This window comes from Glandiceps talaboti, chromosome 14 (genome assembly GCF_964340395.1).
Source record: "Glandiceps talaboti chromosome 14, keGlaTala1.1, whole genome shotgun sequence".
NCBI classification, from domain to species: Eukaryota; Metazoa; Hemichordata; class Enteropneusta; family Spengelidae; genus Glandiceps; species Glandiceps talaboti.
The window spans coordinates 8,684,391-8,825,133 of record NC_135562.1 but is presented as its reverse complement, the minus strand read 5'-3'; the positions used below and the strand labels follow the sequence as shown (position 1 = coordinate 8,825,133).

Genomic DNA, 140,743 nt, shown 5'->3' with positions numbered 1-140,743 from the left:
GGACAATGATGTAATATCAAGGCATTGTTAGTAGCAGTACCCCTGTAAAATATCAGTATTAAGGCCCCCAAAAAATGAATTATTTCTGGTCAGCGCGCTTTTACCCCCGCGTCGGTCTGCTTTTTCGTGTTTATAATTGTCCAGCCCATGCACTCTGCAGATCCGTGAGGAAACGTTACAAAAACAACCCTCCCTACTTCAGTGAAGACAACTACAGAGCCAATCATGAATAAACAAATGACATCTGCTCAACATACACACTTGTTCTAAAGTACTACATAAAACGAACAGTAACAGCCATAAATAGTAGATTGAGTGACAGGCGTGTTGAGAATTAAAACAAAAGTGTGTCGTCGCACATTTTAGACAAACTGTCCTGGCCAGAAACAATTTTTTTTCTTGGCCCAATTGTTGGCTAACGCAAGGTCTTACAGTTATGGCATCTAAAAATAATTCAAATATTATACCTGAATATTCCTGTGATTGATCGTGTGTAACAAAATTGCAGAGCTTTATTATCAGATTTACTCATATTTCATTACTAGAATGTAGGCTTTGTATGATGTTTAATACTCGCTACGAGTGAAGCATCCAATTTCCTTCGATTTTGAGCAGAAAAATCTAAAGTCGATATCCAGGCATTCAATGAGGCCGTAACTTGAACCGTTTTTTCCTGCTGTACGTGCGTAGGGATGAACACTCCCTGCAGAGATTGATTTTTTTTTTCCTTTTGGCGGTTGATGTAATGTCATTTAATTACTTGCATTTACGTAAGTCCTGATGTCCCTGGTTATCATGCTACAAAATTACATTCTTTGTTGCCTAAATATATTCCAAAGTTTCCTTTCAAAGAAATATTCTAGGATTACATTACTCCCTTTTCGAGTTATATCAAAATTACACTTACGTAATATTATATAAGTTTTCACTAAAGGAAGTGATGCCATTGTTATATAACCGACGTCTTTGACTGGACAGACACTCCCGTTTCAGGTCAATTTCAGTTAGGATTATATGAAACGTTCACCTTGCCAACGTGACAGAAAAAGATTATATTTCCTGTGTATGGGTTTCCTTGTTTAAAAGTTTAACAATATCCTGATTTTGCCTTTTATTGCTCTTGAAAACCATTAAATTATCTACTAACCTGATGCCTGTCATCTTTCACTTAATATTATTAAGTCTGATCTTACTCCTGAACGTTTTTATGTACTTCGCATTTTGATTTATGATAAATAACTTTTGATCATTGTAAATCTAAAAAGCAATTACATTATCTTTCGAAGTACACCATCACAACAATTTAACACATTTGTTCCTATACATTTTAACAAATATACATATAAAACCAATTTTCAACACATTTCTGTACAATCATTCTTTCATAAAACGTTTTCAAGGCACATGCCGGATTGTGAGTAATGGTATTTAGGTGCAACAATAGTTTTCTGGCTAAAACGTTTGGTCTGATTTACATGGTTCTACTGATCAGATACAAGCTAAGAGTTAAATGTGAGAACATGGGATTAAAACATATTGCCCATTCCGCAAATTTATCTTAGAGAACTGTCTATCAAAAGACAGTTTTATAAGGCCTCCATGCTTCACAAGTAATGATTTATGCGCAGGATCTCATTGACAGATCTGTTGTTAACTTTAACCGTTGTATGTTTGGAATCGCTCAGATTAAATCACCCGAAAACCTGACGTGTACCAACAGCGGGAACACTATTTTATTATAGCACTTTAGTATATTCCATTTGAAGAGTCTAGCTGATGAAGTTTTCAACTTTATCAGGAAAGGTTTTACATACTGACACATTGTGAACTTTAACTGGATTACTTTCGTCAATAATAATTGCACATCAAATAACTATCAATCACACAATCCAAGTAAGGAACTGCAATAAAAAAATCATTAGTGCAAATTTTTATAGGAATACCAGGCTTATATCAAATTTACCATTTGAATGTCTGACTCGACTAAATAAATGTATGAATGAAATGAAATTTTACCTAGTTATAATATCGAGTTCATACACTCTAAAAAAATAGATTGATGTGACGTACACTTAAAACCTCAATTTAAAACATTTACAGTTGACATGCTCAACTCATCACGATGTGTCGATTGAACAGAAATGTGGTCAATTTCCGTAGAAAGTGAACGAGTTGTGTCTGAAAAGGTTACTGTCAGTTATGATCTGTTCATGAGCGTGTACTGCTCAAAGTATAATTGTATATAAACATTACACCTTTGAGAGTAATGATTATCAACATCCAGCTAGATATGATATTGTTTGTACTTGCGAGTAAATAATTCTGCTCTAAAAAATATCCGAGAAGATGTGTCTTTCTGTTTGGTATTCTAAAATATATTCGTTTGCAACAAGGAAACATGTATTCACTCCCCGATAGAGCCTGAAGCATTGGGCAGTTAATTGGCAAATATTGCTGGGTCAGTAATCATATTTCTATATTGATAAATGAAGCCAAGCATAATATTATAGTATACCTACATAACTTCAGTTATCATAATGCTAGATAGGTACGTGTTAATGGAATAGAAATACCGACAGTATAGAATTTGCCCCCAAGGGTTTCCGTCAATGCGATGTAAAAATCACTTTGTCTTGTGAAATTTAGCCAAAGGCAGATGACCACTAAATCGTTCTTAGACGTTAAGACAAAGTTCATTAAACCCATTCCTTTAAAGATACGGTGACTTAAAAAGTCAGATTAAAACGCTTCAAGTTGTATTTAGAGTTTGACCCTTCTCGCAATATTCTAGAAGTACAAGTGTTAATACTGAACCATTCGTACACTTCCAACTGACTTTACTGAAAGTTTTCAAAGACAGGACCTAAAGTGAGTAGGCCAGAACGTCATGGAAACGAGGTATTAAACAATGATTCTTCAGTAGTTTTACAAAGTGTTCTGAGGTGTTGGTTTAGGGATTTAAAAAAAATGTTATGGTGATATGGTTAGGGTTATGGTAAGGTTAAGGTTAAGGGTCGTGGCCGCCATATTTGATTTTCGAATGGCTAACCTTATTTTCTGCCTTAGTGACGACTAGACATAGTCTTTACCAAATATCATGCTTTGGTCAAAACGTCAATGATTCGAACCAAAAACCACTCATCCACTCCACTATTACTATAAAATGTTCTTATATTGAACGAAGACTAGAATTTATTGATTCATGCATGCACATATTGCTTGATACATGGATTAAGGTGATGACATGCCTTTAGTAAACAGGAAAGACCGTCAGCTAAAACATTTTAGTATCGACTTTCAATTACTATCATATTCTTTTCTCCAAACTGTATTGTACGCTATTTTCCACACGCTTGTAGTTAAGTTTGTTATAGTGACAGAAGGTTTTAGAATGTGATGAATGCAAGGAGCCACTGAAAAGGTTCGTTTTACGTACGTACACGTACGTACGTACATACATACATACATACATACATACATACATACATACATACATACATACATGCATGCATGCAAATATACCATACATGCATACACATTGTACTATATTTTAAAAAGTAAAAATGAGAGATGAGCGCATGACACATGGCATCAACACTGTCTTGAAGTACATTAACGCAAGGGATGTAAAAACAATTTATGGAACATAGAATGGAACATAAAATATGTAATGGAACATGCAATTCAACATGTAATAACTAATGCATGTACGGTAATATTATATTAAAAGACATAAGTTGCACTTCCAGACCATAGAAAAGGTGTTGGTTACCTTATAAATAAATGAGGCTTGAAATTATATCATTAAAGTATCACCATGTTGATTTATAAATAATAATATAAACATCATCATAAATCGTTCAATCGTTGATTAGCCTGTTTCCTATACACGTACTATTAAAGGATACAGAGAGAGAAATCACCTAGTGCTGTATGTGCTTAGACCGTACAATGAGTCAGTGAAAGTACATCATAAAATTAGTGCAATCTCAGAGTTTGAAGTTTTACTCTCCACGTTTCAACCACAGTTGCTCGGTAAAATTTACCAATCATATACATCGAGTACATACGTATAGTTGCACCTTTGTCTTTCGTTTTACAGCGGTAATGTCTTGCATTATGGTGTCATACTGCAGTCGATTTTAACGGCTACGCTGTATTGATTGTCGTAAATTTAGACTTGTACATATGCCTAAAAATTAATATGTTGATGTTTATTTTGACTTACCTTTCTATTCAAAGATTGTCCTGCCAATCTCAGTCATCAAACTGTTGTTTAGTAGATGTGAATAAGTGACAGCGTTCCTACTTATATTATAGAAAACCAGTTGCAATATCTTGTGAAGACATCCAAGTTTGAAAGTACACACTGCACATCTTCATCCACAAGGTTTCCAATAAAACTGACTTCTTTCTACCGAACCACCTAGGTATATATTCCATTTCCAATTATCGGAGGCTCCTTAGGTCTGTTATTTCGTGTTCACGCAACAACAGATGTTAAGCCTGAAGATCAATATGGGAATTTTGCCTATTAACGATACACTTTTACGAAGCATATTATCCCTACTCTTAGAAGGTGTGCATAAGGTGTTCTAATCTATTACATACTGCTTACCATTTCAATTAGAGTAATGTCCCCTAGTCTAGAAGCATTTTAACCTTGAACTTTTAAGATAAAAAACATGCAATATTTTTCATTCTTCTTCACCTTAAGTAGTCTACCCATCGTTCCTTGAAGTAACACAAATAACTACATGGAAGAATGATTGACAATTGGAGTGCCTTAATTTATAAGCTAAAGCCAGCCTTCAATTGTTTGTTACTTGTGTCTTCAACAGATAATTTCCACTATCTTAAACACTGCTTTAAGTTATAAGTATAAATAAGAGTAAACATACATACCACTGCATTCTTATGGTGAAATCCATACTGTTTCCTTGGTTACAAATGATAGTTGAACTATGCATCTCTTCTCCGATGATAACACTTTTGGAAGTGTTTAGCAGTTGCTGGGATTTTTACAACGAATATAACTCCGACAGCGAATATTAGGGTTACATATTAATTTTGCTTAAAAACAAAAGAATTACCTCTCGTTTTGTAACGTATGTAACAACCATTAAGCGTAAAATTGGTCGGGTTCATAAATGCCCGTGCGTAAGTATGATGTAAGTGTTCATATTAACAGATAGATTCACTTAGATCGCATTATTTTTTATAAATTCGTCGAAATGATTAATGCTTGGTACACTTAACTACCATTTTAAGGTAACATATCTCTTTTTTTTATCATATGTCATTTTGTACTGTATATGAGTTATTTTGTATCGCAGAACTAGTTTCAATTATGTTCAAGTGCCATGAAAATTGAGCAGTTTCCTGTTTGATAGTATGTGAAGTGTCACAACAACACTATATACCCAAATGATCAAATGCATTATGAGTGTTTCTATGACTCAAGGGAAGGCAAATACTTATATGATAAAATAAATGTAGTATCCTCATCTGTCAAAAAATGTGGTTCTTATCATTCATTTCACTCTGTTTTTAAACAGGAAGTAGTATGAAAATTATCATCGGCCAAGGTTAACCTCTCAAAACGGTAGAATTTAATATAGAATATTATAATGGTTCGATAATTTCACTTCATTTCAATGCACTTGAGACGTCACAAGGGGCATTGAAAAAACCATTACAACACGTGCCAGTCATTGTTAGGAAATTGACAACTTCAAACATATATCGCAGAAGACACAGTGTCTAATAGTATTTACAATCGACTATATCTGCCTTGTAGACAATCATATCAGTATATTTAAAGAGGTCCTGAGGATATACCGTTGGTTTTAACTTAACAGAGCTACACATTTTCGACAAATGGTCACATTATGCAAATATTACTGGTAACTCCATTTCAGAATATACGTCTCAAATTAAATCCGATAAGTTATGTGTAATGTACTTTATTTGGAATGGCAGATGTCATTGAAGTATTAAATTGTATGAAAATTATCGACATTTTGTAAGACACCCACCTTACATACATACATACATACATACATACATACATACATACACACACATACACACACATACACACACACACACACACATACATACATACATACATACATACATACATACATACATACATACATACATACATACATACAATGTGTATACCACTGCCTGTTTATACATGTTTATCACAGAAAAGTAATTTTTAACCACATTTACTGTCAACACACTGGTCCCTTAATGATTCATTAAACTAAACATTTTTCCAATAAAAGTTTAGACATTCTCTCTGGGGTGAAATTAAAACATACTTAACTACACTCTCCACGGTCATTACATTAATTATAGGAGGAAAGTCAGAATACCGGTATCACAATGGGGAATAATAAAGTTGGCAAAATATGAAGGTATTGTTAACACTTACCAAGTCGACGCTTTTCCAATCAAAGGCATTATTCTAGTCACTATAAAACAATTTTCCTCTATACCTATCTGTAACCTTGTGCACATTCATCACCCGTTTTATCCGATTCAGTTTAGCTTTTCTCGTTAACTTTCTATGTATCGTTTTGGGATACATATGTCTTTCTCTGTTGATCTATTGATTGACCTTGTAAATCAATATGTTTACTCATCCACCCGAATTTTAATTTCCACCTTTGACGTTTATAAATATCTATACTTTAGAAATAATTATTAGTTTTGATTCCCGGACATCAGATAAGATATATCACATAAACAGAGATTATTAAATTGGCAAGACTGATTAGGAGCATGAGGTGTTTTAATGAAATTGTATTCCTTCCATTGATATTTTTAGCGCTATGTCATATTTTAAGACTTGACTGCGTCAAATTATTTTTAGATTAATGTGTTTTTACTTTTCAGTTGGGATGCTTAAGTGTTTTTATTGTAATGTGATATACGTTGTTTTTATTTTAGGCGTTTATTGTTTGTCTGTTTTCCATTTCGAGTGCATTTTTAGTTTGTGCATGTTGTGTTTGTTTTGTACAATTTTATTGTCGGAGCCTGTAAATGGGATTCGTCCTGTAGGTCAGCCTTGGAAATAAATAAATAAAGACTAAAACCGGTTAATGCTAAACAGAAGCAAAGTGTTGTGCGGTTAACCGTCAAATTTATCTTTTCTTTTCCCACGGCTCATGTGGGTATCTTTGGCAATGCTTTGTGGTGTGCTAAAGCAACGTTATCACAATCCCACCTAATTGCCTTAATAAAAACCTTAGCATTTCTCATCTTGTAATGAGGAAATCATAACACAGCATTCAAATCCACTTAATCACAATTATTGGTAGATGGGTTATAAAAACTTTGATTACCAAACCTTTTCCAATTTTAACTGAAGCAATGAAGCCGCTCGAATTTTTAAGAGAAGTAGTAAGGATAATGCATTGCAACTCATTTTGGAGCAATAAAATTTCGAGCAGAAGCATATCTGTAATCAATAATTGAACATGTGTCCTTCAGAGAGTAATGTTGGGAAGTCAACTCTTTGCTACAAAATGCAATGCCAAGTATTCATCTCTTACCTCAATGACTTGTCGTTATCAGAGACACGGCAAGGTCGATTTGTACGTCTTCTATGATCTTTAATCACAGCCAACTCACAATAATATATGGCATATATAGTGAATAAAGAATACAAATCTTCTCAATTTAAAAATAAATCAATTTTGAATTTATCCGGGGACGTGAAAACACCATATCCGCCTATTTGCTTTGAAACTGTTATCAGGAGATTTGATCCTTGAGATTTAAATCATACTGGCAGGCGGAAGATACTACCAAACTAGAGTGACTCTACCGTTTCATTATTAAACGGCAGGGTGTTGTTTATAGTCTCACGTATAACCTTGTTTTTGTTACGGATCAAACAAACAAAATGCAGGCACTGTTAGCGCCCACGAACATAAAATGTCACATTATATTATATTATATATATATACATAAATGTACCTGAGAAAATTACCTTTGGATAAGTTAACTCCCGAGAACCAAACCGCAATAGACTTTTGCTGTCTGTCCTATTATATTATGCAAATATATATTGGTAATACTGAAATGTTTTAAGGTATTATTTTAAAATGGCAAATCTGCTGTCATTGATCATAATTAAATAAATGACGTTCCATCAAGAATTAGAGCAAGGTGTTAAAACTTCATTAACTTAATGTACCCAAACATGAGAGAAAAAAGTTATGATTATGGTCATTACGTTAAATTAACGCTTTTCCATAACACTTAAATAAACAAACATGCAAAGTTAAAACAAAATTTGATACTTGTATGCAACAACTCTAAGATTGAGTTTACCCATGTACATCATTAGAAAAGAATCAAAAACCGCCCAACTTGTGAAAATTCCAGTTTACCAATTTGAAAATATTTATTAAATTTGCATCATTTGACTTTGTTCTCGATCTTTGCTCTCGCACAACTATCAATTTCTTTTCCACCCTTCATTGTGTATACAGTACACGTTTTACACAACGCTATTAATTAGTCGAGTGCACCTGAATGGTCATTAAGTGTTGTTCAGTGTTTGATAGATGACGTTGTGATAAATTTGTTGAAATGCGTAGACAGAACAGAATCGTGTTTTGCACGTTCACTATTTAGAGTACTCCACTGTAGTCATGTCACACATTATCTGATAAACTATTAAAGAATAGTCTCTATACTTACAATAAACATATACAATAAACATAAAGAAATAAAAAAAATTACCCGTCTGTATATATTAACTCTCTCAATTCATTTTCAAATTCAGCAAACGACGTAAAAAGGTCAATGCCTTAAAAGCCTCATAGAGCGCGATAAAAATGCATGTTTGGACAGATCCATATGGTGGTTAGGAAGCCTAAAAATTTCCCTAAACCTAAAACACCTTGGAGGAACATAACAATTAAACTTATCAAGAATATCTGGGCAAATAAATCAAGAATTCACACCGATGTATAAATATTTTTGGCACTACGTTGTGGTTTGTTGAAGCAACATTATCACAGGCTCACCTAACCGATGGCGCCACAGTACACATCACGCCAACGAATGGAAGAAATGAAAAAGACAAAACCAAAATAACTCTTTAAGACAGAACGGAATGCACATACAAACGTTGGAAATACGATCACCAAAAACCGATTTAGCTTGATGCTGACATGCTCTCAAAAAGAATTACTTTGACGGAAATGCTCACACGAGGTTTAACAATTAATGAATGCGGAACAGAAACATAACAAAAAACAGAAAAAAGAGATATTTTTCAACTAAAAAACAAACAAAGGAGCAACGAAGCTTCCATATACTTGTCAAGAAAAAATAACCCCATCTATGTTATATGAATACTACTGCCTTGTAATCAGCCTGTGAATTGGTTAAATGATCATGAGTAATTGAGTTTGAAAAATGTAGTTTCACCCGCGGCAGCTGTGTTCATATTGCTCTTGTTTGCGTTTGGGTTAATACCCTATCGTTGATATTTTCTAACTACATTCATCCACTGAGGTATTTAAGAAAATGGCGGCATCAGGAAAAATGTCCCGCGGCAACTAGTGTAGTAAAGGTGGATGTCAACAATTAACACTGTTGAGCAGAGGAAATGATTTTGCACTTAGTTGGTCGTTCGTATCATATATATTTGAACTATACATGGGTACTAAATGCAAATTAATCACACCTTCGGGAAGTATGAACGTCAGTCAAACTGGGTCAGTATGCAATAGGTCGCTGAACGGGAACAAATTTGGATTTCTAGCGATGAAATACCAAACTACGAATGTGTTTAATAATGATAACATGTATTCCTTCGAAATTTACCTTTATTGCATGCTCATCGGGAGGAGTAGTCTTTACTTATAACATACCCAAGAGGAAGGCACTCACCCATTCACAAGGACAAGCACGTATAGTAGCTACAGTAAATACGGAAAAACGAGGTTTCGCCTGGATCAGATTTGAATCCGATTGTATGTGTATAGCCAGTCACTGACAGGTCGATTGATTTATCGAGTCGACGTACAATTACGATGAAGTAGTGCATTTAAACAAGTTTCTAAGTGTTAAGAAGTTTTTTTATCACGATGTTGATGTACGTAAATTTTCCGAGATATTGGTAATGTCAATCAAATTAGATTGATGCCAGAATTTTGTGATGACGCATAATCGTTTTGCGCCCTCTTTTGTTCGGGTTAAAGAATTTAATTGGTGGCGCTCTTCAAGTATATGATTAGGAGCAATTCAGTGAATAGGCCTACTTTGTACACAAGAACTTGTTTTGAGTCGCAGACATGGAAAAAATTCCTGGTCTGTGTTTGCGTGAAGAATAGTTAGGACTTTATGCGATGACAGTGTGAACGTACATATTACCTGCATTTCTTTTTTCCAGCAGTGGTAATGTTCAAATAGACAACTGTACAAAGTAATACAAAAACGTTATTTGATGGATAATTAATGCAAACATCGGTTTAGGAAGTGACTATAATTGACATTGGTCGCGCGCGCGCACACACACACACACACACACACACACACACACACACACACACACACACACACACACACACACACACACACACACTGTTTAGTCGTTTCCACCAAATTTCATCTTGAAACTCAAAGTCTAGTATCTTGTCAATATCTATCAGAAGACATTGATATGTGTATATATGAGATAAAATACAATGAAATACAATCTTACAGTGCTTCAATTGAATAATTTTGTAGCCCCAAGTTTCGAATCATTTATACAATTTATGACGAGCTAATAAATCATTCAATACATACGTAGAGCACGATGTCGACTTTCTGTAGGATCTCAAAGTTGCCGTAGGTGGAAATAAACTCATACAAAGTGCGTATACATTTCAAAACGGACAGCGAAGGGACAGTGGTTCGCTCGCCATCAACGACGAGTTATGACTTTAAGGTTACAGCTGAAATACGAACTCGAAAGTGTTATCGAATTGTATGTGCGCATGCATGTGTGGGTATGTATGTATGTATGTATGTATGTATGTACTATGTGTGTATGTATGTATGTATGTATGTATGTATGTATGTATGTATGTACATGTATGTATGTATGTATGTATGTATGTATGTATGTATGTATGATATATGTTCTTTCGTTTGTTTGTTTGTTTGTTGTTTGTTTATATGATTGTTTGGGAGTGTGCAAAGCTGTATGGACTGTCATGGCTTTGCTCTAATAGACGCTGGAATCGAGGGCTGACCTGTGACTGATTTTTAAATCGAATCAAATTATGAATTATTTAATTCAAAAGCATACACTTCGACATAGATTGCTAGCGTAACATTCGAAACGTATGACTTCTTTCCCAGCAGTTTCTTTTAGAAAGTTAAGTCAAATAGCTGATCGAGACTGTAATGTGGCAACACTTTGCTTAATTGATATATTGTACTTGGAAACGGAAATTTGTTATTCAGTGTTCCCATAACAACAAATGCATATAAAAGTAGGTGTTATATTATGTGATCGATTCCACTACTTCATTTCATTGCATTCTCCACATTTTTCTCAGTGTTATTGTATGGTTCTATAGTTGAAGTAATTAACAAACTGTCAATGAAATTTATTCTAGAAATTGGGCGTGTGCCCACTCTAGGTAATTACATTGAGAAGCTCTAAATGTCATCTCAAATCCAAATATAGTATTGAACTTTTAGATGGTCTTGAAATAAGTAGCAGTACCGGAATCTTCAAGATCAAAAAAACTCCTGTCAGACATTTTTTAGCCGCGATTGCTACACTTCAGCAGCGCTAGCTCAATTACATCTTCATTGTTATATGTGTATAGAAGGAAATTGAATTGGATATCCACTCCCAAAATTCTACATGCAACGAAAGTGTTTTATTGTACGGAAGTTAGATTTGTGTAGGGGAAGATAGAACTACCGTCCCTTTTCATCCACGTGTGGGCAAATCATTTCCTACATACTATCTAAGATAAAGTCCAGCTCTACGTGTTAGTGTTCGCTTTGATAAGCTCCATTCAAAACGAATATGTCAATCTGTCTATTGCAAATTATTTTAAGGTGTTTCCGTACTAAACGGGGACCATAAAAATAACACTTATAGTTTGAGAAATCCTTGTTGATTCTAGTATCAGAAACAGAGAGGACTACAAGTACATTCTTATTTGCTTTCCCAGCTTGATTCCAAGAGAATGTTTTTCTATTATATCCGATACTTAAATGGGTACAAGCTGAGTCTGCACATATTTGGGAGTCGTTTATGCTGCATATTTATAATGTACTCGTAATTACTGGCGTACACTTAACCATTACTTGTAATTAACTGAACTCAAACCTGGTGTCAAGCACTTTCATTCTTGTCTGTCAATCAGGACATCATTTATAAACAATCCGATGACGTAATAATTTACTGTACGTATCAAAAAAGGTCAAGCATCTCTTATGTAATCAACTGTTTTAACAACACCAGAATTCGAAAATAATTGCAATGTTATAGAAGGCTTGCATCGATATTAAATTATTTTAAAATAGCTGAATGGAGGTTATTATGTAATTAATATTTTCACTTCAGTGTAAAAGCTTATAAATTGTGTATGTGTCACTTCAACTTGTATGTAATGAGCAATAAAATATATGTATTAAACTAGAGGCTTAAATCTGACATACGCTAGTTAATAAAGCTCTCATCGAATAATGAGACGCAAACAAATTTGAATTCACTTGCATTGAAAATTCTTAAGTTACATATCGTGTTCTGCATTTATATCTTTTAAGTTATATTATATCATAAAACTGTATGCTTTTCATGTCGTGTAAATTGTTACACGTAAAAATAAAGGATATTGAATTCAATATTCATACTTGTTTGAATGATTAAAGTAAGCAGAAAAATACAATGCTTACGTCGAAAGCTGAAGTGTCCAAAAGTATCTCTCATTTAATGTCACCAATATCTTACGATAACGAAGCAAATATGTCATGTCTTATCTCAAGGTACATGTCGTGCTCTTGGTCGTGACGATTCAAAGATGCAAAGATTTGTAGCTCAAGTTCTTCTACATTGTTGCTATCGTATAGTTTGTTAAGTATGACTTTGACAGCATGAGTTCCTTTGATCATTTACGTCACTAATACGTTCTGCAATATCGTTTTAAACTGGAGCTGATTATTACAATTCTCTGTTGAACTTCATAGCAAGTCGAGCATGTTTTAACTTCACAGTGAGTCAAGCCTGTGAATTGAAAATAGCTATTTACGAACGCTAACGTCAGTTCATTTTCAAGTACAGTGCCTAGGGGCAATTAATCCATTGCATTTATCTCATCCCTGAGAACGAAGTTTTAATTTGAATTTTCAATCTTATCATTAGACGTTCAAAGTGACGGACAAATCACTAGAGATATAATGAAACTGTGATAGTATCTACGTTGGGTGTTTAGTGTCATAGGCTAATATAAAAACAAACAAAGGGTATTAAAGAAAAAACTCCATAAAACTAAAATGGAACTGTGAAAAGATAAAAGAAATTGTCACCTTGAAATGAATATTAAAACTCACAATTATAACACAGTGAACAATGTGCAATCGATTACAATTTTGGCGGAACATTAGAGTGGTCGCTATGGATGCTGTTTAGTTTATGGGGTATTAAAAAAGATCCTACGCTACTTCTTTATTGTGAAGTTTGAGACGGTGACGTTTTTTCATTGCTCAGTATGTCAAACTAGCCTAATTTTTAGTAGCATAATACCTCCGCTATTATCAGCACCTAAATGCCATTACTTTATGCTAGAGGGCTGAATTAGAGCGAGAAGGTCGATTTATTCTCACGCACGCACGCACGCATACAGTAACGTATGTATAGTACGTGCAGCTAAAGTAATGGTGTCGACTTAGAAATCAAATGTTGATATTATGACACATCTAGGTAGTAAAATTCAATTCTAGATAACGAGACCTCTAGGTTTCATGTCTTTGATTGCTCGTCGTAGCTTTAATGTGTCGTCTGCTGACATTGACTTGTACTTTCAGGATACAAATTCCTAGCTGGACACCGCCCGCCCCCTCCAAAAAAAACCAAACAACAACAACAACAACAACAACAACAACAACAACAAAGTTTGACGCTTTACGATGTCAATGTACTGAATGAACATATTCGTCAACACGTGCACGTGATGTCATTCCTACTCTTTTAGACCTTCTCCCAGTGTCCAAAGAATGGACGAACTACTCAAGCAAATGAAAAGGGTTTTAACTTTTGATTTATCCTGAAAACAAATGTTATTGATTCTGGATGAACATTCACCTTAAAATAGTATAATTTGTACAGGGAATTCTGAGATTAAAAGAACCTGCCATAAAATACACATGTCGCTGTTAAAACTCAAAGCATACTAATAACTCCCAGTTGCATGAACCTGTCGATATGCCCTGTCAAATGGATGGATCAAGGAGATTCGGTAAATGCTCATGGGGTATGTTGTATTGATTAGTAGCACACACACACAAAGACACTAAACTTTGTAAAGTGATGTATGGGATGTAGATAGCCGTTAGCCGTCTACTAAAAACCAAACACCGTGCAAACTTTTTTTGGCATCGGTATTGAATATCTGATGTTGACTTCCCGTTTCTGTGATGCGTAACACGACAGGCGTCGCGTTATGAGCAGTAGTGTGTTTGTAAACGTCGCAGACAACATTTACACGTACATGGAAATCAAGATGATTCCTGTCACTGACGCTAGTCGATGACTACTCTAAGCACACACCGTCGTTTATATGTTAAAGACCATCTCAACACATCAGACAAACTGCCGAAACGTCGTCTCAGCAAGGTATAGTAGGTTATACATTATTATAACTTGTTAGTGTGTAAGATATTTTTATTTTGGGCACTAACAAATTAAATTGTATGCAATCGTTTAAACTAATGCACGAGTCTGCTTAAAGAACATTGCACAAACTGTAAATGTGTACGAACCTTAAATTCATTGCTTCCCCAAGGTTTTGATTGAATGTCATAATGCCATACAAAATGCCATACAATGTTTTGTCAGGAATATGTATGTACGTACGTATGTATGTATGTATGTATGTATGTATGTATGTATGTATGTATGTATGTATGTATGGATAGGAGCGCATGAATGCATGCATGCTATATTTTCGAATATCACAGATTGCAATTGAGAGCTCTGAGAACGACCTTTTTTCTGTATCGGGTTGTGTGACGTGTGCAATTGTATAGGATAAAAACACCCCGATGTATAATAATTTTCGGATAGACAGGAAATGTAAACCTAATTACACCCAATAATTATTATAAACAGTCCATTGGGGTAAACCTTTGACGAACCTGTCATGATGGTTTTATTTCCTGGAGAAAAGTGATTTACCGTATTTTAAAACAAAATACACAATTATAGTTCATTGTACTTAACATAGACTTAAACCTTTCTTGTTACGTTATTCAATCAAGAAAGCTCGCACATAGTATTCTCAGTTCAATTCAAGGGGTACGGGAATGATGGTCACCATACAGACTTTTAAAATAGAGGTGACAATAATATCAAAATGAATCCATTTTAGAATTCAAAATGGTAGCCGAATACTGTGTTAAATCTATCATGAGAAAATATAATATGGCCGACTTCTTAATTGAAAGCAAGACTTTGAACCTCTAATGTCTTTGATTATTTCAAAATGACCAGGAACAAGGTGGGTCATTGATAAGATGTCTTTAATTTTAAGTTTCAAATTCGAAATCAAACTCAAAGAACTTTTTAAAAAGCCCAAATTGTTTTCAAACATAACACATTCGTTTTCATAAAGGGGATCTATTCCCCACCTTTATGGTAACAAAATGACTATTATTAATATAATGAAGGGAGAAACTGTGTTCCTCGCATCTCCCAATGTCTGTGCAATCTGTCGATCCACCAGACTGTAAATGATGGAGTCATGATGGTCAAATGGTTAGAGTGCCCGACGTAGAATTTGCAAGTGCTGATTTGAGCCTCGCTGCGCCGCGGCTAATAACGTCCTGTAGCAAAAATCTTTTTAAAAATGTGCTCCGTTCAACACGGCCCTATAATTAGAAACCTGGTAGGAAGGAGGATTCTATACGAATGATCCAATGCACTTTCAGAGGTAGCAGTGCACTGTGTATTCCCCGGAGACTCAGAAGTACACACAGAAGAATGTACATTAAGATATTTGAAGCATAGGTTGAACGATGCACCGCGACGAAATTTGCCCACAAATCATAAACTAACGAGCAGATTTCCCCCTCCGATTTATTTGTTGAAGGTTGTAGACATTCAATCGCAAGCAATTACCATTTTTTTCTACAATAGTACACGTTAAAGCACTCTTCCTACAGCTGTTCCCCGTACTACCTTGCAATCAATTCTGTACATTGAAGCATAACATAAAGTAATAGTTTACGTTGATAATATTTCCCAGGTACCTGATCTACAAAAAGGAACTTGGATTCGAATATAACTCTCGAGCAAAATTCCTGAAATCTCAAATCTGAGCTTATATTTCCCTAATGCTGTGACCATCAACAAAAATTACTGTCAAAGAAACTTACGAAATTTTAGAGTTCGGTCAACTCAGTTCATCAATAAATGACACGACAGCATGTTTGAGACTGCACTTAATAGATCTTAAACTGATTAAATGTGTTCCGTTGCAATCATAAAACTAAACTCTTAACATTGCGCAAGCTTAGTAGATATTTTATCCGTTTTATATTTAGAGTTGTCAGAAACATTTTGCATATAAGTTAAATATCTGGACAGTACTTGTGCAATATGCTAAGTGTCAATGGTCCTTTAAAAAGCAATTATTTCCCCCTCTTGAGTACATAGTGTTTTTCTGAAAAAGATCAACAAGCATAATTAACAAGCTTAAGATGATTGCACGACAGATACTCTAGGGAGGGACTAAGGAAAACTTGTTATTAACATTGCATTTGATATGACTGTTAAAGTTTCAACGTTTTCGTTGTGACAATACTTTTGTTTGGTATGGAGACAACTCAACCCAAAAGTAATTTAAGTCTGGCTGTCTTGGGAGAGAGTTTATTTGATTCTGAAGGCGACATTGATGACCAAGATAAGTTTAGTGTCTCGTGGTGCGCCTGTTAAGTGACGAGAACCGGATAATTAATGGGTTGAATTTGTTGAGAGCCATCAGAGTGTGGTAAAAGTCAATCCCGAAAGAATTCTTGAAAATCGTGCTGTGCATTCCAGGAAATAGGTTTAGATAGGGTTGATCGTTTATGTAATTAAATGTGGTAGAAAAAATGACAATCTGATGTACATCAATGTGAGATGGCAGAGCAGATGATTGAAAAAAGGAAGCAACTTTCAGATTAATTTTCGAAGAGAAAGATAAATCACAACTCAGAAAACATGTTATGCCTAAATATAATTCATGAAAGTTACAAGGTTTGAAAATAGATGTGAGCATTTTCACATAACTTGGGAAGATTTATAGAGGTGAAAGCCTTCAATGAATGTTTTATGTATCGTGTTAACTGCAATAGTTATGTAGGATATGGTTTTGGGTTGAGTATTTTTAGCTTCATATCGAACAAAAATTGTAAATAGATTTTGAAATCGTGTAATTTTTCGAGAACTAATGCAATGATTTTCTTATTTACTTAGTTTGACATACTAGTAAATGGCTATCAGAAACATAATACTACTTATACCGTGGTAAGTAAAATCGTGTGGATAAAGTCCAGTGTAAATGAGGAGACTTAAAAGTCTATATTTTTCATCTATTTAATGATTTCGACTGGGAGAAAGAAGCTATAAAATTTTTATCTATACTACATATAAAATAAATGCAGGCATGTTTTGCTGAGCGGCTGTCTGGCCTTAACAAAACTGAACGGTCTGAAATGTCTCATGACTTGAGGACTATCAATTTAATTCACACTTGAAAAGGATTTGTTAGCACCTTGTTTAGCGTATTTCTACAAAAAATCTCTTTCAACAGAGATTAATAGGAATAACAAAATATTAATTGAATTTGCCATGTTATATAAAAGGGTATTTGTTTGATACAAAAAAGGCCTTTCCTTTGTGTTTCGAATGGACACAAAATTGCCCCTTACATAGACAAACATGGTTGCATTGATAACATCACCTATTGGTATACTCCTTAATGGAAGAATTTACATTCTGGTGTCAAAGGTCACAAACTCATGCAAAAATGTGAGACATTAGACTAAAGGCTGAGGAAAAACAATTGATTTCAGTTTCATGCTTACTTAATTACATTTGTAATGTGATCGCACATTCCAAACCATTTTGGTAGGAAAGTGGGTGTCAAATGTACTTTATTGTGAAAATCGACCTGTTATAGTAGGTATTTATGAAAGATTCCTAAAGAAATCAACTTCGATTTATGTACGGATAGGGCAGTTTATTCAATGAAGGTCGCTAATGGACAATAACTCGCGATCTAGCACCAGTTAAATATTACTTTCACGAAGTAATTTGATTATGAAACAATTTTCTCATTTTCAATGCACAATTTATTTTATTCATTTCTTGACACTACTGCAGGTAGATTTAATCTGATACGTAAGAGACTTAGAAATAATTTCAGTGACTTTTTAAATTCTGCACGCAACTATTTGGTATAAAGGGAATATTCTCTAACTTCATTAGATCTTCGATCGATAGGGAGTACTTGGTCCTTGAATATAAATATAGGAATCAGGTCTTGATGGAAGAGCGATATCAACATTGAAAACTTTATTTTCCAAATTATGATGATTTCCCATTTAATCATCGTCACGGCCATTCTCAAAATTACTTTCGCCAAAGAAGCCATTTCTCAGTTGTAGAAATATTTTGTAATGGAAATAATGTTCCTACGGTAGCGTATGTATGAATGCATGCATGTATGTGTGTGTATGTATGTATGTATGTATGTATGTATGTATGTATGTATTTATTATGTATGTATGGCTGGATGCCTGCCTGCCTGCCTGTCTGTCTGTCTGTCTGTCTGTCTGCCTGTCTGTCCGTGCATCCATGCATGCATGTATGCATGTATGCATGTATGTATGTATGTATGTATGTATGTATGTATGTATGTATGTATGCAGTTCCCTGTGTCTCTCCTTCCTATATTTCCCTACCTTACAATCTCAGACCACCTACAATTATTATATAAAAATTGAAACGACAAGTGTAATGGAAATCTCGTCATGATATATGTCACAGTAAACTAAAGTATGCTGCATCATATGTAAGAGATGCGGGCAAAAAACATAGGATAGTAACTGAAACTCGATATTATAAATGTCATGCAAAGCATTCAACATTGAAAAGTTTTAGCCGACGGCCTTTCCTGTCTTTTAAAGGTACACCATCGCCTTAATCCAGAACTGTGAATTCCGACGAGTAGAAAACGAATTTGCCATGCATGATAGCATTTCACATTTTCAAACTTAACACTTTCGGCTTCCTTCAAGTTAAAACAAACCTTATCTCTGCAATTAATTTCTAGGTCGTTTGTCATCAAGTATGTAGGGTTTTGTCGTTTTAAGGCGAAGCTAACGAAGCGATAACAAACCTTCTGATCATTAAGCTAATCAGTGAAATTTTGACCAGACGAAGAGACAAATACGTGCTAGAAAATTACACGGAGTCTTAGAGGCTGATTGTGAGCATCGTATGTAGGCGTGTATAGGGTTGTCTGTCGCTTAGAAATTAAAGTATTACGAAAACTAGACAGACGCTCCATCACCATCATCAACACATGACGAACTAATAACAAAAAAATGATAATTACCAATTTGAAATGTTTTAAAGTACATTGTAAGCATCATCAACTTTTCAGCAGATTGAAATGCAAACTTGTTAATCCCGTCTAAAATTAATTCGAAAAAAACAATCACCATTTACAAATGTATGACTGTTTTCCATTGGTTTGGTGGTAAGGGATATGCAACTCATCAGATGAGGCATCACATATTAAATCTGTATGTTACACTTACTGACGTTGTCTTTTCCAGTTAGTTAGGAAATCGATTTTGACATTGCTGGACCTCTCGTACGCTTAGTTTCCTTGTTCAAACATTGCTGTAAAGCTGTTTCCTCATTCCGGTCAGAGTACGGAGTTATCCAAATATATCTGGAGACTGACAAAAAGCGGTACGCAATGATTATACAGCATTAATTAGGCTATTACCGCCATCTTGTCGTTAACAAGGGAAATTGAATAAATCCCTAGTTCATCTTACCATGATAGTTTAGGTTACTTTTAAACCTATCATCGAAACTAACTGCGTGTAAGTTGGCATTTAATGCATTGATTATAAAGACTGTAAAACGCCAGTCACCTAATGTATCTCGTAAAAAAAGATAATGTTTGGAAGTTCCACAAGTCATAGTATTTCGTTCTTTGCAAAATGTTGAAGCTCTGGTTTTTGTCATTCTTCTTATTGCACGATAGTGTAGATTGCTCACATCTCTGTACATTACTTGGTGACTGAAAGTGTTTTGCAACGAATGAATGCGAGACATACGTTTACACTATATCGCAATTCAAAACACTGCTTTACTTTTCAAAATTTAGCATTCCAGAGCACATCTTGCCCGAAGCAATCATTCAGCATATTTTCTACGACATTTCACATCGACATTTTTATATACCTTTAGGTAAAGGGGTTACTTACGCAATAATGACTGGCACGAAAACATTCAACAATCTAATCGAAGCAGTTTCTTTGCAACCATCAATCAGTCAGCGCTACTGATCTGACTCTATTTCAAAACCTATCTACTATAGAAAACCAAGGCTTATTGATAGAATGTTGCACAAATTTAAAACCGCCTTTCGGTGTTACATTAGTCTGAGAGTAATAAACTTCAAATTGACTTTCCGATAATCAGCGTTATCTCCATCACTCACTCAGACACTCTGTGGATGCGTTATAATCAAGAAACACTGTGATTATACCCAACTAATAACCCTCTGATTCAGTACACAAAGTACCTGTTAAGTCTGACTACATGTGTACATTCGATCAAAAAATTGTCAATTAAACATTCTTTACAAGAAATGTAAATGTTAAGGTAATAAAATATAGGCGGGAAGTGATTATATCATTAGTGTCCGAGTTTTAGTTTCGAAGAGGCCAGGTTGTTCAAATGTAAAAAAGAAAAATCGCATAACATATTCTATCAATATTTTGTTCAGTTATTATCAATAAAACCCAATCAAGTTTACAGTAGTGAGTTGGATTTCATTTAAACACGTTTTTGATTACGTCTAATATTATTCCACCTGATTAATGTACGACTTGTGTCATAAATAAAAAAATACAGGCTTTTGCAACAGGACAATTTATCTTAGCAGTAACGACTTAGAGTTATATATGAGGAAAGAAAATTGACACGTATAAGACGTGAACCCACGTCCCCCATACACTAGTTAGAGTGCTCTAACCAACTGAGCTAACGTGGCAACTGGTAGGTTCCGTGAATTTATCCTGACGTTTACCTTCTTTCCTCGAGGCAGTGGTAAGCAGCCAACTCATTTTTTTAAGCTTATACCTTTAAACCTAAGGATCTAAATAGATTCACAGGCCTCTCTGCCTAATGGGAGGCCAACTTAGGAATTGGTAATTAAAGCAATTGTTTGCTCTGCATGAAAGATACTCACATAGAGTAATGTTTGGATTTGTTATAAGTGAGGAAAGACGTGTAGGACTTGAACCCACGTCTCCCTAAACACGAGTTAGAGTGCTCTAACCGGCTGAGCTAACGTGCCAACTGGTAGGCTCCGTGAATTTATCCTGATGTGTACTTTCTTTTCAGGAGCAGTGGTGAGAAGCCAAATCATTTTTGTCAGTCTCCATGGAATAGACATAGAATAACATATTCGATGTAGTAGTTAAAAGGTCATTGAAAAAACCTCTGCGAACATATGCATACATAATTTATTTTGAGGATACTTTCCATTTTTGACCGGCTCAGCAAAAATGTATTCTTACTCAAACACCCGCCTTAGAGTCAGTCAAACTATCAAAATAAACAGATGATATATACCTAAACCAGTTGAGTGGAACTTCTAAATATTGTGCTCTCTTTATTCACATATATACCGTCAGATGTAAATATAACTTAAATAATATTTACCATACCCGCCTCAGGGATATTGTTACCAGTAGATTTTTAAAATGACTAACGAAGTATATAATGAAGTCTTCAGATAAGTAAGAATGAATGTTAAAACGTAACCTGATTTCCTCTAATTAAAATCCCGTTTTTCTTGGTTGAATATATTGACCTAAAAGTTAGTTTTTAAAAGGGTTTAGGATATTACGGTAATACAATATTCATTCAATTAAGTAGAAAGATCTCATTCAGCGTCTGGTCGTTTTCAATTACGAAATGCGTAAACTAGATATTAGAACAATATTATATTAGTATGAATCGTTTGCTTATAATTATATACCAGCAACTAACACTCATGCAAACAATTCAACTCGTAATGGGGTGCATTAATAGCACTGTAAAGCTTGGATTTCTCTTTCACATTTAAAGATTTGAATATATAAAGCGTTCAGAGTCAAATGTTACATAGTGAGTTTACTTATGATATTTGAAAACAAATACGCAAAATAAACCGAATATTGATATTCATAAGTTAAAATCATTTTACATAAAAAATGCTAGTAGCTCACCAAATCTTTCACCAAATATCCACAATGGTCTCACCAGTGTTGCCGTGAAATTCGAAGCCAAGTGTATACTTGGCGAAAGTTTAGGTGAGCTAATAGTATTTCCTGTTGCAAAATGAAGCTAAGTTTGTGAACATACACTTAACGTATCATAGATGGTCTTTCATCATTTTATTAAATTAAATGTTATTTGAATTGTATTCTCTTTTGGATGCATTTGGACCACTTTAACAATACGACAAAATAAGAAGACAGGGAATCTATATGGTGAAACGTTAACGTTTTTATATTTTGAATAACATGCTAATGTAAGGAAACAAGTCGTCTGTCTGGTTATACACACGGCGTAGTTTGTAGATGGCAAAATACAAATTGATGATGAATAGTACCGTGTATTTTGAATTCCTGTGTAGAGAAGATGGGGGGGGGGGGTGTCTTTATCACTAACCAGGGTTTGTGTTGGCTAATTATATATATATATAATTTGTCACATATTCTCATGATTCAGTAGGAAAATCACCTTGAATAAAGAATTATTTGTGTGTGAGATATTTGGAACTCTAAAATATTACGCATTACGAATGAATAATTTTTACTTTTTTGTGTATATAATCACGTGACGTTTTCATAGTTTGTTGTGATATTTAAAGAAACGGATATTATACCATTCTTACTTCCGAGAATCTGTTCTTACTGATGTGTTCCAAACGCCCTCCTTTCCACTACTGTCATTGCACGTTTGTTTGATTTGGCATTAAATGTTTAATTGCAACGTTTAACTGTTGCTCAGCCAGAATGTGTAAATTAGCTTATGTTGCATTTTCTCCATGTTAAAACGTATCCCTCATTTATATTCCAATCTGCCTCTTTTAATGACAGATAAGGAATTGACCGCGGCTATGATCGATCGAGTCAGATGCGTTGAGAATAACAAGCAACAAGGTAATATTTGAAACATAAAAAAGAATCATGCCCACCACAAACATCGTTTGTTCGATAGTGTGGATACTACCAAACTAGAGAGAGTATATAGTTTGTACTTAACTCACAACGTTCTGTGTTATAATTATGCAAACAAAATATATACCCTGATAGCACGTATGCAGTTCAAATGTTACATTTTATGTCACAGTGAAAACTAATAAACAGTTTTGTGTTTCGATCTTCTTTATCTCATCCGACAGTGATGTTCATGTGTGATCACAGTTCAGTTAATATCAAATGTGTCATTGTATATGCTTATGCCTATCAGTATGAACTGTTTTTTGCTTATGTAATAATTCATAACATAAAATCTTGTATCTGATGTGTAACGTCATCATGCTGACTAATTCGAACTCTATATTCTCTTTAGTTTGGTAGTAAACCAGATGTTTGAGAAGTTGATGACGTTAACAAGAAACTAGTATTTAAAAGTAGGAAGACGGTAACATTTTCATCTAGAATACTTCATTAACGTATCCGGCTAATCAGAATAATTCCCCCTTGAAAATAATTCACTGGTCCTGATGTCAATGACCTAAGGGTATTTGAACATTCGAAACAAAGATTTAACAAATATTTTCAAAATGAAACCTTTTCCAAATGTAATCTTAGGGTAGAAAAGAATTCTAAAGTGGTGACAATCTTTATCTATCTGCAGATAACAACCAGACATGGCATTGATAATTTACTTCTTCTACGTTTGCATGCATATAAATCAAGCTTATTGATTAATTAAAGTCGGGCTTTTCTAACCTTTCCGGGCAATCATTTTATTGATCTTGTAAATAGAGCGACTGTTTTTTTTCTCTATTCCGATCCCTAGGGTACCTCGAGTTGAAAGACTTTGGTAACTTTTGTCTTGAAGACCATATTACGATCCGTTGCCAGTAGCAACACACACTCGTCCCCTTTATTATAGCACCGTTAATTTCTCCCTTGTAAACAACACTAAGGTTGTGACTATGATTATCATTCATATATGTTTAAGTGTATATCGAAGATTTAATTCTAAGATTAAAATCCTTCCAAAACACGTGCAAACATTAACAATATCGACTCACCTTTCTTGCTTGTAGTTCTGTTTTAAATGCATGTTCTCCGTTGTTATATTCATGTATACCATAGCAACCACTTTTAGTTGTGCCTCGTACGTCAAATTGTCTTTATCGCGGGCACTTCCCTTTGTAAACCCTTTGAGACACGTCGTATAATACTAATGTCTAGTCGTAAGGTCGAAAGGGATTACTTTCACATTTACCAATAATAGTCGCTTTGCCCATGAAGGAAAGTCTGACCATTAAAGTTAAAAGCGTTACTGACACGGAGCATACTTTGATTGTAAAGTCATGATATAAGATTGAAAAGTGCACTGGATATTGATTGCTTTCTATATAGTGCAATATTATATAGACTGCATTTTATCATCATTTTGATGTCCCAATTAGGTTTAACAGCAAATAAGACATGATTTTTATCATCACTGTATTTCGCTTGTCGTACATTCTTATAGATTCTCACACGATAAGTGCATAAACTGTTAGTTAATCTTTTTACAAATCCTATTTAAAAAATATAAAAATGCCTAAATTCAATCATGGATCCGGATATTGACGTGTGCAAAAGTATTCTAGTGTCTGTTTGTCTTCATAACGTGACACTTGATATAATGAAATCGGTACCATATGGTAAACAAAGTAGCTTCGGAAAAATTACCTGCCATTGTATATTTTAGTAACCATGGAAACCACGTAAGTAGTACTAAGATTAATGGTTATCAAAATCAAGAATATTTTATCCTTACTACTAATTATAATTGTGTGTTCATTGATAAGGCGATTCTTAAACTGTGGTTGTTCATATCCCTATGGTAACAAATCAACCTTTTTACCGAAACAACGTTCTTTTGGATGAATTATTTGTTTAATTTTGCACAATAGCACTACTGAAGGAATCCCATAAATAATGTGTTCAGCGTTACACGATAATGAATGATAAACCTCTTAGAGGATCAACGCTTTTATTATGAAAATATTTGTCGGTTTCCTTTTTTTGATGAATCATTTTGTTTTTGTGGACAATAGTCGGGTTGAACGAAATCTCCATATGAGATTTCCTTAATGAAGTAAATTATGATGATGATCAGTTAAAAACGACCGACACTGTGCTGGGATTATAAACACCTACTATTTCCATAAATAAAAAAGACTAGGAGAAAGTGTTAGTGACAGTTTGACGGTCTGTTGTGACGTTGATCAATGACTCTAGTCTCCCCATGGGTCTTATTCGTGCATTTTTCATGAGTTATACAGCTATTGTCAACACATGCTGGTTAGGTGGTCTAATTCTAATATATGGTCTTTTTTACATCGGAAGGATATACTAATCCACGGATAAGGGGTTGTTAGTTGAGTTTAAATGAAAGTGATAAGGCTCTATATATGTTTACTTTAGCGTGAACTTTTCTTAGTGCTACATTACAACTCAGATTGATTCTACGATTGCCAACAGAAATGTTAAAATATCCATATTATTATACACCATCCCCACCTTTCACTTTTCCAATACATAAATATTTAATCACAATCACTTTGGTAGATATCTGACAGTTTTCCATACCTCTCTCATAGCTAAGGCCAACAGAAGTCTGCTTTTTAAAGTATTACATAGTACGCCATATTAAATTTCGTAATATTGAGTTCTATATTAAAATTTGACCTCAAAATTACTTTGATAGATCTCCGGAAAATATCCTTTATTCCCTTGCTTAAACAGCATTATCTCTTGTATGACCAGTTTGTGGTGTTTAACACGGAGTGTATAACATAATAAGTTGGCTAAATTGTGTGGGATTCCATTACATCTTACCAGAACTGTGTCCTAAAATGACTTAAGGGTTCACGGCATGTCCTCCCATACAGCAGTTTCTGTATATTGAATTTTAGTATGTTGCCTTATTAGATTCGATCTTTTAAGACCGAACAAATCACGTTATTCAAATCAGCTTCTAATAGCCTAGACTACTATTTATACTGTAGAAAATACGTGTTTTGTGGTTTCTTAAGTTTCCCTTTTTTGGTAGTTGAGGATTTGTTTTAACATATGTACCAAATCGGCTAATTTTCAATACAAATGTTCAGATCAGTTTTTTGTGTAAGTATTTGACACTGCATCTCGCCTTCCTGTTGAATTTGTATAATGAGGGATCCGACTGGGTTTACTCAACGGCATTACTTCTCCGCTCTTTGACCTTTTCAAATTCAAGACACACTGCGTCATTAATTCTCAAGGCAACAAACTGTGTTTAATAGGGGATCGGTGATATCTCAATTATTGTGTTTATAAACGTATTCACAAAAAGCGAATCGTTGATAATTGCTTCAACGACTAAGTAATTGTTTATTAAAAAATACCATTCTAAATGTTTGTTGCTGGCGGAAATTACATTATCATGATGCTCTCATGATGCTAAGAAATCATTCCTGGTTGAATGTATACCCCCTAATACTGGAAAGGGACGAAAAAACGTCATGATCATAATATTTCACAATACATCAGAATCTGTTTCCTGAAAATCCATTTAGATGCTGAGGCTAAAATAATCGTTTTAGGTCTACTCCAGTATTACCCATTAAACTGAATGTGTGACTTGAACACGTCATCTTTGACATTTTATGCTAGAAGGTCGTTGAACGTTGTAAATTAAGAATCATCATTTGTATGGTTGTAGTCCTTGTTGTGTCAACCATATAATGTTAGCTTGAGGCAGTACCTTAAAATTCCAAAGCTTACAGCATTGCGGCAAGTATGCAAATCAAATATATCACTCAAGAGCAAACATATCACCGTCTAATTCATTTGGACATCAGTTCCTGTTTATGTATCACACATATATATTACGTCAAGGATTATGTTTTTATCTTATTCTGAACCACTAACCGTAAAACAAAATAATTTTCTTTAAGAACAAACTAGATTTAATCATTGGTGATTACGCGTTTTCCCTGTACGTTATTTCAAAATATAGTTGTGTTTCTTTCTGCACTATTCGTATTTCTTATCGGATTAATTCTCCCCCAGTGATTTACTTATTAAGTTTCTCTTTCAATTTTCTATTCGGTATTTTTCGTACACAACGCTTTCCATTACTGACTAGTTATAAAGTTTTGCATACCTAAAGGGGAAATGAATGGATCACATAGCAACCATTAAAAGGTATCAAATATACAATCGCCTAGGGGGACTTTACAATCAACGTCCCTTTGGTCCAATCAGGGGCTTTCATTTACGTGACATAGTCTCTTGAATTGACTTCTGATTGGTATATATATGCTCAGTGAAGAATGTTAAGAGATTCATTTGCGAAGAAACGGTGGAAAAGTCCATGTAGGGGAATAAGCCTTCTGACAAGACTTACTGCATTTAGATTGCAAGGGGAGGTGTTTTCGTTGTACTTTTTCCGAAGGGAGCTGTTGAACGGTAAGCTCACTTGATCATGATACGGAGTGTTGCCAACCTTTTAGTGAAACCTTAACTGTGTATTGATGAGTCAATTTTCCATTTCTAGCTAATCTGTAAGACCAGAACGGTTGATTCTTTCAGCAATTTTACATGAATAGAAAGTACTTCTTAGCATCTTGCGGCTAGAGGAATTCTTGAACGGTGTTTAGAGGGTAAACATCTGGTTTGAATTTTTTTTTAAAGTGTCAATTTTGTTGCCTGAAGTCAGTAATTTGTTGGGGAATGCCACTTTCAAGAGCAACAGTTTATTGACGCCATTTCAAGGAGAAAGATTTTCATATGAGTTTGATGTCATGACTTTGCTAAATATTCCATGTTTACAGCTATGAAAATATTCAACAATTGAATCAACTAATTGTTTTAGGAAGTCGAGTAAATGAATTGTTTAACCTTTAACGGGTTATCGTAGCAATGTATACAACATGCATACGTATGACTCTTCATAAACATTGAACACTCGAGCTGGCAATACAGGTGTGTTGATTTCTTAGTTTGTTTGTTTGTTTGTTTCTTTGTTTGTTTGTTTGTTTGTTTGTTTGTTTGTTTGCAAGTTTGTTTGTAAGTTTTTGTGTATAACTTTGTTTGTCTTTCGTGTTCTCACATACGTATATATATATATATATATATATAAATATATATATATATATATATATATATATATATATATATATATATATATATATATATATATATATATATATATATATATATATATAACTCGGTGAGTATCAATCTGCTAAGACAGTGCTCTATACCGCAGTGGCAGAGCGTAATAGTTTTGGACTATATATATATATATATATATATATATATATATATATATATATATATATATATATATATATATATATATATAGAATTTAATAGAATTTTTAAGTTCAAGGTAAAATGTGATATATTGTTATAAATAGTTGTGGGCTTTTTTTGCGACGCTACAAATCTGGTCGGCCGTGATCGCTACAACCTGTTTTACGGTAAATGGTAATTCCTACATTGTATCAGACGGCATCAATACCCTGGTGTTCTAAGATGTATTCGTAAACAAAACTCAAGAGTAAACAAGGTTTTGATTGAATAGGAAATTTACCTCGGACACGATCAATTAGTAACCTTTTATCTATTGGTGTAACATCAAGGAAAGCTCTCTAGGGTTAGAAATATTTCCGCCGGGATTAAGAAGTAATCTGTCATAGAAACAAACAACTGCAAGTTACGTGCACACTGGCTTTAATCTGATGAAGGTGACTCTAATGAAAACAGGATTTAATAGAATTGTTAAGTTCCCGTACTTGAACTCACTGCCACAGACATTGTCTATGCCAACCTAATTAACTGGGATATTTCCATATTACATTTCATCTGAGAGACATGTGGCCCGTGATATGACAGTGAAACCTACTTACAGATTAATGCGATTCAAAGATATATCAACAGACTTAAAATTGTCCACAGCAAAATGTTCAATCGACGAAACCAGTCATAAATATAACCATTGCGAAACAAGTATACATTCAGACTAAAACATGAATTTTCACTTCAGAAAGCAATAATATAATGCATACTATTAAACATTTAAGCGCTTTTATCATGTTTAAACATTTCAATGAGGGGAAAACTATTGTGTATTAAAAAGTCGTGCTTCAGTAAATTCACCGGCTTGGTGATCTTTTTCTCAATGTTGACTAAATTAGTCTGTACTAATCAAAATCCAATTAGGAAAACATCAATTTCTACTCAAGAAGATGTCAATGTCACAATTATATTAAAAAGGTCGCGTATGACTTAATTTAGATATATCGATTACTCGTCTTTGACAGACATGCTGAGGTTATTAGATTAGAAATCAAAGACCTTATGTTATACAAGGACGCTAGTTTTTATGTTGTGTTGGGTAATGGAATTTAAATAAAAAAAACGTCGGTATTCGGCATTGTCGGAAATTATACACAGATATAGAGAGTTATTTTACAATGTGTACTGACTACTGTTTGTCACGAACAAATATTATGGTGTTCAATTATGTATTACTGCTGTTATTATATTCATTGTGATTTCCGTCGACGTATAATTGGTAATAGTAAATAAATCACAGATATATATCCTAATCTCTAATATTAAGTATATTATGCATTATGCTCTGTTAGTAATATTGCATTGAGCACTATCCTCACCAGAAAAACACCTTCATTATATATATATATATATGCTGTCTGCAAATAATACCGTAAATCATAAATTTCTAACCCAAATATTTCGAAGAGACTGAGCTCCTCTTCATGGGTCCTCCTCTTGGGTCTCCAGTTCTGTCAAAGTGCTGTCTTCAGTGTTTAACGTGTAATACAGCAGAACTGGACTAGAGACCCACCGATAAAGAGGAACTCTCTTCGAAATATTTTGGTTAGAACAGTATGGTTTACGATATTACATATATATATATATATATATATATATATATATATATATATATATATATATATATATATATATATATATATATATACTTTGGGTACATTGGATACATTGAATAAACTAAACGACATGAATTAAATGAAATTAACTGGAGAGGGCTTTGTTATAGTTTGATACCAATCAACCTAATCCTTCTATACGGTTTCAATCTCGCATCATATATGAATTATTCTATCATTGTAAATTGCTACACAAATCTACTGCCATAGAGAATTAAGATAGGTTTACAGTCGGCTGAACGTTATATATACTAATTTTATCAAAGTAACAAGTGATTTCGAGTGTAATGTGTGAATTGTTTGAAAAAGTCTTCACTGAAAGCAACTTCAGTACAAGAATTTTCCTCGTCAATAAACACTTTGTGCTTGGCAGACATGGCAAGTGAACGACATGGCAAATTGTATCAATTGAATTTCAGTACTAAAGGACTCAAGTTGTGTGTGTGATAAACTCGCACGAAATTGTATAAACATATATGGCTATTTCTGCTTGGTAGGGATTTTCATAGTAGTTTGTTTACAATAACGAATATGGTCACATGTTTAATTACCAAAGCATCATCCCAAAATGTGTGTCATAGCTTAACGAATATCATCAAAGTTGTACAAGCTGCACATGCTGTACCTATTGTTTTTTTCGACAACCGCCAATGCATTTAAAGTCAATCGTTCAAATACCAATAATTAGACCGTACATATGTTAATTCGATGTTGAGTTTTATTCCCGATCTTTTTGAAATATTAAAATTATATTTTCTTTCAAGAAAATTCAAACTTTTTCATTTACTTTACAGTATACAAAGTATTCAGTGGCTTCAATGGATTCTAAAATGACTCTCAAAATTTGTTATCACTCTAATCCTTCCGGATGAAAAGTCTGTATGTATGTATGTATGTATGTATGTATGTATGTATGTATGTATGTATGTATGTATGTATGTATGTATGTATGTCTGTGTGTCTGTCTGCCTGTCTGTCTATATCACCATTTTCTCAAAAAGGGATGGCTCAATTCAAATGACATTTGTACACGTGTTTTGTAGTGTAATGGCAAGAACCGATTAGGTTTTGGTAAACATTCCATGAATAGTAATGATCTATTTACATAATTAATGGTTTTAGGTAATAAGGTTATATCTTGCACTCTTCAAGTATTATTGATTCTCAGTAATTAGGCTATATCTTAAGAATTACCCCTTAAAATGTAATATAGTTTGGTGTGTATATTAATGGCAACAAGGTGTATGCACCATATAAAGTTTGGTAATCTAGCTTTTAGTTTTATTGACTCATTTGCACATAATTGATGATTTTCATTAATCTTCAAAATGCATACTTCAAATTCAATATAATTGGGTACATACTTCAAACATAACTCATCGCATATGTTCTGTTGCATTCCAACAATCATTGTGGTTAGGAACGAATATCTAAAGTCTTTGCCATTACGGATTTCATTCAGTTTAAATCCAAAGAGCTATATTTCAGAACTGAGGACGTTGACCATGTTTGAAAAAAGAGAGAATTGCTGAAGGTATTAAAAGCAATGGTTTAATGTATATATTTCCAATGCGTGTATTATATTAGTTTAGGTACGAATGTTTCGTCCCGGATAAGACATGAAAGTCAATGTTTCTTATAAACATTTTTTCATTGAGTTGCTCACGCATTAAACAATGAAAACACAGTTCAAAATGAGATAGCATTCATTTGATAGAAAGATAGGATGGCTCACAACAATCCATTGCAGCATATGTTAGTAGATATGATTAAATCTTCACATTAGACAGTGTCCAGATCCCACAAATTACACAGCTGGCTTTAGGAACAATCGTGGTTTAAATGTCACCCAGGGATTTTAGCCATTCAAAAACAAACGGCCGCGGTAAGGTTCGCACCAGTAACTTGCAGATTCCAAGCCGGCCACTCTAACAATTTGACCACAATGACTCCCACTATAAGTGGTTATTAGAATTAGAAGTACTGCAATACAAACTGACAGGGCGTCATATCGACGAACTCATCAACAACTACCGAGCTAGCCTTGAGCCTATATTAAAATACACCATTTCACCGAAGGTAATTATCGTACAAGGTGAATACTAGGAAAACATAACAACATGTACAACTGCCGACATCAGACCCTGGACTAACAGAAGATATTAAAACGGCACGGAAAGCAAACAAATGATTTGGATTAATTAAATTTACTCAGCATGTTGGAACAGCAGAAAAAGGTTTTACATACAATGGTTTGATAAGAACAGTTTTATAGCCTCTTTATGTGTGCATGTAATGCCACTGGGGGAAATTGAGATTTGTTTGTGAACCTCAACTATTCTGCAAAGTGGTCATAAAATTAGTCTCTTTATTTCCAACATGCTGTGGATTTTATAAATCAAATCCAGTTGTTGACTTACAGATTTACTTTAAACTCTGAAGAGCCGATATGAGGACAAGCTACTTGGTCATTGCACTGTCCCAGTTTCAACTGTTTATCCATTAAGGTGGTGTTGTCAATTTCACAGCAATGGGAAAAAGTTTATCCCGGTACTTTAACAAACTTTCTTGTCATCATTTGATAGCTTTCCTACTGAATTTTCTAAATTGTACATATGCACGGTTTGGTTTTATTAGCTTGGCCAATCACACGACACTTCGAATACTGAAAAAATAACATATAAAAGTTGAACGGTAAATTATACGTTATAAAGTGCACAACGCAAATCCACAATTTTTTGTACATCCCCCAATTTGTCAATCAAACCATCCTTCCATCTACATTGCATGTGTCACAGACAGACAGACAGACAGACAGACAGACAGACAGACAGACAGACAAACAAAAACACCGAGATCAACTTTCTATGTTCTGAAAATATTTCTTGAATGTAGACGCAAAAGCTTTTATTCCAGAATCCATTGAAGTAGTTTCTGAATATATGCTGCTCTGAACAGGCGATAACGATGCTATTGTATAAGGTCGCGAAGTATGCATGCCAATGAGATTGTTTTGCGTGACGAGTCTCCCACAATCAACACCTTTAATCTTGGAAAGGTAAAGTGAAGATGTAAAGTGTTAAATTGCTCAAGTATAAAGAACTGTCTGAATGCGAAAAAGTGGGGCAACCCTTTCTATATTTCCGGCTTTTGATGTTGTATGTTGCTAGTTCTCTCTTAGAAACGCATAACGCTATTGAATCCTTCTTAATTCAATACGAGAGGAAATTAAAGCACTTTTTGTCCGCTACATTCATTATTTTCAGACACTTTATATGAATTGTGCACTTACTTTCGTAAAAAAAAAGCCATCAATATATATCTGAAACAGACAAATGTGTTTGGTTGAAAGCATTACGTCTAAAAACATGTTTCCATCAAAAGAGTAAATGACCTTTCATTTCTAAAAGAACGTCGACATCAATTCGACAAATCATTGGGTTTCCGTCAACAAGAACATGGGTGACAGAGCCGATGACACAGTATGTCCTATGCTTCCCGTTAGAGTAATTCGTCGTAATTCCCGTTGTCAAATATAAATATAGTCATCTGGAAAAATTCCAATTCTTGTATTCAATTAGATTTGTGGTGATTTTTATTCAAATACTTTCTAGGTGGACTCGCCCTGTTTCTTGAAAACTTGCTTTGAAGACACAGTACTTCTGACTTTTTTCGCAGCAGTAGTAATAAATATTTGTTGTTAACATCTAACGCATGTTAAGCGAAGATTTCCAATCCTACTGTTTATTTCAATAAATATGGGCAAAAATATAGAAACAAGGTTGCTTTGGCGTTTCGCTCATGGGACGTGGCTATTTTTTTATTTAAAAAAAAACATTGCTAACTTCAGCCTCAAAATAAACAAAAATAAATTTCAAAAATATATTGTTGATGTCGAGGCAGACAAGATGTTTGCCAGGAAAGGAAACGATTGATGCCATTTCAGGAAAACCTGTTTTTAAAACACTCAGAGATTATCAATGCTTTAAGTGCCAGAGTTATTAGGTACATAACCCGGTTGTGTGTATGTATGGTGCCTCCGTTAATGTTAGTCTGGAGTTGTGTACATAAAAATCATCGTGTTACTTGAGTAAAACAGCAAATAAACCATCATTCGACGACCACTAAACATTTCAAATGTGCGGAAAATTACCATTTTAACGTACTAACCTGATGCTATATGCCTATATAGATATCGATTGCACCTTTTGTACACATGGTATTGACATCTATAAAACAGAAATGAATAACAACGTCTATACCTGTAGTCATATAAAAAGGAGCGGCTCGTCTGTACTGGAATACAGCTAATGTGTATTTGAACATGTATGAGAAGTCCAATTCTATATCATATTAACACTGGACACATCCAATCGATAGGTGAATCCATTAAAAACGATATAACACATGTGACCTCAACACCGCTTTGTAAACTATCCGCCAGGGTAGTGAAATGTTTAACCTAGTTTTTAATCATCAGATTACATTATTATAGTTAAATTACGAGCAATTAGCCGACCTCTTTGCAATTCAGTGATGATTTTCGTCCGTACAATCTGATCACGGTATGAAAGTCATATGAACGACACAATCTGCTGCAATTTCTATGGCTCAATCTACTTCAAAATCGTTAAAGTTAAAAAATGTTTGTTGGATGCTACACTTTAGACAAATTTACAAACTTCACTTTTTTATATAGTATTGTGTGTTTTCGAAAATATGCCAACACTAATGGGAATATCACATTGAAATAATTCTCCTTTTATTTCAGCCCTGCTGTCAGAATCTATCATTTACGAATATTTACTGCAAGGGACAGTGTGATGTTCACCTAATAATAGCTCCATTTAACTCCATTACGGAAAAGCCCTCACTTTGAAGTTCTGGAAAGTGGTTCGAATAAAGAGGACGGATATTAACAAATTAATTCGAAATTGATGACATTTGCAAATTTCCAGAAGGAAGATACTAAACTGTACAGGTATTGAATGACTTAATACCTCACAGTGAATCTACCTGTCGTCGAATTCATTGTCTATCAATGCGCAAATACTTTTGAATAATAGAATTCTGAGAGAGTTAGTTAGACTTGCAAATTAAAATCTTTGGGATCTATCGTCTCGAGAAGTTTTTCGTAACCATTCAAGTGAAACACGAGTCTTGACGACGCCTTCGGGCAACTTCTTTCTACTTAGATGCACTTTAAATTGTCGCTTTATAAAAACCATTAATGTGTGACTGTCATTGGGCTCAAGCGAGACCTGAGGATTTTACTTATTCCGCTTCAAACAATGCATTTGACAAGTCGGAAGTTATATTTTAAGTCGGTCAAGCGCAGGATGTGCGGCGCCGTGAATTTTTATGCCTTAAGTGTTTGCCTCTTTGATGATCCCCCGGGTTTTGAGAAGACAGTAAGCGATGGGTAACTGTAGTTAAGATTCGCATAAAACGGTGTGCATGCATTTCCACCGAGACGTAATCAAGTATCCGTTTTTAATATCTATATTAGCTATTACAAATGCGTATACCACTCTATTGCCCCGTTTCCGATTATTCAAAAAACACGAGTGCTTTATTAAGAAATATTCGTTCTCCTTTTGTCCATGAAGGAGGAGTTTATTGAAATAATTCTTTACAAAATAATACTTTGATGCAATTATCATAAATTGGAAAAATAATGGGTTTGTTTCAAAGGTAAGAAGACGAAATAGCTATGTTACTACTTGGTGTATTATTGTATCTCACAATATAATGTATATTCAACTTTTTTTCAAAATTCATACTATTGGGTACAGCTTATACAGTCATACTCTGCTGCCTGAATGAAACGCTATAGTCACTCTGGTTTTGGTAGTGACTCCATCAAACACAATGTCTTTTATATCACTGACAACGTTTTTTGTTACAAATTACTTAAAACAAAATATGCACACTGATAGCGCGCAAGCATATAAACTGATACATTTTATCTCACTGTGTGAAGACAAATCAACAACACTATCCGGTGAAGTAATATAATGAAGATTCAAAACACAAAGCTGTTTATTTGTGTTCACAGTCAGACAAAATGTATCATTTAATATGCATTTTTGGCGCTATCAGTGTCTGGTATTTTGTTTGTGTAATTTGTAACAATAAACGTGAGAGATGTAACAACAAACACCATGCTGCCTGATTTAAAGTCTATAGTCTTTATGGTTTGGTAGTAAGGTAACGCCATACGTTCTGGCACGTTTATGACATACTAGCTATCTATATCTATGTTAAAGTTTATGAGAAAAGTTTGAATGTTTTGTTGTTTCACATTTGGTGTTCTTGCGTCTTTATTACGTATCATGTATGTCATACAATGCATACATAAGATGAGTGTGTTCCTGTCATTTAGACGTTTTACTATTAATAGAATCGCAGTTTATAGTTTTTTTTCTCAGTTGGTGTTCCCAATCGAAATGCAATATCAAGTGTATTTAGATCGGAATGACTGTGTTACATAGAAAGTAAATGAATCGCCAGGGCTATTAACTTGGTTTATACGGTAATCTTTCTCTTAATAAGAAACTATATAACCGTCGGTGCAAAACAGTATGTGAGTATAGAAAAGTCATTTATACGGATGATTTTTGGAGTCTTGGCCTTCAAAGGAGATTGGATTTTCTTATTTGCTGTCACGCAATGCTTTCAGGCGCACACACAACCACGCTTACACAGTCGGCATAATGTTTCACTTAATCTCGTTCAAACCGTTGGAAACCCTAGCCTCAACAAATGAAGTGGCGTAATGGTGCCGTTGCAACGCTGTCAATTTCATACAGTCTGAATTGACATCTGAACTTATTATACATAACAAATGTTGGTTTAACAGTTAATTGTGGACTCACGCTTGTAAAATGGAAATGTTAGCTTATCATTGTCTGTGTGTCTTTGAGTAGCAGCATCAAGCTAATATTGGAATAATTGCCCTTCGTGGGGGTTGACATTTGTACTACATGTAATACACTATTTACTCAGCAAGAAGTAGACACCTACAAGTGAACTGATTTGCAACTAATTAACGTCGATCGCTTGACAAATGAATGTTTGCTTGATGGACAGGATTTTGTTAGCCAGTACATTACTAGTCAAGCAGTATTTATACGTACGCCCGAACTGTCATCCAGGCCGTGACATTCTGATAAACTTTAAGGCGGGAAAACGTGTGATAAATACCGTATAATGAACAGTGCATACCCGTCTGTCTCCTATGATACATGTGGCGCACAGTTATTTCACCATTCTGCAAGTCTTAAATTCATCGATTTAGTTGGGTCATACTTACTCGGATGTATTCGGATATATTCGGATCCATTCGGCACAACAATTGTCGCGTACATTTGAATTCTACAAGTTCAAAACTTAGATATTGAATAAAAAGTAAATCTTGCGTGACTGCGATGCTATATCTCACGTTATCGCGTACAGCGTTGTTTGAAAAAATCCTGACATGACGACTGTTTTTGCAACTGCCTGTATTAGTCGAGTCACATACAGGTTGTGAATTTCCGAACGATAATCATGCAAATTCTTCATCTATTGATATGCACTCACGCGAGAGTTTGCAATTACGTGATATTTCTTTTCTTTTTTTTAATTCAAAGCTTATATAAGAATTACACAATAACAGGGAGGGAGGGGGGAGCGAGGGAGGGGAGAGAGGGGGAGGGAGGGAGGGAGAGAGAGAGAGAGAGAGAGAGAGAGAGAGAGAGAGAGAGAGAGAGAGAGATAATATGACAGTTCTATTATCCTCTGATTATCTGTGTCTTTTTATATCATGACGCAGATACATTTTAAGGTGTTAACTACTAGTATAGTATACTATTTCGGGAGTACACAGTGTGCAAATTACACTCGAGCCGGTCTGCGTTATGTTTTGGCTAATCTAAAAACAATCAGTGCTTTAGTTGATTTGGTAGATGTCGGGACTTTGATGAGCCAATTTTATCGCGTTATTTGAAGAAATCTTGATGCAATTGAAATTCATTGATTGTATTATTCTTTTTTTTAATCTTTTCTGTAGACGAGACGATAAGCTTGGAGTCTTTTATCTACAGACTGAAAGTATGGTATTATTTGCAGTCATAAACCAGGATATTGCATTGCAGTCACTCCGATTTCTGTGAGAGATCATATATGTGATAAAGAAGCCGTTGTGGTACAAGTGTACAGTTTGGTTCTAAATATGGCGATTGTACCATGTGGTAATTTGCAATGGAATTCATCGATGCTGAACGATTCCTCCGAAATGTCAGCTCCGTGGAATACGTCATGTGCAGACAACGTTACGGATACATATGAATACTATGACTGGGATAACTACTTTGACACTACGTATCTACGAAAACTGCAGAACTGGGCATTCCCGATGCCACACGAATGGGTTCTCATCGCCTCATATTTCGTTGTTTTCACTTTCGCGCTATTCGGTAACCTTCTCGTGTGTTATGCCGTTCTCAAGAATCCACAAATGCGAACTGTGACAAATTATTACATCCTGAACTTATCCATTGCCGATGTACTCGTTTCACTCATTTGTCTACCAGTGACGGTTGTCCTGGAGACATCGGAGACGTGGTTCTTTGGTGATTTGGCTTGTAAACTCATACCCTATTTTCAGGTGAGGTTTACACATGTATATCTTCTAGCTTATCATTCTATTATATTACACTTTGTAGCAGGTTACTTTGTACAATCCGCACAAAAGCCTTCATTCTTTCATTTTTCGCATGAATTATCATTTATGGTATAATATAACTTCATTGCTGTAGTCGTCACGAGTCCCGTCGTCATGTCAAAGTATTAAATACGATTTGCGTGTTTTCCTTTGGGCTTCAATCATAAGTGAGGAAGTGCGTACTTCCTACTTCTATCAGTCAACCATCAATTTTCTTTGTAATCCTATTGTGCAGTCACAGCCCTAAAAAATGCATGCAATTTATTTTTGGGAATGCGAACTTACAATGTATACCTAATTCTTAAAATATCTATGAAGTTTATAACATAATTGTCCAGAAAGATTTCCATTAGACCCTAAAATAATAAAAACACATGTTCTTAACTTTGAATATATACGAATATGGTGACGATTCATTAGTTCGTTTGGAGGCTTGCTGACCTGTTTCTTAATTTGAATATTTATTAGTACTTTCTGACGTCACTAATTGAAGATACTGTCCTTCAATCTGTTTACATGTATATGTATTTGAAAAGCACATAAACCGGAAGGCCAATACTCTATGTTTGTGCTATGAACCCCTATCCTGGCTTGAAATTCAAGGCACTTCTTTCTCCACTTACACCAAGCAAATTAATTAGCCCCGTAAAGAATAAAAAATTGATGCCCGCAATTGAATATAAATTAATTGCTAAGAAATTACTTGATATATCTCGATAACACTCTGATTCAATTATAATAATCATTAAAAAATATTCATGATCAGTGACGATAATGCATTTTTTCTGTCAGTTCGTGTCTATACCTTTTCAAAATATATTAACTTTACTCGAATTAAAAGATATAATATAGATGGAGAATGATTCCTACTTAATTTTTACACAAAGTACATTTTTTATAATGATTGCCTTCAGAAATATCCTATGTTGCAATTTTGAAACGATTTCGATATTATAAATTACGTGGTGAAAAATCCTTTCATTGCAAATCTAAAACCTCCAAAGAGCAGTTCCAACCAACCAAACTCAGTCAAAAATAATTTCCATCAACTAACTTTTACTTTAGAGTGAAGCTAAGACTATAGTATATATAATTGTTAGAATTAAATAGTTAATAATTCTTTCATTGCAAATAAAAACCTTCAAAGAGCAGTTACCACCAAGCAAATTTTCTGTTTGTAATTTGATGTGCAATATCATATGAAGCAATATATAGGTTCATTTTGAAAGTTTACTGTATCGCTTCGTAATACACAGTCACAGACGAATAACTTTGATGACTTGATATTTTTACAGGTGGTATCCATGAGCGTTTCTGTCCTAACACTCTGCGCAATCGCAGTAGACCGTTACTTCGCCATCTGCCAGCCACTAATGTTCAAGAGTACTGCTAAACGTGCTGTGACAGTTATTGGTTCCATTTGGTTAACTTCTTTCTTGATTCCGATCCCCCAGGCCGTAGTCTATAGAACGGAAGCACCAGAATACCCGAGACCATACATCTACTTTACCCGGTGCTATGAGGTATGTAAAGACCATCGTGCTTCTTTTAATACTTTTGAACATTATACTACGCGCCTTGGAAATACAACAGAATTAAAATTTTGCCATTACTTTCTTCAAAAAATTCAAACCCACTCTAAGTTAAAATCAAGAAAAAATTTGCCTTTTCCATACATATCTTTGAAATAATTCCATTCCGCTTTGAATTCGAACAACGCGAATAAAAAAGTAAGTGTATGAGTATATGTTGATGATGCCTTCATCATAAATTGAACTGCATGAATGCCAAATGAAGTCAGAATATGAAACTTTGAACCATGTTTCATTAAGTTTCACGAATATCAGCAATAAACGCTCAAATACACGCTTGTGGAGTTGCCATCTGGCGATCACTGACCTTATGATTGTTTTCTAACCTACCATAGAGGGCTTGAAGAAATATGGCGTCGTTCAGGTCACGAGAAACATAGAATTAATTAAGCAAGGCTACCCTTACCAACAGTCTACGAATATTCAAAACGCCTGACTATTGCAGCGCTCGAAAGTAAATCCATGATGCCTTACTCTACGTACTAAAAAGTCAATTTCCGACCCTATAAAATACCATAGCAACAGTTTCTGCATTGATTTAATTCAAATAATAGTTATTTTGACGCTACACTCAGTCCATTAAGTGATAAATCCCATGTTATCAGCATTGAAGATGTCATTTTATGTTGATTTTCGGATTTTGAGATCATTATCAGAAGGTCTATGTCTGTAGACAAACAATACCGAATCAATCACTTCTCACCAGATGTGTGATATTTATGTGTCTATGTGTTTTTTAGTATCTGATCCACACTTTTTATGCCCATTAAACTTTTATCTTTTAATAGCTTCCCGATTTTCAATACCCAACAACGGTACCATTGATAGATTACAAATATCCTAGTCTAATATCAAGTACATTTAGACCGAAAATCGAAAAGGTAAATGTACATCATGTCACTTTATTTCTAATGTCAATTTTTCAGCGTGATTGGTATGAAAGTATCGAACAGAAATTTTACCACGTTGCCCTGGTGATGGTCATTTACGTCATACCCCTTGTCTTGGTGTCAGTAGCATACATCTTGGTATGTAAACAGTTATGGTCGGCAATCCCTGGATCGTGCGAGACTAAGGACAAAACAAAAGTCGCATTAAATGAATCGTCTGCGTCAAAGGCCGCCATCAGTCAGCTGAAGTCCCGGAGAAAAGTTGCCAAGATGTTGATTGTAGTTGTCATCATCTTTGCCGTGTGTTATCTGCCTCTTCACTTGTTGAATATTTTGAGGTAAGGTCAAATTAAATTCAGACTGTTAAAGAAAACAAATTTTAGCAGGTTTTGTGGCATTTCTGATAGAGACATTAACATTCTAATCCCACACGTTATACCGAAGTCATTTTATTACGTATTTGAAGGCAATGGGTTGTACGTTAACAACCTAATAACAGATACTCTAAGGGTTGTGACTCTCGTCACGTTTGACGTTATAGTTAATAGCCGCATGTAATATTGTGTAATGAGTTGAATAATAGATAATTAATTGTGGCATGCGGTGTTGACTTTCAAATGAAAATCAGTTCATCACTATAAACGTCTCTAGAAAAGAAGAACGTCTTAGTACATTTACATAACTGCCCAACTACCCACCTACCTAAACCTACTTGCCTGCCTGTTTGTCTGCGTGCAATAGCTTGAATACATAAATACATACATACATACATACATACATACATACATACATACATACATACATACACAGACACAGACACATACATACATACATACATACATACATACATACATACATACATACATACATACATACATACATACATACATACACACACACACATACACACACGTACGTACATCCATCCATCCATCCATCCATCCATCCACGCACGCACGCACGCACGCACGCACGCACGCACACACACACACACACACACACACACACATACATACATACATACATACATACATACATTCAACATGGATCATTGGAAGAACAGTGCTTTTGCACTGAATTGTTTCCTCTGTACATGAATCAAGGAAATTATTAAACTGCATATAACTAAGATCTCGATTTTATTTCAAAGATGTAAACATGGCCTATTGACGTATGCAAAATACATTATCTATATTATAACATATACAGTTAATCATCTATTAGGTCGATTCAAGTACATTGTGGAAGACTGACTGCTTTTATTTCCTGAGTGCTTGTTTCGCCGTCTTGTAAAGAAAATACACTATGAACTTGATTAATAGTACTAAAACATACACAATACATTCGTAGGCAGTTTCCTGTTTTCGAAGACGTGGATGATGCTGGTGCTCAACGGAAGTCGATTCACACCCCATTTCTGATCGCTCACTGGCTAGCATTCGCAAACAGCGCAGTCAACCCGATCATCTATAATTTCCTTTCAGGTGAGTGACATTCCGTTCCCAAGGCGATTCCAGGAGAGGTTTTTGCTCTCCGTTGGCTTTTATTTGAACAGATAACTCAATTTATCTTGAGTACATTTGAAAGCTGAGAAAGAGATGTTTGTTATAGTCTGCATTTCCGACTCTTTCAGTATAGCCCATTTGCTGCTACCCTTATCTTTAGTTAACGAAAGTCTGAAGTCATGAAATTACAGATTTTCTAGGGTTCTGTTTACAAAAACCTATGAACTTCTATATAGCCAATCGTCAGCTGTTTGCTTGTATATCGCAGTCTTGGTATCGATTTGCCGAACAGGGGTCTTAAACTTTATAGATATCCTCGGAATAGGGGCTCTATTTGCAAATTAATTTAAATTACTCCGATCATGAAATCGCGAAAGGTGATTGATCGTGCTTCTCTATGTATTAACTATGTGATTGCATGTTTATTTTTAGTCAAAAATGATTTTTGAAATCTATTATGTCTCAAGTGCCACATTTTTATCTAATACTTCAATATACCTATGGATTACTTCACGAAGCTCTTTATAAATAACATGAGAATAAAAGTGATAATATCGTCAAAAGGTGACCCCATCTAGTCCAAACTGTTAACGATTTATTTCTAGCTGTTTATGAACAGATTAAGAGCATTATTCAAGTCAAAAGAAGGAGAACCGTCAAAGCATGTTTCATAATCTCATTACGTAAAGTAAGTAGAGTTGTCATGCGTTGTAAATCGCTGGTGTCGTTTCATGAGTACAGATTCTACTGCGTACGACTACCTAGTTTCCTTACAATGAAACGTTGTTACTAGCATCGTTTATACACACTAGAACTCGGAATGGTGTCTCTTGGGCATTACGAAGAGATGAGAAAGTCATTGGAGAGATTTTCTCAACTGTCTACGTTATGCAAGTACATACGCCATACCATGTAAAGCAGTAACTGCAAAAGGTGCAGCAGACGATCAAATTTTGCCAAAGACTTATGCAAATTGTTATGCAAAAAACTAATATGTTTTGGTCTGTCGTCTCCAATGAACATTTTTATCGTTTCCGAAATGGACCTTTATGTCAAAGTCCGCATGAAGCAATTGACACATATGGCCGTATGGTGGCGCAAGTGCAATTTTATGGCCTAATATAAGTGCGGGTAAAGAGTTTCAAACACGGACACTTTGATAATTTACATGGAAACCAACTATTTGGTGTTTAAAAACCTGTAAATACCTGACAAAAATATTGTTGTTCAACCAAATGTCCGTATGCTGATCTAAGTAAATTAGAAAATGAGCTCATTAAACAAATAGCCACAAAATGCCCCCTAGTGTACTATAATGTATTCATTGGAATAATTAGAAATGACAACACTATGAAAAGAATCGTACTGTATAGGCAAAAAATGAGAACCTAAAGGGAAATGAACGATGGCAGCATTGGAACTGTTCAACAATTTTAAAGATGTTGCAAGTGCTTCTACTATAGACTATACAATAATATGTGTGATGCCTTGTTGTTTATGTTGTATCCAGCTAAGTCGGAAGCTTCGTCCTAGTAAATTTTGTAATCATGTTTGACAATTTAATGAAAAATTGAAACAAACCGCACTGCCCATAAAAATACACTTACAGTATCCAGGATAAATGACGCGTATTTGTAACAATACATTACGTCGTAGAAAACGCTGCTGTTATCATGAATCACTATATTGGCATTGCCCTGGGCTGTTTATATTTATCGGAATAGTGCCATTTCGTCAAATGAAGTAATTTATTGGTGGTAGTGTTTTCTCAATAATTTGGTCATTCATTATTTATATATCTATTTTGCATATACATACAGTCTACTGTATATCGCTTTCTTCGTATGCTTGTACCTTTATTTGTTTATTGTCTGTCTGTCTGTCTGTCTGTTTGTTTGTTTGTTTGTTTGTTTGTTTGTTTGTTTAAAGTTTATTTATTTTCTAAAGCGCCTTTTCTATTTATTAGTATTCAAAAGCACTGTACATACAATAGATTTAAAAGCATGGTAAAACAATATAATAAAGCTAAAAACAACAAATTGGTTACAATAATTACAAAAAGGCTAAAATGACTACTTAGTAAAAGACACTTGGAAATACATCAATACAGTTTATAATAATGTTTAAACAGATGTGTTTTAAGTTAACCTTTAAAACGTTCAACGTCAGTGATCAGCTTTAGTTCTCGAGGAATTGAGTTTCATAGCTTTGGTCCACAAACGGTAAGCGCTCTGTCATTTAGTGTATTATATGGTCGAGGTACAACAAGATTTTGACTACAGTTGTTACGTAAATTGTAACGAGGATTGTTGGTACGTGTGAACGAATCCTTGATATACAAAGGTGCTTTACCATTCAAAGCCTTAAAAACTAGTAAAATTACTTTAAAATCAACGCTTGCCTTGACAGGCAGCCAGTGAAGCTCAAAAAGAGATTGTGTTATTCCATGATACCTTCTCAAACCTTTTACAACTCGTGCGGCATTATTTTGTACTCGCTGCAATCTGTGAAACAAATACTGTGGCATTCCATACAATATGGAGTTTGCATGATCAAGATGAGAACTGACTAGAGAATGGACCAATGTTTCACAAGCTTTCTGATTCAGATATTTACGAATACGACGGAAATTGCATAAGTTATGATTGACTTTCTTACAGTCAGTCAGTCAGTCAGTCAGTCAGTCAGTCAGTCTGTCTGTCCATGTGTGTGTGTGTTTGTTTGCTTTCTTTGTTTTGTTTGTGTGTTTATTTGTTTGTTTGTTTGTTTGTTCGTTCGTTTGTTTGTTGTTTATTTGCTTGTTTGTTTGTTTGTTGTTTGTTTGTTTTGTACTCTTTTGACACGCTTAGACTTCAGCTGTTGGAGAGAGAGAGTGGAAGTAGTGGATTTGTGTTGACACCTTTATCTGCATTCATCTATTTCGTGATATGAAGTGCAAACAATTATTAATTGTACATACTGACATATTTTCTTTCGTTTCAGCAAAATTCAGAAAGGAATTCCAGGCCGCCTTTGCTTGTTGTTGCTGCTGTAAAAACAAAAGGCTTGAGAGCAGGCGGCGACGTGGCTATCGCAGCTCTATCATGAACAGCAGCACAGTGAGTAATTCGAAGACGTACACCGAAAATATTAACCTAGCTACAATCAAGAATAACACTTCCGTTTGTAATGATTATTCTCAGGTATAGCCTGTCTTCGTTTTGGGATCTAATATCTACGTTGAAGGGCAAATAGGAGAGCCCAAGGAGCCCTTCTAACTTGGTTCCATCGTACACATGTATGTGTACCAATCATCATGGTTAATGCTGGCAGGCTATTTTACCTAAAAAACCTAAGTGCCCACACGTCAAGTTCATGAGCCGATCACTTTCACCAATCAAGTTGACAAAATACTATCTTAGGATTAAGAGATTCGTTGGCTTTGTGACATTATTAAACTCGACAAGACTGATAATGACACAGTCGGATTGTCATGACCGCCAGCAATTGAGAGTTATTAGTCTAACATCACGACCAAATTCCGTTACCGGAAGATTGAAAGGTTAATTTTACCCACAAATCGGTTTACCGATCCGTGCAACGATGATGACGTAGACACTACGCATATGAATTACAAACGTCAATCTTATATATCCATAATAAAGTGAAGCAAATACCAGCATTTTAGTATGTTCATTCAGTTTAGTATTTGCTACACAACAGCAGTAACTTTCGTATATAATCACTTTAATGTTATTTACTAAATATTGTATTTCAAACAGACACCTTCAACAAGAGTAATGCATAAATAATATCCAGTATTTATCTATACAGATCTCATAATCATTCATGCAAATTATCTTGTCATATAACAGTGAGAAGGGAGGGATACATATTCACCTAGCAAGTAGATATTTTACAAAGTCAAATCTAACAACGTGACTTAACTTTACACACAGCTGGATACATTTCGACTATATCTTCAATGTAGAGTGTGCAAACTTTTGTTTTAACTAATCACATCGTTACTGCATACCATACACTTATTTCCACTTTTTTCCAATTTCTTGGCGATGATGAAATGGTAGAACAAGATGGTAGTTTGTCTTAATAAGAGCATTTATATGTCCTTGGGCACTATTGATGTACAGAGAAGCCCTACCAGTGATTTGATTGGCTCGGGAAAAACACGTGCATAAGAATATGATTATATAACAGCCCTCGGGGTTATATACGTCTAATAGTGCCCTCATAGCCAAGTAATGAATATTAAATAGTATTCAACCTGTCGCCTGACGGATTTTATAGAATAAGTTACCAAAACGAAGTGTTTCTTTAAAATCGTAGTATAATCGACTCGGCAAGCCATGCATATACAAGTATCCTTTATGGATGTTTAACAGTTTACAATAAAAACTCGGGATTCATAGCTTTTAAGGAGACGCCGTTTACATTAAAGTATAATATATTTGTCATCTTACAAGAACATTTTCTTAATGTATGTATGTACATTATGAAATATTTAAAACATTTTATCTTTGATATTCCATCTTTTTAATAATGTTATAGTTGTTTTTTCAAAGTCAATAACAAGTATCTAGTATATCGTGATAAATATTCAAAGTCAATGTATTGTTAGAACGTTGATTTTTGCGAAGGCATTGTCTTGCTGTTTTTTTAAGTGAACCTTTCAGGCCATAAAACATGGCAGATGGTATCAAAATATGTACTCGTCTATCTAATTAATTATTAGCGATAATACTGGAAGTATATAGATAGAACAACGGAGACATACCCTTTTAATCACTTCACAGTGTATTCATAACTTTATCTAAAATTTAGTATACGTAACATTTTTAATGTGTTTATATTATCTGTTCCATGTTATACATTTAAATGAGTTTTCAATGACTGTACATAAAGATACACAAACGAAAGAAATGAAAAGTGTTTTTTTTTTCTATTTTCTCCAAAGCACTTCAAAAAATGCTTAGCTGTTATGCGGGAATAGGAATGATTGTATACTGAGATTTATCCAGAGTTTATATATATGAAATCTAACAATGTGTATAAAGTTAATTTATTCTGACAATATTCAAAATAGCGTGTTCAGCATAGTGGTGTAACTAATGAAAATGTTAAATCATGTGTTTGATATGTACGATATGGGTTCAACATGGCTCTTTCATCATTTCAACTTTTCGCTATATAGAAAGCAACACATAAACCTAGTAACAATTATCGTATTAAATTGTGAGGACAGAGTTTGCAAAGTCTGCCGTCAAAATATGGTAGACGAGTAATTCATCTTTCTTCTTGGATGTCCTAGATATCAAAATTTAAAGGTGAACTACATTCCACGATCGAGTCTAATTGTTCGTACATCCAAATGATTATAGGTTTAACCGTTTGCTACCGTCAAAATATGAAGTCATTTGTAAGAAATTTGTATAGATATGTTTATACGGCTTTCCAGAGCCGAAAAATAGTTAGAAGTCTATTTTAGTGTATTCACATTGTTTTGTTTATGTACATGTATATGATCGATGGTTGTTTGTATATAGTATTTCGCTTTCTATTCATAGATTAATATAGCAATGTCACACCTTTTGCACATACATGAAATGCAAATAAAATCTGAATTTTAAGTTGTTATCCTCCACTCAACTGTTAAGATATCCACGGCATCGTTGTTAACTGTTCCACCCTTGCCAACAAATATTGTGATCACTGATGTGTACCTACTTTTCAATGTTATTTTTATCACTCAAAGTGAATTATGAATATATATGTAGCTTTGGGGGCTGTTACTACGTGTTCGGCGTCAAAATGTGTATCGCAAAATAAGTTGGCATGATTTGTTACATAGGGGGTTGATTCGCCATGCCAAGGAGAGATGTTACTATTCTGTCACCTAATGAAAGTTGTAACCTGATACAACCCTTGGGTAGAGCGCCCACACATGACAAAACACTGAAACTTTACAAAGCTTGTGTCTAATTCATCGATGTGTAGTTTATTGAAATGTCGCTTCAATTTAAAAGGGTCTTTTTCCTTAATTCTCAAATACAGGTTTTGAAATATTACAGAACTGTATTGACTAATTACACTGTCTTTATTTATGAAGATAATAAACCATTTTACGTGTTTCACCATAATTACGCATTGCATGTTATATTTACCCACCTAAATAGACATGTACAACATATGTAACGTTCCAAACGTAGTTACAAAGCCGTGATATGTAAATTTTAAACATCGAACTGTATTCAGATTGCATAGAATCCAAAATAGTCTACCTTATATTTAGATTCTCAAAGGCTGAGACCTTATTTTAGGGTGTTATAGCATAGGCGTGCATAGCTTGAGCCAAGTCCTGGAAGGGTTAAGTATACCGTTGGATATATTACAAGGTATCGATGTGATCTAAAAACATTGTTTTATATTTACGGTACTAATTACATTTAAATTCATTCCTTTCACGAATTGTCCACTTTGCTTCAACATCTATGTTTAGTTTATTCATATAAAACAGGCTATATCACTTCGGAATGACTCATACATCAACTTATCATGATTGACGACTTGTAGTAGTGATACCTCGGCGGCCTGACACAAACTATGAAAATTAATTAGCTTTCTTTCGACAGCAAGTCATCAAAATTGATTCTGACTATCAGTAAACCCATGTATAACTTAGTGTTTGGCAGCTTATATAGAAAAGACATTTAGCAAGCATGACGAGTTAATATTCACTAAATCACTATAACTTTAATCCAGTAATGAATTGATGAAATTTCAACTTGCAGGGCACTTTTTATTAATTCATAGTGTGCACGGGTGGTTTATTTCACTACATCTGGCTTCATCCCACGTAATTATGCCCTATCATTTCTAATACCGGCTACACTGTATCGATGTTACTGGGATAAGTAGAGTACTATTCTATCCTTCCTGAAATAGTGACAAATGTTCTCCATTATCTATCTTATTCGTGTTGCAAATAGTTCAAAGTTTAATAAAGTGAGGGTTAAATTATACTACAACTCGTTTCAAGTTGCCGTTCACTGACTTTGTTTGATACAGCCACCGACAACCAATAAGAAACAGTCACATTCTACACTTTAAGATAGCATGATTGAATGAATACAGTTTCCTGCAACATTTTGTCTAAATGAAATGAATTAAAGTGCTACCATGCAGACATCGAAATCAGACGTCAAAAACATTGGCGCCCATGTGTCTGTGTCGTGTTGCAGTGTGATTAAGAGGTTTATTTCATAATAGAGAAAATGTAGTAAGAAATTGTAATCTTGCTAGCTTGGTGTAGAATACTAGTATGCAGTTTCTTACTGGTTTCTTTGTATCAGAGTCGGTACAAAGCTAACTTGAAATGGTCAGTGGCCTGTGTTTTAGTATGTGCTGTCGTTTGGCTAGTGGTCTGTGATGTAGTGTGTGCTGTAGTTTGCCTATTGGTCTGTGCTGTAGTGTGTGCTGTCGTTTGGCTAGTGGTCTGTGATGTAGTCTGTGCTGTAGTTTGCCTAGTGGTCTGTGATGTAGTCTATGCTGTAGTTTGCCTAGTGGTATGTGATGTAGTCTGTGCTGTAGTTTGCCTAGTGGTATGTGCTGTATTTTGTGATCTACTCACTGAGTAGACATTCGTCCAATCCTATAATAATATACATCACACGTAGGGAGAATACAGCAATGAAAACACACTCGATTCGTTTCAATCAGTCAAGATTGTTTATTTGATATTATGAATATTCAACAACTACGTTATAATACATAAACCACTAACAGTCCAAGGCAATCAGGAAACAAAGATTGACTCCACAACTTTCGATTACTAACATAATGAATAAATATAGCTTCTACACCGATAGCAATCATACCGGAACGTTCATCTCCATTACGTTGATTTAATACTCGTCACAAACAAACGTCAAAAAGGGTTTGTGTCATGCCTCTCAAATGCCATTAAAATTCTCGTATATCTTCACATTAAATATCTCAAACAAGGCCACAAAAATTCCCACAAGAAAGTACTACCATACACAAAAGTGGCAGCTGACACACACACACACACACACACACACACACACACACACACACACACACACACACACAAATAATAAAAGCAATAATAATAATAAAAGTGTGTCTACTATATAATTTTCATTAAATATGTTCAAATATTTTTAAACCTTATAGTTCATTCCAGTAAATATTTTATGGTACATAATAATTACAAGAAAGTTGTCACTACATCTTTTGACACACATGTCAAGTGCTGTTTACATTAGCTTTGAAATCTTGATCGGACTACATATGCCAGTACCAATAAACCAGGGCTATTATAATTCGATTTAAAAACAACGACAAAATAAAGTAATATATGATAAAATTGAGCAGGTCAAATGGACCAACCTGATTAAAAACATCATAGATTTGCAAGTTAAGCTTCCAAACATCTTTTAAAGTTTAACACTGAGCAAGACAAATTTTAAATGACCCTGGACTAGGCCCGGCCTAGATTTCCTTGCCCCGTCTTTCTCAGTTTGCTCAAAATCTTCAGCTAATAGTCTTAATATTTAATAACGCGTAAAAGGACTCTCTGGAAAAATAACGGACATCATCTGAGGATATCGGCTTTATGAACCAACCAAGAGAAAAATGGAGACATTACTTTCTTAAAGTTTTTATAACGCAAATATAACTACTTTAACCATGTTTTAAGACAATGCCAAGGCTAAATTTCATTTCTAAGAATTTAGTGTGAAATTAACTTGATTACTTTCGCAAAACAAGAAACATCCAAAAACCTTCTTAAAGTTGGCGGGAAAGTCCTGATTGTACTAACAATTGAAATAATTTATAATACTCGATCAGTAAATCATAACTTGTAACAGAGGCTCACTTTTTTCAAACTCATATGAGATGTACAGAAATACCTTAGACACAATTGTGAAATGAAAGTTGAAAAGAATGGATATACATAGTTCTACTTAACAAACGTGATATTTCACATTATACTGAAAGATTAACACAAGTCATGCGAACAGCTTCCTCATACTTATTTTAAATATTCAAGTACAGTGTGCTGTATCATAGAAACAATGTAAGACAGTTCTTCAATCCAAAACTGCGGTCAACGTATACTGACGTCATCCCTACTAGACATGCGCACCACCCTTCATGGTTGACATGGTGATCTGCTCAGTGCAATAGTTATTTCCGTACGTGTTTGATGTTGATAACATGGAACTGTTGACCACAGATCCGTGGTATCCTCCATGACGCTTTCTTCTACTTCGACGTTTCTTACGCACCATGCATAAACAACAAGTAAAAGCGGCCTTGAATTCCTTCCGGAATTTGGCTAGACACAGAAAAGAAAGTTGAATATTCTAATATTACTCCCTCGCTCAAATGATTCATTCATGTGTGTAATATACTATTAGTTGACAAGTATACCAACCAAGTGACATTTGAAAAAAAAAGTCTATTGACGCTAAATTAAAGCGCAAACTAAATAGTCAATATGATTTAATATTGATGTTGTTTCATTTTTGAATTACAAAATTGCGTGTTTGCCATCACCTCAGTATAGTATCGTTTCAATTTTATGATATTCATTTTCACTACATAGTATTATTTCAGTTATGGCACTGCCATGTTTTTTTCTTCTTTGTTTAGTCTGTGGACATAATGTGCTCCACATCCACATCACAAGTGGGTTACTGTATTTATAGACTAATCTCATTCCAAATAGTTCTTTTGCATTGTAGGTGTAACTACTCTTGCAAATATGTACCGCGTCAGGCCTTGTTACTATAGTGGTCTGAGCACATACTCATAGGGGAATGTAACCTTGTCATAGCAGTATTTCTAACGAGGAGATTGTATTGCTTATATACATATGCAACATTCAAACATTTTCGGTGTAGCAAACATACTTACACTAGATTATTAGGAAATGTAAGTGAATAGTGCACATATGTATGTATGTATGTATGTATGTATGTATGTATGTATGTATGTATGCACGTATGTACGTATGTGTGTATGTGTGTATGTGTGTATGTATGTATGTATGTATGTATGTATGTATGTATGTATGTATGTATGTGAACGTATACGTTCACAAGTATGTATATGTGTAAAGCTAAGTAACTTGTCCAATACACATGATAAAGATTGGAACGTAATATCAACAACTTACCGCTTAAAAAGTTATACACTATGGGGTTAACTGCACTGTTGGCAAATGCTAACCAATGGGCTACCAGGAAAGGAACGTGGAAAGAATCCCTTTCAGAATGGTTCACCTCAAATAACGGAAATTGTCTGAAATGAAAATAACAGTGATATAAAGTATACAGTTGGATAAGTCATTTTCATATCTCTCTTTTAACATACATACTCTTTTTTTAACAGAACAAAAACGATTAGCAAAATACATTTGCGCCTAATTGTTTTTACTTACATTATTGTTTGGTGCTGAAGGGGTTCATGTCAAAATAAGGAATTCATTGAATAACAAAAAAGAAGATTAGGCATTTGAATTGATCACTTTGATCATGTATCTAATGTCAGTGATTTTTGTGAGACAGTAACCCTTTAAATCCTGCAGCTGACAACCTATATTTAGAGCGTAATTACAGAGTTACAGAATCCAAGTCATTAAAGGGTTTAAAAAACCATTTATTGCTCAAATGACCTTTGATTCTTTTGATTATATCCCGTATTCTGAATCTGTATACCCTCGTGACTAATCAGTAATCTACAGTCATCAAATGATAACAAATATAATTTTGTATCTGACAATAAAATTCTCATGATCAGAGTGAAAGGAATAGAGACAACTGTGTTTTGCAAGATAAGACTCCTGTATATAAATAATTACATTCTTTGGAAAGTCCAATTCAAACAATCAACGGCAAGTGTGGTATCTGATAACAGGAGGTCGTAAAATAGATGCCTAAAGTTCAATCTCAGTCTAAGGTCCAATCCATTGTATAGCAAGATTGTCTGTAAAATATAGTGTGTTTAGTAAGTCAATCTAGATATTGGCATCATGTATTTTACGAAAATCACAGTTGTGTCTATTCCTTTCACGCTGGTCATGTGAATTAATTTTAATTGCAGATGTTTTGTATCTGTTTTGTGTTGTCTGTTGATGAAATCTAAAGCAGTGTTTCAATCAATAACTTTATGTCAGGCGACAAAACCTGCCTGTCACGGTACTAGCATTAACGTTCTGGAAAAAAAAAACACCTTTAAAGAAATTACGAATGGTCACTTTTAACAATCTCTCATTTCAAATGTTGTTTCTTTATTCTTCCCGCTTTTATGCAATGACAAAACTTTAGTCACTTTGTTCGGTCTGTGAAATCTTTCCGGTCGTTTTGTAAAATGATCATTAGTTGCAAACCCTGTTCCGTTAGGAGTGAATCTATGTTTTAGTATAAAACACGTCTTACTGTTCATATAACGGCTTGATTATTACTCTTCTTATTATATTCAATTTTCAATGGATGTACATTGATTATATTGCTAAAATCTCAAATAAATCAATGATAAAACATCATCGGCCCTCACAAACTTAAGTCAGTAATCTTTGATATCTCTGATTCTTATACATACCTCAAGATATTAAGAATATGCAACGGAAAGTAGCAAATGGCAAACAAGATAACCACGACGATCAACATCTTTGCTACGTTCCTTCGAGACTTTAGTTGGCTTTCAGTGGTTCTGTTAGCTGCTGATCCGTTGGCGGAAGAATACGATCCTTTCGATTCCATCGATCCCGGTATGGAAGCCCACAGCTGGAAGCATACCAGGAAGTAGGCTACACCAATGAGACAGAGGGGTAGGACGTAAATTACTAGAACCAAAGCTACGTGGTAGATCTTCTGCTGTATTGTCCCGAACCACTTACGCTAGTGAAATAGATAGAGAATACAATGATTAGTGTTCTACCCGAAATTGTACTAGATGAGTTACTTCACAATGTATCGTATTGAGGTATGAACCATTAATCTTCACAGCCTGTCATCCTGATGGTAACAATTAAAAGTAGACCAGAATAAACGACAAAATATATTTAGCATATAAAGTTTTCGAAAAGTTGCGAAATTATATATTTAATTATATATGATACTGACGAATCATAAAGCCGTATTTGATTAAAACAACTTATAATTTGAGAATATCTCCGAGACTAAAATTCCAATTCTTATGTAAATCTGTCAAAAGAAATAATTTTGATATACACGCTATCAATCGTGGGAACAGGTCAGAATTATGATGCAAATGTGGTCAGTACAAAGAAGGGGTTAGGAATAAATTTCAATTCAATTCAATTCAATTAATTTCAAATCAATTCAATTCAATTCAATTCAATTCAATTCAATTCAATTCAATTCAATTCAATTCAATTCAATTCAAATAAATTCACTCAACCCAGTTCAATTCATTATGATTGAGGGGAACGGTACATCAAAATTATCAAAAATGTGTTATAATAGATTATATTAAAGTTGATACTAAAATGATCATGAATTCTTGGATGCATTTTATAGACTCGTCTTAGAGTAAGAGATACTGTCATATATTTCAACTGACGTATACCGTCCCCAATGCTGACAACCGGCATTAATGATTCAGGATGAATATTGTATTAGAATAAGTTCTTTTCAAGACATGTACTGCCCCTGGTTCACTGATACCGTGATTAAATTGCATAATCGAATTAAAAATAATCTAAAGCATTGGGAAACCAATTACTTGTTTCATGTCTATAAGAGATGTTGTAGCTATTCATGTGAAAAATATATCGAAGTGGCTCCAATGAGGTTCAGATTCTATCACACCACAGGGGCATCTCGTTGGTGCAGAACAAGTAGTGCACTAGAGGTAGTTATATCGCCCATCCTTCAGTCTGTCAATGTTTGGCATTCTACTGTTGTCAAGTCATTTGATGTATACATCTGATAATGCCTATATTATGCATGTGTTCAAGATTTCCCTTCACTTTCATATTTTCAGCACTCTGATTTAACGACGGAATGAATGACATTGGTTTTGCTAGTTGGTTGCAATCCGAAAATTTTATGCTTAGACATATTTAGTAATGTTATTGATAAGGGCAAAGTCATCCGGGGTCACTGCAAAATATTGTCTGTTATATAAAAGTGATTCGTTGTCACGTTGCTTATCAGTGGGAAAGTATATTGTTGAACACTTTAAAACTTTCAAGAAAAATGTCAAGTAAAGATGTCTCCACTGAAAATTGACTATTTGTATTACAAAATAATGAAACACATAAAAACAATATGATGTGTCGGGTGAATCTAGCTAACATTGTAACAGAGAGTTATCTTATGGTATGTATGCACGCACGCACATCATGTACTATGTATGTACAATGTATGTATGTATGTATGTATGTATGTATGTATGTGTTTGTATGTGTGTATGTGTATGTATGTATATATGTATGTATGTATATATGTATGTATGTATGTATGTATGTATGTATGTATGTAATGTGTGTGTATGTATGTATGTATGTATGTATGTATGTATGTAATTGTACCTTATAGCTTAATACATGCATAATACAATAAACAGTTACCATGTGTACGTATACATTCTTACCTCATAACACCTGGTTAAGTATATATACTGCGATTGATATAAACAAGGGTCACCAGCCGGGGTGGTTTCGTACACAACAGCTTGCGGAATAGGTATCAGAAACGATACGATCCAGATGGCTAAAATTATAGTTAGTGTACGCTTTGCTGTACTTTTAAACATCAGTGGTCTGCAAATAGCGAAATACCTTTCCACTGCGATGGCACTGAGTGTTAAAACTGAAACACTCATTGACACAACCTGTAGAAGTAAACGAAAGACGGCTTTAAAACACAAAAATAACGTCAACAATGACAGGTATCAAGACTGAATCACGGAAATGAGCGAGCGAGCGAGTGAGTGAGCGAGTGAGTGAGTGTGTGTGTGTGTGTGTGTGTGTGTGTGTGTGTGTGTGTGTGTGTGTGTGTGTGAGTGATAAGTGCACGTGGATGGGTGGGTGAGTGAGTGAGTGAGTGAGTGATTGAGTGATTGAGTGGGCGAGTGAGGATGGGAGGTGAGTAAGTGAGTGAGTGAGTGAGTGAGTGAGTGAGTGAGTGGTTGGTTGGTTGGCTGGCTGGCTGGCTGGCTGATTGATTAACTGAATGATTGATGGATTGATTAACTGATTGAGTGATATTTTGACTCACTGACTGCCTGACTTACTAACTGACCGATATTTAAATTCGGAAAAAAGAAGTCTTCTTTATAATATAGTAAAACTACATATATCAGTTTGTTACATTGTCCATGTCTTCATGTGTGTGCCCATTTCTTTCGACTGTGAAACAAGTAACTTCAAAAATTTTACTTGTTTTATTTAAAAGTTGTGCATGACGCCAACGTCACTTATTGCCCATGTCTGAATACAGTGTGAGTATTTGTCCGAAAAAAAATTATTGGTACCTGATGCAGCCAGCGTTAATCGATAATAACACAACGGTTCATGTATATTATATGGAATAAACTAAACCATTTAGTCTCTGGTCTGAAAAATTATTAAACGGTAAATACCTGTAAATAGGGGATCAACTTGCAAGCAATATTACCAAAGTACCAGGTCTCCGTTACATCAAATACAACAGTAATTGGCAGGCAGATAAGTGATACAAGTATATCCGCTGATGACAAATTGACTATGTAATAGTGGGTAACTGTACGCATTTGAGGATTCCGCAATACCGCAAAGCATACGAGGACATTCCCTAGAAGAGCTAGTAGGAACACTATCTGAAAGGCCACGATGACGACCCATTCGTGTGCAGTTGGATACACCAACATCTGCATCTTGGGCACGTATACTTGATCATAGTAATTGTTCCAGTCATAGTCTTCGTCACCAGTGTAATTTCCAAATGTTATGTTATCTGCTCCCGAGTCGTTTCCAGGACATAACGTCATCGTTAAAGGCGATAATACAACTCCCAATCGTTCAAATCATACCTTAAGTAACACCAGATTCCTGGTGAACAACTAAATAATTTTCCTATAAGTAACAGACTTTTTTTTAAGAAGGAGAATATTGTTACCTCTCGATATCAAACTAGATTGGTAATGTTCGATACAAAAATGGAATTAATATTCATCGGCGTTTGGATGATTGATTCCAGTTAATATCGCCTTTAGCAAATGTGAATTTAACTGCACAGTAAATGAAGTGTGTGAGATAGAATACTGCTGACAAATTTTCAGTTCACCATAAATCTCACAAAGGTTAATCCTAAAGTCAAATTAGAATGTATCACACTTGGTAGGATAATGCATAAATCGTTGAATCTAGTCACAGCGTGATTTATTTTCGACACGATTTTTTTCCACACTCTAGATCGATAAACGTGATGTTCAACTACGGTCCTAAGGGAATGTCCACCTAATTTGAAGTTCCTGTCGCCTGTTTTACTTATTTTATTCACCTCAACATCCGAATTAATCAACTCCGAAAACCTTTTTGTTGATCTACGTGTTCACCGTCAATATCTGCTTTATTCTGTCACGTGAAATCGTGTCTCGAATGTTAACTTGGCACGGCTTCAGTATAGTAATTGTCTCTGTAAATAGAAAACGAAAGGGGAAAAGAGGTTAAATATCGACTCGTCTTTAAGTCGTCTTTTTGCAGAATAATCTTTAGAAATACAGCTTACTTAGAATGCGGTGTATTCATTCAAAAGGAACAAAGACGGGACTGATTTTGCCTTAGGAGCATTTCCCATTCAGAAACATTCCTGTATCACTCAGCCTCACTTGTGTTGTTATACTTAGGGAACCAAGGGTAGTAATTTTTACAAATCCTACATCGAGTGACCTCCCTAAAATAGATTAATTTTAATTGGCAAATCTGGACTAGAAAATGCATTTTACTTTGGGGCGAGGAGGCAGTACGAGAGGCAAAGAAATTCAGGAGTTTGGTATCTCTGAATTAGCCTACCTGTAGGCGTAGAGGACTAATGCTACAATCCTAACTGACATTTTGATCTTGGGGGAAAATTTTCGCTCGTGCACGATAGTTATGATAGCGGAATAGTGTAGTAATGATATTGCGTTTTCGATACTGTAGGCCATGGGCCTTAAATGTACATAATAATCTGAATAACGAATAAAGGTTCATGGTCACAAAAGTATGTTCATCATAGAATACAGAAATAAATGTAGAGAGGTTTTCTTTCAAAGGCTAGGAATAGTGTAGCAGCGTTTAATATTTCTTCAAGTCCACAGGTAAACTACATCTAAATCAACTTTATCAACATTGTTTTAGCAAGGGTTCAAGACAAGTAATTAAATGTCTACAACAACGTTGTTGTTCCTACATTCTGAGTTCAAACTGATACAACCTATTAGTAATTAGAGCAAAGTGACGAGATATACTTGATTGATATTCCACAGGTGTTACTGCAGGATATGAATCAAAGGATTCACGATATGTAATTTGAATGTTTGGGATCATAAATTAACAATAGAGATTATCCATATCCATAAATATGGTGTGTATGACATCTCTTTTCAGACACATGTTGAATATGGTGCCAGAAACGAGACAAAACACAACTGATATATCACTACCATAGACCTACACAATAAACACGTGTTACATCTCTACTACGTTGTCTACCTACTGTTAATATAATGTGTTGCATTTTATGGGTTTTTAGTACGGTGTGACAATAGCATTGACGAATGTTTCCCAACAAAGCGGATATGTATCTACGAAGACGGGATGTGAGACACGCCAATGCGTATGTGATGACGTCAAGTGAATTAACGTGACGCGTGAAAGGGAAAGCGACAAGTTCGCCCTCATGGTGTACGTATGGATGGATGAAGTGTATCACACTTAACACATGTACAATCATGTAACATTCACAACTTGATGCACAATTTTTTCAATGCTAACGGAATGACAAGGTATAATTATATTGTTCTGTTAATACAAATTTGACGTCAGACCTGGTAATTCGTCAGGAAATGAAAATATCTCGATCTTACAATATTGATATTGATTCATTTTATTTTCACCAAAAAGGATGACAGAACTTAGACTAGGAAAGTGTACATGACAAAAAACATAAATTAATATTGCATGGTCACCCTCCCTGGTGAGAGCCATGGAAATAGTTCATGATAATGGGAACCATATAATCATGTGTTAAGCCAATGCAGTGAAGAAGACAACATTGTAAAACCGACATCTCAACGGAGATTTCAGTTGAGGTCATTATTTTCGCACTATTGTAAGCCACAACGTTCAACATCCTTAAGCCCCTGTCACAGACTCGGACACCCGTACGGACAAACACACACACGTACACACAAGCGCACGCGCGCGCACTAGGGTGTCACAATGCTTCAATGTATGTTATAGCTCATGCATAAATACAAAACACATTCTATACAAGTCACAACTCGCTAAAATAACGCATTGAGTCTTATTTCCACTGCTATCAACGAGCATTATATCAATGCAGTTTTGTTTCAACTTACATAATATTATGTACCTGAGTTTCGGATTATTGTATTCATCACAAATAATTTAATATGTACTTTAATATTTCCTTTTTCTTCTAGATTATTTATAGATATATTCATAATATGTAGGATCACATATCAAAAGGAACAGTCACGTAAGAACAATAAAATTCTTGCCAGAAATCTAAGTAATACGTGTAATAGGGACAATGTTACAGATTGGAAGTCCTATAATTACTTTTAAGTTGACTTCGCCCGCTTTCGCACGTGAGCCCAAGTGATATTTTAAAGTGACAAATACATCTACGTTTTCTACACCTCCGCCTTCTTGTTTTATATTCCCACCTCGTCAACTAACCATTCACCTCAGAGCCACCACGAAATTAAATAATACATATTACTAGGAGATGCACTGCTATCATTAAAGGTGGATGGAGAACATAGCTCATTACACACACACACACACACATATATATATATATTTGTGTGTATGTATGTATGTATGTATGTATGTATGTGTGTGTGTCTATCTGTATGTATGTATGTATGTATGTATGTATGTATGTATGTATGTATGTATGAATGTATGTATGTATGTATGTATGTATGCATATATGTATGTATGTATGTATGTATGTATGTATGTATGTATGTCTGTATGTATGTATGTATGTATGTATGTATGTCTGTCTGTACGTACGTACGTACGTATGTCAACGTATGTATGTATCTATTTGTATGTATGTATATATGTATGTATGTATGTATGTATGTATGTATGTATAAATTCCGTCTGTCTGTCTGTCTTTCTGTCTGTCCATGTATGCATGAGTGAGTGAGTGAGTGAGTGAGTGAGTGGAATATGTGATTTCTTCAATCCTTTACTTCGTACAATCTGGGTGTTATTTCCGTCTGCGTTCTGCAAAACCTCCGTGTATTTATCAAATCACAAGCTAAAATCAATTTTTTCATTTCTTTTTTTTCAGAATACTAATTTATGACTAAAAGAAAATTGACTGATTGCATTGACATGAATATGAGACATCACTAACAAATCGAATTAATGTAACATAATAAGCAGTTCAGTTCACGTGCTGAAGGTGATTTACATGCATCTTTACAGTCAATTGGGTATAGCAATTGCATGTAGAAGAGCGATAGCGTCAATAACTTGAAAACAAAGTGTGAATTACAGCCACCACCACAAGTATCAAATTGACGTTGTATATCATTTGAGGTTCGTGCAAAGGTATCATTAACTTGATGATGGGATTGCAACGCGTGAGGATATAAATTTAAAGGTGAGAGATACAGTACGATAAATAATGCAATAATTTCCGCTGTAGTTTCGTTATTAAATGGGTGTGTGAGGTGTTCTATTTCGCACACAATAACAGGGTACCAGGAAGGAACTCACGGCGTCACTCTAAAGTATATATAATAAAGGAACATGGACAAATTGACACAATCACTTGTCGCCATAATTCTGGCGTGATTTTACGAATTTGCATATAACCGACGTTTATATTAAACAGAATCTGCGCTCCTCCGATGCATATTAAATTCTTTATTTATTTTTTTAGTCTTTTTTTTTCTCAATAACTATACAAAAAACCTAACTCAATGTATTAAATCCGTCTGTGAGGGTTAACCCTATGCCAGGAATTGCATTTGGACATTTTATTTCTGTATTCGTAATTTGCATAACGATGATACTTTAATTTATAGGATAGGTTTTTATGACCGGTCCATGCTCTTTATTTTACTGTCATAAATTTAGCGATATGGATAACGATTTCGCGTTATTAGATACACATTAACAAGGTTTTATTGTGCACGGGTTCAAATTAATCAAATAATATTAAAAGGAGAACAAATGAAAATGTTTATGCATTAATGTATTGCTTTGAGCGTACAAGAGGAGTGGGGTACAGTAAACGGTTTGATAATTGTTTGGTTGTTTTAAATATCACACACGTAGGTGTGTTGTTGCATTGCAGCATTCCCCTTTAGTATTATTCCAAGTCACGAGGTATGTAAGTAAGACGACATTATTCTACTCGGTATACATGAAATCTAAAGAATGAAAACATAACCCGCACATAGATTTTGCGACACCATTGACCCTTGTCAGTTCATCGTTTTATTTTTTATGACCGTTTTGACAATGTTAACGATGAAATATATTCTTAATAGCGATATGGTACCCACCAATTTAGATTCAATGTTATTCATTTCACTTTCCTTTAATATATTGACACTTTGGCACCAATATATATTACTTCAGAAGGAAATATGAATTTATGACAACGTTTATTCACAATTATCACGTTTTTTGTATTTTTAATAAAGTAGTACATTTCAGTGAATAGCCACATGTAATATATGATATGAAATCACTAGGTTCGAAATGGCGTTCTAGTAGAACTCCCTCTGGATGTGAAAATTGAAAACACAATTTATGCCCACGCTTCATTCACATATATTTGCATATAAACTAAGCCATTGGGTACTTGTAATGACCCCTTGAAATGATCGTTAGATTAGACTCACGTTTAGCCGCGGTTGATTTTATAAGGCATGAAATGGAATTGAAAGATAACACTCATTTATTCATGTGAGTTGCATTTGACGAGCTCCAAATGGTCGTATATCAGTTGTACCCGCTATGCATCAACAGAGAAATAACTCGTGACTAGCCATAAACTAAAACGTAACAAGGTGAGGTTTAGCGGCGAATATGTATATCATTCTCTACATAGAGAGGCCATAACTGTGTATTGTTAGCTATACAAATATAATAATAACACATAATGTTTGTTCTTCTATAGTGCTTTTTCTGTACTCAAAGCGCAACTATTACCCCCTGGCACGGATCAACGGCGGCACAACGGCCCTTTATTCTTCCTCAACTCCCTGGGGAGCATACACTCCATTGCAGCAGGCTAGGATTAAAGCATTCACATTGCAATCTCTATCCTACCAGGTCCCCAAATATAAAGCTGGATGAACTGAGGTACAGTCGTGATTCAAATCTTGCCCAAGTACTTTAGTCTCTCACAAACAAACGGCAGCGATGGAGCTCGAACCTGCAACCTGCAGATTCCAAGCCGGACTCGCTAACCATTTGCCCGTCATGACTCCACATAATCATTTAGTTGTGAAATGTATGACCATATGCATATGTTATGAATGCACTAATGACATTTCGTTTCTTGGTAAGCTAAGCCTTCCTTTAGTTATTGAAACATTGGGCATTGATATCCCCCCCCCCCAAGCAATATGATGCATTTGAGACTTAACACTGGTGTACGTGCACATCTATAAACATGGTATTCTGAATGGGTGTGAATCGTATATTGATGAAATCTTATTTTACATAAGTTTAATGCACTCAAATGTCTTTATCAGTGTACATAGGTCGCACACAAGTAGAAATCAAAACTTATTGACAACGCAAATCATAAGCCCTGACACAAAATATCGTCTGGCTCGCTCGACAAAACATCATTAACGTACATTGCTACATTCTATCGTCTGTCTAGACAACAATCTTACCAACAACAAATATCTTTACAGATATTGTTACTTTTTCTTTACGCGAGCTACCATCACCATCTTTGGCCAGACGATAACATACATTTTGTCGACCCAGACGAGAAGATTTACAACATCAAAAATGTATTTTGTCTAGCCAGACAAAAAGAAAACAAAACTGTAGCAATGTTAGTGAGATTTTTGTTGAGTCAGGCGACGCGACGTCTTGTTTCAGGATTTGTGATTTCCGTTGTGTTTGTTACATTGTATAAAATCAAACAAAAATAAAACTGATACACAATGTATAACGCGCACTGTCGACATGTCAGTCATGCTGTCATTCTCAGTGGAAATCTTTAAGGACGTACACTTCATTGCGTTGCTGCTGTTGAAGTCCCGTTTCCTTTTTGACCAAGTTGAAGGTGAGTCACGTTATAATGTTTTAACATTATATAGATCGGTCATTTAATTGGCGTTGTTTCAAATGAATTTCGACTTTTATGAATCAAGTTTTCAGTGAAGTATAAGCTTACGTGGTAGATGTATCGCCCTACTTGTGATTGATCCCTGATATGATTCACAGATTAACTTTGCGACGTTTTAATGTACTAAACTCCAGACCCCAACTGAAGTTTCTTGACTAAGAACAAATGGGTTTATTTATTCTTAATAAAATACCAATAAGTATTCATATCTGGCGACTACATTAATATTGAGACAGCAAGGGATATTTTTGCGAAACAGGACGAATAAAGTGCCATCAATTTGGAATTGGTTACACAATCGCAGCGTTTAATGTCTCCCCATTGTAAAATTCAGATGTATAATTCAGACAACTATGATTGTGTGTAAACAAATACAATGAAAAACAATTCATCTTACTATCTATCCCCTTTATATATTACTGATCGATGCCACGATATTTATCCGATCCGTGATTTGCCCGTATATTATGAAAGTCAACAAACTCATGTCACCTGTCATCTAATTATTTTTCGCACAACCTTTCATTGACCTCTTGCGCGACGTTTAGGTTTTAGTGTTTGAAACTGTAACTAAGTACCAGTAATAATCAAAAAGTCAAAAATGTAAGTATTACTATGAATTATTGTTACTATTATGCACACCTTTTCAACTTTTCAATCGTTTTGGTCGACTGTGGCCAATGTGGTGACCGCTTCTACATTAGCGAGTACGGAATAAACTTTGACCTTTTGACCCGGAACACAAACATGCCATGTTTATAATCGACAAAAGTTAGTCTGTTTGAAGGTCTTTGATTTTCACGATGCATTTCTCAATTTTTCTAAACGTCCCGCCTGACACAGGATGACAGATTCACAGTCGTCGTCACAGGACACTGAGTATATATCAAGTTACACGGCATCACCTGACAAGATTAGTATTGATCTCCGGGGAGGTAGCACAAAAACGTATATAAAATGAGATCTGTCCGAACAACTTGAGGATTCAGAAGGAAGTACGTCGACGTACGAACTACGAAGGTAACTAAAAAATACTGTAACAACATTAAAATGACCAGATTATGTACTAGATGGGTGCTTGATCTACACGTCTGTAATATTATTCGATTGTAATGACGAGTAAAAACATTCCTATGTCTATGACAAAAATAACATAAAGGTGAGAGATTGTTGGATTGCCAAAATAGCTTGATCTCAGATAACTTATAGTGGCTATTGGCTATTTACAAAAATAGCTTGATCTCAGATAAATAGCGGCTATTGGCTATTTACAAAAATAGCTTGATCTAAGATAAATAATGGCTATTGGCTATTTACAAAAATAGCTTGATCCAAGATAAATAATGGATATTGGCTATTTACCAAAATAGATTGATCTAAGAAATTGGCTATTTTTGAATTGCCAAAATAGTTTCATCTCCGAAATAGCTTTATTCGAGCTAAATAGCGGCTGTTGGTTATTTCTTTGGTTGCCAAAATAGCTTGATCTCAAGGTCAATAGCAGCTACTGGGTATTTAGTGAATTGCCACAATAGCTGGACCTCAGATATATAGCAGCTATTGGCTATTCAACTTATTATTGGCCATAAATAGCCATGTAATAGTTTGCTATCAACTATTGCAAAAACGGGAATGTGGTATAAATATCTCCCTAGGCAGCTATTCAAGCTAATAGCCATAAATAGCCGCTATTAGCCATGACATTTGATATTCTTGTAATCCGGTCTTCTCTATTTGGGATTTCTTTGTAGATAGTGGACGTTGGTGATATTTTTGACTAGAGGACCACTTAAGCAGGAAAATATGGATCAGGTGGTATTCCTGGTTTATCCAAGTCTCATGACATCATGGTAGAGAGAAGAAGCAATGCAATAGCGCAAGCAAGGGAGACCTTAAACACAAGACCATGGATTTAAATTTTAGCTCAGGTGGGTTTCTCACTTTATATTTCTGAAAATAGTACTTCAAGTACTATTTTGTACTTGTTCACCAGTCTGATATTTCTTTTGTTCCAAGACACATCAATATAATAACATATTCTTTTTGGAATAGTTTTACATATTTCAACTTTATTTTAGATAAAAACAAACATTATTCTCTCATGAATGTGGTATTGGGTATGTTAAAACTGGCTATTTCATAGTTCAAATGAGCATTTTAAAGAGAGTCCCAAAATTAATGCCGTTTCATTCCACGTCGTTGTTCTATAATAGTGTAGGGTCATTAAGATTATAGCATGCAGTCTATGACGTAAACACAAGTAGTTAAATTTAACATTTATATGAGGGAAAGGTCAACAGGTCAAAAAACGAATCCCCTTTGATTCATTGCAGATGTGCATTACACGTTATCGCCTATTCATCTAGAATCACTCCATCATAACAATACAAAGCAATTCCTTAATGTTAAAGTGGCCGTATGGATGAGGATTGGGTATTTATTTTGGATTTTTAATTTACAAAACAATTTTATCATGGCTTCCTACTTTAAAAATCAATGTGAAACAACATATGCCAAGTCTTTGTTTGTAACTCAATACTTTGCGAAAAGCTAAAACATGCCTAAAAAATTTGTAATTGTACGTACAATAACAAAGATTTTACACGCGTACGTTTATTAAGCTTTTGCAATTTATTGAGTTACAAAGTTCTTGGCATATATTGTTTCATATTGATTTTTCAAGCAGGACGCCATGATAAAATTGTTTTATGAATTAAAATTCCAAAATAAATATCAAATCCTCATCCGTTTAAAGTAACCTTTCGCAATGACACAAGTGATTTTGGTGTTAAAATTATCTAAAATTCAATAATGATGTAGGTCCTAAACACGACCACTGCCAGACAAAAGTTGCCACACTCTTTATATATCATTATCAGTTTGATTAATTTCCATAGTGATATTCTAGTGTTAATTTGTCAAAATTTCTAGTTAACTTTGGTCAATTTACTTCCGTAGAAAGGCCTATAACAGTTCATATGCCTTGCAAATATCCTTAGGATAGACGTTCTTTCCTGTTACTTCTCTCTTTACCGGTGTGATCAAATAAACTACATCTACTCGCTGTTCCAAAATAAATTTATTCCGTACTTTACCAATTCTGGCGACAGCTGCAATTCCTGTCCTCAGTAAGCAATGTTTATTTACCATTTACATCTGAAGTGTGTATTACATTGTTATGATACAGTGGTTTCTAAAGATCTGATAAAGCTTTTGTACAAACGAGTCTATCTGATAAATTGTTTGAATAAGTTGTGTGTACTGTACTTTTGTATCAAGTGTATCACTTGTATGAGATCTACGTTGAACAGATGTATATCATAACCAATCCCGGGTTATTATCAACATTCCTATTTAGTTTTTGTAATGATTGCATACGCGTCATGTCTATTCAAATTTAAATTAGCTACAATTATTATACGGGTATTTTCAGTAAAAGCTGACCGATTTTCATTTCATTTTTTTTTTCAAAAAACCTTAGTCACCATTTACATCTCAGCAATTCTCTATAGACAATGAACTGTAACAAAAAAGTTGCTTTGAGTATTCGCGTGGCATATCGATTCTTAATTTCAAACTGCCTATCTGTGATTACAGTAGGGAACTCAGCTTGGAGCATATTTTGTTTGTTGCATAACAACACGTGTATGTTGGCGCACAAGATTAGGGGTTTCGACAGGTGATATTGCCAATTCTTGTCACTTTGAGGATAAGTAGTATCGGCAAGGACGTCCCTTATGAGGGAATGATTGGTTTTGCTGCGTTTCTATTACGTTCACGTTTGCAATAATATACGTGCAGATCTCATCGCAATTTAGTCTTTGAAGTGTATACATCAGGAAACGTGGAATGGCCATGGTGTCATCAGTGCAGCTATGCAAGCCATCGCGGACTGTATAGGTCAGAGAGAGGAAGCTGTTCATCTCCAACTCTCTTCCCACTTACGCTCATTGGTATCAAATACGGAAGCTCGTTAGGCTCAACAAGTGATGGGAATTGGCAATTCACAATTGCATAAAACGAGTCGTTATTACCAAATTCGAAACCGTCATAGCAACACATATTTGTGATTCAGTAAAGATTGTTTGACTGGCTAATAGGGTGATGTTAACTTCCTGCATTCATATAAGGCAATGTGTGGAGAAGATTGAGCAACTTCCTAAAATAGATGGGATTGACGTTGGAATTCGTGGCATTGAAAGTTTTGTTTCCTTTTGACAAGTGTTTAGTTTACTAAGCAACTCCTTAGATATATGTGAAATCACAATTTGAGATTTTATAACATGACAGTCATAATGAAAAAGGTATTCAATAAAAGTAAAGAGCACTGTACAGATCATCTAAAAGCATACTTTCACACATACACACACACACACACACAGATATATATATATATATATATATATATATATATATATATATATATATATATATATATATATATAATATCTATACTGGAGTAAAAAGTGCTCACAATATTTCTACGTAGAGTGGTATAAATAATAAGCTTCGTTACACTTTCACGTGATATATGTGTATATATATATATATATATATATATATATATATATATATATATATATATATATATATATATATATATATATATATATATATATATTGCGAGAGTTGATACGTTCTGTTTCTTATAGACCTGGTTCGATAATTGCGAGAGTTGATACGTTCTGTTTCTTATAGACGTGGTTCGTGGCGTTCAGGAAGATTAGACTTCGGATAAGGGTACTTTACGTAATTCGATCTCTGGATTGAATTCTAGGTAGAATTTCCAACCGTTCGTTACATGTACCTTACAGCATATACCGGCAAGAATTGACTAAGGTATTTAAAACCTCTTGGGAGACGTTGATGATATCCTAGAGATAGCAATCATCAGTTCACACATGTCTCCAAGCCATCTCTCGTGTGGAGAATATTGAACATAAATTGCGAAGGATGCTTCTGGACCACTCTCAACGTAATTTTTTTCGAAGGCATATTATGGAAGGAAAGGTTCGCGATATCTCTAACTGATAATGTCTTTGCAGGTGGGTACACTTAACTACAACTTCTCATCTTAGAATAAAGTATACTGCACCGCAAAACATGTAATACGGATAAATCTAAAGTGAAGACTTGAAATAGGTTTTCCTAATACAGATAGGTATGGACATGAAAGTGGTCTTTGGTTTGCGAGATTACTGTGACTTGCACACTGTAAACATCTTTGTCTCCAACCTACCTAGACATAAATAAATTAGTCTTCAAAGACGTCTCATCTTTGTATCATTTGGTTCTTAGTATTGTGGAAAATCTCCATGCACCACTAGCTGCAACTGGGGCATTTTTTAATTAGATGTTGTGACTTACACATAGTATTGTACACCCTTAACAGTATTGAATCACATGTGGGTAAACGTATTTGTATGGCAATACAGTACACACAGTATGATGCAATATACCCAGTCACATTTAGTCTTAGGTCCACATCCAAGAATCAGCGTTCCCAGTGAATTGCAATTTCAATTTATTTCTATCCTACGTTTAGATAAAATAAACCTCTAAAATGTCTAGTTATTGGAATTTTAATCAATTTAAATCAATTTTAATTCAATGAGTATATTGTATTTGTCGGATTGAAAAACATAATACTCCAGTTGCAGCTAGTTCAGTCTTAATACTGCATGTCACACGTGATTTCTGGCAGTAGCTATATGAAGACACAGGACACTGTAACACATATATCAATGTTTCCTTATTTTGTTTAGGAAACAGTGGGAATCTTTATGAAGTGAAATAATTTAAACCCATGCTATTGAAACTCAACTCACGTAAATATTCTATCGTATCACTAGGGGTAGCAGGTTATATATCTTTGTAATATCCATATGGATAATTTATGAGGATCGTGGAAAAGAAAAATTGATTCACACGATAGCACGGATGGTACAAATACGACGCCTAAAGTATTATCTACGTCATCACCTAAGTCACTAATAGACAAACACATCCATATGTTTAGCGGATGACACGCTGCGGGTTTCAATAACTGTTGTTATGAACACTTCTATATTGTTCCCTTGTTGTCGTAAGAGATCATCTTTGCCATGGTGTTTAAGGGGAGCTTTCAGTAAGGGGATGACAGGGGGAATATGGAGTCACTTTTTACAAATCAGCCTTCGGGGCGGGTCATATTTTAGAAAATGGAAATTAGGGGATTGTCACATTTTACATTGACTAATTTTTCATCCAACTTTGCATTATTTGTGATTTTAGGAATCCTATTGCTACCATATCCCACCACTGTCACCATTGTAAAGTAATATCATAGCACTTATTAGTGAAATGCAGTGAATTAACTGTTATTTGTTGCATGAGGTGGTGGAATGGAGATGTTGACATGGGTCCTGAGGTTGTCAGCTGTGTACTGAATTAGTCTTTGGGAGTTCCGGCCTTCAACTCGGCCAACAGGCCCACACACAGGCATCGATACAGCAGTGGTGTTCAAAAATATTTTCCATTGAACTATTTAAATCTGAGGGACATATTTAAGAAGAAAATAATTAAGGGAGGATCACTTTTAAGCACAACAGACTAAGGGGAGGGTAATATTGTTTGCCACAGACCTGACTTGATTTCCCCCAGCCCTCCCCTGCAATTACTGAAGACTCCCTAACGTATTTATTTTACACACATTGGTGTCTCTAGTACCTATAGCAAGTGTTGTTTAAATGAATGGCCATATGGCCTTTTTCTATAGGTACGTGTAAAATTATTGCATATAAAATGAGAATCTAATTAATAGAAGCACCCGCACTGATATGCTGTTTTAGAATACTTTGCTTATGTGAATACATGTTTAAATCGCGAAAGTTTAGAGATGTTTACATTTGTGTATAAGCTTACATTTCGAAACATCATCTTGCGATGACTTTACATCAAATACATGCGGTCATAGATAAATCCATTGGGCCTGTATATGTCAACCAATGAATGCGGATGACATGTCATATCATTTATCCAAATCGCGATGAAGTCTCGCTAGGAATAGTGGATGCAGAAACTCGCATTAACTTAAAAAGACAACATAAAGCTGTTCTTCCAATCTGTAATGGCTGTACATCTGATGAGGAGAAACCAATAACACAGAGAACATATGGAAAACAACGGAAAACATAACTACCTGAACTAGACACTCACATATGAAAAAAAAATATATATATATATATATTTATAAATAAAATAAAACAGCTACCTACCCCACCTATTCTAAAATTGAGCATAATGTTTTGTTAGGCTTTATATAAATTCTCATGATGATAAACATTTCCTGAAAAATACAATCTCCTTAATGCCTATGTGTATATATACTTCAATGAACATGCCTGATACAAAGTATCAGTCATTCGTTCCAGTACATTTCTCAGCTTTTCAGAGTTCGTAATCTGTAGGGAAACATTTGCGTTACCTGTTATTCCATGCAATTAGTTTACCTACCCCGTAGGAATTTACTAAAAGGGTCTGCCTATTTGTTAACCTTATGTTAGGATTATCTCAATGGCTGACAACTATGACGTCGTGGTCACATCATGTGGTTGTATCCTGACTATGCGTAAAAATGACTATCCTTACAGACGCCGGGGCAGGAATGTGTCTTGATCATGAAACGTTTACGGCTGTGTAACCTTTAAAATTTACGCTAATTTAATATGTCATGTAATACATTACTTATATTGGAATGTAAACTTACAGACTTTGCTTTACAATTAGACAATATGACAATGTTGTATTAGTACCAAACAGTGAGGTGAAATGTCTAGGGATATACTAACATCTGGACAAGTCTTTCTTTGTCATCGTTTACTACTGAGTCAGAAAACTAACATATAAACACGCATTAGCTGCATAACACACATTATGGGAGTTAAAGGCCACAATTTCAATCTCGGATTCTGGCATTAGTGTTATCATTGGAGTCATAATGATCACCTGGGGTTATTCTTTTCTATTCCATTTTGTGTACAACTCTAGCATACAACTGTGTCCATACCAAAATTTCAATCCTATTGTGAACTTTACCTTAAAATGAACTGAAAGCAGACTTTCATTGTAAACTATGATGTACATCTGCGTATTATCTCGTTTCCGACCATAGTGTTATTTCAAATGGTTTTGAAATCTTGCCTACATTTGTGTTAGAAGGCATGGTTTTAATGAGTCTACATGTTTTGTCTTTGGTTTCACGCTAAATGTCAAACAAGTGTTATAAGGATTTTCTGACACCCTGCGATGCGTTCATATTTACACTTACAAACTCGTGATGCTGTGACGCATCACAGCGTGGTGCTAGATGCCTGGAGTAAACACCGTGCGATAAACATAACAACCTGCATGTGAGCTGTCACTGAGTCTTATGGGTTAGTGAAACACTGTGTCGAGTGTCACTTCAACACACAGCATGGCAAAAGGTTTCATTTTGGAATAAAAAGTGCAAACTGTCAGACTTATAAAGTGTAAGAATTCGTTTCATCGATAACGTAAGCTATAACTTTGCCCGTTTACCTTAAATGGACGATTCACCTAAACATGGAGAAAATGTCTTCAAATCTCCTTTGACAGATGCGTGTAACCTATGCAGTCATAAGATTTCCAACATTGAATTAGAGGCATGTGAAGCAATGCGTATACACCACATAAAACGATGAGACATCCGTAAAATTGTTTACTACATGTTGGCAACTCACACTCTGCTATTTCACAGTCAATGCTTTATTACCAGAAAATTAAACACAACTATGACCCCTAATTTAGTTCCGCTGTTTTAATTTAGTTTTGCTGGTGCACTCAAGGTGTACGGGTGTTAATGATCTACACATCAGCTAGCATTTGTGAGGATAAATTGAGCTCCATAATTGATACAGAATAACTTTGCTATGTGTCGACGTCTGCTTCTATCATTCACATCCAAGGGGATTTGAGGACAGGTTGGTTTCTTTACTAGCCTTATTTATCGTCAACTTGGTAAACTTGTGTTAACTATTTCCGTATACCAGCATGATTTACTAAACGTAATTTCACTCGTATTTCAGAATATGCGCGTTTTGTCATTATTTAATTTGTGTAAACGTGCCGTTCCATAGTGATATGAGGATAAACCATAGTGATTTTGTTTTTAAATTATGTTTACAATTCATCATCAGTTTCAGTAGAAAACATAATTCGCAGACAACATCTGTGTGCCACATCAAGGTCTAATGCTATCCGTCATAACTGGAGTCATGATGGGTGAATGGTTAGCGTGACCGGCTTGGAATCTACAGGTTGCAGGTTCGAGCCCCGTCGCTGCCTGCTGTTTGTTTCTGAGTGGCTAAAGTCCTTGGGCAAGATTTGAACCACGACTGTGCCTCAGTCAACCCAGCTGTATAACTGGGGACCTGGTAGGATGTAGGTTGCAATGTGAAGGCTTTAATCCTATGCGCTTAAATGGCTGCAATGGATTGTATGCTCCCCGGGGAGTTGAGGAAGACTAAAGGGCCGTTGTGCTGTTCTGATCCGAGCCAGGGGTAATAATTGTAAAGCGCTTTGAGCACGGAGTGGGAAAGCGCTATATAAGAAACCAACATTATTATTATTATTATAACTGACAAGATTTATACATGGCTAGTATAAGGAAATGTACAAACATGTTTTTGGAGTAAAAGGTGGGTTGTTGCACATGTCACATTTTCGACAGAATAAACATTGAGCGTGCAATCGCATATACTAAGATCAGTAAGGGTCGATCGTGGCTGACAACCAGTCAAACAACAAAACTATAATTCAAATCTGGCAGAACGAAATTCACAGACATGTACAAACATCAATCAAGATAACATGCTAAATTCTCAACATAAATGTGACCCTTCCTGTCCATTATAAATTCCCAACGATGTCTCCCAATGAAGTACTCAATTTTTTCACATTATTGTTAAATACTATGCACGAGAATAAACGTACATATTTGTGTGGAAAAATTAAGTATACGTCTGTCTGTCTGTCTGTCTGTCTGACTGACTGTCTGTCTCTGTTTGTCTGTCTGTCTGTCTGTCTGTCTGTCTGTCTGTGTCTGTCTGCCTGTGTGTGATTGTCGGTTTGTGTGTCTAACTGACCATCTGTTCGTCTATATCTGTGTCCTGGTATATGTGTATCTATGTGTAAACATAAACAGGAAATCACTTTCTGTGAGGGTACTATAACTGTACTTATGTAATCGCTTCAAAAGCTAGATTCCAATAAGGTAACTTCACTATTACTAGCACTTATGACGATTGTAATAACAATTGCTGTGTAGGTCTTAAAAATTGTGTTACGCACTTTCTAACTTATGATAAGGCGATGGATTCGACAATCGCTAACACAAAATGTACAAAGCTGGACTTTAATGTATGGGCCATGTATCCCATAACTCTGACACAATGCAGGGAGAATAATACTTTACTAATAAACATATTGAAAAAGTTAGATTAAAAGACATTTGGTATAATTTGCATTGAACAAAACTGGACTTTAATATATTGGCCATGTATCCCATAACTCCGACGCAATGCAGGGAGAATAGTTGGCTATGAAGTATAAACAGTTGGCAAGTTTTCACAAACAAAACCACCATAGATGTTGTAAATGCGGGAATCGCTTTGGATGTTTAGAATATACGCCCACGAATAAAACGAAGACGTAGAGACTACAGAATTGATACATCTTATCGTATGAAATACGTCACGAGTGACGCACTTGCACAGGAAGACACGAAGAACATAATACCAAAATGTTTTTTATTGTTGAAGTTTGCTAATGAGCAAACGGTCTTTTTTGAAGTTACGGACGTAAAGAACCCGTAAGGCTACATTTATGCAGGAAGACACGGAGAACATAGTACCAAACAGCTTTTATTATTGAAGTTTGCTAATGAGCAAACGGTCTTTTTCGAAGTTACGGGCGTAAAGAACCCGTAAGGCTACTTTTATGCTGCAAGTTGTTTTCTATTATTGATGGCTTCGCTAATAAGCTGCTTAAGCAAAAAAGGAATGGACCAAGCATGAATGACCAATGAAAACGTGACTATAATATAGTAGTCCAACGTGCAGTTCAAGTTAAATCAACTGAATTGTTTATATGCTCCCGCGTAATATATATCTAAAACTGTATAGGCCTACAAACGAAATAAATAACATGTTGCTCTAGTTACATTCGCATGCTTTTATAGACTTTATTTTCCCCTGATGAACAGCTAGTTACAGTAGTAAGGCATAACATGCAAGTGGTTGTGTGATATCCTGATTATATTTGAAACTCTCCTCGACAATATCAGTTACATACGTAGATGGCGCAGACCGCCGCATTTATATAAACCGTCAAGGTATGATTTTAAATATAAATCATTATACCTTTCATGTGATTTACAGCTTAGGTCATATGACTCAAACCCATTGACTGCATATTGACATTAGATTAACTTTATTTAAATATACTTATTTCAGTTCCCTTTATTAATATATTCATGAATAAGACAAATTAGATAATATGCTTATCTATGTTTACTTGGGAATTTTAATTAAAATAAAATAGGCTCTTTATCTAGTGGGTGAATAGGGAAATTACAAACCTGCCATGTTGAATGCTGCATCATGGGAAATGTGATAATAAATACTCATAAATTAACATTGTAAACAATAATGTTACATTGTAACAGAAATAATCAATTCATTGTCACTCTGACCATTGTGGGAGGTTTATTTTATCAGTGGCTCCAGATTAGGTATTACGATAACCACAGATTATCCCATAATCCTTTGTGTCTGAGCATGCTCAGTCTCGATTGCAAGTTCTCTATTGAAAATATATTTAAACATCTTTTATATCCATATTTGGTGACCATGGTTATCTAGGAAGTTTAAGGGTTGGGGAGAATCAACATATTCCACACGTCTAGTTCGATTTCGATGAATATTTATCAGAGTGATTTATTTCAAAGCGGAAGTTTTATAAGTATATGATTATCTTGATATCATAACGCGCGACGCCTTTACTTCTAGATAAATATAATAATTACTCCTAGTGCAGTGACAAAGTTCTTTTGCTATGCTAGTATACAAGTCGAACTAACGTGTAATGCATTCAAAATAGCTTAGTTCTCAGCTATAGATACACACATTGATAGACTATATATTATGTTTTCAAAAGTATTATGAACAAAGCAACATTTTCTTACGAGAGAAGCAATTTAGTCTTGATAGTGCAAAGTTATTTCATAAAGTGTCGCATTTACAAGAATACATTGCTTTCTTCATCACTCATGTTTCATCGTTAAGTTTCAGAGATTATTCATATCTTGGCAACAGCAGGGTGATTGCTTGCATGATACTCATGCAAAGAAGCGACAGCGATACGTTTCTGTAGATATATTCATCTTAAGTATAGCTTTAAGACAATCACTCAATCATGAAATGCTGTCAACAACGATGTTCACGTAATAGTTTACGTTATTGCGTATTACAGCATGCAGAGTATTTACTACGAGAGATTACAATTTGCATCAAGCATCAATCAGCGGCAATCACAAATCGGTTTATAACGTAGTACTATATAAAAAATATAAAGTTATCAATAATAATCGAGTATCGCAGTAGTGAGTATAAAACAAAGTGGGCGAGTTAAAGTTCATTTAATTTTCTTTCTATGTTGCATCCCTACGAGACTGCAATTTTCAAATAATCGAATATATCTTTTAAGAAATTCAATTTTAAGTCATTTATTATTTTCACATCAAATGACTCTCTTAGTATAGACTGTTGCATATGTATTCTTATTTCTTATCTTTGACACATCCAAATTCGCAGTGATATATTTTTGTAGGACCCATCCTGTTGTGAATATGAAACGCTACACGGATAGGCCTGCTAAATGTGAAGGAATCTGTTTTATGTGTACACGTTTTGTGAACATGTATCATCGGCCTGTTTCATTGTGCAAACATCCATCAACTCCCCAAAGTGATTATCAAAGTGATTATAGTGTAATGTTATATTTATTATCAACATGCCACTTTTGTGATTACTAATGATTAAGCATCAGCACATTATTAATAAACTCTCCATATTATCAGCAATCGTATATATTATATATTCTTCATCAACAAAATTAAATAGGTGGATATATTAAATTAATATTAACCAATAATGATCTATGTTTTAGAATTTAAAGTTACACGACATACGAAAAGGAAGAGCACAGAAGGTCCCTAAGAAATACAGAAAAGAAAACGAAACTAAGAGCGAGGATGAAAAGATAAAGGTATGTACGAGTGCTCAATATGTTTTACGAAACAATTTTTACAAACGATCCCCATTTTGGATTGACTACCTTGTCATTGCAAATCATTGGTTCTGTTGACATCATGTCATTAGCCTCCTCGTGAAAGGACGTTATTGGCAGTTTGGCCTTTGCCATCATTAAATCCTGCACATTTGGCTGTTCAAAGTCTGACCATAATTTAGAAGATATGCGTTTGTCTCTCATACTTAATATATTATTATTAATATAATACTGTGGAAATGGGGTTAGGTGTGATATATATATATATATATATATATATATATATATATATATATATATATATATATATATATATATATATATATATATATATCTGTGTGTGTGTGTGTGTGTACTGTCAATCTGTTTGTGTAAGTCGTTAAAGATAGTTCTGTGAGACGTAAAAGTCAGTCCTGTATTGACCTACATGAGTGTAAACCAACATCGTTTTAGTAGTACGTCATAGCCTTGTATCACATTGTAATCTCCATAATCATTAACAAGTCTATCATTCAACAACACGTTTTAAATACCACGTGATACTGCAAAACCTAGCCCACATCTAACTTAAACGTATACTTAGGAAGGAGATCGGCCAGCAAAGTAAAATCTCTACATTTAACATGCTATTTGCATTATGGATTGTCACCTTTCTATTGCCCCAAAATAAGGAAATACAAATTACCAACGAAAATTTATTACATAAATAAAATAGATACCCTCTTATGGATCGTGAATGTCGTATTAACCTCTGAACTACTTCTCAGACTGGTATACACGGTTCTGTTACCTACACAAACAAAACACCAGTGAGGGAAATGGAATTTTACGTGTTTCGAGATACTGGGAAATACGCTATCCTTAGCTTTCAAGAACACACTCAGAGAATAACTGACGTTGAAGAGTTGTTCCGATTGGTTTCACTGTCAATAACCTACAAAGGGCAATCATCTTTATGTATTAAAATGCCATCAAATACATATACCTTTGCAATACCTGGATCCCATGGGAGACAATGGAGATGGCAGTATTTAATTTGGTACCCAGGTTTCTTGCCTAAAGCACAATATCAGAGTTCTTTGCTCTTACTTTTTCATTTTATTGTTCATTAGCTGTGACCTTAAATAATTAAAGGCTAATGCTTCGGGCTAAGAAATGAAAGGAAACGTTTCAAATTCAATGTAGCAACCTATCTAGTCCATCTACAGCCGTACAACCCGGGAGGCAATGCCTTCGTCATGACACGACGCAATTTGTCTTGAGATGATTGGATACGTTAACATGATAAACGATGGTTTGATGGAAGAGGACCTTAAACTATGTGATGAAATGAAAGCTGTCCATTTTGATATCAGTGGTATATCATTCTAAAAAGTAAAGGATGTGGGGATTTGACATGAATCGGTTAATGGAAACCAGCAGAGGTTTGAAACCAACAGAGGTTTTTCATTTACTTCTAATCTTTTAACTGGATATATATAGTAATGCTTGTCTTATATTCCCTGTAATAGATTCATTTATTACATTGTCACATATTCCCTTGTTAGACAATTTGTACACACTCTTCCATTTATGGGTATTTTTTTAGAAGATAAAATTCGCTCAAGTAATCAGAAACACTACTGCGACATTATTACGAGATTTTTGAACGAAAAATATATATCTTTTATTCGATTTAGGAATACTGATTTGAATCAGTGGGCTATAATTGTGTCTCTTTCTGCTATTCCTGCAAATGTAATTCAGTAAACCGATGAGTCCCCTTTTCAGATTTTCGTCAGTCTAAAGTCCCCTGTAGATTCATGCATTCATTTAAAAATCAGTCTCTAGAGCTCAACACAATCAAATAAATCACATTACTGATGTAATAATCATTTCAATGGAATATTTCTGAATAGGTAGTATAATTACAATTATTACATAAAACATCTTTCAATATCCCGTCACGTTAAGTTTGTTTTTCTGTCTGTCATTTTGATAGTTTTATAAATATGAATTATGGTCCCTTGTTATCTTAGAAATACAAACTAATCTTACTTCATCAAAATATTACTCATAATACCTGGTTACTGGGCGAGATTTTGAGTAAACTCTAGAAAATAAATGTCAAGTCTTTATGTCTACATAAAAAACATCTAACGGCGTATATAAGTACTTTAAATGTTACTATGAATGACTCAGAATCAACGTGTGACATTAGTTCTTGGTGGAACTTTACAGATTGTTGTGGAGTTGTAATATTTCTGAATCATGACATCGTCAAGTAGATGCTGACATTAGCCGAAAAATTTGAATTCTATATTGCGAAAACAATTTCGTGTTGCGAACCGAATTCAATCACATAATTCCACAGTTGTTCAGTCATTTTCAGCTTAACCGATAAATGGCTAAAGCCATGGACAACAATACCATATGACTACTCAGTAAACATCCTTGCTTGCCACAAAGTCATCAGAAAAGTGGTTTATTGGTTGTTTTACATAATATGTTAAATATATAACTGTCTACTGTTATTCTCTGAATGAATTACATTACCGGTCAATGTGAAATAATGTTAACAAATAATGTTTTGAATGCGATTGGGAAAGAATGGGAAAATTGTTCAGTGACATATCTGGTAGCCTTGAAATTGCTTTCTTTAGGCAAATGTATATATTATTCTTTCCGCTAACAATGACTTGGGTGGCATTTCTTTTCCGTACACTTATATTTGTATGAAGCACTGGCGTAAATGAATAATTGTATTGAAGAACTCATACGTTGCAGACAATAGCCTTTAAGGGTTTATTTACAACTAGAAGAATGCACGTGTCGTTAAAACAACGTGAGACACTGCAATAATGCTGGCGGAGATAACTGATTACGCTTTCACATATGAGATCACACTGTTGCTTTGACAACGTCCACATAGAATAGTTGAGAGCTAAGTAAAGTGTGTAGTAAAAATACCAAAAGTTACAATATGGTGAATGAATAACATAATATATTGCTAAAGGCAGAGAAAGAGTCGATGTGAGGTTTCGATACTAGGTTAGTATGAAGAGCTCCACTGGAAACATGTTGGGTTATCTTTGTATTCTGCTATGGGAAGCACAAACGAGATTCAATATATTGAGGCAGTAAGAATATGTAAATTAAGAAGCGTATATATATATATATATATATATATATATATATATATATATATATATATATATATATATATATATATATATATATATATATATATATATATATATATACTGTTTTTAAATCAATGACGAAAGGGTCATTTATTCAGACTTATCTATCTATAGTTTGACCTGATAGCAATCATAAAGTGATTTCGAAGATGTTTACTTCTTCTTTTTAAATATGAGCATTTTATATCAAAGCTTCCAAATCTCAATTTGCGATATACACTTTTTATTCGTAGATTATTGCTGATATTGAAGTGGCCTCTTAATCAAGATATCCATAGACTAAAATCAAAATCATAAATGATTAAAATTCCTGAGGTATCCCATTATTGGTTTGTACACCCACACATATACGAAATGTATTCCAGTACTTCACTCTTTTATTTGTGTGTTCATTGGAGTTATTTACTAATAACTTTTAATAAGAGCGAAGTTATAAATCTCTATTTATGAGTAAGATGAAAGGCATGCATGCAATCATACATACATACATACATACATACATACATACATACATACATACATACATACATACATACATACATACATACATACATATGAACATATATAGACTTATTGATTACTGCAAATACATTCCCAAATTGTGCTAAAAAGTTCCAAAGTCACATAAAGTATCGATAGTTCATAGTTGTAGTATCACAGCTTTGTAATGTTAGTACGTATTTCACGATGTACGTAATCATGCTGTGTAACTATACACTAGCAATAATCTTTCTGTTTTTTTGGATACGTGTTCCTGTAATTGAAGGTGATGACCCTATCAAAAGTGTGGATCGCTTTTGTACATTTTGTTCGCTCCAGGGTGTAGGTTTCAAGCTCGTACCACCCGCCATCAAAATGTTAAGATGATTGCGCAGCACGCTGTGATTGCATTCGTATAGCAATACAGCATTACTCAACCACCTCGCATACTCTTCTTAAGCCCCTTGGCAACTTTAACAGATTTGTTTGTTAAAAGCAAATTAACTTCCGTCTGAAACACCATAAAGAGAAGACAAATGTCTGTCGACCCAATAAAAGGGCGAAGAGTTCGACTTTAATACTACAGCTCAATGTCACCCTGTTTTATATTGAGTCTCTATGTCATCATAAAGCGTTATTAACTAAGGATGTGTATGTGCTGCAATATGATCGTATTAAAATAAATGTCCGCTAACATTACTATGTTTTGCTTTGTCAAAAAATGTTTGCACCGTAGCATGTACTTTCTGAACAAAAAGTCGTCTTAGTATATATTGTATTTGAACTATATCATTGCTATGCAGTACAATAGATAAATGCAGTACCCTCGTGTATATATATATATATATATATATATATATATATATATATATATATATATATATATATATATATATATATATATATATATGGTAGTGCTGGAACTCTTTCTTGGTTGTAACACGGAGTTTCACGCATTGTGCGATCATCAGGCAACTTCCGATCATCAGACAACACACACACACACACACACACACACACACACATATATATATATATATATATATATATATATATATATATATATATATATATATATATATAATTGACTGGATGTAGATAAAACCACATAAAAGTGCTCAATACGGGTAGTAGAGCGAATTATATACAGGTTTTGAAAATTTGAACCAAATTATATGCTATAGACCCTACAGAACTGTTTCGTGAGGTGCGTAGTCCTCACTCATCAGGGGTAGAATGGAATATAGTATCTGCGTTTCCTTACCGTTAAATTCTATAATTCTAATGTTCCTAACAGGGAATATCTACCTAGTAACATAGCGTATTAGCATAGTTAATTGTTCTGCAATAATGATTTATGTCTATGCCTACACGACGACACAAGTTCATTTCGTTTATTTAGAGTACAAGTTACAACGATGAGGTTGACAAATTATAATATACTTTTCAGTTATGCAGAGATTACATCTCTGACTGGAGCTGTTGTACGGTCGCGCGCGTGCGATAACTTTCCATGTGATGTCGTAATCAATTTCTTTATCCTTAAGAAACCATACATACTTACTTAGTTCTGTTGAATTTCTTGACAAATTGTTGCGGAATGAAGCTGTGTGGTTCCTGTACCGTGTCTTGAACTCGTTTTCAGTAAGTCCGACATACGTTTCGCGGATATTGGTGTCTTTACGCTGAACTGTTGCCTGGTATACCACGCTCTTTTGTAAACATTTCCCGTCCAGGGGACATGTAACCTTTACGCGACAGTTACATAACTTAGTATTCTCGTTTTTACAGCCGTTCTGGGTAGACAGTTGTGTTTTATTGTGGTTGTTTTAATTACAATTAAAATTAGTTACAGTTGTGTAACTAATACTAAACGTCTCATCGACAACCACAATAAAACACAACTGTCTACCCAGAACGGCTGTAAAAACGAGAATACTAAGTTATGTAACTGTCGCGTAAAGGTTACATGTCCCCTGGACGGGAAATGTTTACAAAAGAGCGTGGTATACCAGGCAACAGTTCAGCGTAAAGACACCAATATCCGCGAAACGTATGTCGGACTTACTGAAAACGAGTTCAAGACACGGTACAGGAACCACACAGCTTCATTCCGCAACAATTTGTCAAGAAATTCAACAGAACTAAGTAAGTATGTATGGTTTCTTAAGGATAAAGAAATTGATTACGACATCACATGGAAAGTTATCGCACGCGCGCGACCGTACAACAGCTCCAGTCAGAGATGTAATCTCTGCATAACTGAAAAGTATATTATAATTTGTCAACCTCATCGTTGTACTCTAAATAAACGAAATGAACTTGTGTCGTCGTGTAGGCATAGACATAAATCATTATTGCAGAACAATTAACTATGCTAATACGCTATGTTACTAGGTAGATATTCCCTGTTAGGAACATTAGACTTATATAATTTAACGGTAAGGAAACGCAGATACTATATTCCATTCTACCCCTGATGAGTGAGGACTACGCACCTCACGAAACAGTTCTGTAGGGTCTATAGCATATAATTTGGTTCAAATTTTCAAAACCTGTATATATATATATATATATATATATATATATATATATATATATATATATATATATATATATATATATATATATATATATAATACACGCACACAATCTGAATTAGTCTTCAAATGTTATGAAAGTAAATATTTCCTCGCCCACTATAGACGTAAACCTCCGTAAGCAATAGTTTAGTACGACTATCTTGTTGCGCAATATATACACAAACATTTACGTGTAAATAACGATCTTGTCAATCCGAATTATATCAGTCGCCTGATGATCGCTGAAGAAGCGTGAAAGTCAGAGTAACGACTTATAATATCCATATTCTTTTTAATTATATTATATATATAGATATATAGATATATAGTATATGTATATAGTTATATATAGTTATATATTCCTCAGCACCATGATAGCACAGCGCCTTACCTCAATGCACAATGCACATGCCGAGAACACTAACACGCCTTTGAAAGGTTCATGATAAAAGAACTGGTAAAATCGCTGGGAGGAATTCCCAGCACACAAATTTAACAAAAAAAAGAACTGGTAAAAGCATATCCGTAAATGAGAATAGACTTGATATGAACTACTAAGTTTTAGTCATCTTTACATTCAAGACATCAATTAACATCAGTCCAAAATCTCCAACAAAACCCACAGCGTCTACTTAGAGAACCTCTGGGATAAAATTGTAAATTAGAAGAAGATATAAATAGTCTATGCGGATCAAATTAAGGTCACATATGAAATTGAACAACTGCATAATTGCCCCTCAACATACATGAAAGGCTTGACGGGAGTGACATTAAATTTCAATTTGAGAGGGATACAATTTAAGACCACTCCATATGAGATTCAGGGACTACCTAAAATATGTAGATGTGTTCTGTCTGGCCAAGGGTTATTAAGTACATCTATCGTAATACTAGTTTATAATATGATATTCGATTAAAATTAAAATTGGTTGGCTCGTAGGTTGATGGTCATGATGATTCTACGCACGAATACGTGGTTTAATAATTCAATACTGGCATGGATTACACGAAGGGAGGAGAAAGGATGATGCACATCTTCGTATATGTTTGATGAATAGATAGATAGATAGATAGATAGATAGATAGATGGATGGATGGATGGATGGATGGATGGATTGATGGCTGGCTGGCTGGCTGGCTGGCTGGCTGGGTTGGTGGGTGGGTGGGTGGATGGATGGATGGATGGATGGATGGATGGATGGATGGATGGATGGATGGATGGATAGATAGATAGATAGATAGATAGATAGATAGATAGATAGATAGATAGATAGATAGATAGATAGATAGATAGATAGCTTGGAATCGCCAATTACTACCTTGACTGCTTTGTGGTGCGAAGTTAGATTAGTGATCCTGGAAAAATGACATTAATAAAGCATCTGAATAGTTATGTAATACATTACATAATTTAATAATTCTGAGGTATAAACAGAGACGCGGTCAACCTAGAATGGAATGGAATGGAATTGCTTTAATATGGTGTTCTGGAATTCATTATGCCCAAAGTAAATCTAATATATGCCGAGTTTACTTTGTGAGAAAATACCAACCAAAACTTTTCCATAAAAATAACTTTTGAATTTCCATGAAAGTCCATGCCGTTAATTATCGATGAAATAAGATATAACATATGAACTCACAATACAAGGTACATTTGCGCTTATTGCCAACCGATACCACACTGTATACGCATTGGATGTTGATGTTCCTAATAGTAATGTTTACCTAAAACATTAAATATCTCTTTAATACAAGGAAAAAAACAATCAAACAATTGAAAACTAATTCTATGAAATACAATTATTATGTAACACCTATTTCTCTACTTAGTGTACTAGTTATTACAATTCCCTAAGGAAATCTGCTCACAATTCCTAGAATTCGATCATGAACAATTTTTAACCATGTCCAGACTAGTTTTCAGAAAAGTCGGCTATTTGATTACTTTGTTGTAACTTATTTTGTTTTATTAGCGTAGCGTTTTATGTGGTCATTTATTACCACATATTTCACAACTTTACGTGTGAGCTTGACTTTTATAACGTTCTGTGCATGAAAGGCTAATTGAGCAATTAATTCCCAGACAGGAGCCACTATTTCGCAAAGTTCTTTGAATAACTGCTTCGTCCGAAGTGTTAAATGTTAAAGTATACTACACAAGTATGCTACAGGAAAACAAACGGGAAGACATTCGTTAAAATGACATGAGAATTCCTCCATCACTCAAGGTGATGTAAATGTAATGAGATAAATAACAATGTAATTAGAAAAAATCTTCCCGCAATTTTTTATCGGACTTAAGGGAGTAGTTATACGACAGTACAATTATTCCATCATTATATTCAAACCTATTGCAATATATATGCACATCTTAATTTTGATCAGTGATGATTGGAATCGCTTTTTATCGCAACATTTGCGATTTGTAAATTATGTTCGATGTTATTAGACATTAAAATGAACAATTAAATTAGTGTTTGGTTTTGTCGTTTTAATAATGAATTCCCTTATTAATCATTTAAGGTTGAAAATGATATAGATCACGTGACTTCAAACGTTCGCGATCTGAATAATTTAGAATTTGGAAAGCGGTTGTTTGTGCTATAAGTGCGTTTAATGCATTTTTTTACTTCTATCTTTGCTCTTGTCAATCATTAATGTCGACAATTTTATCATCAAACCTTGTGGCACAGATGTGCATGTGTAGGTAAAATGTCGCCAGTTATATGGGTCTTATCTTTCAGTCAACGCCATACTTCAAAGTCCGATTGTATATTTTAGGGACTTACGTTTTCTTTCACACCCAATTCTCTATAATCTGATTGAAAGCATTACCTACAAAACATAAAAGCTGTTATTTGAACTATTTGTGGTTTATAACCTGCAATGGGTGCTTTTTATTACATTATGAGGTCTGAAATGTCAGGTTCAATTTCTTCAAAGCCGTTCAATGGTATCACTACATAATAGTATATTCTAGGTGTACTTTATGTGGAATGCATACAGCATTTGGAAGGTATAGAGCCCAAGTAGTTGCATAGTAACAACATCATCAATCACAACCAGTCCCATATTTTGCAAGTACTCACAAGTGTATATTAGAAAGAATGTACGTTCCCCCCCCCCTTTCGTTGGTGTTAGTGTTTAGACCTCTAACTGGTATTTTAGTCGGACATAGCATGTGGATTCCTGATAGTTAAGTAGTTTAAATGGTTTGCACGTAATCTACAGGATGCATGTTCGAGCCCCACCACTGTTTGTTTCTGAATGGCTAAAGTACTTGGATAAGATTTGAACCAAGATTGTCCCCAAATCAACAAAGCTGTATAACTGGTAACCTGGCAGGATAGAGGCTGCAGTGTTAATGCTTTAATGGTATGCGTTTGCTGAAAATGCAATCGATTGTATCCTCTCCAGGGAGTTGAGCATAAAAAGACGCGCCGTAGAGGTCCGTGCCATATGGGTAGTAATTGCGAAGTTATGTAAAATCCAATATCCTAAACATCATTACAGACTAGATAGATAGATAGATAGATAGATAGATAGATAGATAGATAGATAGATAGATAGCTAGATAGATAGATAGATAGATAGATAGATAGATAGATAGATAGATAGATAGATAGATAGATAGACAGACAGATAAATAGATAGATAGATAGATAGATGGATGGATGGATGGATGGATGGATGGATGGATGGATGGATGGATAGATAGATAGATAAGATGGGTGTCAGTATTTCTTAAAGTTCTAACATTTAACTTGTTTTATGAAACATGGAATGTATCAGATCTTCATAATTGTTCGCAATTGTAGTTTCAACAGTAACAATGATTGATAAAACAAACAAACGAAGAAACAAACAAACAAAACGTAAGTTATTTGACAAATTTATTTTTCAATTTTGAAAGACTTAAACAATAACATACATATTCCTGCTAACATGTGATTATGTATCGGATTAGTGGATTATTCCGGGTGCGATAGCGCAAACGTCCATATTTGAGCTGCAACATTTTTATAAGCTCGTGAGTATTTATATGAATAATTCTTTTTTGCAATAAAAATGATTTTACTCAAATTATATTGCAATTGAATGACAGTATCTTGACAAACTAAGATAGACTACTTAACAATGTGTGAATTCATCTCATATGTTGCCCACAAGTCATTTATAAACCTCTCCCGGCAACTACAAATTTTTAATATAGAAGCATATAATTGGTATGGCAATCAAGTTTGTCTAATGAGGATTTTATCTATGTAACTTGTTACATGAAATGCCCGATATCTTATTAATAGACGATATGGGACACCTATCCAAGAGATTTTTCACTTTTGAATCCCATGGTGCATCTCTAAAAAGCCCAAGTTAATAATAGTATTTAACTAGTAAAGATTACTACTTGTCACAATTGGTCTAAATATGTCCAGTTTCATTGATGCTTAAGTGCCATGATCGGAGAGCAAAGTAGATGGAAAAAAGTGAACACTACATTTAGTAGATTTCCCTTGGGAGAGCGTTCATGATAACAATATCGACGCTATCAGATCATGTATTTCATTGACACAAGACAAATGCTCTGTCGTTGTATTGAAATAAATGTTAGTGAAAAATTCAAAAATAAAACTGCCTTATTAGTAGCTAGAGTTCATAATGGTGATTATTGTATATTACTCAAAGGTAAAATATATGTGACACTATAATATCAGCCTCATTCAGTGTAAAGGACTGCTCTGCTGTATTGAGAATTGCTTAATTGCCAATATTAAGTTGACATTTGCATATAGACAAGTTCAAATACATGCCATATATATCAGCTTGACGTGTGAATTGTTTGATGAGACTCATGGGTATCACATTAAGCTTAGTATTTACTATTACATTTTATATTTTTATAGCTTTATGGGTATTGATCTGTCCGCCTGATTTAACCCACTTCAGATAAAATGTCAACTTCATGGATTAATTTGTGTTGTAATGTGTCAATGTCTTACTGAGGACCAAGAAATGACATACTCATAGATTCTCAATAGTGTCAAGTGTACTATAGTTAGTGTTTATATCTCCAATCTTGTCATATGGCAAAAAGTAGTTGAGCTAGCTCATACAATGAATTCAGTATATGATGCCCTCCGGGTATTATCCGGACCATGATAAAAAAATGTTGTAAATACGTTTCAAAAGTGTGATGGATTCACATATGGTTTAACAGCAAGTAATTGATCGACACTTCTCACCAAGCAACTTGTTGAATCGGAAATTTGAATTCCATTCCAGTGTAAAATAACCTTTAAGGAATCTCAATGTGTCCTTTAGACCAACTCATTTCACAAAACACCCACTATTCTATGTTTTTGTCAAATGAACCGTAAAATTATTCTATTTCAGAGATAATAAATTACTCATGAGTTGATTGCAATGTTCATGGGGTGACATTAACGATTGGATGGACTGAATTAATATAGATAATAAATTCTGAAGACATGATTATCTCTTACAGGTAAAAGATTAACATTCTTTACATGGTTTACTCTGGTCCCCATCATTTATCACGCTTGGTTGGAACAAGGAATGCGAAGGCCACATAAGAAACACTGTAGTATTGAATTAATTACAAATACTCAACTGTGACCTTGAACACTTAAAGAGGAATCATGATGGTCAACAAATACAAAAATAATGAGATTCGATTAACCATGTGAATAAATTTATGGCAAAATCGTTTTGCGTACCAGCTTTACATTTAGATCTAAACTATATATCGTAGAGGTTCTACCACACTTGGATTTTACAAAAACTAAAAAGCATGCGGTTATTGATAGATCTGGGTATGATGCTTGCTATAAGATATAAGGCAATAACCCTTAATGGATTTTTGATTACTTCGGAAGTCAATTTTATACAAAAGAGAAGAAAAGACTGTCTTGTACACATAGTACACATATACACACTTTTTATCAACATTTCCTCTTTTACGGATCAATTTCAACATGCAAATTATTGGTCTTTGTTCATTTCATTTCATTATCGAGTACTAATGATACCCACAATTTCCACCATTACCTAAGGACTGACTTTTCCTCTGTTAAATAACATACTCACAACCGATAAGGTAGTAATTGAATCAATTTTGCCTACCAATTTTAGCTGGTGATTTCATTAATCGGAAGTGAACATTTTAGAGATGACGTCACTAGGTAAGTCGATGTCTCTCATTACGATTATTGCTCCATTTGAGGCCAAAACTGTTCTTCTTTGAATCTCACCAATGTGTAATACTTTCGGCTCCGCGTTGAATACAACTATGTTATTGGAAATTCCACTGCACACAAATTTCCCTATCCTTGACTGTATAACATTACTGTAATAAAAATACTCTCATAAAGCTTGGCTATATTTCGTTGATGTTGAAGGTCAAGAATTTTTCTGTAACTGTTCTTACACTTTTAAATAATATCACCAATTGAACAAAATATTTGTAATTAAACATTTTGGGGGAATCAGCCTCTTCATTTGCAAACTGGGTTCGGCTATATTTGGTGCATGAGAATTTTATTTGGACTGGCCATAGTTCATTTAACAAAAACCCATCACTAACATTGTCTGATGGCAAATGTCAAAAAACGTACAGACTGGTGACATATAGATACATTTTAAAGCACTTCATGAAATGGGCATGCGCATGTCTGTATGTATGATGAATACACACATGTTTTCTCGCCACTACCCTCATCGGAATCCAATGATTGATTAAGACATTTACAATTATTTATTTTAATCTTGATTGTTCTATATGTAAATAATAATATAAATAATGTAAACTATGATGAAGGGGATGTTTAGAAATTTAGAAAGACGATATTTATTTAAATTATGCAATACTAGTGATCAATTATTAATATCATTCATTAATATAATTCATGAATTATAACTTTCCCAATTTCAGTCTGAAAAGATGATCCTTCCAACACAATTACAAAGTGTGAGAAATCCATTATAATGAATATTTTAGCTGACACAGTATATCCAGATAGTATTAGATATGGGACTTGATTTGTCACACATGATGCCTTATGTAAACTTACATTAGTTTCGAATGAAACATGCTAATACTATCTGTGAGTGTGCATGTTTTGTTATCTCTGTGCCGTTTGGCATTTGTATATAGTGGATGCTAGTAGTTGGTGTATACCTGCCGCTGCTTTTGGTAACTGAATAAATAAACCAAAAAAGGTTCCTCCCAGTCAATTCGCAAATATTCAGAAAATACAGCTAGATACACTAACTAAAGGCTAACTATTCACCTAACTCACCAAAACTGTCCACTATCATTCAAAATCACGACTGGCAAACATTTCCCCTGTGTCTATATCCCTACTTTGTTTTCAATCATTATTATGAAAAAAATCTCTGTGGCGTAACAATAAATACAGCTCAAAATTGTTTCTACTCCACACAGGAGTACATAGGTCAAACTAAGGACACACATGCAAACTAACTTTTGCGACACCGGTAAGTGAAATTATGCGCCGTATTTATCAATAACCAAGCGGGAAGAGTTCTCTAAATCTATTCCTAATGCAATCGGCCATATATCAATCAAATGAAATCCAAAGGGAAAACAGAGTCTTTGATCAAACGTAGCCTGAGGTTTGTGAAAGTCAAAAGGGGATGGTTGACAACCGTATGGAAGTTTATCCTTCATGCTGATAAAATCAGATTATCACCATGGAAACAATACTAGTCGGCATGCTGCAATATTTAGACCAACAGCAACCATGTTGGCTGTGTCTCTTTGATAAACCGATTGTGTGTACTTCAGTTCCTTTAGACTTCAAATATGGCGAATTAACTTTGAATGTGGGTTGTTTGTAATGTCATTGTTACGGGTAGGTAGTATGGATTCTCTCAAAATGCTACTTGTGTAGTGGCCGTATAATTGCCTTCATTTGGTGACAACGGTATACATATGGGCGCACATAGTCAATAATCAGCACACTGAGTTCTAAAAAAACTCTCTCTCTCTTTGAAGTAAAATGCAAAGAAATTCGTGTCATATGATTAGATAGCTATAGAGTGTTGCCTAGCTCAAGAAAAATATAACTGACATATATTGCTGTTTTAATTCTTTGACTCGAAAAATATATTACTGGTATTAATAATAATATTTATTTCTTATAGAGCGCATTACATTAAAACAATCTCAATGCGCTGAACAAAAGTATAAAAGTATTACTATGTTCTTTGTATGAAATACTACACAAATTCAAGGAGAGTCTGCTAACTGATGCATAATGGTACCTCAGACACCCTCTCTCTCTCTCTCTCTCTCTCTCTCTCTCTCTCTCTCTCTCTCTCTCTCTCTCTCTCTCTCTCTCTCTCTCTCTCTCTCTCTCTCTCTCTCTCTCTCTATCTGTTATGTTATACTCTGATCTGTTTAAAATTAAAGCGTTGATAGTCACTTTAAAGCGATCCTTTCAGATCTTCAGGAAAGTTATTATGTTTTATATGTGCGAAGAAGTGAAAGTAGCTAACAATTGTAATGTATCTCACGGTATTTGTGAGAAAAATGTCATTATGAAGAAAGGCTTATAGAGATGGCTCATGATTATGAGAAGATAATCATATCCCGAAGCTGATAGTGTACGTTAGTGTTTGTCTGTTTGTTTTTTTGGAACGCGAGGGATATACGATCATTTTATTAACTACATAATATATCATTTTCCCATTTATCCCAACTTGTATAATCTTGAATGTTGTGCCATATTTTAGATATTTAAATGTTATTAGAGCTCATCTTTAAAATTACCCAATTTACGAATGCATATTTGACTGTAGTTTACCATAGGCAGACACATCATAAATATTGATTAATGATTCGAGGTGTTTTCTAGTAGGGAAATTAAACTTTGATTATTGATGAGGATTTATTTGAATTCCAAAGCTATGAATAATCGATTATATTTATTTACAGTTGTGAAATAATCTTAATATTGTAAACGGGGGGGGGGGATTAGTGTCACAAGGGCCTAACGCCATTTTTTGTAATTCTTCACTTATAACAATTTTAATTTTTTTCATGTTTAATATCTCATACGGCCAATCTTTATTCAGAAACATAACTAGGTACGTAAAAAACGTGGATTGAAATGAGTTCAGAGTTCAAGGAAATTTGGAAACAACATTACTTGTTTTTGCAATTTTAAAAAATGACTCTGTGTGTAGGGTCATTTAAATTGAAGAAGATTTGTTTTAAAGACAGAACTGGACATCTTTTCTAATACAAGGACGAATGAAAGACTATTTTTTTAAAAAAACTAGAATTTGAATACGTAGATTTGTTTTTCGACGAGTGCATACCTAAATTTCATCTGGTACATACCTAGATTTCGACTGGTGCATGTCATGATTTGTATTTCCCATTGCAGGTCATATTGTAAAGTTGAAACTTTTAAAAGGACCGCTGAGGTGCAAAACTGGTGGAAAATTCAAGTCGTTTTAGACTCACTTAGTGTTGATATGTTTCACTGCTGTTGAATGGCATGATACATTTCTAAACCATACTGATGTTGTCATATTTTTGTCAAAGATTAGCCATTACACAAACAAATAGAAAGTACTATTTGTTTTGGTGCATTGTTCGTGTAACATGTCTCCTCAACTGTTATTTTGTTGGAATTTCATAAAGGACAAGAAACGAAATAATTGCAATGGTAAAACACTATTTCTGTACAAGCGTAATTTACACAATACCAAAATCCGCATGTGCATGTTTGACTTTTTGCGGATAGTACATTAGATTTATATTCATTGAATAAGAAAATTCCAGATGTCACCTTCTCACGACTCGTTTTGTTGTCGATCTAATGATAGATAATGCTTGTCATCGATCCTGTAGGTGGCTTCTAAATTAAGTCATTCCCTTTAGTGTCATGAAAGAACGAATTGAACAAAATCATGCTCCATCGTTAAATCTCATAATCAAAGGGTAAAACGTCACCACACCATTATTGTCCATATCAAGAACCTCAAATTTTACTTCTCAACTTTTAAAATATATTTGTCGCTATTGTTAACCTTTTGCCATTGCAGACAAACGCCTCGTGTAACTGTATGGCGTTTCCATAACTACCCTAATTTCAATGAACGGTTTAACATCTAAAGATAGGTATAATGTGTCCACCTAATAACGTGACAAGGAAATGAAATATACGGCAAGTCATTTCGTTGTCAATCTGGTCTTATCGCAAATCCACATCAATTTGTAGACGGAAAATAGGCGAAACATATTTTCTATTACTACTTCATCAGCAAACCCAATTATGTAAATTTAATGAAAACAGCATGAAATGTTTCCAGACTTTTTACAGACAAAAATTTAAATTTAAATTAAAAGTTACTGTATGTTATTTGACAAAATATCATGCACTTGTTTTTTAATAAGAAGACAAGCACGTTTTCATCAGTGTATTCTTGGGTATCTTATGTGATCAGATATTTGCAATTATACACTTTTGAACCTAGTACAACTTTAGTTGATAGTTCGAGATCAGATTTTATCGATCAATTCAGAAAACTGATATAGCTGTGTCTGTTTTGCATTTTATTGTTTTGTTTGTGTAGCTGAAAAAGGCCATATGGATGAACAATTGTTATTTACAATGAATTTGATTGTAAATGACAACGCGACTTTACTATGCTTTTCTACTTTAAACACAACAACGTAGAATGATAGAGCCCAGTTCCATGGTTGTAACTCAATGAATTGCCAAAAAAAAAAATTTTAAAAGGTGTGTACATATTTGATCATGTAGGTGGGTTTTAGACATACTACGTAAAAACAAGTACTCACTATAGCACGTCCTGGGTGGGAGTACATCTGCCGCCTCCCTATATATTAAAACGTTACCACGCGTAAATAGATCGGTTATAATTGCATTTACCTCACGTGATAATAATTTGTATTGTGTTTACTCAGTTCGTACATAAATCACTATGCTGCTCGTACAATAACTAACGTTTACACATTTAACTGTTCGCAACTTATAGAGTTACAAAAGCTGTGTTTAGCCATGTCGTTTCTCATTATTTTTTCAAAAAGATACACCCTGTTGAGTCGTTTTATCAATTGCAAATCCTATAGAGATAGCTATTTCTCACCCATATTGCAGTTTTCAAATTACATTAAACTAAGTGAAATCTTTTAAGCGTATAGGTGATATAACACAATAAATATTGCACTTGCAAGAAATTGAATCATTATTATGGATTTATAATGCTTCATTGAGAAATGTTCTGAACGATAGAAATATACAAATTAACCATCTTTGTGATACTTTAACTGCCATACTTTACTACACTATGCAACATTATCCACGTCAGATGACTGCGCGGCAGTAGCTGAATAGCAACATACTGCATTCTTTCCATAATGCCAGGTTGTAACCAGTCAAAAATATAACGTACAGTTGTGCCTTTCTGTACCCTTTTCAGATTATGCTGATAACTAGTGCATATTATAAATAACCTCCAAACAATTTGCTGTGACTTCAAAGCTTTCGTTCACTATTCGCCGTGAAAGGCACCTCCGCCATGCCTGCAGTTTTTCCGTGCATCTTTGTTCATCGTCTAGGCTATTATCTTTTGAAATCGACCGCTTGCAGATGATATTACTGGAAATAAAAATGATCTTTGACGTGATGAATGTCAATTCTATATTAACAGGGTGTTGAAGTGGTTTCGATTAAATTCTATTCTTGCAATAACACACTGCAAATAACATTCGATATTAAGCGCTTTGTAAGAAACGTGACCGATATTTCCTACTCCCTGGAGCATTATCTCAGTCTGAGTCTGTACAGCCCTATCGGCTGAAACTCAATGTTTCTGAGTTCATTTCATTTACAACATTTCTGGCCTTTCAGTCTGAACATTATCTTGTAAAAGTCTATGAATTTGAATATTGTAATGTTTTTTATGCTGAATTTGGTTTGAGGGAATTATCGATGACTATTCAGTAACATCGAATGATGTCGCTAGTAAGAATTCAAAAATATCATTCTCATTACACGACGCCCTAACAAAGTCTATGCGTTTGAACAGAAAATATGAGATTTATACTCCTTGCGTTCTAAGTAACTACAACGCGCGTCTATGTCAATATTTCTGCTACTCGAAACATGTACATGAACCAACACGCTCAGAAATGCCAATATTTCATCACATGTTTCTTATAAGCTTGTGCGTGTAAGAATAATCATATCATTGTCAACCAAGCCGTAAAAAACTCATGACCTAAATGATTTGTCAACGGGTACGCGGGTCTCGTCTCGTGCTGTCATCGGATGTACGAAGAAATATCCCTGGTCCCAAAATCATTGCTACTAAGAAATAGAACATCCATGGATGTTTTAAATTTACTACCAACCAAAGTCACTCAAGAGTTTCAATTACGCTGCACGATATTTTGATACATCTAACACGATATTTTTTTTTACAAATTACATAAAAATAAAATACAGGCACTACCAGCGCGCAAGCACAAACTGGTATATTTTATCTCACTGTGAGAACACATTAACATCACTGTCAGATGAAATAAATATTCGCAAGCAGAAAAATATTTATTTGTATTCACAGTGAGATAAAATGTAGTTTCATGTGCGTGCACACTATCTGTGTCTGTATTTTGTTTTTGTAAATTGTAACAAAAAAACCGTTGTGTTGAGATGTAAAAAAACGTCACGCCGCCTAATTGAAACGCTATAGGCACTCTAGTTTTGTAGTAATGACTAGTCACGTACATAAACAAAAGGATGTCTTGTAATAGTCATTTGTGGGTACTATTTGTTCTATTGAAATGTTTGAAGCAGTAAACTATTAAAAGTGTTAACCTCACATCCTGATCCGTCTGCGAACAGTGACTAGGATTGATATAAAGTGTGCATTGTTTCACTAATAAAGACATAATTCTATAGCCGTTGTTATAATAATCATGACAACGGTATGCACAATAACGCTATAGACATAGGTCAGAGAGTGTTATCAATGTTCTCGAATATTTTAGTCATTCATTAATAACTCATGATGACGTAAAGAGGGGAAAACACACAAAACCACAGACAGACGTACGTACGTACATACATACATACATACATACATACATACATACATACATACATACATACATAACATACATGCATGCATGCATGCATGCATGCATGCATGCATACATACATACATACATACATACATACATACATACATACATACATACATACATACATACATACATACATGCATACATACATACATGCATACATACATACACAATTTTTGCCGTTATGCATTGAAGCGTACACCCTACCTGTGGGTACAGTCTACCGCCAATTAGTTTTCGGTAACTGCCTTAAAGTTAAAGATAAAATATTGTCCGGTATTTTTGAAGTTTGGCGGCTATCCCATTGAAGCTCATCAATATTTCACGTGAACGCCTCGGTAAAAGAGGTACCGATACATCGCTTCATCTTTTGAGTAAACATGACACGTTCTAAGCTTGTCAACGGCTGAGTGACGATACTTCCTGCCTCTGTGAACATTTTCATCGTATTTGCTAGCGTTAATATTTCATCAGAGAGTGTCGCCTCAAGACATCTTTTACTTCGTTGAATCTAAAGAAAATATGGCAATTAGATGTATCCAAACAAGTAACATTCAATTGTTACAAGTTCTTTTTTTTCGCAAATTCGTTATCCTAACTGTATGTTGTATTCCCCCGATGAGATTACGATTAGAAACGCTCAGTGTGAAAGAATTGGACATTTTCCTCATGTTTAACATAGTAAAGAGCTGCAAAACAAGTTGTATATCTCTACAGGTGAAACATTTCAGCTTCTTATCACATTCGTAATTACGAACTTGTAATTTCATTCTTCAATTTTGATTACATATCCTGTTGTTAGTACATTACTAGGAATTGTTGGATAATTGGTCACAGGAGTACAAAAATAGTATTCCATACTTGAATGTCTCAGCAGGTAAATGACCCCTACTTCACGAAATTAAAAAAGATACCTTTGTTGTGGCGACGTTATAGGTGTTCCCTATTCATCTGTAATCATGTGTGGATTCCATTCTTTTCGTCGTTACATCGACAAAATATGCGAGGAATTAAAGGAATATACACGACGAAAGAGTATAGCCGACAGCACTGCTTGCGAAAGCAACCTAGTTGGAATGGATTCGTTTTATTTGTCGACCAAGAGCAATATGAAGGCCAAATGACACACTCCATGTCAGTTGCAGGGCAGTTACGGCCATCATTGAGAAACTCCAAATCTCTCAAATATGTCATATAGTGTACACTCAGCGAAAAACAAGTTTTCTTACTACTTCTCGTTATCTCTATAGCGTGGGCGATGGTTTAACAGTACTTTGGGGCTTGTTAATCGAAACTACCATTAATTGCGACTCGATCATCTAGAAAAATGTAGAGTCTAGAATACTACTGTAGGTGAATTTACACTTTACATAAAGACATATATTCACACTAGCTTACACAAGGTCTAAGCATGTATTCTGTAAGGAGATTTTGTCTACTGACTGCACCAGAAAGGTTTCAGATACAGGCTATATCACATTTTGAGGTAGAATGCACATCAATTTAACAGAAAATCAAACGGTTTTATTACATCCTCTCAAACTTTGTGAACGGAAGCTTACGTTCGATCCTTTTTGATATGATAAAAGAAATTTGGGGTTTATCGTTTAGTTCTCAAGAAAATCAACAATATTTTATTCCCCATAGAATTAATAAAGTATTTGGTGGCCATATTGGATTCTATAATCATGCTGTTGAAAGCAGTTGAATTGGCCTCAATTTCAAAACTTTGTACGGAGGGATATCCATGATTTTTCTTCTCGATTTAAACGGAGAATGGGTTGGATTGTCTTGACTAAAGTAATAGCAAAAGTTTCAAGAGTTTATTTCGGTGGCACATTCCACGTTAATGTCGTCAAAAATGACATATCTCCAAGTTGTACTCAGCTGCTGCCAATACCACTAATTTTCCTCCACGTTAGCAAAGACAACTAAATGTCGAAAACACAGTCACTTCGTATCTATATTATAATGGCTAATGATGTGTGTTGGTGTAAAATTCTAAGCACTGAAAATCGCACCGAGGCTGACAGTCTGATCGTTTCACTTGCGTAACGAAACGTAAGTTCGGGTACAGTGACAATATATAGAATTGCAAACACCCAGAGCAGAAGTATTGCCATGGCTTGGCAATACTATATGTCTACCGGTACCGTTGTCTTCATCACTCCTATATCTCCGAGTATTCTAAGAACGTTCTCAGATGAATTCCATCACGACTCGCTGTTGCCGCGGAAACGATGAAGTATCGTCAGTAACGTTCATCAAACAAGAACTGTCGTCTATAGTGAGCTTATTTATTCATCTATTCCTTCTATTCACTGACAAAAATCCGAGTGCGTGCCATGGGGTAACGAGTTTATAATATCTGTTCAATCATACAACATAACAAAGAAAACACTACGTGTACAGGTTATAGGTATGCCCTAGTTGACACAGGTGACGGCTATAATGTGAATATCGTTTACCTGGACCGGCAAGATTCGTTTACGAAATTTACGGTTTCTGTCATAATTTGAACGTGGGTAGTAATGAGAGAGCTTAGGGTCAATACATGTGAACTTTGACCTAGCCTTTGTGTTTATTTCACCCTTGTAAATTAGACTTATTCTTAATGTCATTTTCTGACGGAATTTTTAGAAATGATTGCAATAGGTTTAATTTCAGTGCTACTTGATTATGTAAGCATGATAGATTTGAAATTTGTTATTTTGTGTTACCCATTATATGTACCATTTGCCATTGTTTAAAATGAAGCTAATGACGTCTGAACATCTGTTTTCCTTACTAAATGTCATGTGTACCATTAACCACCAGTTTGCAATAGTCGTCACTTCATTATTTTCATACTTGTTAGTTTATTCGGATCACTGTGCTTACAATATTGTATTATTTATACAACCTATTATACCATACGCAAGCCAACGTTGTATGCGCTCGAGCAGAAAATATGGGAGTTATTTCCAGGTCACTCTGCCTCCCAACAACGCGCATCTACGTCAACGGTTCTACGATGCTCAAATATGGATCAAAACGTTATCTAACAACTATTTTAATTTCCCTTTATGCTTTGAATCAAGTCTGCACAGGTAGAATTCTACTTTTATGATTTTCCTCATTTCCTCACGCACGCATGCACGCGCGCACACACACACACACACACACACACACACACTCATACATACATACATACATACATACATACATACATACATACATACATACATACATACATACAGGTCGTGTTCACACAGTTAGTTCCATTAAAACAATGTAAGTCATAAATCATGTTTGTCTCAATTTAATCAGTACAGGGTGACAGCCTAGGCTATTTAACGAGTGAAAATGATGTCTTAAATGGTTTCTCAGTCTGTATGTAACCCCTGGCAATCAGCTACAGTGTACATCAACTATACCGAGATAGGTTATAAGTCGAGCAATGAGGCAGTGATTTGGCATGCAACTGTTCTTTAATTTACATGTTCTCTCCAGTTGATGGACAATTCCTCACGATAACGACAAGTCAATGAAGATTTGTATTTATGTCATGGCAATTGTCACTTAAGAGCCACAAATTCTCATTTCGGAGACGTTGTATGTAATTGTGTTGTGGCTGAAGTCACGGCTCACCCTAGTTTAAAACAGGTTGTTTGCTTCATCTGTCAGGGTTTTCATGAGGGTGTGATGAAAAGTTGTTCTTGTTAGTCGTTTCATAATATTACCTTTTTAACCCCTCCCCTCCCCCAAGGGGAAGCCACTACAATAGGCTCCATCCGTCTGTACGTCCATCCGTGCGTAATACGTCGTTTCTCAAACATGCAATATCCGATTTCGTTCAAACCTGACACAAAGGTGACATATGTTATGGGATCTCTGTCTCTGTCTGTCTGTCTCTCTCTGTCTGTCTCTGTCTCTCTCTGTCTGCATGTCTGTCTGTCTGTGTCCTTCTGTCTCTCTCTCCGACTGGCTGGCCATCAATATATTTATGTATGTATGTATGTATGTATGTATGTATGTATGTATGTATGTATGTATGTATGTATGTATGTTTGTCTGTCTCCATTTTAGTGATAATCATTACTATTTTTTTATACCAGCTAGCAATTTGAAACTCACAACGAGATCAGTTACATTGACAGTACTGGTTGTGAAGATGACAATAGAACGAATGGTGTTCGTAATTCATCTATATTAGATACAAGTATATACCGATAAAGATATATAACATGTTTTTGCTATTTATATCTGTTTGGTCCAACGAGGTGAAAAATGTCAGGAGATCTGTTGTGTACCCATAATTTTCATTATATTGTGGTGTATCACGTCTGTGACGTGTTTATGTTATTACATCAAATACTCTTACATCGTATCTAATTAAACATAAGGCATGGAAGCTACGAGCTCGGCCCATAATTCAATTTGTTGATAGATGCTGGTGTTTAATGCATACGTATTTTATTGTTCGACATATAGATGGCTGAGTGCCAAAACAGGTACAGCACAACTACATGGACGTGAAAACATTTGGTGAAAACATTCTGGTATTGGTAAAGTTATTTGCTTTCTAATATATAGTTGAGTGAAGGATCAAAGACATAGGACTTTTATACAGTCACGGTGCAAAATATTCTGGCTTATACGAACAGCTAGAAAATTGTAGACAGTGAAATCGTCTATCAATCAGCATTTGCAGTGATGCACTACAAACATTCTGTTAATCCTTATTTGGAGTAATACACCAGGAAACATTTTGTCCGAGTGTCCATACAACAGGCATGATGACCAGCTGTGACATTACTACGTTTTTGAAATTGCTCATAAATTATTAAAAGTATGAATTCATTGATATTGTAACACTTATTTCGAAACACGTGCGATGTCATTATCTAGATAAACTTGGGTTATTGGTGACAACATGCGTTTAGTAGCTTAATTCTATTTTAATGTTACAGAAGTTCGTTTGTGCCAAGCTAGCATGCGTTACAGTAGTATAATGTGAGTTACAATCATCTGATCAGTAGTATAACAAAGAATGTAATCAAAACAATCTCCTAATTTACATAATTTTACATTGTCTACATCACTGGGTCAAATGATAAAGTATATATACAGATATATACATCAGCTCGATTTTTGAACAAATGTACGACAGATTAATATTATAACCTGGTTATGTTGATCGGTTTAAAGAATACGTCAATCTACATTTTGCTGGACAGGACGCCAGCTTATTCTGCCTGCGCGGGAAATCGTACTGCTTTGCGCACAGCTGGTCATAATTCTGTTGTCTTTTTTATACCACTAAAGCGGTGTACACCGTTCTTCCATGGGTATGGATCTTTGTCACACGGAAAGAAAGCCAGGAACACATGAGGCACAGACCTCCTACAGTACACTAAACACCACTTGAACTAAACCTTCTGGACAGTATCATTTCCTCCTCGGCCGTTCCTTCAGAACGCTGAAAACTGGAAACTAAATTTATCAGTTTAAGTATAATGTTGTACACGTAATTCTTCTTATGACAATTCAGTTACACTTGTAGGGAATATCCGTTCTCAGTTCGACCATGTATTGCTGAACACGTCATGTTTTAGTTATTGTTTTCCGCACATGCGCTATCATTCTGCATACTTTATGAATCGAAGCCGTCTAATGGGTAATATTTCGCTGGTAATGCCACTAACACACTGAGTATATAGTACAAATGAATAACATCGCGTGCTTAACTTTCAATTTATATAACGATTTCAAGATAACACAGAATGCAAGGCCAAAACGTTATCAAAGATCTTAACGTGATTTTAAAAAGTGTGCATCTAAAGTAACGCTTTTAGAAGAAAATAGCCAAGGCAATAGAACGGATCATTTTCAACAATTTGCAGGAAAGTTTGTTTTGTCTTAAATGTAATCGTCTAATGTTACATGTATATATACTTTTTTAAAGCCCTCCAAAGAAGGAGAAACCACACTCATTGACAATCATAGGTACAAACACACACAAGTACATGCACAATAACTTCTGGGTATGATGGCTTATGTGTACTCTGTAAGTTCGATTTTGGCTCAAAGTGTGTGGTTAGCTGAATGTGATCATACTGCTGTGTCGTTAACTCGCCATGTAGACTGTAACCATGACAACATGGCACATTACGTCGCAAGTGCTCATAACACAACCAAGCTCAAGTCTTTAAAAACTCAATAGTTCGCAGTGAAAAGAAATTAGTTGACAGTAAAAAGACTGAAAGTATTGAAAAGTCGTACATGAATGCATTTGAGTACCAATTTGCAACTCAGTGATTTATTACAAAACAATGTCACAAATTTAGAATGTCAACAGTTCAAGCATGAGGTAGCAGTATTAGTCTCGTTTGCTGTTTACATTTTTCTGTAATTAAGTCAAAAAAAAGATGAACTTTTGTAGTATTTGCTTTTCATTTATTTGTCTTGCACACGTAATGCATTAGCTAAATGTATAGTTACAGATTAGGTTTGATTTAGATATCTAAATGTGATATACGTTGTATCAATGCTAAACATTCACTATACAAAGATGTTCATCGGAAAAATCTAACTGACTTGTAACCGACAACAAGGAAGTTCGTTAAGATCTGTATAAGCAAATAGATTTACCTTATAAATGGTAAAGAAATGATCAATTCGTTTTATTTTGGTTTCTCATGCAGATCATTTAAATTAATGTTAGAATCATGTTGCTGAAATCATATCTCTTATATATATAGTAGAATTTTTGTTAATAACGGCAGTTATATATGGGAATGTAGAGTAAGTAATGTTGCCATGGAAACGAATGAGCAGTTCAATTTTTCGTCTAGATATTAAAAAACAGAATTAGGAGATCACTAACGTGAGGAATGTTAGGGGGAATTTCGCTCCTTTCGCGTAGCCTGCATACCAAGTAACGAATATATATGTCACTCAATAGCGAAAAAAATACTAAAGCATGGCGAATATAACAAATCTTGGTCGGTGGAAAACGTTGGAAATGTCAGTTGAAAATATGTGTATATTAATAAATGTTCATTTTATTTTCATCAGACTAATCTGCAATATATATTTAAAAAGCGGCAGGATTATTTTTAATCTTTATATATGACTTGTATACCAGGTCACGTCCACAATTTAAGAATATTGTGTAAAAATGAGGTGATGTAAATTTTGAAGACACAGGATTATTATGTATGGACCTGTTGATAGTCAATAATGTGGCTATATTAGGTGTGATGAGCGGAATTGTATGTATCGAGCTTGGAAAGTTCTGAAAATTGAACGTTATCCGACGTTATCCTGGCGGAAAATAGAAGCGCACGGCTGTCTCTTCGCTAAATCCCTCGTATATTAGCTAGTAGTAATGCGTGGAACAATACCCTTCTGATGTTACAATTCTCGTGGTTGGATTTTTACGATCTTTTCCCATACTCCAGAGATTTGTGTATTGAATTGCTTTACAAAAGAACTAATGTAATACGTGAAGTCGATAGTTAGCAATTACGTCCGTCTCGTTATGACTGATCTGTAACATATACAGATGATTTCTATCTTTCGCAATTTGGCAGACCTCAAGTTCTACGGAATACCGACAGACAGGCTTCACGCTCTTTGGAAATGATGACAGACCGTTTAATTCCATGAAACCATAAAAGTTATGCGGTATTTTTGTACAGTAACAGTTACATGAATCAGTACATGTGAACTAACATCGGAAACGAGTTTTCGTCTAAAGGTTGCAATATCGCCAAAATACGTTCTTTGCAAAAAATGTGATCAACTTACCGAATTAGACCATACAACACGGCGCTACCACAAGGGGAACAAAAACCACAGAAACTGATTACCTATACCTGGTAATAACCGCCCCTGCTGACTACTCCGTAGAGATCTGTCGAATGTTGTGTTGCGTGCGAGCGTTCAGTCCTGTCATCTCAGTAACAGTTGGCACCCAGAATGCCCGACACTTCACTCCTAAGCCTATCTCTATCGGTTCAATAGGCAGTCATATGACCCAGTGAAATATTTTCATTCATGAAATCCCGCATTAGATCTCGACACCAAAACACTTTTAAACATTGGTGGGTTTGACTTCAGTAAAATATATTAACTGCATATTTTGAATTTTTTGTCATATGCCACTTTACCATCTCGCTGGGGTGGGGTTTATTAGTCTTGTAGATTACAGTTAGCGAGCGAAATAGAACCCATCACTTATCATTTAATTATGATGGGCAGCAGCGCCACCTTGCGACGAATAGAGCAATGAGATATGAACATCATGCAATGTTTCGCTAGAGTGCATATTTGTGTATTCGTTTAGTCGAATCAGCAGGTTTGTATGGTATTCGTCACGCTGATTGGGGAGTACTGCAACAGCATTCTTTCCGATGGCATGGTGTTCATTCAACGCTGACAAGTACACGTAGACGCCCTGAGGTGTAGGCCTGGGGTAGTAGGCTTTCTACTTGTTGGTACAATGTTATCGGACGACAACGCGACTGAATGATGAAATCTAGACAGAATGATGAAGCCGTTCTCTAAGGACGGCATATTAAAACACAGACGTAACAATTCTACAAGCTTTAATGCTTACTCAATATTGACAGTGATTTCAAAATCACAGAATCAATACAATTAACGTTTTCCATTTTGCTCGAGTGAGATAACATCTAAATTTTAGAACATTTGTAGGTCTGACTTCTCTATATCACTTTTCACTTTTGCTAGAATGTCAACACTGCTCCCTTTATCGCAAGGTAAATATGACCGTAAGAGATTAGGCTTTTTAGGCAAGATACATTAACAACAGAAGGCGGCACCATGCTCTTTATTAAGACTACAAAGACCATACAGTTTGAACAAAGAGTTCTGCAAGTTCTTATATCAAAACTACACTGTCCAGTTGCAGTTGTAAACTCGATGCTACTTTTATCATCCACAACCGAGCAAAAAGAACTACAGTTTGCACATTCAATATCTACTAGGGCAGTACCACGGGTGCTCACACCTTTGATACATTCGAGATTTGTTGAGAAAATCAAATAGTACTTTCATCGACCCCTCCAAATATTCAGCTCACACCTTCCGTAGAGGGAGTGCAACTTTTGCACTCAGTTTATAGGTGTCTGTGCCGTACTGATCAAACATTAGGGCGACAGGAAATCAAATACTTTTGAACCCTGTGCGGTTATCAACTCAAAAACCAAATGCAAAGTAGCTAAACCGGAGGCTCTGGAAATAGGCAAATGGTTTATTTTGACACGGAAAATATAATAAAATTTTTATAAATCTTCATTATTATTGGTTGGAAATGATTTTAGTTTTATATATTCCCACTAACTATAATCGAAAGAGAAAATACTGAAATGTAATTCCCCTACCAATGGGACATACCTTACATATAATAATTCCCCTCATTAGAAAGAACTGAAGCATGCAATTTTGTAAGTAAAATATGATGAAAAATATGTAAAAAGACGTATTTATATCTCACTGAATTCTGATAAGAGTAAATTGCGGAGGACATACATGTTCAATCTAACTTCATGTGATTAAAAATACCAGAAGGACATACTTATTATTATTAGACAAATGGTACATACTTGGATTGAGGTACACTGAGGCTCGGGTACCAAAATATATTCCTCTGTAAAATCAAAGTTTTTAAACTCTCTCCAGACTTTGCCGTGTGAAACTCTGTTCTACACACTAATTTAGAAATAATAAATCAATTTAGGGCTTTGCCGTCCATTTTTCAAGTAAATCGTATTTGGTTTATTCTCTTCCATACAGTTAATACGGATATTCGGCGGCCATATTGGATTCTAAAATGACTAATTTCTGGTATCATTTTGACGTCGATGTAAAAAAATATTATATGGTGACCCTTGATTGTTTGTTGTGGGTTTGTGTTTTCTTGAACAAAACGACAACAAAAGTGTTTTCGTTTGTTTGTTTTGTTTTGCTTTGTTTTGTTTTGTTTTGTTTTGTTTTGTTTTCCAAGGCGTACGCTACGTTACCTGGAAACCAAAAGTGAAGCTGTTTTCCTCCTAGCTACTTTAGTAGATGTCAATTAGTGAGTCACAAAACGTCACGTTCACCACCTTTTCATTGATCGACCTAATTATCTCTAAGTACAAGATACATCAAATTATTTAAATTATTAATTATTAAACTGACTGCTGTAAAATAGGGTAAGGAATTATACGTATGCAAGCAACAGAGGTGTTTCATTACAAATACATACACAGACTTGTCGTTACTTAGTGATTATTTGTGTTCACCCATTTTGTTTAAATTTACAAATCACTGAGACGTACCTGTACAATAACAAACTTGTTCACATTCCTATACAATATATAGTGAGTGAAAACACAGGCTTTATTTTACTATGTTGGTCAATTCCTTTCAAGTAGGAAACCATAGTAACGTTGTTTGTTTGTTTGATTGATTGATTGATTGATTGATTGATTGATTGATTGATTGATTGATTGATTGATTGATTGATTGATTGATTGATTGATTGATTGATTGATTGATTGATTGATTGATTGATTGATTGATTGATTGATTGGTTGGTTGGTTGGTTGGTTGGTTGGTTGGTTGGTTGGTTGGTTGGTTGGTTGGTTGATTGATTGATACAACAAAATAAGTAAATACCCATATTAATTTTTCATTATTCTGTCCCCAAGCTAAATACCGCGTTTTGCTTCAATCATAAGTTTACAAAATGAAACAACATAGTTGACAATGTGATATGTACAGCAATGGGGTATTTATTTTATCTCGACAGGCTTTTAAAGTTGTCATACAGATGAGGATTGGGTATGTAGTTTGGATTATTAATTTATAAAACAATTTTATCATGGCTTTCTACTTGAAAAATCATTGTGTGGAACAAGAAATGCCAAGTCCTTCTTTGTAACTCAATAGATTGCAAAAGACTTATAAATGTGTAAAATGTTTGTTATTTTTATACATACTTTTTTACAATTGTTTTAGCTGTTTACATTGTATTGTGTTACAAACAAGAACTTGCCATATGTTGTTTTCCTTTGAATTTTCAATTAGGACTCCATGATAAAATTGTTTTATAAATTACAAATCCAAACTACATACCCAATCCTCATCTGTATGACAACTTTAAAAGCCTGTCGAGAATTTACATTATAATTTTAGTCTTCATTATTACATGGTAATAATGGTTGTAGTATAAGATAAAATATTTAATCATTACGAGATTTGTAGATAGCCAGGAGTGTCATTCTACGATGCCTTAAGGATAATGGTATAGTTTTCAATATCAAGTGACTACATCCTGTTTATAATATGACTGCCTCTCAGAAATCTGATAGTGACAAGTCCCTTAGATGTCTGTAGAGAGTAAATCATCAAACCACTTCCTCTGATTAAACGTGCCTCATTTCGGGTTTCATTTAATAACACTTCTAAACTTCTCAAATTAATAACCTTGGGAAAGCTATCAATTCGTTTATCCAGTTTGTTGCACCGGTGTCTACTTATCACGGCCATCAGACAACATCAATCCTTTGAAATCCCTGTTTATATTCGTCATGCAATTGCTTCTTTATCGCTGACCTTTGACCTCACTTAAAGATGCTATCACCAAAAATGTACACTGTAATGTTTTCGAACAATCAGACAATCTTAAGAGGTTTCTTGATACAGAACGGACGTCGTGTTTTAGAATGCATTCTAGTAATATCCCTGCCATCTATAATAATACTTTATCGACTTCTTTTCAGAATGAGGTAATTAAGTCTAATTTTAAGGCAATACATGAAATGAATTGGAAATTACTACACATCACGGAATGCCTTGTACTCAATCTCAATATCATGTCAAATTATGTATGGGTATTCTGTTAATAAAAAGAACATTAACAAATTGGAAAGAAATTCATGTCAGTGAAAGGAAAATTATAAAACATCGTATTTAGAGCCAGTTTGTTATTCGGCTTTGGTTTTCATTACATTAAGTTGATAGGATATATATGGTATTGAATTTATATACATATCTTAAGAAACACATTTGGGTTAAATTCAAATTAACATACTTCCTACCTACGCGACATCTGCAAGTCTATATCTACAGATTACATAATATTCTTGCGATTAACGTTGTTTTGTATCAGCAGCAAGCAAGAATGTTAAAGTCAATTTCACTGCAACTTTGGGACTATTACTAGTACGAAAGTCTATCGAGATTTCAGGGACCAGTGGTAACAGATGTGTTACATTATTCCTATTTTGTTGCCAGCTGGAATAAATTGGCATTTTTGAAGAGTTGCCCTTACCTACCCCCATGTCGTAGTATGAAAGATGAAAATACGCGTATGTTGGCGATGGCTGCCAAAAGTGACTGTAATTCGATTCCCAACATAAATAGTAGTTCAAGACCTCATCTACGACTTCGATTTGGAACTGATTTCATAACAGTGTACCCTTTATTTAAAATACTGACATGAATTACTAAAGTAAATTAATTCTGTGAAATCAATCAAAAATGTAAATGAAAAGTGGTGAAAATTTTGAAAAGGCCAGTGTTTTAATCAACTAATTTCTGGCAACAAAGTGGCCGATGACTTTATAGCCCACAACTAATTTCCGGCTGGAAAGTAACCAAAGGAGCCTATATTCATATTTCGTGGATATATGCAAGCCTGCGAAATTATCTCACGAAGAATTAGTTGCACACACATTTCAGTTATAGGCCTACCGGTTAGTGAATACATATCACATCAAAGTTTTGGTTTCTAAAAAATCTGCATTCAAAATTCGCTCCGGCCAAACGAAAACAAGTTTATTTCCGATAACCCGACTGACACTAATTTTAGTTACCGACCCTTAAAATTCTAAAAGGTAAAAAAAAAATGCTGAGAATTTACTTCTATTTCGGTGCATAATTTCCAACCAAAGTATCTCACACTAGTCATTCTTTTCATCCCATTCCAGAGAAACCTAGTCTTTAAAGACGAAGTTGAATTCAAACAGTACAGTCTATGCATTGTCTTCGTCTACTTTCACATAGCATTGTGACTAAACTCCCACTAAAGTATTGAGATCAACAGGAAGTTTGTCTTAGTGTCGATGCAATTTCTCCAAAAGAGAAAAATTCAATTTAGACCGACCTGCCCACCCTATATTCTCTGAAGTTATGTTATCGAAAACAGCTCAGCTCAATATACGATGCATGTGTTCATTTGTTATCTTTGTGCAAGTCTAGAGTGGGATCACAAAGTAAATAAAAAAGAAAAGAATCACTCAAACTATGAAAAACATGCCACCTGAACCAGCTCAGTTACATTAGGTTGCTACATTTCATCGTCTGTTTCACCCTTAATAAATGTTCCTAATATTGTTACATTTTATCGTCTTGCTTTCCTACATTTTGTGTGACTATGTGATAATGGTAATACACACATGGCTGTATTTAAAATGTTTTATCATGCCATCATGAAATGGACCAATGTTGATAAGATTTTATTGAGACTCGTGATAAACCTTGAGACATGTTACTGATAAAGTGTAGCGATTTTACCAAAATGGTTGTGGAGACAGGCGACGCCCTCCTGCAGATGACATGGTTGTCATAGTAATTATGTTTCGTATTCTCATCTAGAGAGTAAATCAACAGTTATCTGGAGAAGTAGAAACGTGTTGGCGCTCACAAATGTACTTTGGAATATGAGTTGTAAAGATGATTAGTCGTTTCGGAAACATGCTTAGTAAAGAAGTGAGAGTTTAGTACCTTGTCAAGACCTGACGCCTTTATGAACTTCCATCCAGATATGAATGTCAGCGTAAATATGTAGCCGGAATGACGTACAATGTTATAGTAGTCTGTGATCAACTCCTCAGCATCCTTACAGAATAATTGACTTTGTTAAAAGGGGAGATATAGGGTGAACGGCCTGCGGAAAGGTTAGTGATTACCTTGTAAATAGCACCTACCCTTATCTTGATAGATCAGTAGAGGCATAAACTAATTTGCTATTCAAACTGTGTGCCATACCGACAAAGCAACCCCGCAGTTCCATATGGGTATAGTAATCTAATGGATAAACCTTCCAATGTCATTTTCCTCTATCGCTGTCATCTAGGTCTTCCAAGATGCGTCACGTCTTTATTCATGAAAACAGATCATGATTTGTTTTCAAGTGTATGTTGCCAGACGCACTTTTGTTTGCCACATATGTCGTAGAAAGAGCTACAAATTGATCAAAAGTAGAGTTTTGAAGGTTTATGAAGGTGAATGTTAAGGTTTATAACCTTTAACATTGATATAAATTGGATGAAAAATTTAATATAGGTATACGATTACATTTCGTTTATTATAACACTTGAACAATTTTAACACTATAATTTACATTTGAACAATTTTAACACTATAATTAACACTTGGACAATTTAACACTATAATTAACACTTGAATATTTTTAATACTATAATTAACACTTGAACAATTTTAACACTATAATTAACACTTGGACAATTTAACACTATAATTAACACTTGAATATTTTTAATACTATAATTAACACTTGAACAATGTTAACACAATAATTAAAATTTTAACATTATAATTTCCATTTGAACAATTTTAACAGTATAATTTACAATTTTAACACTATAATTTACATTGTTAATACTATAATTTACAATTTTAAATTTAACACTAATTTACATTGTTAACACTATAATTTACCATTTTAACACTATAATTTACATTGTTAACACGATAATTTACAATTTAACACTGTAATTTACATTGTTAACACTATAATTCACATTGTTAACACTATAATTTACATTGTTACACTATAATTTACAATTTTAACACTAATTTACATTGTTAACACTGTAATTTACATTGTTAACACTATAATTTACAATTTTAACACTGCAATTTACATTGTTAACATTATAATTTACATTTGAATAATGTTAACGCTATAAATTAAGCTAACTTTTTAAATCAATTATACATATAACAACTCATTTTCTTTTTTCCATATATGAAGTGCCAATTATTTCCTGTAGCATCGAAAGAACATACATTAGATAACGATCGATTTATGAATAACACTTTACATAAGACGCAATCGCATCGACCGTTTTATTGCCATAGGGTCGTTATGAAAACATCTTCAGCTGGGGACAACACACATCCTCTTACCTATCGATTTGTTATTTCCATTGAGTGCAATCATTGCATTGTACATTTACAGTGGCTTTAACTAAAAGCTTTACGTGTGTTTAAGAAAATAAACTCTGACAACCTTTCAACCCTTCCCTGATTTGTACTTATCAACGACTGGCAAATCTTATCTCCATGGTAACAACGAGACTTTAGAAAAAGCATCCTATGTCAGTTCCAATTTCCATTGGGTGGCAATATGTGGTACATAAAACTACCCAAATAAATATATATATATATATATATATATATATATATATATATATATATATATATATATATATATATATATATATATATATATATATATATATATATAAATCGGTAGTATCTACTTATATAAGGTATCCGTAGATGAAGCCCTCACTTTTGCTATAGAGTATACTGTGTGTTTGCTTCTAACCACATACATCAAGGGCATTGATAATGAACTTGATTAAAATTCGCACGTCATTTCGAATATGGCCGAAAATATTTGCCGGGGGTATAGCTTGTCAAATCATAGACCGTACTTGTGTAAGGTTCATGGTTAACTTAAAGATCGGAGATAAACCAGGAAGATCAAGGTCTAAAAGGAACTTTATAAACTGACGCTTTAACCTGTCCTGCACAACATGTATTGTCGGTCAAGTTCATATTCAAATACACAATACCGTGTTTACACCTTGGGATATATGTTACCCTTGAGATGTCCTTGACCACAGGATGTTGGAACTTTACGGTGTGTATTATTTGGCTTCATGTTTGCCTTATACCATCAAAGTCGCATGACTTTAATTTTGTTGCATGGGGTGACATACATGGATTTCGATTTTCACAGTATCCTAAACTGTGTCATATATATGTGAACACACGGGTGAACTTATAAGTGAACAAAGTTGTACGGTGGTCGAATTGGCTGATCATGAAATATATGAACAAATAGTCTGGGTTTATTTTTACAGCGGTGAGCAAAGGTTTGCCCTGTGTTTCCCAAATCTATCTTCAATTTGGTGACTATTTACCATGACCCTTGAACTCTTTGGCTAAACATATGACGTCACTCGAGCTAAAAGTAACACGAAGTTAATCCTCCCCAACAAAAACGAACCTTTCGATGTATGAAAACATAAGTCGAAACGTGTACATATTCCCAAGAAAAATGAACCTTTCAATGTAGGAAAACATAAGTCGAAACGTGTAAATATTTATTCAGCTGTGTTTTCGTCATGTCACCACCGATGTCGGGTTTTTAAATTTATGTACGTGGATTACATGTGTCGAAAGGTTATTCCTATTCACGGCATGAAGCTAACCGTAAAAATGCATCGGATTCTGCTTGCTACGTGGTTCGGGGATGAAAGTCGAAAGGTAAATACACTTAGAAGACTTCAAAGGCTATATTCAGTACGGTCTTCTCGTTGAATGAAATTTAACACGGCTTGGTATTATCTGTAAGCACTGTAACAGTATTAAAGCCATTAGTCGAGCTAGGGACGACTAATGTACATTACATGTATAGGGTTGTGTTGTACTACGTTCTATTCACCTATGCAAGTATTACGTAGATGCCAGATGAATTTACTATAGCCATCGGCACCTATTACAGAAGTAACAAGTAAAATGCAAAGTAGACATGCCAACAATCATTGTGTAATGGTGAAGTGTGCGAAGTGTTTGATATGCTGTCTTGCATTGGACCGTGTTATTCTGTGTGGTGAACAACGTCACGACTCATATATACGTTATTTTTGTGACAGTTTCCTGTTTTGTATTTCTGGTTGGTCGTGATACTGTATGTTATACTAGTAATTTGCAACGCTGTGCTATGCTATACTATACTATAAAGTGCTTGGTTATGTATTGAGTCTTTGTTTTGGGTCTGATAGACTACGCTATCATTTTTGTATTGTATTGTATTGTATTGTATTGTATTGTATTGTATTGTATTGTATTGTATTGTATTGTATTGTATTGTATTGTATTGTATTGTATTGTACTGGATTGTGTTGTGTCGTGTCGTGTCGTGTCGTGTCGTGTCGTGTCGTGTCGTGTCGAGTCGTTTCGCCGTGGGTGTATTGTGTTCTTATGTGGTATTGTTTTGAGTTGTTTTGTGATATGTCGTGGTTTGGTATTGCGTTGTGTTGTGTCGTGTTGTGTTGTTGTTGTTGTTGTTGTTGTTGTTGTTGTTTGTTGTTAATGTTGTTGTTGTTGTTGGTGGTGGTGGTGGTGGTGGTGGTGGTGGTGGTGGTGGTGGTGGTGGTGGTGTGTGTGTGTGATGTATTGTATTGAGTCGTGTCGTGGTGTGGTATGGTATGGTCTGGTCTGGTTTGACATGCCATATTCTGAACTTTGAGGCTTTGTCGTTGTGTTTTCAATAATGGCACTGTGCTGTTAAGCATCGATGTGACGATTTTTTCCTGTTTTGCGATAAATTAATATCTCCTTTTCGTTTAAGCAGGGGCAAGAAACCAAATATTTATAATTAACATGGACAATTTAATGTGTATGTACTTCTGAGATCCTAATTCATGATGACGGCATCGGTGTGACTTGTATGTAAATTCCTGTGCATACTCTTGTCTCCGTTTTGCTCTAATATGCCAAATATTACTGTTTTCACACCATCTGCAAGCACCCAGCTGTGAGACGTGAACAGGCGTTTGTAGTAATCCATGTAGGAATGCACATACGGTGTTTGATATGTCGATAATTAGCATGAAAAATATGTATCCGAATTTTACAGGGTCGACCTGTCTCAAGGATACCACACCTATCTGTTTATACTAAACGATTTGTGACAGTAGCTCTAATAGTTTTTGACACTTGAGATAGTTTGCTCAGTCGTCTTGAAATGCCAAGGGGTAATTTTTTTGATAAGTTCAATGCCTGCGGAATTCTTGTTTATCGGAATGTGTGTGATCTTTTGTCGAGACAGACAGACAGACAGACAGACAGACAGACAGACAGACAGACAGACAGACAAATGGAAACAGATGACTGAAAGAGACACCACTTCACTACTACTGGTCCAACTAACACAATACTCCGTTTGAAAGGATTTGCTATGCTATTCCAAGAAAGTTTTCGAATAACTTGTACGCCACTCTCCTCTGTCCGCCCGACCCTCTGTCAATATCTGTCTTTCTGTCTGTCTGTCTGTCTGTCTGCCTGTCATTATTTGTCTTTTTCCCCAACATCTCATTCGATTACAAGATAACAAAGACGTGACAAGCACGTTATGTACACTGTGATAAATAGGAAATTCTATATATTAAATTTTGAAGTCAGTCATGCTTATGCACACAATCGTTGAACAATAACGACGTGTCAGTTTTCTGAGTCTTCCACATCACAGCATCCAAAAGGGATGATGATCAACCGTTCTCTCTATTCCTTCTTAACAATCGCTGACAAGGGAAAAGTAAAAGATAAAAAATTGTATTGATATGAACTCAGAGTCAGAAATTGAGATGACAGTTTGGCAAACTAATGCTTGGAAGGAATGTATGTAGGAAATGAAAAACGAAGACTGCAGTGAAAATCGTTAATTTAAGGATACTATTAATTTATACTAAGGTTACGGACCATACTTTAAGTGTTTGTGTGTGTTTGTGTGTGTGTGAATATATATATATATATATATATATATATATATATATATATATATATATATATATATATATATATATATATATATATATATATATATATATGTTGAGGGTAGAAGAAAATCAAGTCGGGTTTTTCGTCTCTACAAGCCTGTTTCGTCAGGAGATGTTGATGTACTTAATATATATATATATATATATATATATATATATATATATATATATATATATATATATATATATATATATATATATATATACACTTCGTTGTTGCAGGTATATTGTATCAAGAAATTAACACGATTGGTATTCTGTTGTCACCAGTTAGTGAGTTGCGTCAATGCCAGAAATATAATAGAGGTGAAATTTTATGAAATGTTTCTGTTGTGCATACTCAATATTTGTGTATGATTTGCATTCAATGTAATACAATTACTCAAACATGTTAGCATAAATTATTTATCGACTCATATCCAAATAGTCTTTCCCTATAATCATTTTAAGTAACTTGTGGTTCGTAGAGTTAGAAAGTCAAACATATGAAATTCACTGCCTTTAGGCGTTGAGTATTACAACACAAATCATTGGGTTTGACTCTTACTCTATTTACTATATATCAAAATTGAATATGGGTGAAAGGTCAGGTCAAAGGTCAACACCTTGTGAAACAGTGTTCCGAATATATCAAAGTTGTGTATGTTCAATTTCCTCAAAATCAATCCATCACCAATCTTTCGAGGCAAATCGACCATACGTTGTACGATCGATATATATTGATCTGTTTTGTACCTGATTAACGGTGCTGAAACTGCTCATATCTCACAAAAAGGCATGTCGTTCCATTTCCTACAATATCCCATATACTGTGGCTCAAGCGAGAGGTGGTAACCATGGCAACGTGATGTTTTCACCAAGGATAATACATTAAATTGAACTGTCTATTATTCTTTACATTTCTATACATCTAGTACATCAGATAACTTAGCAACAAACCTTTCAAATTTCCTATTCAGTCGAGTGAACAAAGAAATAGTTTCGTCTTAAACCTCAACTTAGCAACAACCCATGTTGGGGAGGAAACAAGTTAAATTTGCAGAAAGGTTCATTGTCAAAACTGAAAAGAAAGTGATTATGAAAGTGAATATGATGTTCACATTTTGGATGGTTGTCTTGGTGATATGAATTGGGAACATTACATCTGTAAAAGTACTACACGTATTACAAGTTACATTACTCAGTATAAGTAGGGTACGTGCCTATTAAATACTTCGAATTTGTCATGTTTTTACTAATATTTTTTTTTACGCCAACATATAGTCATTATTATCATACAGCTCCGTTATGTAACTCAATACACTTGCTCCTTACCGTGTTAATAATCATTAATATAGAAACCCTAAATTTCACAAATCGCTTCAGAAAGCAGTCCCTATGGTGAAAGACTCGGTCTTTGTGCAGAGCGGTATTGTAGTTTGAGACCCGGCCATGGTACAGATGGATGTTTATGCACACTTTACTGGAGAACAGAATGATGCAAAACGGAAAACAAAGTTTCGGGTTTAGCAGCAGTTTGGCAGGTTTGTGTGTTTACGATTTGACAGAGTGATATTGGTAGTTATCAAGACAATTTCATATTGATTAACAAGACTGGGGACAGTTTCATTGGTGGTTAACAAGTTTGCGAACACTTTCATCGTGTCAAAACTGGCCTTGAGATTGAAGCGTCCTGTTAACTAGACACTAGAGCATGGCTGAAACAATGGAAACGAGACAAAGAGTAGTAGAACTACAATAACACGACCCGTTGACAAGGGCAGCCAAAGCTTTTATCCTTGCTTAGGAGACATTTTTAAGTATTTGGGGTGTTTTGTTCCATATTTCTCCAATCAATGAGAACCACCACCGCCCCATTATTAAACCTGTTCCCACTCAGGCTTTCAGATATCAATGTAGAGACCCTTGCCCTGTGCCACCTCTCCCTACTCCTTCACCATCAACCCCTGGATATGCTTGTTTCATACATTCTATTTAATATACTCAAATTTAGGTCAATTACTCCACCTGGATATACTGTGTAATGAATACCTAAAGAAAACGGAAAGCTATCGGTTTTGCAATAAGCAATTTAAGTTAATTCTCATTTTGCATCCGTACAACTCCATTATTACTAGCTTCATTAACGACGTGTTGTTTTAATGTGGTATGTTTAATATGCCCTTGGATTATCTATCCAGTATAATTACATACGTATACACACATGTGAATTACATTCTAGGCTTAAAGCTGAATCCTCAGTAAGCTGAGCCATGGAAACATCTTTACCTCTGTGTTTGATATCGTCAAAAATACCTTTTAGTTCAAATTCTGTGCTGTATCCTTGTAATACTATTAAAACCTATTCAAGACCTACTTACCCGTCTTTGTTGATAGGACACAGAGGGGAAAGTGTTTGCACGTTGTATTATACACTTCGATTGCATTGACTCTGTACCGTCTACAGAGCAATTTCTCAACTCCACTGGGCTTTAGTACAACACGCCATGCAGCGTGAAAAGACAGTAGAGTAGCTGCTAATAGTATTACTTTAATAACTCACCCACCTTCCAGTGATTGATGAAATCAAAGTCGTCAAAGTTTAAATAAACATGCTAAAAATTTAAAATATTGATACCCCGCTATATAGTAACTGCTTCCCGACACACCTCATTAAAATATACAAATGAGTTGAAGTCGATGTTTTACGCTCGGTTTGAAAACCACTAGAAAACAAACAATGTTGTATGTTTGGATATGATTTTGAAACTGGCGTGAAACGTCTTGAAATATAAACAGTCTCACGACCTATGTGCTCTTACACATCCTCCATCACGATTTTAGGAATCAAAATGATAATAAATATTCGGTAAAATGCAAAACAGGAATTCAGCTAGGAAATAATAGACATGGAGGGGTTAATATCATCGAATTCCAATCTCAACACACTGTGGTCTTAGGTAAAGTCGTCCATAGCACAGATATTGCGTTAAAAGTAGAAAAATCGTTCAGTTTATACTGAAAACGTTGTGGACATTGCTCTGATTAACTTTCGCTTAACTTTTCAATGTTTGTCTGTCTTTTTGTCTTTTTGTTTGTTTGTTTGTTTGTTTGTTTGTTTGTTTGTTTGTTTGTCTGTCTTTCTGACTGGACGTCTGTCTATATGTATGTACGTACGTACGTACGTACGTATGTATGTATGTATGTATGTATGTATGTATGTATGCATTTATGTATGTATGTATGTATGTATGTATGTACATGTATGTATGTATGTGTGTGTGTGCGTGCTTGCGTGCGTATGTCTGTCTGTCTGTCTGTCTGCCTGCCTATATTAACAATGAAGGTGTCTCTGTATGTATGTATGTATGTATGTATGTATGTATGTATGTATGTATGTGTGTATGTGTGTATGTATGTATGTATGTGGCCATTATTGTTTCCATGTTTACTACGTTATTATTATATGCACATGGCCGAATCAAGTCATCACGTCCCCCCACCCCAAACCCCATCCATCCATCCCTTCCATCATTTCATTCCAGAACAGTCTGTGTATTGACAATTGCCACGTCTACTACCGTATTTGGTTCCAATGAACTTCAAAGACTAAGTAATGCGATACTGAGATGTGTATACCTTTGTCGACAATAACCAATTGATAAATCCAAATAAAATACACTGTATGTCGACAGTTATCATGACGGCATCACAGTTTCGATTACATGGCTGACTGACTTGACAGAATAGCGACACAGTATTATAGCGTGAGGGAAAGTGGCATTGTCATCCATGGTATATATACATGCGTTATGCTAAATTCAGTGTAATGAAAAACGTTCACACTTCGTCAAATCTATTTTTCTATACCTATAAGACATCCAGTTGTTTTATAGGCTTGTCGAGTTATTGAATTCAGGAAGGTTATAGCCCGGGGCACTCCCGTAGAAAGATACAAAGGTATATGTGTCACCCAAATTGGTTACTTTTTAACAAATAAATCCCTGAACATGGGTCGAGTTTTTCATCTGAAAAATCCTTGGGAAGCTTGGGAAACGTCTTCATGCTTTAGAAGTACCTTTACAGCATCAGAGTAAAGGTAATTGACCAGCATATTGTCCTTAAAAATCTGTCTATTTTTTGGATTAAACATCTTAGTAGATGTTTTGAACTTGGGTCGCACATCTAAATAGTTGGTTAGTTCCGTGGCGGGGGGGGGGGGGAGTATTGCAATGAGCGAGAACAATATATGTGCATTCATTCAGTTTGCATAAAGCCAGCCATAACTGACTTGTCGTAAAATGGTGTCTATTACTTAGAACAGTGTCCTTAAGGCAAGTGGGGGAATTTCTCATTACATTCATTTTCAAATTGTTGTTTCACTCGTGGGGATTAATGTTTCTAAATATCCTTAGTTATCATCAACGTATAAATGTTTAAAAGATAAGATATAGGCCTTTGCCTTTTGACAATATATGCACCGTCATATCAAAATTGAGGTGTGAATTAAGATATTGCCTAAATACCTCAATCATCATGCAAGTGACTCATTGCAATCAAAAGCTGCATCAACAAGCTTTATAATAAAGGACAAGCGCGTTTTTTCAACGTCAAATAATATTTTAAAAATTAGATGAAATATGACATTTGCATTTAAAATATCGTCCAATTAAAACAACATTAATTATGCAAATTACTCATTTAAAATACAAAAACGACATCTTCAAGCTAGATCGGACACGTGTGATTTGTTATGATCGACATATGCACCACTTGATATGAAATTTGAAGATTGCACTTTTTTAAGATATTAAAAAAATTATTTGCCTATTTGCCAAACGTTATTTATTGTGCAAATTACTCATTAATATTCATGTGATGTTTATCAAAAACTAACATATTCTTACCTTTCCCATAAGAAATATATGTAAAATGTTGTATTAAAATTGATGGAGTAGTTATAAATATCTTGTCCACATACAGGTATAGATAGGCAGACAGACAGACAGACAGACAGACAGACAGCTAACATATTCTTCATGTTCAGAAGGTAAAATGAAGTTTTAGGGGTTTTCCTTTAAATATTGCCTGAATGTTACCTAGTTTATTTTGCACTATCCATGGATCGTATGTTCCATGTATGTGATAATCTGGGTGTATGTGTTTACACAGTATTCTACATAAAAATAGCTGCGTAAGCTTATGTACGAGACCCAAATGCCAAGAATTTTTATGTACATGATATATAGTACACATGTCTGTGTGTTATATTAATACAACTTACATTGTAATTCTTGTATTCTGTTGACTGACGTACATGGTTGTAACTCATGAAATTTACTTCAATTCAAGTTATGATCTCGATATGTCTTAAGGGAGATAATCTCTGAAGACGTCGTCGTGTAAAGTTGTGTCAAATATATGATAAGCTAATATTCTCTGAAGCGTCTCTGTCCCCACATTGTGTTTATTGTGGTAATCATTTATGATCAGTATATCGGAAAGATATGGCGTGATGAGGCATAAAGATTACAAATGACTACATCACCAACAGTTTTCATCATCTACATACATAGTTGTATCCTGGCTAACGACGCCTCGTTTTAATTCCATGCACACCCCTGAAGGAACTGATGTGATGTATGTGTATGTAGCACGCCCCTACATGGCTTAGTGGTTAGTGATTAGTTATGACGTCATTGACAAATAGTCTTACATTTGAAGATGGCTGCGTCTATTTGTAATGCATGCGAAGGTACGGCGCAGGAACGTTGCAGCATAATGACATTTTGTTCATGTTAACATCATGCTACACACAGTCACGGAGATTATACCAGAGCTTCAAGCGCTGTATGAAATTAAAATGATATCGAAATTATTTTATATATAAAGAAGTGAACCTGGTGGAGTTGTTGATTGTCATAATTCGAAGACAATTGCGATAACGCCTAATAAAAATATTGTTTGGTTCCGGTTACCCGACCCCACCTAGTTTTCCAAACTAGGAACAAATAATAAAGTCTCGAAAAATTATGAAGTCTTGCAAGAAATAGTGGATGCGGAAACTGACATCAACTTAAAAAGAAAATATGAAACTGTTCTTCCAATCTGTAATGGCTGTACATCTGATGAGAAGAAACCAATAACACCATATGGAAAACAACGGAAAACACCTAGCCTGTCACATATGAAAAACAAATATATATTTAAAAAATAAAATAAAAAATATACCTACCCAACCAATTCTAAAATTGAGCGTAATCAGAACCGCACAATTCCTTGTGTTTGGCCTAATCAATCTGAATAATTTGTATTCAGATAACTGATAGCCAATCAAATGATTCAATCAATATTCAAATAACCTCTCAAGTGATTCACTGAGATAGCCAATCAAATGGCTATGATAGCCAATCAAATGATCCAGATAACCAAGTTGGCTAAGCCAACCAATTGCAAATGATTTAGCAACCCTGCAAATGATTCAGCTACCCAATATGATGATTTTAAAAGCTTGACAGCTTGAACGGCAAGGTGCAAAGTTACGGCGTTATCATATTAAGTTAAACGTACGTTCTTTTGCATTTTGTTTTCCATTTTGGAATCACAACATACAGATTTAGTTCATGCTTACGTCCATCCAATTGCCTATTAAAATATACTCGTCGCATCGAATAAATTACAATCTTTAAGTGAAGTCTTATTGACCTCAAAACCCAACCATCGAGTACTTAAGAAAACTTAGGACATGAGAATGACTCCTATTAATTGAAAAATCACAATGTTTGGTGTGAAATTCTAGTTAACATTGAACCACACAATTTTCAATCATAGTTTGTCAGTTTTGTACCCATTCAACCAGAAGAGCTTTTTTCCAAATACCTCGATCCCAAGCATATTGCGTGTATTATTTCCTCCTTGAGTTTTAGTAATGTATACAGAAAAAGAGATTTCTCTAAGGAAATGTAACGTGATATGTCGGTACGACGTTGCTTTGATTTCAGCTAATCCATTTCAGTGGGTAACTTTAAGAAATTATTACACTGCTCTAACGCATTAAATGGTGATGCTGCAGGATATTAGACTGTATTTCTTGTAAAGCTCATTTCCCTTATGACCCACGAGGTTTATAGCCATCAGTCTGGCTTCTTTCTCAAGCATTTGTACCATCATAGCGATCGTGTATTTTTTGTAGTGTTCACCGATTAAATATTTGCGAAAAACCTTTCTCAAGGTGCAGTTCATACAATATGCTTTAGTTTACCATCCTGTAAGTTAATGTAATTTCCTGATATACTAAAAGCCTGAAATGTGAAACTAGCTAATTTGTGTCTATCATTTTATTTAATGCTTCGAGACATGGTATTAATAAAAGTATTTGTTTCATATCAGTGTCGTGCGTAGATCTATACTAGTGGTTACATTTTAGCGTAGGAGAGATATGGTTTACTATTGCCCGAAGGTGTGTATAGTATAAGGAAAATGTTTCTCAAATAGGCAGTGCTCATGCAGAATAAGGACGCATTGTCAAGCAACTACATGAGGTGGTAGACGTGTGTATCTTGGATGCTATTTGATGCTCCTTTATGGGAAGTTATTAGTTATATACGGTTTCGTCTTTGCTCACTCTGCATTTCAGTATGTTTTACATTATGTTATGTCGTCGTCGTCGTCGTCGTCGTTGTTGTTGTTGTTGTCGTTGTCGTTGTTGTTGTTGTTGTTGTTGTTGTTTCTGCTCTGTTACTATTATTACTATTATTATTATTGTCGTTGCCGTTGTTACTGGTGGTTGTGGTGCTGGTGCTGGTACTGGTGGTGATGGTGGTGAAGATGGTGGTGGTGTCGATGGTGATGGTGGTGGTGAAAGCTGGTGCTGATGATAATGATGGTGGGGGTGATGCTGCTGCTTCTGCTGTGTGATGATGGTCGCGATCGGAGGTGGTGATGATGATGATGATGACACACGACGACGACGACGACGACGACGACGAATATTATAAACTGGCTATTACATTAGTTACTATAGCATGTTTCAAAGTCTTTCTTTAAATGTGCTTAAAACATGAGACACGTATTAAATTTTGCACATACAATGATAATCGTCTCTGAAAGATATCTTGAGTCGTGGCGTTGTAGTTGCATGCATTTCAGTTAATACAATTTCATCTAAGGCGTCAAACCGGGGTAATTACAACATAGCCTTGGAGACATTAAAGCATTACAACATTTCGATTAAAAATGAAAATGTTAACGTACCGTAAAGAGATAAGCGTTTGACGTACTTAAGTAATCTTCAACAGAAGGAAAGTATGATTTCCCGATCGGATTGAAATTTGAGATATTAATGACAGACCGGGAGAATGAAACGCTTGTAACTGGACGAAATATAATTTTGTCGACGGATCTAATCAGCGAATCTGATGGAATGTTTCTAAATTTAATTTTTCTTCTACATTTTTTTTTATTTTGTCAAGACCCCATATCTACACGAAGTGACGGGTATAGAATTCCCAAAAAGAATAATCACGTTGCTTTTGAGTGTTTGGGAAGTTAATTGACCAGAATATACCCTGTCTATTGATCTTAATTTTCAATTAAGGTAATTGCGTCACTGCAGTCAACCCTAGCCCGCCAATCACGCATCAAGCTACAATTTTTTAACAAGAACCACAAGACATCTTCGCAAAGACTTGAGTAACACGTATTTCATCTTTCATACATTATGTAGTATAACGTGCAGACGGATGAGAACCAGTATTAACTTGAAGTAGCACAGTTTGTTATTGAGGCCCCATTTATGCTACGGCCTGGTTCATATTAATGTACATTTTGTCTGTTTGATACTACCAACAAGAAACTTCACATGCTAAATTTGAAGATAGCAAGATTGAATGAATACAGTTTTTGTGATATTTTGCTTAAAATAAAATGAAATGTACTAATATGCCGACATACAGCCATCAAATTGCAGACATCAAAACATTGGCGTCCGCTTGTCTGCATATCTAGTTGCAGTACATATACAAAATGTAGCAAGAAGTTACAAACTTGCTCTTTTGAAAGTGTACAATGTGCACTTTTGTATAGTTTCTGCCTGGTTGTATCAAATAGAGTCAGTGAACACTAACATGAAGTGGGTTGTAAATACAATGCACACAATACAAATACATTATACACCAGAAAAACTTATTCAGGCGCAAATCAGCATTGTAGAGGAATTCGAGTATGCACGGGGAGGTTTGTAACTCAAAATGTAAACTCTTTTGAATTTGTTGGTGCCTAGCTAGCAACAATAGGATACCATGCTTAAATCATATCTAAATACCTCGCTCGGGCCCCACCAGCTGCTAAAGATGACTTCATATAATTGTTTGTAGTTTGAACGATATAAGATTATTTCAAAGGTAATCACCAAAAATTGCAGAGGAGGGGCCTCTTTGTGAATCGTTGCAGTTTATGGGACAATGCGGGTGTGGGGGGGGGGTGAAGTGTGGATCATGGTAACCACATTTCCTGAGTTTACAATATTCATGAATTGTTTATCTTTAGTGTGGACCACATATATTTAATTTACATATAAATAGATTATGTACAAATAATACTACATATTTTATGGTGGCGTCTGGTGTTCTATGAATGTCGTAAAAACTCATTAATTATTTCACTGCCTCTATAACTACTAGTAATTACTAACAACATGAAATACACCGTCGCCTCGTTCTTTTAATCAGCGACTTGGGAGCACTGAGAGCAACACAATACATTTCCAGATAACAAATGATCATAATTCAATCCAATCCAAAGTTTCAATTTTTATTACATTACAAATTCATGTCTGACATTCATAAATCTTATACATATATATGTCAATCTACCCGTGCAATTCTACCATGTCATGGTGTAAGGAGCGTGCCAATCACTGTATATGTGCTACTGGAATTGAGCCTATATAAGCTAGCCCCAGATTGATGCGCTTGTCCCGAGTTTCTTGTTCTAGTTCAGCTAGCGCTTTTTCATTTTCCAGCTTTAAGTAGAGTTCTTTGTTTGGCTAACATTTTTGTGACGTTTGATCATAATGTCTGATTTTTGTGTATATTTCTCTACTCCCTTTGTACTATGTTAATCAGAGTGCTCCAGCGATTGATTGATTGATTGATTGATTGATTGATTGATTGATTGATTGATTGATTCATTGATTGATTGATTGATTGATTGATTGATTGATTGATTGATTGATTGATTGATTGATTGGATTGATTGATTGATTGATTGATTGATTGATGTTTGCCAATGTAAAGATCTCTAATCGAGACTAGTTTTAACTCACTATATTCGAGAATATATCAAATAAATTAGTGAGGTACTGAAAAATCATCATTACTAGATTCAATATCTTACCTGCTATGTCTACTTTTGGAAGCAGTGTAACAGTTCCAACCCCTAAAGCAATTACAAAGGCTTCGGTAGATTTCTTCCCCGTCCTGTATTTACGATTGACTCCCTGTTCTTGTTCTCCGGAACTCTCTCAGCTATGTGGAAACATTATCAGCTGAATGACTGAGCTAGTACAAAGACCGTAGAGAGCGTGTCTACGTCCCAAGTAATACTTAGCCAGTAGTTTTTCATTACATTAATCACGTGATTAGTACAACATCCGATCTTACTCCCTACAGGCTGAAATCAGACATTTTGATATAATCACGTGGATATACAAACATTTCATGTCGTGTAGACATCACAAACCGATCGTTTAATAAATAATACATGGGTAAATATGCTTTTTACGTATAATAATTGCTTGTTGTCGTATTGTGTTTTGTTGAACCGTCGATTCGTTTAAAACAGGTGATGATGATCACTTCGCTTTTCAAATCACTTTTTTTATCCATACTTCTGATTCTTTGTAACATGTTTAAATCGCGAACACAGATGTTCAGAATGTACACACTGAAATATATATCACAGTTGTTAAGTTCACTTCATTTAATTTTATAACATTTACTTTTACTTAGACAACTCATTCGTATTCTGCTACATCTCCTTGTCTGTACATAGATTAGTACTTCATTGTATATAGGCCAAATGCGAATAAATGTTCCATTTGAAAAGATGATGATGATGATGATGATGATGATGATGATGATGATGATGATGATGATGGTGATGGTGGTGGTGGTGGTGAAGATGATGATGATGATGATGATGATGATGATGATGATGATGATGATGATAACTTAGGTTTCCTTTTTATTATGCAACGTAAATCATGGTTGTTTGAGTACCTGAATTTACCATTCGTATCGCCGAGTTGTGCATCGTCTAGACGTACTACAAGTTAAAATTCAATGTTTCTCTCTAAATGCGTCGAGTCGCCTTATACAGAAGGAGATAACCTTGACATAACAAAGTTAACATTTAAGCGTAATCGGGTAACATGTTCAGCATGGTGGTATCATGCCAAGAGATCTCTGTCTACTGTACACAGGGCCAGATGCCTGGAAGGAAATCACCAGGAACTCGTTAATAACTAGAAAATTGAGGAGAGAAGCTCGCAAAAGATGAAGCTCGGGTTACAATTTAAATAGCGTATCTCATATCCCACATCCCCCTGTGACTAATTATTAGTGTTATGTCTTGGTACTTGGGGGACGTATACCGTTTATCGAAAGACCTTGTCCCAAAGGGTAGGAAACCTTAGGTCACCAATTAGGCAAATGAGTCTAGGCGATGAGAGAAATTTAAAAGCGTTGCTTCGAAACACTCGCATGTTTTGAGTTTAACTACAAAGGACATTTTTCCAAGTGCCTTTGAGGTGATAAAATGGAGAATTTACACATCAAGTAATTAAGACGAAGTGGATTTGATGTAACCCGGGAAATGTCACGCTGTTAGCACTTAAGTATCGTCGTCAGAAGGGACACGTCGTAAATTTCTGAGACGCTCGGTGTTATCGCGTGTCTTCTTAAGTTCACACCGGTTGAATGGAACCATGATCTTACTTCAAGTGTGACCTGCAGCTTAAGTTAAAGGTCACATTATTACCGACCGAAACAAACACAGCTTGATGGTCAGTGTACATGGTGAGAACTCGTTCGGATCGTAGTGGTTTGTACTGTGTCGTGCGCCTAATTGTCGTCAGCTAAAAGTAAACCAGACAACGTTAATCTAGCTAGAGAATACCTCCCTATGGAGTCGATGCAAAATCTCGTAAACATGAACAAAGATCAATATTTGTATCGATAGTAACACTTAACCTGATAATTCGATTTCGATACCTTGTGGCATGATTTTTAACATAAAAAAATAACCAAACTATACAATAAGTGTGACAAAACACGCGACATTTTAATGTGTCATTTTAAAGTGACTATTTCGAGTGGGACTCCTGTTTCATAATCATTTTCTATCCTTCATTATTACTCATCTCGCGACACTGAATTTGAAAGACTCGGATGTTTTATCAACATAGGCAAACCATAACTCGATGTTAAAGTGAGGTAAAAACAACAACCAAATCATTATCATTGAAGTGGTGTCACTAAATAACCGTTGAATGCTGAAACTAGTTGCGCAACATTTGTTAAATCTGTTTGAAAAACAAACTATGATGACGCCATTTTGATTTTTTTTGAAAAAGTGAGACAAACTACAGTAAATATAACCAGCTAGAACGTATGACTTGATATTACCGTTTAATGGATATAAAGTTCTTATCTCTGATTTCAACATATACAGTCAAGAGGTTTTGCCAAACATTTACATGACAACGCAAAAACAACGGCGTTTGGCGGGGAAAAGCGTGGTGCGACTTTCCAAGTAATTAAACTTTACACATTGGCTATGTCAGATAGTGAAAGAATAGATATGCTCTGTTTTCAATTAAGTAAGATACGAAGTCACTCAAAACAGGACACTACAGACATAGTCCAGGATTGGGACTATCATTTCCCTGAGTCTCGTTAAGGATAGCAGTTCGCTCTAGGGATCGAGGATGGAAACGCCTCTTCCACTGATGGGAAAGTAGAAGGACATTATCCATCGAGGTAATATTTCAGCGATCAGCTAGGCTTGTTTCAGAAGATTGCCCATGCATGTACCGTATTTTTTAATGTGGCAGCTTTAGTAGTGATATTAATTATTATGATTAGATTGAAACACTTTAGATGTGAAGTCGATATCCCTACCCGAGGAGTGATAGCTCGTAAAGAAATTGTGGAACTATCTAAATCAAATCAAGTGTTGCAACATTACACACGTTGACAATAGCCCTGTTGCCATTTCCAAGATGCATCACACATCTTCCCATACAACTCATTATTTCCAATCATTCCGATTTTGAATTTGGTTGGCAGCTGTGTACATAATACTATTATGGTTGCGATGCTTTCAATTGATAAATCCTGGTTTATCTGCTAGGACAAAAGTGTACCTACTTTTGAGATACCTAGAGATTTTGTACTTTTCTACATAGAAGGCCTGTATAAACAACATTAAAGAATTGAGAGTAAAAAAACCGTTAATATTGCAAATAAATTGTTGTTGAAATTGTAGCCTAAAGTTGTATTTTAACTTAGCTTCACTTTCGTTGTTATTAATGTAAAGAAAGTGCGAAATTATAAAACGGTTATCTAAAACTAAGAACAATTAATGGCTGAATGTTATCCAGTAGTCAAAATAATTACAGAATTTGTACTAAAAAGTGGGTGCATGTACATAATTTGTGTTTGTTCCATTGTGTCTATTTCTTACTGTCGGATCGTCATTCACATTTCTCTGCTTTTGGCTATCTTTCTGTTTTTCTCCGACAAAATAACGTTAGGTCTGCTTCAAGTCATCAGTTCCAGGTTGTCCGTCCGCACATGTTTCAGTTTGTACGTGGTATGACTTAGCTGAGACATCCATGTCTGACGAGGCTTGACCTCTGCCCATGACGTCATTATAGCAATGAAACTGTATGTCAATTTCACACTCGATTACGCCTGGAATTCCTTATAATATCATAATTATGTTTATATAGTTACTAGAGTGTGAAGGTTTTGATAAAATCACCCCTTACTCTCCTCACTTTTACCAGGTCTGTAATGAGCATTTATTTTAAACGTTGTCATGGTTAACCGTATGTAACGGTTGTAATGAATAAGGCAAAATTAAAAAAAAAATATTTGTTTCATATAACACGACTTCAGAAAATAGGGTAGGTGTAAGTAGATCGAGATTTTATTATATTTCACATTTTAATTTGTTTTTAATAACTTCGACCCGAAGACAAGATACTCGTTGGTCACAATGCTTCGGTAACAGTTGGTGAGGTTTAAAAGCAGAAAATGTAAACAATTATATGATTAAGAAGTAGACAAGCACAATTATATGCAGACTGTGCTGTTATAGGCTAAAAAAGACATCGGTTCTCTCTAGAATGTGATTTTTTAAATAACGAAGATACTTTGGAAAAAAATATACAGGAAAATAGAAGTAAATTGTCATAATTTTACCTTTTTGCATGTAAAAAATGTTCAGGGTCGGCGGCTTAATCTGGGGTCGGGCGGGTAATCGGAAACATTATTTTTTTTATATGGCCTAATCAGAATTTACAACAGTAAAGTAACATAGATGAAGATACGAATAAACTTGCTACTACGTGTACCAGCCAGTTCACTACATCATCAATGGCAGAAGTATTCGGTTATCACACCAATTATGTTATGAATGAAAGACGTTGAATAGAAATGATATAGGATATCGTTTTAAGTGTTGGTGTACAGTAAACATTTCACTATTGTTACAGCTAAAATGATGTAGGCTTGGTGTTTCACCCATGGGACAGTACGTTTTTGACAAAGAGCTAGACATATTTCAACTCTAAACTAACAATAACACAGACCCAACAAACACAGCAGGATCCTTTGCCCAGTCACACTGAACAGTGAGAAGCATTGCTATTCTTTTACAGTGCAGTAAAAACAGGCGTCAAATGAAAACATCACACATTGACTTGATGCCTTTAATTGTTTATATTCTGAAAATACCAACTTGACTACTTCTACATCCCCACTGTGCACGGCACCTACATGTATGTAATTGTTTGTTTTACATTAGAAGTTTTCCGAGTGTGTGTACAAAATGTCATGTTACATGAGAAGTGAAACAACAAACCATCATCGTTTTAGCTGTATGACCGTATATGTTATGGTCTTTTTGTACAAGACGGTTCACTACATATGTTTAACATCAATGCCAATAACGTAAACTCTCCATCAACACAGTGTAAACTATACATGAGGGAAGACATGACAGCATTAACAATGTCAGTGTATATTGTTAGATATAATGTAATGACCTCTGAGTGTTTGATCTTCAGTGTTATGGTTACCAGAAGTAAACCAGCTTCCACACACATAGAAAAGATTGGGTCATTGGGTCTCATACATACATACATACGCATACATACATACATACATACATACATACATACATACATACATACATACATACATACATACATACATACATACATACATACGCATACATACATACATACATACATACATACATACATACATACATACATACATACATACATACACACACACACATACATACATACACACGCACGCACGCACGCACGCACACACACACACCCACCCACATATACATACATACATACATACATACATACATACATACATACATACATACATACATACATACATACATACATACGCATACATACATACATACATACATACATACATACATACATACATACGCATACATACATACATACATACATACATACATACATACATACATACATACACACATACATACATACACACGCACGCACGCACGCACGCACACACACACACCCACCCACCCACATATACATACATACATACATACATACATACATACATACATACAGACAGACAGACAGACAGACAGACAGACAGACAGACAGACAGACAGACAGACAGACAGACAGACAGACAGACAGACAGACAGACAGACATACATGCATGCATGCATGCATGCATGCATGCATACATACATACATACATACATACAATGAAGATAAAGTTTCAAGCTTCGATTTAGCTGCTTTGCAGAATTCTACGTACCCTCACATTTTACAGGCAATTTCATTCAGAGGTCAGTCCACTTATATCGAGTAAGTGTTTCCTGATAATGATCATCCTAGAGTCTAGACACCCACTCTATTATCCGTCTAATGAAATGAAATATTGTGCTACATTTAAAAATATTTGTTCAAAATGTCAATTTTTTTATTTGTCTCGATGTGAAGAATTCGTCGCAGCCATGTGAAAATATGACCTATTCATATACAGTCAGTGCTTTAATTTAGAATGTATGAGTGAAAGTCCACAAGGTAACAAAACGAGTGATTGCCTAGTTAGGTGGAAAATTTACAGTGCAGACATTAACATGATCGTGGGGTTGGAAAACGTCTGTACTTTCATTTGATTTTATAAAAGTAGGTGCAGACATGCTAAATGTGCTCAAGAGATCAAAATGATGTAGCCCTTAGGACTGTGAATATTGTATATAGCAGAACGTATAAAAACGTAAAATTGCATTTTTTTCCCCATAAATTCAAATGACACCGAACAACACGCGGCGAGACCGTGATATTTATATTCATTGACAACGAGAAACACGTGGTGCAATCGGTTGTGTACTTTTAAGATGTGGACAAAACTGCGCCCCGTGAAGATTTCTTCTCCGTTTAATTGGCACCCACATTGCGTATATATTTTAGGTCAAAACATGTCTTCGGTAATCACTCTAGTTTATGTGTATATCTCGATGGGAATTCTTCCGAGATACTAGAACAGAATTCACAGACACAGAGAAGAAATATAAAGAACGTAACTTGAAAATAGCTGAATTTAGGTTTGTTTATTTGATATGTGTCATGGTTTAGTTTGGAACGTTGTGGGCTATTGTAACTATACCAGTGATTTTGTAAAGGACAGTATGAGTAAGTAAAATCTACCTGCGTTCCTCGAGTGGAGTTCTCCACCAAAATATACTGTTTGGGAAAGTGTGCCTGTTTCACAAGATTGTACCCTTTGTTACCGAGGTTCGAAACAAAGTTTACACAAGAACTTTACTCCCAATCAAAGTCGACTACTCCAAAATGCATCTGCTGTCAATTGACAATTCGTAACTTGTCTTTCACTCGTTCCTTTTCCAGAATTCAAATTGATGAACTGTGTAACATAATAGGCACAAAGCTGGTGAATAATTTAATATTGAATGTAATTGGTTTCATACTGTGATTATACAAGCATTGCATAGAGGGCGTTTAGTAAGTATTTCCATATATTAGTGATAAATAAGACGTATTATGTACCAAACAAGAAGGGTCCTAAGTTTCATTTACAAGTCTATGCCTTGTCAACTTGCATTACACACAGGGTGTAGAATTCACGCGATGTCTTACAAAGGTCATGGTCCCATGGGGGCGCTATAACAATAACATTACATACATGTTCACGAACTTCGAAAACCTAAAGCTGTGATTTCGTTTTAACTATAAATGGACGGATATTTTTAGCTTTCACAAGCTGGTGTTCAGTCACTTCTCTTTATACATGATGACTTTATTGGATTAAGCTCATTTCCCTTTCTGATTACAGGAGACGTGTACTACTACTAGGTCTCTCCCCCTTCACTAGACATAAAATAACAAAATCAACAGTACTATTGACATATTAATAAAAAATAAAAATAAATTTGATATCACGTCAGAGTGAGGGTGGATCTTTATATTTTATTAAAAAGTCATGCACACTCACATACATACATACATACATACATACATACATACATACATACATACACACATACATACACACACATACATATACATACACACATACACATATACATACACACATACACACATACATACATACATACATACATACATACATACATACATACATACATACACACACACACACACACACACACACACACACACACACACACACACACACACAAGCAGTTCACCATGCCTACAGCACTGAGATAACGGAATATTTAATAGTTCAGTTATGCTAAGCTATGGCGTTTAGCTTTGTCAAGAAAGCTATTAATGAGCTAACACAAATTTGCTCAAGATAGTGATGAATGCTCAGTATTGAAGATGCTCACATTGAGTAAGTTTTCATCTGACTATGTAGATCAACAGTGGTACATACGACTGATGGCTACGTTCGCTACTAGTACTCAATTATTACGTGAAGTCATCTACGTGTATATTTGTCCTCGATCAGACCACCAAACTGGTCTGAGATTGATCTGACCAACAGCATACACAGTGCAAAGAGATAATTTACAGTATTAATTACAACAGCAGTTGTATCCCATCACACCAAGTTTAGTGGTGATCACATCCAACTCACGACATGTTTTGCGGTCTCGTTCCATAATACCGTGATGAAAAAAGATGAAAGATCATCTTAACGGCGTCATGGAATCAATAGTGACTATCTATAGAGCGATCGCAAAATCCCTTTGATCCCAAGGTAATACATAATGTTTATATATCATGATGCCAAGAATACTTTTCAATTTGTATCAAAGTAAACATATATTATGATCACGTGATTAAGAACAAGACTTGGATAAAAATATATATAAGGGGTCATCCCTTGAGTCATTTCAATCTTTTATTTTATTATATTTTTACAACTTCGTAACAAATATTTTATTTCAATTTTATTTTATTTTATTTAAATTGTTTTTATTGTAAGTCAAAAGAAAGAAAGTGAATACATTACCAAGAAAAAAAGCAGAAAAAATGTATTTATTTTCTAGAGACTGCAACACAGATCTAGGAATGTGGGTTTGTTTGTTTGTTTGTTTGTTTGTTTGTTTGTTTGTTAGAATACTCTCATACATTTGCAAGCATAGTCAGGCGTAGTTTATGAGGTTAGCTCAAATATTTGTGCCAAACAAAATCCTGTTAGATGTCTGAGTTTGTCTGAATTGTAATAGTATTATTATAATGTCTGATTCAATCATTCAAAATCTCGTTTTCATTGGAACCAAGTATAAACCCCAAGACTCTAACTTCATGTATGAGTCAAAACAGATTATGGTACAAGTCTCAAATATGTCTTCAGAAAGATATCGTCTGGGCTGAAAGTTAGAGCTTAGCTTTGAGATTTCCATGCAGGACTTGTTCTCTGTTGCTAACTCAACAAACCCATTGTAGTATACCCCAATACTCAATATACTCTCAATATCATAGTGGTCTGAGATAATGTGTATTAGGACACATCTAGTGTGCCAGGCTGCTAGTCTGCCGGTATTCAATACGTTGGTAGACATGCGTTCGATGTGCATGATATAACACGCTTTCACAATATTTTAAAGAACAATTAATTACAATGATCAGACGTGAAAATGGAAATCAGTCCAGCTATACGTTGAAGTCGGAAGATAACCCAATTGAACGCCTGTGAGAGGAACAAGTCCTATATCATCACCATAGAAACACTAAGAAATACATGTATTCACTTTGCATCTTTATTTCTCGTATATATATGTTACATATGTTTACCATGACCCTATTTTTTTGTGTTTCTCATTACAACTATGGGTCGATCGGTCGATCGATTGAAAAAAAAGTAAACAAAAAAATAATCATGTTTCTCTGCCTCTCCTTTTTTCTCCTCTCTATCTTCTGTTTATTGGATTCCTGGTAACAAACCCTTTCCCAGCTTCTCTATACAATTGTCATGTTCCCTCAAAGAAATGCTCTGTTCGTGGTGGTGGAGTGTCGCCGCCGCCGACATGACTGTATATGACGTCAACAGTCCAAAGTCCTAAAGATATGTCTGCTCGTGTTCAAGATGTCTCCATCGTGACATTTGTGATAGATGATCTAATGTTTGTAGAAATTGCAAATAGCTTTTGACCTGTGGCTTGTGGTCGATCATTCACCCAGGTTAACGTTGTAGACGTATAATTGTCTTCGGCCTCGTGACGAAAACACTAACTAATCTTACAGACGTCCCTGGGATTGAAACTAAAGTAGTTTACACGAATGTGTGTATTAATTCAGTCTCAACAGATTCCAATATACCGTGGTATGTTTTTATAAACATCCAGATACAGATACGTCAATACCTTGTTGTTCAAACTAGCCCTTTAAAGCCGTGTGTATGTACAAGCCAAGATAGGGATTTGGTTACGCAGTGTATAAATACGTTTGTCTGATTACATGGAATTGAAATGTGAAAATGATTGTCTGCACCTGTGTATTACTAGTAAATCCTACTTTGGACGTTTCTTTATTCTGTTTACTTGGAAGAGTCTTAGGTTGAAATCTGCCGACCACTGTAGGCTTTTCATACTTTATCAGACTGGTTTGAAGACCTTTCATATACGTTGAATATGCTGCTCCTTTGTAAATATACTCACCATTGATATATATAAATATATGCTGTACTCCTGAGAGTACTAGGTGAATGAATAATTGTATAGATAGGGCAAAGGGTGAAAGGGAGTCATTCAGAGTGAGAACATGTGAGTAGGTGAGTGAGTCAGTCAGTCAGTCAGCCAGTCAGCCAGTCAGCCAGCCAGTCAGTCAGTCAGTCAGTCAGTCAGTCAGTCAGTCAGTCATACAGGCAGGCAGTCATACAGGCAGGCAGGCAGTAAGTGAGTGAGTGAGTAAGTGAGTGAGTGAGTGAGTGAGTGAGTGAGTGAGTGAGTGAGTGAGTGAGTGAGTGAGTGTGAGGGTGAGGGTGAGGTAGGAAGTCAGTCAGTCAGTCAGTCAGTCAGTCAGTCAGTCAGTGTGAGGGGGAGGTAGGAAGTGAGTGAGTGAGTGAGTGAGTGAGTGAGTGAGTGAGTGAGTGAGTGAGTTAAATTAGTTAGTTCTTTAATTAGTTACATTGATTGATTAATTGATTGATTGGTTGATTGATTGATTGATCGATTGATTGATTGATTGATTGATTGATTGATTGATTGATTGATTGATTTATAGATTGATTGATTGATTGATTGATTGATTGATTGATTGATTGATTGATTGATTGATTGATTGATTGATTGATTGATTGATTGATTGATAAGTTTTGAGTAATACAAGCAATGACAGTACTAGTTTGCATGTTTAGTTACAACATAATCCATTGCATATCACGTATATCTATTAACAGGAATTACACTATGAGTGGAATCAAATTCTACTATACAATTAGTTGATTGTAGAGTATGTATTGTAAAAGACAACGTTTGACCGAGTCATGATATCCACAATTCACTTGACGCAAAACAAGTTAATTTGTGTATTACGATGACTATGAACTTAAATACTTGTGTCTAATATGGAGCAACGTACACCAATGCCCTAAGACGGTCTACATATTAACATTCATCTCCACAGGGAACAAGGAGAAGACAGAGGAACTACCTCTAATGACGGAGTTCTGCATCTGAATCAATGATGACTAATTCATGGAAGATGCATACCGCATATAGATACAGAGCAGATTCTTCAACTTTCGAATTCACCGTATATAATTTCAACGGTATAACTTTTAATTACGTGTCCCTGGAGACGCTAATTTCTCTCTGTGATTCTCACAAAGCAGACCTCGGGAATACGTAATCTTGTTAAGATACTAATCTTACCGTTTGTGAGCTAAAAGAAGCATTAATTGCATACTTTGTTGCTCAATTTGCTTGTCAGATGCGTCTTTAAGCTCACTCAAGCACATCTTTAGGCTTAGTTATTGCAAAGCAGAAAGTGAAATAAGATGCCTCACAAAATGTGCTTAGAGGTATATAGATAACGCTTGCAACGTTTCTTGTTTTCAAAGTCTTTAGATATCTCGTTCAGTTCAGACAGAATGGTAAGGAATCTTGGTAAAATATGCAAATATCGTATGTATGCAAATGACCCAATTAAATGTGTCAATATAGAAGACTAAGGAGCGAGATCATAATTCAAAGTAGAATATATAAAATATAATTCTTTTAGTTAGACAGCAGACCGCCCGCCATCCCCTTCTAAATTAATTGGCCAATATTGATAATTGTTTAAGACAGCACATTCAATTTCAAATCAATATGTTGTAGTATGTAACTTATTAAGAATAAAAAACCAGTAGATAGTATGTGAAAAAAATGAAACTGCTATTTTCACAGTGTCATGCATGAAAGCTTACTATAGCCATCGTCGTTAAAACCACAGCCTCTTTTACGGCACTGTCCAAGACTTCGTTGCTTCAGCAGTAATACGTACTCTAGCTTGCGAGAATGACTATCGCGAAAATACTTCCGTTTCTAGTTTTGGCGGACTACATTTTTTCTAGACATATTTGTATTACGGCACACAAAACAGCTTCAATTAAAATAAACCATTTTTTGTTGGATGAGAACTAAAGTGGTTTATCTCTCCCCCTCTCCCCACCCCATTAAAAGATTTCACGTTTTTTTATATCCTACATTGAACTATTGATCTCAATCTACTAAGCCAAAGTATAGATGTGTTATGATGTAAAAATTTGTAAGAATAATGTCACTTGATGTGCACCTCTTGCAGGTCACGTGGTGCATTATCTTTTGACCAAGAAAGACAGCTGATTTGAAACGGTCTCGTGCGGACCATGGGAAAGCTGAATACAGCGGCCATGTATCCTTTGTTTGTTCTATATGATCTGTAGACTTCTGTGCAATAGTAACCAAATAATTGTATAAGCTTTTAAGATTTTTTTCAGGGTGTTCATCTATCAAAGTTTCCTCTATTGCAGGAGGTTATTGTTGATCTATTTATACACAAGCTAAACTACTGATAGTGTAGTCAGGGCCATGTACATGATGTAGGCAGCAGTTTTTGTAAAAAGCTGGAAGGCAACTCTTTTTTTTTTGAATAATTTAACAGTTCTCAATCTAAAAGACGTGCCTTCAAAGTAATTTTTGGCTGTCTCTGTTACTTTCACCGATTGTATCATGTATCTCTTTGCGCTTTCTGGTGAAATAATGTTCAATTCACAACCAATGTTGTTCGTTGATGTTATATACAGTGACTAATACAGCGCCACCAACATCAAGAGTATAGTTGTAATTCCCTTCGTTTTTAATTTTAATATGTAAGGAGGACAACAGACCAGACGCTGTATCTGATGTCAGAAATGAGGATATTTTCACTTAGTAAAGAGTCGTTGGCAATTTGTGATTCAATGTTCAGGAATAAACTGCAAAAATCGGGGGGTTTTTAAGCTGAACTAGTATTATTTCTTTTTCGATCACACAACCAATAATATAGCCGTTAAAGATGGTAAAAACCCCACCAATAATTAATAGTTTACTGAACAGTGTCAGGAATTATTAGTAACTCATTGTTCTATTGTTTCAATGTGTCTGCCTCTTTAATTCGTGATTGTCTCTTCATTTTGAACTGTATTTAGGCCAAAATAATAAAGAGACCATTTGGAAAACACATACCTGATCATGAACTAGACACAGAAAAAAAATAAGATAAAAAATCTATCTACCCCACCTATTCTAAAACTGAGCGAAATCGGAACCACATAATTTTATTATTAGGCCTAATCAAAAGAAAAGGGCATTGCGAAAATGTTTTTACTCAAAGATGTTCTTTTTTTGTCTAGATTTTGTCAATTTTATGCAAATTTATTCGTTTGACTGGTAAAATTACAAAATTTCACTTGAATGGAAGGCATGTTTGTTTGGATTCGGCACCATCAACTTATCCTAGAAAATCTTCCGGCTTTTATCCAAAAAAGCCTACAGAACCATTTTCCAGCGAAATAGGACCTTGACTTACTATCAAGTTGAATTCTTCAAAAGTCGTACAATTACGGTACAGTTTTACGTATTGCTCTTTTAAGTCCAAGAAAAAGTTGTGCTTTTTTACGCAAAATAAACAGTTGATTACGCATTGCGCTGACCATACAATTACGATTCGTGTAGGGTCTATGATTTTACGTGTTTTATTCCAACGTTCTACACTATTCTATTGCAGCTACACAAATGCAGCTTTAATTTTGGTTCAAATCATGAGCCATATATCCCCCCCCCTTTCAGACCATCAGAATTTCCA

At 34.9% G+C, this 140,743-nt stretch overlaps 2 protein-coding genes across 2 annotated transcripts; one reads left to right on the top strand and one right to left on the bottom strand.

Moving 5' to 3' along the window:
• The first annotated feature begins 38,943 nt into the window (after nucleotides 1–38,943).
• Nucleotides 38,944–47,343, top strand: LOC144445209 (orexin receptor type 2-like). Its single transcript, XM_078134752.1, has 5 exons — nucleotides 38,944–39,378; nucleotides 40,731–40,958; nucleotides 41,954–42,255; nucleotides 43,268–43,401; nucleotides 46,405–47,343. Exons 1-5 carry the CDS (start codon nucleotides 38,944–38,946, stop codon nucleotides 46,608–46,610), a joined length of 1,305 nt encoding a protein of 434 aa, XP_077990878.1. The 3' UTR covers nucleotides 46,611–47,343.
• A 4,173-nt stretch (nucleotides 47,344–51,516) lies between these two features.
• Nucleotides 51,517–127,156, bottom strand: LOC144445625 (orexin receptor type 2-like). The gene is made up of 6 exons (XM_078135244.1): nucleotides 127,036–127,156; nucleotides 58,060–59,093; nucleotides 57,070–57,309; nucleotides 55,051–55,349; nucleotides 53,627–53,751; nucleotides 51,517–52,783 (listed from the first exon to the last, which is right to left on the bottom strand). Exons 2-6 carry the CDS (start codon nucleotides 58,444–58,446, stop codon nucleotides 52,578–52,580), a joined length of 1,257 nt encoding a protein of 418 aa, XP_077991370.1. The 5' UTR covers nucleotides 58,447–59,093; nucleotides 127,036–127,156; the 3' UTR covers nucleotides 51,517–52,577.
• Nucleotides 127,157–140,743: the final 13,587 nt, after the last annotated feature.

Excerpts from the sequence above, each read along its gene's own strand:
- LOC144445625 (XM_078135244.1), bottom strand. The coding sequence starts at position 58,446 with ATGACGTTATGTCCTGGAAACGACTCGGGAGCAGATAACATAACATTT. Across the intron at positions 57,310-58,059 it reads AGTTGATCCCCTATTTACAG|GTTGTGTCAATGAGTGTTTC; the intron begins GTATTTACCGTT and ends TTACTTCTACAG. Across the intron at positions 53,752-55,050 it reads CATATTCTTAATATCTTGAG|ACAATTTCCGTTATTTGAGG; the intron begins GTATGTATAAGA and ends TTTTCATTTCAG.
- LOC144445209 (XM_078134752.1), top strand. The coding sequence starts at position 38,944 with ATGGCGATTGTACCATGTGGTAATTTGCAATGGAATTCATCGATGCTG. Across the intron at positions 40,959-41,953 it reads ACTTTACCCGGTGCTATGAG|CGTGATTGGTATGAAAGTAT; the intron begins GTATGTAAAGAC and ends TCAATTTTTCAG. Across the intron at positions 42,256-43,267 it reads CACTTGTTGAATATTTTGAG|GCAGTTTCCTGTTTTCGAAG; the intron begins GTAAGGTCAAAT and ends ATACATTCGTAG.